At 48.8% G+C, this 116195-nt stretch overlaps 2 long non-coding RNA genes across 15 annotated transcripts; one reads left to right on the top strand and one right to left on the bottom strand.

The window, feature by feature from the left end:
* Window positions 1-2847: 2847 nt before the first annotated feature.
* Window positions 2848-106302, bottom strand: LOC135967302 (uncharacterized). 11 transcript variants are annotated; one of them, XR_012424007.1, is made up of 5 exons: window positions 106041-106302; window positions 37003-37061; window positions 25862-32884; window positions 12865-13047; window positions 2848-4940 (listed from the first exon to the last, which is right to left on the bottom strand). It is a non-coding gene; the product is annotated as an uncharacterized lncRNA (long non-coding RNA). The 11 variants fall into 11 exon arrangements; XR_012424013.1 differs by lacking the exon at window positions 106041-106302 and having other exon boundaries at window positions 25862-27929; window positions 28692-32884; window positions 37003-42225; XR_012424011.1 differs by lacking the exon at window positions 106041-106302 and adding exons at window positions 7555-7728; window positions 10478-10517 and having other exon boundaries at window positions 2848-4231; window positions 12865-23854; window positions 25862-42225.
* Window positions 54726-86858, top strand: LOC135967303 (uncharacterized). Of its 4 annotated transcripts, none has more exons than XR_012424016.1 (3): window positions 54726-56915; window positions 69773-69955; window positions 77880-86858. It is a non-coding gene; the product is annotated as an uncharacterized lncRNA (long non-coding RNA). The 4 variants fall into 4 exon arrangements; XR_012424014.1 differs by having other exon boundaries at window positions 76674-78900; XR_010581290.1 differs by lacking the exon at window positions 54726-56915 and adding an exon at window positions 68322-69209 and having other exon boundaries at window positions 76674-78900.
* Window positions 106303-116195: the final 9893 nt, after the last annotated feature.

A 116195-nucleotide genomic window follows, 5' to 3' on the forward strand; every position in this document is an offset into this window, starting at 1 on the left:
GAGATGATTAGATCTGGGGGCTGAATCTCAATCTGACATGCATGTAGGTAAATTATTGACGTGAATGACTTGGGTCCTCCACCTTCAGGGTCAGGAGGCACGAGGTGGGTTTGGAGACAGCTGCCTGGCCTCAGGAAGTTTCTCTCAGAGCCTGTTTCTTTCTCTAGCAAAGTAAATGATGCCTACCTCACCGGGCTTAACACACGCTCAGTACTCAGATGCTGTCTGATCTTTGTTATAGTTAGTATTTGGGGAACAGCGTGGCTGGTAAGAAAATGTGTTATCTTTACAATTTATACAATGTCATACAAGGCAAGCGTGAAACCGGGACACTACCTTAATCTGAAGATGCTGGTGCTTAGTCTTCTCCTCAAGCATTTTGTTGTCATTCTGGCGTGTGTCAGCCAAGTCATATGACGGTACCGCGTGCGTGATGCCAGCTCAGTTACCTTGGAATGGGGAACCTGAGGCTGCCAGGGAGCATCCCTCCTGCCTCCAGTCCTCGGGGGTTTCTCTCTCTCTCTCCTTTCCTCTGTCCCTCCCTATCCCCCAATCCTCCTCACCACTCCTGCTCCCCTCCCTACCCTCCTCACTTACTCTACAACAGAGGTCCAGACTTTGACAAATCCCAGCTGGGCCTATTTATCGCTTGGCTGGGAAAGCAGAGGGAAAGGGGCCCAGTTACTACAAAAATAGAGAATTGAAATAGAATGTGAGCTACTTTTGCGTCCTGTTTTTTATTTTAATCTGAATATAAAAGGCAAGTGTCAAACAAAATCGGTGCTAACTGCGCCACTCAGCTCCGAGTCTGCTTTGTCTGGGCTCCGTGGGTTCCCACGCCGTGGCCTTCTCCATGAGCGTCTGGACACGCCGTGGCTGTGAAAGGAGCATTCAGTTATGGTCCTTTGAATGTTCCAGAGTCATGTTTAATAAAAATCTTCACGTTTACCCACAGCCAAGCCTTGATTTAATAACAGGTACTGCAGGTCTCTGGGTGGGGCTGAGCCTCTGTTTTAGAAGCAGCAGCACCATCTGAGGGGCAGGTCCGTATGGGCTGGCAGGCGGCCTGGTCCTTGGAGCACAGGGTGGACCTGACTCAGTCCTGGCAGTGGGGGGCCTTGCAGTTCTAGGATGTAGTGATGCAACCTGTGGCATAAATAAAAAGCCTCATGTGCCCCCATGAGAAGCTGGGGCTTCCCCCTCAGTACTGTGGTGTGCTGTGTTTGTGATCGTGCAGATGTAAAAGGGTGAGGGAGATGTCTAAAAACCAGGCTCCCAAAGACAGCCCTTCATGTCTGGTGCTTTCATGTGTATATGCACACGTGTTTGACGCGTGTACACCTTCACACGTTCACCTCTTTCATGCGTGTACACCTGTTCCTGTGTTCATACACCTGTTTCGCGCATGCGCCTGTTTCGCCTGTGTATGTGCCTGCGCGTTCACCCTGTATTGCGTCATACGTTGTATTTTACATATTGGGTATTTTCAGTTTGTATCGTGAGCTTGTAACGACGTCGTGAAGAAAAGAGGGGGCCCTGGCAGCCTTTGGCTCTGAGAAACGTGATGTCACGGGAACAGATGAGACAGCCCGGGTGAGGCCGGCAGAGGCCATCGTGGCCTTGGGAGTCCGTGCACATCCACTGTCTGTCGCTGTGTGACAAGTGACCCCAAAACCTAGGGGCTTAAGGCAACATACACGTACGACTGTACAGCTTTTTCAGGTTGGAAATTCAGGGCAGCCCTGCTGAGCGGCTCTGGCCCAGTCCCCCGGGTCACTGTGAAGATGCTGTCCAGGGCTGCAGCCATCTGTAGGCTCAGCTGGGCTGGAAGTTCTGCTCCAGGATGCTGTGCTGACGTGTCTGCGGGCAGAGGCCTGGTTGTCCACACCTGGCCACTCCCCGGGGCTGCCAAGTGCATTCCTGCCCAGGGCCGCTCCTTTCCCCAGAGACGTAGCAGTGCTGGTCTTTATGCCCAGCATCAAGGTGGCCGGGTCAGGAGCAAAGACTTGTTTCCCCTACTCGGCGGCTACTCCTGCAGGGCTGGGAGACAGTGGAGCTCGCGCAGGAAGGTGTTCGCTGAAGACCGTGCTCTGTGACTTGACGGGTGTTCCTCCCAGGAGAGTGAAATGGAGACTGGACGCCGGAAGCAGCATCCTGCGTGACCCCATGTGTAGTGGGGTCACAGCAGAGCTAAGTCCTTCCTTTACAGATACTTTTCAGAGTCTACCCGCCTTTAGATTCTCTGATTAACGTGTCTGAGGAGGGTCCCAGGAGTCTGCCACCTGCCAGGCCAAGGAGGTTCCCTGCATGTGGCTGTCCCCTGACACCTTGAGAAACGTGACTCGAGAGAATCACCGAAGTTTCCTAAATGAGTCACCTGCTTTCTCTTCTCTTTGCTTTCATGCCCCCCCAGGGTAGGTCAGTCCTGTCAGCCGCAGCGATACCTGCATGCTGGAGTTCCAAGGAGATTGGGGGTGTGTCGGGTCCCCCAGGGAGATTCGGTGACTGAGGATGCTGTCATAGCAGCCAACATGTCCTTATTGTTTTCACTTTTAATGAAGTTCAGTTACTAGGTTTTCTGAGGCACAATGATGTCCTTGTGAAAAATTGGTGATCAGGGAAGCAAGCAAGTGTGGGAAAATGATCCTGCCCTTAAATCTAAAAAACGATGAAACAGCAAAGAGCCCTGAAGAGCCCATGAACCTCCTCATGGGGCGGTGAGGAGACACCTCAGTAATGGCTTAAAAAAAAAGTGATAATACTGAAGAAAAGGTAAACAAAATTTTGGGTCTCCTATGGGTAAAGAGATTGTGGTTTACATTTTGGAGGTATGCGTTTATATACTTATTTATTTTTCTTTGTTGGATTTAGAATTAGTTGAAATAATTGTGTTTTTTAAATTAAAAAAATTGGGGTATACGAAGTCTAATCCCTTTGTGATATTTCTGTACTGTGAGACTCCACATACAAAAGTGAAGCCCAGACTGTCTGTCTCTAATGAACCAGAGAGAGGTGGTCATCTCCTGCAGGCCGGTCTGGTCTCCAGGCATCTGGCCATCCTCCCAGTCTTGGGCACACCTGCATCACTGGTGCTTCCTGCCAGACTGTGACTCTGCCCAGGTTTCAGGAGCACCCGGAACTGTTTTCCTAGGGGCCCCTGCTTTGTCCTGGCTCCTGGAAGCACAGGCTTTTGACGAAGGACTCTCCCCACTGCCAGGTAAATTGGTGATTGCCCCATAGTCTGTATTTATCACATGGGGCACAGAGAGTCTGGGCGTGCTGTCCTGGCCCTGGAGCCAGCTCTAGGACTGCCCGGCGGCATTGCCTCCACCCCTCATCTGGGAACAGGGCGGTGGGGAGGAGAAGGGAAGCAGGGTCTTGACCCTTCTGCGTCTCGAGAACACGGGAACACATCGTCTCATTGCCTCACACCATTCACAGCCCAAGCTTGTGTGAAGTATTATTTTATAACCTCCCCTGACAATGATGTATTTTATATAAGCAGCACATAAAGTGGTAATTTAATACCCTATCGAGCAGGATTAAACAATAAGGAGCAGATATCACTGTAGAAAAGTTACTTTATCCGGGAAACATTTATCTACTGCAGGTGGATGTGAATCATGGCTTCCTCCTCGGTGGCTCCTGATGAGCCTGTGAAATTCTGTCCTGTTCACCACTGTTAGTTATAAGCTACACCTTTCCTTCTATGACGTTAGTTACAAGCTCTACCTTTCCTTCTATGATGTTTATTTCTTGCCTGTTCAGCACTGTTAGTTACAAGCTATACCTTTTCTTCTGTGATGTATATTTCTTGAAGGCATGGACTAAATCCTAATTCCACAGTATTCGATGCACATACTCAAGAGATACTTGTTTGAATGAATGGATTAATAGAAAATAGAAGTGGTGACTTCACTTTATTTCATTATGTCAAACTTTGTCTACACGGAAAATTATATGGTCCTTTGGAAAAACAGGGCCTCTGTGCAGGGTTGTTAGAGATTGTGAGAATGCCGCAAATGGCTCTGTGGCTCTAGGCTCACAAAGGGCTTGAGGGACTTGGTGGCGCACCTGTGTTGAAAACTGAGTTCTGCAAATCCATTCGAGTGACCTGCCAGCACACACAATCCTACTTCCCAGTTGATTTCTGCACAGAGGCTTCTCCTGAATGCCCCAGGTGAACGTGGGTTCAGCCAGCACTGCTGGGCTTCCACAGCAAGCCAGGGTGCTGCAGGGACGAGAGAGAAGAGGGGCAGGACCAGGATCTTCCTGGGCCCCAGTGCCCGTGTGGGGACGCTGCCTGGCCTGGCTTTTCTGGGGGAGGTCAGGGAAATGATGGCATGGAGGGACTGTTGGTATGAGTCGCTTGCTCAAACATAGATCCCAGGCCTGTGTGGGAGGCAAATAGAAATTTATGTGGGTATCATCAGTAACATAGCAAACATGGGCTTCTTCACTAGGGTGGCTGACCCTCTTGCTCATCTGCTGAGCAAAGGCCCGGCCCGGCCCGGCCTGGCCTGGCCTTCTACGCCTCCACAGTGAGCTTTTCTCAAGCTCTGTCCACTCCATGGAGATAGCCGGAGCCAGGGCAGATATGGGGTGTTTTCCACTTTTTATTTATTTTTTCTTTTTTGAGATGGAGTCTTGCTCTGTCGCCCAGGCTGGAGTGCAGTGGTGTGATCTCGGCTCAGTGCAAGCTCCACCTCCCAGGTTCACGCCATTCTCCTGCCTCAGTCTCTCGAGTAGCTGGGGCCACAGGTGTCCGCCAACACACCAGGCTAATTTTTTGCGTTTTTAGTAGAGTCAGGGCTTCACCGTGTTAGCCAGGATGGTCTCAATCTCCTGACCTCGTGATCCACCAGCCTCGGCCTCCCAAAGTGCTGGGATTACAGGCGTGAGCCACTGCACCCGGCCAGGTATTTGTCAGTTTTTGAAAGCTACATTTAAAGAATGAAATAGACCGAACAGAATTACTTCCTTTTGAATATTTAATACTCAGTCTACCAGAACACTTAAATATAGCTAATGTATTCAAATAATAAGAAAGAACTTTCCCTCTGTTCCAAAGAAAAAGTATAAACAACCTTTTACTTGTCAGGGATTTCACTATGTTTCTAAAAAGCCAGCAAGCACTTTTCCTGAAATAGACCCATCTCTTCCTCTGCATAGACCCTATGAACATTTTAGCTACATTTCTGCTGTATCTTAATGTGATAGATTGTAGAAAATTCCTTGCTACTGGAACTTCACGATGCTTTCCTTTGAAACATCAAATAGAAAGTATGGATAGTAAATCTCAGACTAGTTGCAATTATCAGTCTTGGTAGAGCTGCCACCCACAGCCTCTGTCAATTACAACAGAGTGTGTCTCCCCAGCAACCCGGATTAGATTGCGGACCAAGCCAGGCTCACCCAGGATTCAGTGCAACGTCTTTCAAAGCGGTAGTCACTGCCCCTGGAGGAGACTTGAGAAGTCCTCCCTTTGATGCCTGTGCAGGGCTGTTCTCAGATCACAGCAGCTGCAGCTGCAGCTGCAGCTGCAGCAGCATCTCAGAGGATGCCAGCAGGGGTGTCCTGGGTATTGACATCACGGTAGGGGCCTGCAGTGTCTGAATGAAATGGGCCGTGAAAGTGAGCACCCTAGAGGAGTCCACAGCCACGTTTCAAAGGTGCAGTGGCCCGAGGTGAACCCCAGAGCACTGAGGAGCCTGGAGTTGACCTGTCACGACTTCATTGAGAGAGCTGACGGAATTCCGTACCTGTGCGGGCAAAATATGGCTGTTTGCGCTTGGCCCCTTCTCAGTCCAGGGCCAGGGAGGTTGTCTGCACAGCTAGTGGGAGCTTAACTTTGTGCACACTCGGGGTTGGGTCCCACTCCTTTCTGTGATCCCAGGGAAGATAGACATGCCGAGCTCTCCTGGAAGAGGGCCCTGACGAGTGGAAGCTGAGCTTCAAGATGGTCGGCCTTGTGGTGTGCGTGGCGGGTTCGGAGTCGGTGTGTGCTGAGTGGGGGCCCGGCTGCTGCTGTCGCTATTGGGCTCAGCAGACGCTGCGGGGGACGTGGCTCCTGTTGTACTTGGTGGTTTTCTCCTCACAGGAGTGGGTTTCCCTGCTGTGAAGGTGTCGGGGCTGTGACAGGCAGCCTGGCAGGAGGAAGACGCTCGTGGGGTTGTGCCCCGAAGCCCCCTTCCTCTTGAGAAGCATGAAGGGGGTTTGGGACCCTGCTTCCGGCTGCGCTCCCTTGCTAGGTTCTTGGCCTCGGGGGCCAGGAGAAGCTGAGTACAGGCCTGAAACCTGGACCCCTTCCACAGCCTCCGTGGCGTTTGTGGTGGTATGCGGGACGAGGCCCTTGGAACTCCAAGCCCTACGCTGGCATGCCCGCCCACTGGGGCATCTTGGGCACCTGCTGTGTGCTTGGCTCCGTGGTGGGGTGGGCGGTAGCAAGGGCTGTGGGGTAGAGTGGACACGGTACGCGGATGATGAGAAGCGTCAGGGAGGCAGTGAGAGCACAGCTGAGACCTGCAAGGAGGGGACTGGCTGTGGGTGTTGGGGCTCAGGGAGCTGCCTCTACCCAGAGCCACAGTGGCCAGTGAGGGCAGAGCAGGGGACCGAGGCCCAGGGAAGCCGAGTGTATGGTTCGCATCAGGTGTGCGGGTCTGCCGGGCTGTGCGGCCCTTCTCAGTCCTGGCTGGGCCTGGGGTCCCAGAGGGAACGGAGGGTCTTTGCATCTCCCTCCTCTTGCTTCCCTGCTGCTTCCTGGTCAAGGGATGCTTCTTTATTGCAACTCTGGCAGTTATTCTGCATATTAAGAGGAGTTTCACAAAATTGTAGGGGGGGAGGCGGACTAGGGATTCATTTTTTTTTTCTCCCCCTGATTTTACACGGAGCCTTCTACTACCCCTTAGTGTGGAGGCAGAGTGCAGATGCTCTACAGTTATCTATCCAGGAAGAGAAGAGCTGATGGGAAGTCACAGATCTGATCATTGCAATAGCACTGACATTTTTAAGTGGGAGAATGCTGATGTCTATAATAATCAGAGTAAAACTTCAGTAGCTTCAACATAAAGATTCTGAGATGATCTTAGAGCCATTTCGTCCCTAGATCCTTCTGCAGTGTGGAGTGTGACATCTCTACCAGCCTCTGGTCAGTGGCCGCCTGTGGGTAACTGAATGCTTGAAGTGTAAATGAGAACTTCTAATTTTATTTAATTTTAGTCAAATTTAAATAGCTATATGGCCCGGGCACCGTGGCTCATTCGTGTATTCCCAGCAGTTTGGGAGGTCGAGGCGGGTGGATCATGTGAGGTCAGGTGTTCAAGACCAGCCTGGCCAACAAGGTGAAATCCCATCTGTACTTAAAAATACAAATAAAATAGTCTGGCGCGGTGACAGGCGCCTGTAATTCCAGCTACTCGGGAGGCCGAGGCAGAAGAATCACTTGAACTCGAGAGGCAGAGGTTGCAGCAAGCCGAGATCGAGCCACTGCACTCCAGCCTGGGTGACAGAGGGAGACTCTGTCTTAAGAAAAAAAAAGATTTTAAAAAACCCTACATGCCCCTAGTTGCCTCTGTAGGAGACGGCATGGTTCCAGAAGGTAGACTTTGTGTTGAGGACTCTGCAGCGTCAGGCTGGAGACAGTCTCCCTTCCTAGCAGCGTGGGCCCCTGGGCTGTTCTTCTACCAGAAGGGATGGTGGCGTCTCTGGGAGGTATCTGTAGACTCAGATCTGTGTGGATTAGTGGCTTGTGTTACTCACAGATACTTAATTTTATGGGTAAATGAATATCTGGACTGGCTGCAACTTCAGGGCGAGATTCGGGAGTAGGGAGTGAAAAGTGACGACGGAACCCTGGGCTTGTCCTGCTGCCCCCAGGACCCGGTCGGGGTGCCTTCTCGTCTGAAGTCCCAGCACGTGGTCAGGGTACCCCTTGCCTCTGAAGCCCCCAGGAAGTGATCGGGGCACCAATCCCCTCTGAAGCCCCAGCACCTGGTCGGGGCACCCCTCCCTTCTGAATCCCCCAGTACCTGGTCGGGGCGCCCCTCCCTTCTTAAGCCCCCAGACCCTCCTGGCCTGCGGTGCTGCTTCTCCAAATGCTGTCCTTGGCTGTTTTCCAGGAGTCACCTGCACCAGAGCAGGCTGCGTGTGTCATTTCTTGTCGGATCTGGGGTGTCAGTGAAGCTCATTTATCTTGTCTTCCTCCTCATGTGCCGTATCTCACCTGTTGTCTGTCTGAGTTTGTGTGAGTGCGTGTTGTGCGTTCTCAGGCTGTACTCGGTGCTTAGGTGACAAGAACGTCTTAGAGCAACGGACTGTCTGCTCCAAAGGACGCTGGGCATGAATCGAGACACAGTTTACTTGTGGGGTTTAAATTTCCTGGGTGTTGGAGGCAATTAAGGGGAAACAAGGTCTAAAAAAGCCCCTGCAGATGAGGAAGGCAATAATGAAAAAAATTACTCTATACACACTTAGCAGTTGATTTAATTTGTAGGTGAATTTTGCATTTCGGGAACTACTAAAGGTACTGTTTGTAGGGATTCCTTGATGAGCTTCTTGTTTTCTGTCTAGAAAGTAAAGTGGATCGGTTTTGCCTTTAATGCTGACTGACTAGAATCTACTTCCTTTTCCCCCCATTCACGTTAGGGTGGGGATTGGACTGGAAGAGCTGTAGGATCTCTTTATTTCTGATCTTAAATGAATTTTTTCTTCAATGCCCTGTTCTTTGGTTTGGGAAATGTGCTCAATTTGTACCGTGCTTTAAATGTACACAAGGGTCGAAATTGCTACTTTTCTTTAAAGTTAGATATAACATCTTAAGTAAAATGTCATCTATAAATCAGGCACAGTCTGGGGCCTGGAGACCCCTCTTGTCGCTTCCTTCCAGCTGTGTCTTCTTCCCTGGCCACATTGCCCTGGCCACATCTCCTCCCCACACCACGCCGTGTCATCCGCCCACCACCTCACCTCTGGTCACAACACCTCCCTCCCGGCCACATCACCTGTGGCCTCACTGCCTGTCTCCCTCCTTCCTGGTGGCCTCCGTGGCTCCCACTGTCTGCCCTCCCGAGGGTCTGTTCAAGGCTCCTTCCCCGTTTTCCACTCCTGAGTGGGTCTCGGGGCCTAGATGTTTCACAGGATGCAAGTTTCTTCCCTTCCAGCCGTGGGTCTCTGAGCGACAACTCCAGAGAGGGCACTAAGCTCTCCTTACCTACCTGGGGGGCCCTGAGCCCTGACCACCGACCACCAGGGCTTTTCTGCAGTGTGTGGGGCAGACTCATGCATGAATTGGACTAAAAAGATGCTTCCAGGAATCCTTGTTTTAAGTGCACTGGAGCAGAGATGGGGAGAGGGGACCACCTGGTTTGCTCAGAATTTGGTCCTGATCACAGCCAATGAGGCAACATAAGCACCTCCTAAATGAAGCGTTCCACAGACTGATTTTACACATGACAGCAAGGCTTCACACAATGAGTGAGTTTGAGCTGCATTTGAAGGAAGAACAGGTCCCTGTAGGTGGAAATGAAAGGTAAGCGTGACCCAAGCCATCAGCAGCAGCGGGGGTGGGGTGGTGCAGACTCCCCATGGATGGTGGGCATGGCTGAAATGCAGGAGAGGGCAGGGGTGCGAAGGAACAGCAGGGCGGCAGTAAAATTCCCCTGCAGAGAGGGGACGTGACTGAGATATTATCACATGTATACAACTGAGAGATGATTTGAGGAGGATTTCTGGGAGCCTGTGGGAAGAGCACGTGGTCATCATCAGTTCTCGGGATCTCTTTTTATGAAGTGAAAATAGTCTTGCCTCTGCCTATCTTGTGAGCTGTTGTGACGATCAAATCGGATAATCTTCAGCGAGCCTTGTAAATGCTAAAGGTTATGACAGACTGTTCCAGCCCCCTTGTCTCTACCCTCCTTTCCTCCTGGGTAACGTGAACCCTGCTGGGTACCTCACTATCTGCCTGGTTTCCTCCTCCATAACGTGAGCCTTGAGTACTTGCTGGGTACCTCGCTGTGCACCTTCCTTAGTAACGTGAGCCCTGAGTATTTGCTGGGTACCTCGCTACCTGCCGTACAGCTGGCTGTAGAATTGTCAAACGCACTTGGCTGGCACATAAGCAGAAGTGCTCGCTGGGCCTTGGGAGGGCTTTGTGACATGTGGGTGCCTTCTGTTCCCTGTTAGGCTGGAGCTGCAGGAGCCCCCCTAGACCAGATAGAGGACCAAGGCTGTGGCCTCGGGGTGGGGGCTGGGGGAGCTCCCTGGGTTTATTGTGTGGGTGAGAGCAAACTTCAGTCCCGCTGTGGCATTGGGATTCAGGGTTCCTTCTGGAATGTTCTGAGTGAGAAACAGGAAGTGCGCACAGGTGCGTCTTCTGCGGATTTTATGATTATCTCTTGGGAGAGCACTGGTGCCTCTGAACTATGAACCTGCAGAACCACTTGTTCCACTAACGGCCGCCTTTATATAAAGAATGACTTACAAAAGATGCCACTTCAGATGGAGGTATTTGCAGGTGTGGCCTGAAAAATGAACAAAATGACTTTCATCTCAAGGAAAGTACCTTACATTTTTCCCAATGATAGACATTTGAGCTTTCCAGTGAATATTAAAACATAAAAATCTTGTGTCCACCACTTTCTCATGTGATCAATGGTGATACTGATGTGGGCTTTTTTTTTTTTTTTTTTTTTTTTGGACATATAATGAAATGTGGAAGCCGCTCATAACTCTGAACCAGTATTTTCTAACCAATGTGTGATTACAAAATCGTGTGCTGGTAAAAGCCATTCAAGTGCAAGACGGACCAGTCGACTTAGAAGGAATTGGGGCAGAAAGGCCCGTCGACCAGAGCACAGACTCTGTGTTGCAGACAGCCTGTACGGAAGTGCCACTTGTTACATTTGGCAGCAGAGAATACCTAAAATGATCTGAAAACACAATGAAAATACTGCTTCCTAATTGTATATCAGTATGGGGTCGGACTTTCTTCATAAACTTCAGCCATGGCTCTGCAGCCCACTGAACGCAGATGCAGGCATGAGAATCCTGCTGTCTGAGGTGCAGAGATGTTAGGTGTTTTCACAGTAGCACAAACTGTTGCCACGCTGCTGCTTATTTTGGAAAATGGTTTCTTCTTTAAGACTGTGTTAAGATGTAATGACTTTATCCTTGTAAAAGAAACTAAATTATGTTCTTTTTTTTTTTTTTTTTTTTTTTTGAGACGGAGTCTTGCTCTGCCACGCAGGCCGGAGTGCGGTGGTGTGACCTCAGCTCACTTCAACCTCTGCCTCCTGAGTTCAAGCGATTCTCCTGCCTCAGCCTCCCTAGTAGCTGGTACTACAGGTGTTCAGCACCATGCCAGGCTAATTTTTGTATTTTAGTAGAGACGGTGTTTCACCATGTTGGCCAGGCTGGTCTCGAACTCCTGACCTCAAGTGATCCACCTGTCTCTGCCTCCCAAAGTGCTGGGATTACAGGCATGAGCAGCCACCACTCCCGGCCTGATGAGAAAACTTTTTTGTGCTCTTTAATAAAGTGCAAAGGGTTCCTGAGACCAAAAAGTTTGAAAACCACTGGCTTAAACCGACAAAATTGTCCATGATTCTTCAGTGTATCTTCTAATCTGTTGATGGAGAGAGGACAGCAAGGGTTGCTTTACTTTTTTCCTTTCACAACTCAATGGTGCTGGGACAACTGGGGTATCCACATAGAAAAGGATGGACTGGACCCTTCCTCACCCTACATGCAAAGCTCAACATGGTTCCAATGTAAGGAGCTGACTGAGACCCATTCTGTCAGTCTGCTGGGTACCATAACGGACACCACAGACCGTGCGACTTAGACAATAGCATCTTATTTCCTTTTTTCTGGAGACTGGAAGCCTGGGATCAAGGTGAGGGCAGGGTTGGATTCTCTGGGGCCTCACCCCATGCTGTGTAGACAGCTTCTTCTCTGTGTCCTCACAGGTTTCTCTTACGTGTATGCAGCACTGAGGACTGTGTCTAAATTCTCTTAAAAGAACACCAGTCATACTGGATCAGGGCCTACTTTTAAGATCTTAGGGGACCTAAATTGCCAAGTTAAAGGCCCTGTATGTAAATACAGTGACATTTTGGGTTTCTGGGGTTGTGACTTTAACATGGAATCTTGGGGGAGGGGGACAGTTCAGCTCATAACACCTTTAGGGGAGAATCCTGGAGAAACTGTTAGGTTGGATTAGGCAATGTTTCCTTGGCTGAGACGTCTAGAGCTATAACAAGCAACTGAAGGGAAAAAGATGGTATCAAAATTAAAAATGTTCAATTCAGAGGATACTATTAAAGTAAAAAGACAACCCACAGAACAGGATACATTATCACGATAAGGACCTGATATCAAGAATATATTCAAAAACTCTTAATAAAAATCCAATTTAAAAATGGACAAAGGATTTGAATAGACATTCTCCAAAGAAAGACATACAAATGCCTTAAAAAGCACATGAGATGTTTAGCAGAATTCGTCATCTTAGAAATGGAAATCAAAACCACCGTGAAATAACACTTCACAACCACCGTGATGGGTGGGTAAAACCCCAGTATTGGACAGTGACATGTTGGTGAATTGGGGAAAACTGAAATCTTGATATATTGCTAGTGGGAGGGGAAGTAAAATGGTGCAGTTGATTTGGAAAAGTCTGACAGTTCCTCAGAAAAGCATGAAATCACCGTACGACCCAGCAATTTCACTCCTAGCCATATGCTCAAGAAAACTGAAAACATTTTTCCAAAAAGTATGTCATGCCTGAATCTTCACAGCAGCATTATTCATAGTAGTAGAAACAGTCCAGGTGTCTGTCAACCGGTCACTCACTGAGATTCCACTCACCTTAGACGTGAAAGATGTCAGCACCGAAGGTCACACCAAAGGTCATGCACTGTACGATTCTCCTCACAACAGGTGTCCAGAATGGGCAAATCCAGAGAAAAGGAAGTTGGCTGGTGATTGCCAGGGGCTGGTAGAAGGAAGGAGCCAGGTGCTGACTCTTAATGGGTTCAAGGTTTCTTTGGCCTGTGGTGAAAAAGTCCCGGAATTACATACTAGTGGTTGATGTGCAGCTTTTAGAATATGCTAAAAAGACTGAATTGTATTCTTTAATATTGGGGCTTTTGTGCTTTGTAAATTGCTTTTCAATTTAAAAAGGAATTCAAGAAGTTATTTGGTGTTGATATGATAGTATCCAAAACAAGTTGCTATGTAACTCACGTCCCCAGAGTTAAACTTCATTTTCTGAGGATCTTGAAGTGTTTGAGGCTAGGAGACACAACGATCCTATACTGTATGTTACACCCCATCTTACTGATTTCTATCTCACATAACCATATTCAGGAAAAACCGACATGTAAATGTGAGCTGAATGCTATGCAGAGGCACATTCCTCTTACCCAGATGATCTTTAGTGGTACAGTAAGAGATGAGATCATAGCAACGTTAGTTTAGTTAGTTTTAATTTCCATGGCAACAGGAATTTGGCACATGGGATGAGTTAGATCTCCCTGCACAGCTCCTAACGGGGTTGCCCATTTCTGTGTGGTGTCTGTGTATATTCTCGCTGTGGAAATAAGTGATAGCACCTGCACAAACACTTGTCCGGAAGCGCACACGAAGCTGGTGAAGGCAGAGGACAGGCGAGAGGGAAGCATGGCTCAGCCCTGGCAAAGAAGACCGTTATTCCAAACGCAAAATATTCAGGAACACAATCCTTGGGAAGACTGGTGATGTCTTTAGACCTCACCACTATCGGGTTGTATCTGTGCAGCCAGTTACCAGAGCCGCAGAACGGCGTGTGTTGGTATTGGTGTCATCACTCAACGATTCTGACTTTTCCTGGTGCTGAGGATGACTGCATATGGCAGAAGCAAAGTGCTAATCTAGCACAGGTCATCATATCCAAGTTCTTTTCTATGAAGGCGGGCAGGGTTAGGAACCACCCCACCCCACCCCACCCCACTCCCCAATCCTATAAGAACTGGGATCTGATGATCTGTGCTGTCGAGAGAGGCAGGGTTAGAACACCTCATTCCTCAATCCCATTGTTGAAAATAATAGTTGGATTGGGAGGGTTTTTACTCCTAAGGTTGAAGCCGTGCATTTCTGGAGCCTGGGCTGTCAGTCATGGTGGCTGGGGAATGCTGGGGCTGCGGTTGTCTGGCTGCCGGTAGCCCTGCTGGTGGGTCCTCCCTCTTTGACACCGTTCATTTCTGAAGCTTGCTTTCCCCGGTGTTGGAAGTAGCAGCACTGGAGGAATGGCCGCCTTCCTACAGTGAAGCTCTGGCAGGAGAGGAGAAGATACGGAGCGTCTGTTCAAGGACGTGACGTTCTGGGCACTGCACCATGCGTTCTGCTTCTCAGCTGTGCCTCCTGGTTGATGTTACCATCACCTGGCATTTCCCAGGAGGTAACTCGCGAATGCCACACTGATGGAACAGTGCGGCTCGAGTCCAGGGCCGCTAGAGCACATCAACAAGGTCAGGCTGGACGCATGTGCTTGCTGACAGGAAAATGACAGGAAATGACATGTCAGTTCAGGAAAATGACAGGAAATGTCATGTCAGTTCAGGAAAATGACAGGAAATGTCATGTCAGTTCAGGAAAATGACAGGAAATGTGTTTGCTGACAGAAAAATGACAGGAAGACGACAGGAAAGAGGCCCATGAGGAGAGGAACCAGTAGATTCAAGGCAGTTAACCGAAGGAGCGAGCCATCACAGGCTGGGAGGACACCCCAGCCACAGTGGATGTCAGCGGTGGTGGCTGGACTCGGGGTCCGTGAATGTTGCATGATCGAACGTGTTTGGTACATTCTCAGCTCCTGCCCAGGTGCCTCCCAAGCATCAGGTGTTGTGGCTCCCCACACCCTTCCCATCTGTGTGTAGCATGACCACCACCTTCCTACCGTGTGTTTGTCCTATCACGGCTGCTGTGCCTAACGGACGCTTTGCTTTCCAGCTACTTTCCTATAACCAAAGCCCTTGAACGACTTTGCGTTTCAGAGACGACAGGGTATTAGTTTTTCATGATTGCTCTGAGGATTGCCGAAAGCAAATGTAACTTACAGGATGGAAGATATTGGAGACAGTAATTATAGATGACTTTTCTCAGTTTTTTGATTGTGGTAAAGTTACACAGCACTCTATTTTTAAGTGTATGGTTTTGTGGCATTAAGTGTGTTCACACTGTCGTGCTGCGATCACCGCCATCCATCTCCAGAACTTTCTGGTCTCCCCACGCTTGAAACTCGGTCTACCAAACACTAGCTCTCCTCCCGCCCCAGCTCTGGTAAGCACTACAGGTTGCTTACAAAATAAGCTTTTTCAGTAAGAGAAGGGGCAAGGAAAAGAGCTCTAAAGACTGTCTTGAGATTTGAGGAAGTGTTTTAGGTTTTGTTGTGTGGTTCCCGGTGTAAAGGAACTATTGAAGACGTGGGAAGGCGAAGGTCTGTGATCTCAGGAAGTGCTGGGCTGGGCAGCTTTCCCACTGTGACGGGGGCACTTGCCCTCAAACCTGCCTGAGATAATCGCGTGAGGATGGTGCTGCATTGTGACAGCTCTGAACTTGGTCTCCTTGAACGTTGCCAGGTACATAAGCTTTGGCGGTTACCGTCTAGTGTCTGTGGGAGACCTAGAATTTGAACATTGTTGACTTTAGGACACACTCATTTTATAACACTCTACCTGTTCTCATCAATAGGAAATATGCTGTGTCCTTTTTTTTTTTTTTTTTTTTGAGAGGGAGTCTCGCTCTGTCGCCCAGGCTGGGGTGCAGTGGCCGGATCTCAGCTCACTGCAAGCTCCGCCTCCTGGGTTTACGCCATTCTCCTGCCTCAGCCTCCCGAGTAGCTGGGACTACAGGCGCCCGCCACCTCGCCCGGTTAGGTTTTTTTGTTTTTTTTTTTTGTATTTTTTAGTAGAGATGGGGTTTCACCGTGTTAGCCAGGATGGTCTCGATCTCCTGACCTCGTGATCCGCCCGTCTTGGCCTCCCAAAGTGCTGGGATTACAGGCTTGAGCCACCGCGCCCGGCCTTTTTTTTTTTTTTTTTTCCCCCTTAATATTCTGTGTTGCCGTAACAGTAGTTGCAGCGGACGCTACTTCTGGTTCATGGTCATCACCAAACACAAGCTTCAGGAAACCGTGTGAAAAATGAAGGGGAAAGTGCTGTTCTGCAAAGGGCTTTTTTGAACATCTTGTTTTTTTCTGGAATATCTGTTTTGGTGTAAAACGTTTTCATATTTAGGGGTTTGTAACGTGTTTTATACTGGTTAGCTTTGAAACCCCATGTTTTTGCATGCCATGGGGCTGCTTTATCCTGTTATTCTATGATATAGCAGGTTGGCAAAACTATTGGTTATTTCACTTTAAAAACCAAAGCAGCTTACAGATTGAGTGTGATTCTTGTAAGAATTTAATTGTAAAATTGATTTGTGTTCAACAAGCTTACTGGAATGGCTAGATCCGTGGACAAAAAGATAAGAACATGTCAAGTCTCTGGGCCAGGAAGGACTTCCAAATAATACAAGTGATACACATTAATTTCTTAACAAAAGATTAGATTTAGTACATAACTGTTTAAAACCTCCATATTTTCTATTATAGCCATTCCACAGTGCCCATGGGGGTGGGCTGCAGGACTGCCTATGGAATCCAAGGTCTTTGGGCGTTGAGGTCCCTGCAATAAAATGGCATCGTGTTTGCATATGACATATGCACATCCTCCTGCAGATAGTCATGTCAGGGTTGCTCGTAACAGCTATACCATGGACATTCCATGCGAGTAGTTGTTTAATGAATAATAAAGTCTGAATGCTTAGTACAAACACATTAAAAAATATGTTGATCTATGGTTGGTTGAATCCACAGGCCTGGAACCCCGGGAGAGAATACAAACTCTAGAAGCAAAACGAACAAAGCACTTGAGGTCAGCAGTGACGGGTGTGGGATCACACTGAATCTCATGTGCTTTGCTGTCTGTGTCACTGTGTCCCGTGTAAACGGGAATCATTTGTAGCTTAAGGTAAAATAGGTAACAGGAAACACTACAGAGTGGGCACGAAGGCGCGCCCCTCATTACCCCGTGTTACAGCCAAGCGTCTGCCTCCTAGGGAAGGATTTGTTCTGTGGGGAGACTAGATGTTGATGATTTCCGGATGTGTGAAGGGAAACTCCCTCCGAGAAGCGTGGCTTTGGCCGGAGCACATCAGACGAGAGTTACCGTGGCATGGAGTTTCCACAGTGGCCCTCAGGCCTGCTGCTTCTCTCCTCTCCCCACCCCTGGCCCTGACTCTTACCAAGGGAGGCAAGTTCAGCTCCAGCTGAGCCCCGCACAGGGCTGTGGGTCTCTAGGGCAGGTGCCCACCTTCGCCTGAACAGGCTGTGTCAGAGGAGGGTCTGGCTGTACTTGAGCTGTGAGAGATGCTCTCAGAGATCCAGCATCCTGAAAACCCAGGTGCTGAAGGTTCCTTCTCTTCCACCATCCTGCGGGGAAGGGGGTCTTATCCTGCTTCCCCTCAACCCAAGCTGACTTCTTGTCTGTTCTGTACACCTAGGTTTTCAGAACAGTTTTGTTAATCATCTAGCAGACAAACAACCATAAGGTGACAGCCTGGGAGGGTAGACGGCGCTGGAAGGTAGTTTCCTGAATAACAGCGTTCAGTTTCCTGTTTTGCCATCATTTGACCCAAGGCCCCAAGATAATTGAAATATTGTCAGCCAAACACCGATTTTTTAATCTGAGTTTTTTTTTTCTTTTTAAGTTATGGGTGCAAACTTATAACCAGGGACCTGACAAAAGAGAAGGATTTATTTGCAAAGTGAATGTCGGGGATGGTTGGCATTTGCCAACTCTGACTAGCAGGGACCCAGGCTGCTTCCGTTCTGCCGCCCGACTCCTGATCCTCCAGCTCCTGCCCCTGTTCCCACCAGCAGGAAGAGGAGCGGGAAGGTGCCTTTTCCCCTTTAAGGGGGTGAGGTGAGAGTTGCACCTGCCACTTAGCTAGTCCCTGGGGTGATTCTCCAGCATGGGTGGGAGTTGGGTTTGGAGGCCTGAGCCCCGTGAAGCTGGGGTTGCTGTTCCCTGAGCAGCAGGAAACTGGACTCTGGGAAGTGGGGTCAGAGGGTAGCATCCTCAGGAGGGGCCTCTCGTCCCATTTGACATCTTCACTGCAAAAGGGGGTGTGGGCTTCATGGTCCATTGACAAATAGAACGTTACTTTTTTTTTTTTTTTTTGAAGCACATAGAACCCTAATTCCTTTGGCTTTTACTAAAGTGGCATTTTGTAATTCCACATGATTTCATTGATATACTCGCAGGAGAGAATGCTTCCTGTAAACCAGAAGGATCTCTGCGACAGTCCTCGATCCATAGAGAGTTCATTTTCCCAAGGTTATAGACACAGCCTTAGGAGGGGTTGAGGACACACTGCGGCAGCCTCAGGAGGTCCTGGACATGTGTCCAAGGTGTTTGGGGCACAACTTGGTCTTACACATTTTAGGGAGACGTGAGACATCAATACATGTGAGACGTACGTTGGTTCAGTCTAGGAAGGATGGACGGCTCGAAGCGGGGAGGGATTTCCAGGTCACAGGTAGATCAGACAAATGCATTTCTGGTGCATCTTTCCAGAGGAAGCAGTCAGATCCGCATTTATCTCCGTGTGCAGATGGTGACTTTGAGTTCTGTCCTCTGTCCATGAGGAATTTCCTTGTGGATCGGTTGTGAGGGAGGTACGTGGCTTTTCCCCCCACCCCCAGTAGCTGTCTCTGTTAGGAAGAGCATGGGAGGCAGGTTTGGTCTAAGCTCTTCCTCACCTTGACGTCCCTTTACCTTAGTGATTTTGGGGTCCTGAGATGTATTTTCAACTTCATGTTTCTGAATACACTGGCACTCTAAACAGTGTTGTAGGAGGCATCTAACTTACTTAGAAGAAGAAGAATATCTGGAAACACTTGAGCACCTTCGTCCTTGAGAGAACCAAGCCTTTGTTTAGTTTGCTTTGCCCTGAGGCTGTTACGCTGTCCCGGGCTGTGCGGCCTTAGAAAGCTGTGCCCCTGTGAGCTACTGCCTGTGGAATCTGGTGACTTTGAAGTTAATCCAGCAGCTACATATTTTGGAAAGCAGATTCCCTCTTAAAGTGTTGGTGATTATGATTCTAGCACTAGAATTTCAGTGTGTATTTTCCACCCTTCTTACTTTGTCTCCTCATACACTGAGATGCTGCTGCATTTGCTCTTAGGCTTCACGGAGGGAGGGTCAGTTCTGACTCTTTCTTAGATATTGACCTTGAACGGACAGAATCGAGATTCAGGAAAACTCTCGAGCTGTGAGAGTGTGCTGATATCTATGTAAGTGGGGTTCATGTGTCAAACTCAGGTTTAAGAAAAACCAATTCTAGGCTGGGCATAGTGGCTCACACCTGTCATCCCAGCACCTTGGGAGGCTGAGTTGGGCAGTTCACTTTTGAGCCCAGGAATTCCAGACCAGCCTGGGCAACATAGCAAGACCCTGACTCTACAAAAAATTAAATAGGACAGGTGATGTACACCTGTGGTCCCAGCTACTCGGGAAGCTAAGGCTGGAGGATGACCCAAGCCTGGCAGGTTGAGGCTGCAGTGAACCATGATAGCACCACTGTACTTATGGTGCACTGTGCCTGAGTGGCAGAAGAACAACCACCCCCCCACACACAAAATATCAATTAATGCAGTGGCCAGTTCTGCTGGGACCACCTGTTAAGACTACTCTGGGTCTCATGGTTTGAGAAGCGTCTGTCTGGGGTCGAGAGGGAGTAGCTTGAGGGCTTAGAAGCCAGTTCTTGTGGTTGAGCGTGATTGCGGGTGTGGAGTTGGGGGCAGGGCTCTCCACGGCATGAGTGGGTAAATGGATAGGCTTCCAGGACGAGCCCCTGTGACTTTGCCTGGTTTACATCCGTCCAATACAAATCCACAGGCTCTTACTCTAGAAGCTTCTGCAGGGCCTGATGGACTGGCCTGGGGACAGAGGGTGCCCTCAGAGCCTCATGGTGCCGTCTGGTTTAGGAAGAGCACTTAGTCACCTAGATCTAGGATTTATGGCACTACAAGGGGACTCCTCACACTCGGAGCAGCATCCATCTGCATTCTAGACTTGGTTCTAGGCAAAGTATTTTGGAGCCTGTTGGTACCCTGTGTTCTGTTTATGTGTAAAACAAGTTAGAGTTATAACTAGTTAAAACCTATTTTTAACATTTTGTCACAGAATATGGCAGTTGTGGTGGAGCCTGGCCAGAGACCCCCACACTCAGACGCTGTTGCTTGCTGGAGTTGCAGGCGTTGCCTGCATCGGCTGCCCCTCCCGGCGTGTCTGTGTTCTTGACACGGGCGCCCATCGAGGCTCGGCCTGTGAGAATCGTGCCACCGTTTGTCTCCGTGTTCCTCTGAGGTTCCGCAGACTTCACGGTCCCGTGGCAGAGCGTACGGTATCTGCTTGCATCCTGATTTCCCCAAACCCCAGGACAGACCAAGAGTTCCTTACACACAACTGCAGAGGGCCCCGTGGCGTGGATTTGCAGAGACACAGCCTTTCCCCAGCTTGGCCTTCGTCTCCAGAGTTGGCTTTAGGGTGATAGAAGCTTCCTTCAGACTGGGGGGCCTTGAAGCTTTGGTGCTAGGAATTCGGTGACCAGCACGGATGATACCCCGTTTCTCTGCATTTGTAGCAATAGTTGTTAACACGACCACGAGATGTACAGAGGAAGGAAAAAGGAGGTTTTATTTTCAGAGTAACACTCTGTGCTTTGGGAAATGTGGTCTTGGGGGAGCTGTAAGCACACGCCCCTCAGGAGGGGAGGAGGCCGCGGCATTACACGTTCCGGGGTTTGTTGGCTGTGTGTGTTCATCGGGCTCAAGGAATGTCTGAACGTTTACAGGGAAAGTGGGGTTTGTTCATCCGGTTCGTACAATGTCTGAACACTTACAGGGAAAGTCTAGCACACATGCAGTGAGTTAACCTGTAACATCCATGTTCGCCTTGGGGCAAGTGTAACATTTGAAATGAGGTGGACTGGGCGTGTCATGTACAAAGGTGAGCTGTTGGGCGCAGACGTTTATGCGCAGCCTCAGTCACAGCCAGGACTGGCTCAGGGTCTGCAGCCTGTGGCAGGAAAGGACACTCATGAGGCCATTCTGTCCAGTCGGGGCTGCCGGCAGGGTCCCAGGGTGGGGCTGTCTGGTCGACCGGCATCTGGAGTCCACCCAGGTCCAGTGGGCAGCGTTCCTCTACACCAGGCTTCTGATTGTGGAGGAGACTTCATGCTGGTTAACACACTGTACAGGAGTAATGTTGTGGGGCTTTGGGGTCCACCTTCCCTATGATGCCGGTTACATTTCTCTCCGGACCTCACAGCCACAGAGATTGCACCTCGTCTGACAGCAGGGGGTGCCATGTTGACATAGTAATTTATTGTATTAACCTTTTTATTACTATTTTAATAACTTTTTTTTTTTCTTTTTAAAGAGATAGGGTATTGCTGTGTTACTCAAGCCAGTCTTGAACTCCTGGCCTCAAGCAATCCTCCCACCTCGGCCTCCCAAAGTGCTGGGCTTATAGACGTGAGCCAGTGCGCCCAGCCTACAGCCACGTTTTTAAAACTCAGCAGTTTAAAAATCCTATTCCTTTTACCCCCTCAAGCAGGCTGGTTGGCCTTGTGCAAACTGGGGTGTCACGATCTTAGCCCCCCTTTTATTTTTCCCTTTGGCCTCAAATTCTGATGAGAACAGCAGTTACAAAATGGGCTTTAGGTGATCCTTCCGTTACTAAAGCCAGAATTCTCACCAGTTAGAGGTGTCTGTCCCCAGGATTCCAGAAAGCTGCTTTGAATCAAGCCCGTAGCAAATAAGTAAGGAACTAAACTCTTGGTCCTCTGCTTAGTACCAGGGGAATGGGTTAGTTGCTGATACCCTTTGATCTGTGCTCACGTGCTGCATCTCATCACGGGAAGCAGAGTCGCCCTGTGGAATAAAGCCCGGCTCAAGGTGGCGCGTCGAGACGCTTGGGGCTGTCAGTCCCTTATACAGCGGCAGACTTGGAGACTCAGTATCGCGTGCAGAGCCCAGGCAACCGGAGTGCATCCACCTTAGAGACCACATGGACGGTCGGCAAGGTGGATGTCCGGGCATATGGCCTTGACAGGCCCACTGCGAGGTGAATTAGGAATTCGTTAGCAAAGAAATCAAACTCGCCTTTGGGTCCCAACTACTTGGAAGGTTGAGGCGGGAGGATTGCTTGAGGCAGAAGGTCAAGGCCGCGATGAGCCGTGATTGTAATACTGCACTCTGGACTGGGTGACATAGCGAGACTCCAAGTCAAAAAAAACAAAAACAAAAACAAAAAAAACAAACCTTACTCTTCATAGCAAGAGGGAGAATTTATCAAAGTAACTGAAACAAAATCTTAGATGATGTAATTTCAGTGGCTAAGTGAGCTGTCCAGCCCACGTGGCTGGCTCACAACGCAACAGAGCCAGGTGCTGCTGCAACTGCCCCCCAACCCCGATCGCTTGTGGACATTTTCTGTTTTCCCATATCTCCCTTTTGGATACGTAGCTCGCCACTTTATAGCTAAGCATCAGTAAAACAGGTTGTCTATTTTGAAAAGTAACTATTTTGTCTTTTAAGGACAGAAAATGAAGCAGGTGACAATAGCATGGCAACCTGGTGAATAGATTTAGAGGAATATTTAATACTTGGCACCACTCTGATCCCTTCTTCTCTCATGCTTAGTTACAGCTACCGCCTCCTAGGACAGAACACTTTGAGCTCTGTGAGTAGGAATTAAACATGTTCTAAATCAGAAGTTTTAGTTAAGCAGTATTTTATGTGAATGCCCAGATCCTAAGTGTTCACTGTACTGGTGTGTGGTGTTGAAGAAGGAACGAGGGCTTGGGGCCACGTCTATGGTGCAGCGTCCGGGTTCCCATATGTGAGATGAGGGCCATGAGACACGGCCTGGAAGGTTCAGACTGTGGGATTGAAGGGATCTACCCACTCCTGGAAAGCCTCAAGTCTAACTTGACTTGGGCTGGTTTTAGGGAGATGCTGGCAGCGCTGTCCACACAGGTCACTGGGAGGGGCTCCGGCACCGTCCCCGTCAGGTGTCTCATGATCAGCCCAGCTTGCTCATCTCAGAAGCTGTTGGTCGTGTTCTCGTTCCTGTTGTTCGTTGCGTGTTATTTAGGTTCTGTTCATGTGGGGACCTAGGAAGTTCCACAGTGGGAGGAGAGCCGCTGAGCCGCCTTCCTGCCTGGACGCCAGCCCCACGGAGGACCGTAACTGCTTGAGGTTGGCTTCTGCCCCCGGCCTCACCTGTGGAGGCATTGATGCAGTGGTACTTTCTAAGCTCCTGGGGCACACAGTGCTGTTGTGTGGATCCACAGGCCACTGTGGCGTCCAAGCACGTGCTCCCGGAGGAGAGGACTCTGCGGGCACTGATAGTGGGAGCTGGCTGAGAGTCCAGCGAGTTGAGACTCCCTGTGACGTGCACAGCTGCCATCTGCACAGCCCCTCCTGACGCCAAGATGGTTGTGCGACAAATGCACAAAGCACATCTCCAGCAAAAAGCCGCCGAGTGTCCACATCCAGGATATCCACCACGGTGGCTTTTTGGTCTTAATACGATGAATGTGAGCAGCAGGTGGTCTGCATTGAGTGTGACTGTGCCACTGCAGTTTTGTTCTCATGTCTTGATGAGCATGAACGGTTCCTGACGAGGGTAGGTAAGGATGCTGTGACCTGAGACTCTGCAGTATTGTAGCTTGAGGAACCAAGGAGTTTTTCTGTCTTGCAAACCTGTCAGGGAGGATGTTCCAGGCTGGTGACTGCTCCATGAGGTATTCAGAGATCCAGGTTTCTTCCCGACCCCTGCTCTGCGTTCCCAGGGACACGGCTGTCCTTGCCGTGGTTGGGAATGGGTGATTGCCATGCTGGCAGGGGAGGATTAAGGTGAGAGTGGCCCTGATTTACCTAATCTACATAATGACAGGGAGCCTGGGAGTAAAGTGTAGCCATGGCCTGGAGGATGGATGATGGATGTTGGTGAACGACTGGCTGCACTCACCGCAGCTGGCCCAGGAATGGGGAAGGATGGCTGAGTATGCCGTTCAACGGTACCTGGTTCTTTCAGATTTGACTTCCTTATGGATTTTCTGCTGTAAAGAGGAGAGAGCCTGTGGTTCTAGGCCAAGCATCTCACTCATCTCATAGCATCTTGTATCCCTCAGCCAACATTTATGTCAAGTTTTAGAAGTCCTATCAAACTGGCAAGCATTTATCAATTTGGTTTAACCATTGGATTTTGTATCTGTGTCTGCATGTCTATTTTACATCTATGTGGTTATTTGACACTCTGTAGTACCTTTGTAATAGGTTCTATTTGGTGGAAGTTACTTTCAACAAACCCTTGCTGCTACTTGAATTTTCAAGGTTGCAAGTAGAAAGGAGAGAATAAAAACCACATCTTCTCTAATTTTAAAATGTGTTGTTTCTCAAATCACACCAGAAGTAAAGATATTACAAATTACAAAAGCAGCCAGAATCAAGGTTAAGAGATTTCTGGGCGATTCTGGCTAATCAGCAGTATTTGCTGAGGTGTGTGCAGCAGAGCAACATGCCAAAACGCCCGGGACGGGGGAGAGTTGGGAGGCCAGGCTGTGACTTCGGAGGTGCTGTTGCCTCAGGGAGAGGAGCTAGATGTAGAGAGGATAAATGGCCACAGGTGTGACCACCACCATCCTTGCCGCGGTACGGAGGCCTTTCTACAGGGGCCTTTGTGAGCTGAATTAAAAATCGAAATTGAGAGAGTGCAATGCATTCTTAGTTTTTAAAATAAAATGCTAATAGAGAACGTTTTGTTTGTAAGAATGTAAAGTGTTACATCTTTGTTTAGAATTTAAGAATAATAATTTGCTTCTGAGATCTTTGTGACTGAGATTTGAAATCTTAAGTATGGTTTTTTCTTCCATGTTTTATACATATGCACGTATACACATATATGTAAGGTATATAAAAGGAAAATAAGCGTGTCTGTATTCACATTTATATACACTTCCATAATGTGTATACTTCCAGTCACACTTAGGTCTAAGAGACTATGACTTGACTTGATAACCATGAGAGGGTAATCGCGCCTCCCGTGTTCCAGGCCTCACACAGCCCGTGCCAGGTTTTGGAAGCAGGAATTTGTCTGCAGCCACTTCGGGAAGCATGTGGTTGCCAGGATTGCCTAGAGCTCCAGGCTGTCTCCAGTCCCAGCCTCCCTGGGGTAGAAGCTGCCCTACCAGGGGCCTGGACATGGATGTTAGGGCCTGGAGCCAGGGACCGCTCCTGAAGCGGGGGGCTCCCCTCACGGCTGGGCATGAGAACCGAGGATAGGAGGCGGAACCAGCCTCGGGCCAGTGCACGGCCTCCCTGAAGTGCTTGCGGGAAGCCCCAGCTGCACTTTGCTGACCCCATAGACAGCACCTCACTCTGTGAGATCCCCCTGGCCCACCCCTCAGGTTCCTAAAATGATGAAGGTTTCCTGAGCTGTGAATTTTTAGGTCTAGGCTAAAAAGTCCTGGGACAGGCTCACAGGGTTCTTTATGTAGAAATGATGAGTGTGCTGGTGACTCAGAGCAGGCACTGCACCCTCACTCCAGGGTCCTTCATGCCAGGTGGAAACGAGCGTGTGGGTCACCCAGAGTCCCTGCATCCTCACTCCAGTCACTGCTCTTTGGTTTCTTAATTAAAAGCCTAAAAGCCTTGATAATGAAAATGCATTCTCCCCAGAGAGTCGAGTTTCCGGTTATGGAGGCTCACCTGTAAATGCCGTGCCAGGTCAAATATGCTGAGATCTGGGCCAGGTCCTGCTTCCTGCCCACGGCCAAAGCAGGTACTTCATTTGGGAGGTGACCCAGGGGGATATCTGAGAGGCCTGCCGGTCCCCGAGGGATGAATCCGCTGGCCTTCACATTCTGCTCCGGCCTCCATCAGCTCCTTTCTACCTGCAAACTGCCGGCTTTGACGTTGCCATCATTGGAGATATGTTAGGGACTTAGTATGGGTTGACACCCATAGGACCAGCAGATCGTGGAAAGGTGGGAACCAGGGCTGGGAGGGTGGTGACCACGGCCAAACTGAGAACCGTGGTGGGCTGGGAGGTCCATCTTCTGTCTGAAGTGTTTTTCAAAATATAAAACATAGTGTCTCAGGAGCATGAGAGGGCAGGCCACAGACGGGGAGAACGCATCTGTAAAAGACTCATCTGAGAAAGGCTGTTATCCAAACCGTGCAAGGAACTCTCAAAACTCAACAAGAAAATGAACAACCTGATTAAAAATGGACCAAAGACCTGGACAGATACCCCAACAAAGAAGATACACAGATGGCAAATCTACACGTGGAAACATGACCCGCGTCTTATGTCATAGGGTGAGGCGTCACTGTGCACCCATCGGCCTGGCCAAAACACGAACTCCGACACTGCCGCGTGCTGGTGGGTGTGTGGGCATCAGGACCCTCACTCATCGCTGGGGGAAGTGGGGCAGCTGCTGTAGGAGGCAGCGTGGCGGTTTTCCGTGGAACTAAGCTCTCCGACCACAGGAGCAATCACAGTCCTGGACGTTTACTCGGAGGAGCTGAAAGTTTACTTCCATGCGGAAATGTGCACACAGACGTTGACAGCAGCTTTATAATTGCCAAAACTAGAAAGCAACCAAGATGCCCTTCAGCAGGTGAATGGATAAACTGTGGTATGTCAGATACTGGGATATTATTCAGCACTAAAAAGAACTGGACCCCTAATCCATGAAGACAAGGAAGGATCTTAAATGCATGTTGCTAAGTGAGACTCCAATCTGGAAAGGCTGCCTGCTGTCTGAGTCCAACCACAGCACAGTCTGGAAAAGGCAAAGCTGTGGAGACAGTCAAACAGTCAGTGGCTGCCAGGGGCTGGGGAAGGGAGAGATGAATGGGAGGAGCATAGGGGATATGGAAGGTGGGAAACAACTCCAGGTGGGGCTTTCATGGGGGATGCATGCCGTTCCACGTCTGTGAAACCCACAGAGTGAGCAGCAGCAGGCCGAGTCCTCGTGTGAGCTGTGGACTGTGGGTGGTGGTGCCGTGTTGATGCGGGTCTGTCGGTCGTAGAGACATGCTGGTCTGGTGAGGGCGGGAGAATGATGGAGGCTGTGCCTGTGCTGGGAAAGGAGATAGGTGAGGACTCTCTGTACTTTCCTCTTGATTTTGCTATGAACCAAAAACTGCTTTTAAAAATGTCTATTGAAAAGACAAACAAAAGAGTGCTGGCCAGACAACATCTGTGTGAGGGTGTGGCCTGTGTTCTACATTCAGAATTTCCGTTAGAATACACACATCTAAATTTTTCAAAGTTAAACCTTTGCATTAAGTAACTCGCTACCAAGTTACAGTATCAGCTTGAGCGCTGCCAGGATGGCCAGGATCCTGTATCCTGACAGGCTTCTCCCCTTGCAGGTGCAGTTGACGTCCATGGCCACATCCCAGTAAGCAGCAGGGCTGGAATCAGGAGTCAGGCTTTGCGGGACAGAGAGGAAGTGAGATCTGTAAGCACGTGGCTGAGGGCCGGCAGGGGGGAACCCATGGCAGGGGGCCGGCAGGGATGACTTTTTGATCAGTTTTCCTTATCGCTGAGGCCTTCCTAGACTTGGGGAGTTGGAGTCCCCACTCTCGGGTGCCTCAGAAACCAAAGGCTGCTCGTAATCCTCAAGTTCCAGATGCCTCAGGGGAGGTACCTGGGTTGTTGGGTGCAGTTCCGTTATTTGCTGCTCGGTGGGATTTGCCCACAGCATTTCTGGTTGTTTCTAAGAGCTGATGTTTGAGCTGCTTATAATCACATATGGATGTCGATCTACCAATAAAAGTTAAGAGCAGAATTTTAGTTCAAAGAGTTGTGAAAATGCTCAAGGTCGTGTACTAATGTATACATTACATTTGTGGAAATATCTAAAAGTCCAGGATTTATATTAAACACTTCTCTTGATTTTTGTGATATCTACCTGTCATTTTTCCATTTGATTAATAGATGTCAGAGGGCTTAAATTTTGAGTGCCTGAATTCACTGAAACTAAAACTTCTTACATCAAATGTAATTGAACTGAACGTAGCCAACAGTGCATGCTTTTATAAGTACTGATTAAAATATATAGAAAAACACATATCCATGAACATGCAGATGGGGGCAACATGTTAAACCGTGGAAGTAGAATTAGTATTCTTTGTTTTCTGAGAAGACAAATTTTTAAAAAGCTAAGGGGTCTTATAACTTTCTAGTTTCCAACTTATTTACCCTAAAGTGGAAGATTGACAGCAGCAGAAGAGGAGATCCTGGGCCAGTGCAGGCTCTGGGAGCAGCGGGGTGAGTGCTGGAAGGAGCTGGCTGGAGGCAGAGCCAGGGAGGGGCTCAGACAGGCCAGGACGGCCTCAGGGCACGCGGCTCAGTGAGTGAGAAAAGGTTCACATTTCTTGGAGAGCCCTTGACTCTGCCCACGGAAAACCCAAACTCCTTCCAACGGGGATGTGCATCTCATGTAAAAGTTGTTACTCCCAGAAAGAAAGCCAGTGGATGTAGAAATTTTATGTATGCAGAAATAATTTCAAATTTGTTTCTAACCTTATCCTTTTCTTCCCCCATCTTAATGTGTGGTGACTTTCTGCACACATCTTAGGAGAGCGCTGTATTTCAGTTCCTGTTGGCTCTGTTGTGACTTTGTGGTGTCCGATGTTCTTGTTCTGAGGTTCTGCCCAGAACGTGGCTCCTCCCTGCTGAGCGTTGCTTGTTGAAGGCCCGTGTGGAAACTTTCCCTGTAAGCTCGTTGCCCTCAGCAGTCTTGGTTCAGAAATCTTTAGACCTCCTGAGACTCCACACAACCTTCTAAACTTTCTAGCGTGACCTTTTCATTTTACTGTTCCCCACTAACTCAGATGTTTTCCAGAATGTAAGTAATCTGCTGCATGCAGGGCGGGGAGTGCCCTCCGTTGGCTCTGGGGAGAAGCATCGCTGTTTCTCCGGGTGGAGCTTCCCGCCCACCATGGTGTGCTCCAAGACGCAGCAGGGTTCCTTGGCAGAAGTAACCGTCGAAGGCCCGTGTCTCCGTGGCATGGTGGCTGTGGGTCTGCGGCCTCGCGGCCATACCGGCCCCTCCCCATCAATGGCACCACGGAGAGGAGCAGGGGGAGGCCTGGGATCTGTCTCCAGAGTCACAGCTGTGCTTCCGAGACTGCGTCGTCCGTTTGTAACTAGACATGCAGAGAAAGTGTTGGAGATCAGCAGGAGACGGTATCTGTCCCTAATGAGCTCAGGCATGCCCTTGAGAGGGTCAGGTTTCTGTGCGGCTGATCTGGACTCAGCCTGGCTGTGGCAGTGCAGGTGACTGCTGGGCTTTGGCAAGGCTGCACCCACTGTCCGTCTGAAATGGCCCCCTTCCCTGGCTCACGGTGCCAACTGGGTGCCCAGGCCTGTGTATGTGTCGGGGAAGGGGTGGGTGGGGGTCCTACTTTATTGCCGTATCCAATGGCACGCGGGGTCAGCACTCAGGAAACATGTGCTGTGTGGGTCAGCGATTGAGTTCAGAAACCTGGAAAATTCAGCAGTGTAGGCTTTGGGCATGACCCGTCCAGCCTTGGGGCTCTTTCTTTCTCTGAATTTCCTTCCATGGCATCCTCCTCATCCCAGGGGCCCCTGTCCCCGTATGGCTGTTGGCAGCTTCACAGGTTCCTCTGCCTCCCCTCCCAGGCCCTGGAGTGGCTGGGACAGCTAGTGGCTGTGCAGACCCCACAGCCAGTAGATCGTTGGTGCCAACGCCTTGGGCCTGGGTTACCTGAGTCAAGGACTCCAGTACATGGCTGAGCTCACCCCGAATGTCTGGATCAGAAGGCCTTGGGTTGCAGAAAGGTGGGAGTTCGATATCGAAGGACAGCCTCCAAAGCAGAAGGGGAAATGGCTGTGCTGGATGGGCAGCTAGAAGAGTCTGTGCACAGCCTGGGACCCAGTGCAGACACAGAGCTGACATGGGCACTGCAGTGACACGGCCACCATGGAAGTGGGCAAAGTTATAGGCTTCAGATCGATATGGAGGGGCTGGTCTAAAACAATCCTCTGTTTCCTTTAATCCTAGCAACTGCTGGCTTTTGGGGTGGGGGAGTGAGATCTGTGGTGGCCGCGAGGAGAGACAGGGATTTTAATTAAACCCCTCTTTCTGGGAGAGGGGAGTAGCCGTTTCTGTAGGGCAGTGAGCATCGTCATCTCAGGCAGCTCAGGCTGCTGTAACGAAACATCATTGACTGAGCGGCTTATGAACAACAGGAATTTGTTTCTCACAGTTCTAGCGGCTGGATGGCAGGATCAGGGTGCCGCACGGGTGGATTCTGGTGTGGGCTCCTTCCCGGTTGGCACACACCTTCTCTCTGGCCCTGACACAATGGGAGGGTGAGGGATTTGCTGGGCCCCTTTCTGAGGCACAAATCCCATTCAAGGGTCTCCAGCCTCGGGAACTCATCACCTCCCAAAGACCTCCTGACAGCATCACATTGAGGGTGAGGATTTCAACCTGTGTTTTGGGGGGCAGGCAGTTCGTAATCTTCACCCTCTTTGTGTATTTCTGACTCAACATTGAGTCTGCCTTTGGCTCTCCAGGGGACAGAGCCTGTGTGGACACTGAGCAAGGTCAGAGCTGCAAGCATGTGCACATCGGGGGCAAGGGAGCTGCCAGGGGTGTGAGAAGGGGGTTTCAGCGTCAATCGGAGCTGCTTTCCTGGCAAATGTACTCATAAGCTATCCTGGCAACATTTGCTTTTCACGAAGAGTCGATGAGGCAGTGGGGGCAGCAGGCGGTGTTGCCAGAAGCTTGGAACTGATGGGCAGCAGAGAAGGGGCAGAGGCCATGACCTTGGGGTGGTCAGCAGTGCCAGGTGTCTGCCCTCCAGGTCTCAAGTCTGTGATTGTGCAGAGACTGAGCAGACCGGGGCTTGCCGGCCAGTGTGGCTCTCATGCAGGTGATTATCGGGGTTGCCTTCTATGTAATGTTCCCTCAACCCCATCCCCCCCCCCACCAATTTCTGTAACTAGCAGAAATGCTGCTGCGTTTGATGAAGCCTTGAGTTTCCCATGGAGATGTAGGAATAGCACGATTTGGCTCACGTCAAAATACTTTGCAGTGAAGCTGCACGGAAGAGGATTCTAGGCTTCCATTTGACGTTTTCAACAATGCCTGAGTGTTACAGGACCGTCTTGCTTGTTAAAAAGCACCAGATGAAAAAGGCTACTGGTTAATAAAGGAGACTTTTGACATTAGCACAGAGAGGGTGGCTTGAGATAAATTCAGCGTAACATAGGTGTGTTTGTAAGCCGTCAAAAGGACCATCTCTCTGCTGGCGACACATGTTTTCCGGTATTGGTTTTGTTCTGAAAAAGGATGACTGGCATTCGGCAGAGTCATTCCAGAATTCACCTGGAAGGTGTCCACATGGTGCCTTTTCTCCTGACATTCTGGGCACCACGAGGAATCATTCCTGTCTTCAGCACTAGCAGGAGACTTTTCCTGAACACCTGCTCCTCTTTGGCGTTGTGGGTGTGAAGGGGTCAGAGTGACCCTGTCTTCATGGAGCTTTCAGACATCATGGGGATAGTGTGGCACAAGTGTCGGGCTCAGGGGGGACGGAGGTTTTCCCCCAGAAAACAGCTGCCGATTCCAGGATGGTCCTCGACCCCTCCTCCCTCTGTTCCTCTGCGTCATGTTTGAATTAAGGCTGTTCTATCGTTGCGGGGGTGTCATGTTAACTGGAAGTGTGCTTTTTTACTGGGCAGTAAGTAAATTAATGGTACATTTTCCAAGGACAGCGAGGTTTGATTTGATGAATCCAGTGGGGGAAAGGAGAAGGGGCTTGGCTGTGTGGGGATGTGTGTGATGGGAGCAGAATGGAGCAGCCATGCAGGCTGTTGGGATGGAGGGGCCACGCCCGCATTTCCATGGGGTCCGTCGCTGTTTGTGCCACTAGACCTGAACCTCTGTCTCTACAGTAGTAACGCATCATTCACGTCCCAGCAGGCCAAGTCCTCAGGAAAATGGGGCCAAAAAGTAGAAAACCATGACCGTAGAAGGTAACGGCACATGACTGAGCTTTCTGGGTGGTGCGTCCTTGTGATAAAAACAGTCCTGAGCTGAACACCAGGATGAAAACGAACCGTCCTCCGTGCTGAAGTCGGAAGAGGTGTGCTTGGCTCTCCGCAGTGCCTGCCTGTTTGGGCGGTGATTACTGCAGGTCACACGTGCTGTACAGGAGGAGGGCAGTGAACTCTGGAGCCAGGCTGGCCGGGTGCAAGTCCCAGCTCCATAGCCAGCTCTGTGATCTGGGACAATTCACCTATGTCCTCTGCCTCTCGGTTTCCTCCTCTGTAAAAGGGGGGTAATAGTCGCATCTATCTGAAAGGGCTATGTGAGAATTAAACGACCTTGTAAATGTAAGGGGCTGAGAACAGTATCTGCTCTTGGTGAGCAGAAGGATGACCAAGGAGGTGACCAGCAAAATACCCCTTTCGAAGCCTCAATACTGTTCCATAGTGAGCAAAGACACAGCTCCTCTATGGACGAAGCCATTAATAGTCGATCCTGGCAGGCAGAGTGCAGATTCCTTCGAATCAGAAATTTGAACTCGGGCCAACGACTGCTGTACTGATTGAGTAAATCTTAGGATTTGTTGTTAATGGTAAAGTCTACAAAAACAGAAACAGTCTGAAGGAGTTTGAGAGGGTGTGGGCTCAGCTGCAATCTCTCCTCCCAAGGCCGTTGGTTAACATCATCTCCAGCCCTGTGGAAAGACAGCAGCAGTGAAGAAAATGTCGGACAAACATTTGGTGTGTTTGTACACTTCTCCCAGAAATCCTAAATGCTTTGCATGTTTCAGCTAATAATTCATGAAAATGGATTATGCTGACCATTTTATAACCTACTTCACTGCTCTCCTGTCTAAATCCATCCCTTTGTGACACATTTTTTACACTTGGCTCATTTTTTCAATTGTGTTTGCTGTCTTACTGCCATGTAAAGGATAAACGTGCATGTCTATGTTGATTTGACTGAGACAGCTAATGCTAAATATGTCTCTGTTCCTTGAAGGTTGACTTGTGATGGTGTCATTTAAGTCTCTTACTTTTTCCCCTTGAGTCAGCAAAATATTCCATGTTACTTTGAGCAAAACTTGCTCACTAGTGTTATGGAGGGTATAAAAGCAAATGGAATAAGTTTCCTGCCTTCAGGAGGATTGAAATCTCAAAGTCGGTATGACAGCATGGATGGGAGTCAGCTCAGTTTGCAGCTTTTAAAACATGTTGGAATCTTTCCTCTGCCACTTTTAATGGTGAGACCCTGAGCAAATCATTTCCACAAGCATCAGGCTCCCCATCTATGACATGGAAGTAAAAATAGCAATCTTGACAAAATTGTGATGACTACAGACGTGTACCTAACCTCTTATTTACCGCCTCCCGATAGAAGATATTGTAACTCATCCCATTTGAGAGCAGGTGGTGATCACCCCATCCTGTGAGATTCAAGTATAATAATTATCTGGAATCCCCCATCTGCAGGCGAGGAAGACCCAGCAGCCCTCACAATGTCTTCTGGAAACTGGATTTTGTTTGAAGGGTGAACTGACTCCAAGTTTCTTCTGTTTTCACGTATTGTCCTTCCTACGTGTCTCCTGGGGTTTTTCCCTACCTCCCAATCTACATTAACCTGATAACAGCCAGCTATGTTTTCTAGAATTCCCCTAAATTGACTCATGCCAAATACTGAATACAGTAGATTGGGAGGGTTCATTAAATCACGATAGAGCATCCTAAAGAAGGAAAGTAGACACCTTTGTTCTTAAAGGGTCTTCAGCCATCCCACCCTGGAGGTGGTTGCTGATTGCCTCTTCTCCTCGGGCAGTCTTGTTACTATGCATCACTTTTTTTTTTTTTTTCCTGAGATGAAGTCTCTGTCACTCAGGCTGGAGTGCAGTGTCATGATCTTGTCTCACTGCAACCTCCATCTCCTGGGTTCAAGTGATTCTCCTGCCTCAGCCTTCCGAGTAGCTGGACTACAGGTATGTGCCACCACACCCAGCTAATTTTTGTATTTTTGGTAGAGACAGGGTTTCACAATATTGGTCAGACCGGTCTTGAACTCTTGACTTCGTGATCCATCCACGTTGGCTTCCCAAAGTGCTAGGATTACAGGCGTGAGTCACCGCACCCGGCCTGCATCACTTTTTATGCCTCGTCTTCATCCTTACAGCTTCTCCTTCCTAGGGGCCTCAACTCCCAACCCTGGAGTAAGGGTCACAACTGTCCATCTTCATGCAACACAGCTTAGTTCCCCTTCTTCTCCTCCCCACCATGCCCTATGGGCTGCTTTTCTACAACCAGAATGGAGACCCAGGGAGATCTGCTAAACTAAGACAGTTCTCACCCCTGGGAGAAAAATCTACTTCCCAGTTCTCAGTCCTGCTAAACTATTGTTAAGATAAAGAAGGACCATGATAAATCCTATTGGCTAAGAGAAGAAGATTCTCCAGGTTGCCATAGGACAAGAGAGGAAGTGACAGAATCTGCAGCCATTTGGTCGAATATGTGATATGTGAGTCATTCTGAGGAATACGTTAAAATTCTGTACTCAGATCTTGGAAAATGATATTGCCAGTAGAGGGAAGAATGTAACAAAAAACCCAGGCAGAAAACAAACAAGTGTGTGTGGAGAAGAACAATAATGTGATGTGAATGAAGGGTTCGGTGTCATGAGTGAGAAATGGCTGACCGAAAGTAGGGAGATGCAGAGAGGAAGATACCACGGGAAGACTGAACATCACATTAAGTGATTTAGGTGATTCTGCCTGCAGTGCAAATATTTTGGGCTCTGAAGTGAAGTCATCAAAAGGTTTACGTCTGTAATGGAGGATTGGTCTAGATAGCCTCTCAGATCCCACTCGGCTTTGAGATCCTTGATTCCGGGTCACACCTGCCGGTCTGGAGGGCAGTTCTTCAGGGTCATGAAGGAAGGATTCCAGGAGGCTGGAACATGAAGGACATTCAGGTGACCACATCAAGAGATCAAGTGGGGTAACAAGAGCCTGAACTAGAAGGAATGCAGTGTAAATATGAAGAAGAGGAAATGGGAAACTGACTAGAAACGATAAGTAGAGAAAAAGGGAAACGTGTGATTCCAAGGTTTAGAACAGTATTTGTAAGTTACAGTCCCACAACTTCTTGCATAAACAGTATCTAAGAGAGTCATTTTAAAAAGAATAGCAAACTTCCAAGTTCCACTGAAAGACATCAGCATCTCTGTGGAGTGAATTGGGGAAAGAGAATGAAGAAGTCTGTTCAACTTTTAGATATACAAAATGTGAATTGAATTGCATGAGTGACACCAACAATGTGAAGATATTTAACAGGAGCTCTTTTTTCCCTTTTTGGCCTGTAGTATTTAATCCTTCTATCATCATTATCGTCCTTTCTCTAATTTAATGTCTTTGAACCTTTCTTCAAAAATCCACTATGTATAGGTAACACGTTTGTGAGATTATTACTAGACCCTCTAGGAGGTTTCATTAACCCAGTTTTGATAGTTCAGGTAAGTCCTCCACCATTTTTTTTCCAAGTTGTCTTAGCTCTTTTGGGTTCTTTAAATTTCCAGACACATTTTGGAATCTGCTAGTTCATTTCTACTGAAAAAAAATAAAATAAAATAAAATAAAATGCTGGGATTTTGATTGGAATTGCATTAAACCTCTGATCCACAAGGGCAGAACTGACATCTTAACAATATTGAGCCTGCTGATCCATGAACACAGTATATCACTTCATTTATTTAGTTCTTTAATTTATCTCAGCATCACTGCCTGCTTTACAGTGCATAGATCTTACACATCTTTTGTCAGATTTAGTCTTAATATTACTTTGTAAATTTCCATTTCCAATTATTTCTTTGCCAGTGTATAAAGAGATAAATACTGCTTATGGAAAGTTTGCAAGATACAAGCTAAACACAAACTCACTTATTAGTAAGGAATTTATTATTATTAGTTTTAGTGGCTTTTTGTGATTTCAGGAGATTTTCCACACGGGTGATCACGTCACCTGCAGATACAGATAGTTTTAAATCTTATTTTCTAATAAGGGTGCATTTTATGTGTTTTAACTTGCCTTATTGCACTGACTAGACTCCAAAAAAATGCTGAAAAGCAGTGAGAAAAAAGTCATCAGGTGGGATGGTAAATACAGCCCTTGTTCTTCCATTTTGACCTGAAGCACCCAGTGTGATCATTTTCTCATTTGATTTTTGTGAGGACTTTTTGTTTCCTTTTTTTCCTTTATTTTTTTTTAAAAATACACTTTATCTTTTAGGCAGTTTCACGTTCACAGAAAAATTGAGGGAAAGGTGCAGAGAGACCTTCTATATGCCTTCCCTTCCCCCACGTGCACAGCCTCCCCAACTAACAACACTCCTGCCCAGAAGGAGCATTTGTAATAATTGAAGAACCTACGTTGACATATTGTCACCCAGAGTCCACAGTTTACATGAGGGCTCCGTCTTGGTGCTTGTTCTATGGGTTTGAACAAATATGTCATGACATGTATCCACCATGATAGCATCGTACAGAGCAGTTGCACTAAAATCCTAAGAATCTCCGTGTTTCACCTCATCATCTCTCCCTCTTCCCAACACCTGGGAAGCACGGACATTTTCACTCCATAGTCTGGCCTTTTTTGGGATGTCCTTTAGTTGGAAGCTTACAGTATTTAGTCTTTTCCGAGGGGCCTCTTTTGTGTAGCCGTGCATGTTTAAAGTTCCTACGTGTCTTTTCATGGCTTGACAGCTCACTTCCCTTCAGTGCTAAAGAATATTCCATTGTTTGGATATATCACAGGTTATTTATCCACTCACCTAGTGAAGAACATTTTGGTTTCTTCGTTGCCTCCAAGTTTGAGCAATTATGAATAAAGCTGGAATAAAATTAGCAATTATGATTAAAGCTTCTATAAATGTCCATGTGCAGGTTTTTCTGTGAACACAAGTTTTCAACTCCTTTGGATAAATACCTAAGAGTGCAATTGCTGGAGCACATGTTAAGAGGATATCTCGTGCCCATCAATGATACACTGGATACACAAAATGTGGCACGTATATACCACGGAATACTATGCAACCATAAAAAAGAATGGGTTCCTGTCCTTTACAGGGACATGGATGAAGCTGGAAGCCATCATTCTCAGCAAACTAAAAGAGGAACAGAAAACCAAACACCACATGCGCTCACTCATAAGTGGCAGTTGAACAATGAGATCACATGGACACGGGGAGGGGAACGACACACACAGGGGCCTGTTGGGGGGTGGGGGCAAGAGGAGGGAGGGCATTAGGACAAATACTTCATGCATGCAGGGCTTAAAACCTAGATGATGGGTTGACAGGTGCAGCAAACCCCCATGGCACATGTATACCTATGTAACACACCTGCATATGTATCTAAGAACTTAAAGTAAAATGTAAAAATAAAAAATAGGGAGTATAGTTTGGTAAGACAATGTGATAATTTTACAAACACAAAACATGTCATACCCACTTCCCCACCTCCCTCAAGTGCTTTCAACAGCATCCTGTTGCTGTTATTAAGAGAATAAAGCATCTACCATCATCTCCCAGCCCCTGCCTGCCTGCCTTCATTCTTGTCTTGTGCCACTTTCTCCCGTGTTTACTTCCTTGCACGTGCCTGTTTCCTGCTGCAAGAGGCATTCTGCACGCACCCCCATCTCTGTTTAGACCGTGGTGTCCCTACACTCCACCCCCCTCAACAAGCAACCTCTACTTCTCTCCAGACTGCAAGGGGATCATACCTTCCAGAATGCATCGGTTTTCTACCACTCATCCCAAGATACGCCAGATTCTTTTACAGCATAAATTTAGAGAACCCCGCTTCCCTTTCTTTGGTGCGCTTTCCTCAATTCTTCATCAGAAACCCATTAGACTGATTGTCATATTAGTGCCCATTCTCCCCATCAGGCCGCAAGTTCGTGTGAGCAGGGGCCACAGTCATGTTGGTGAACCACGGTATTCTCAGTGACTATCCATGTGCTTAGAAAGTATTTGCTGAATGAGTAAATGGGTCTGCAGTTCCAACCAAAGCTAGAAGCTTGACTTTGGAAGAATGAAAGTAGATAACATCTCCAAAGCAGACCCCATAGCATGAAAAAAGAAAGGAAGAACGGAGGCAGAGCTGAAGGATGAATATTGGCACAGGAGTAGGTGAGAGTTTGATGTAGTTTGAACTACATCAAAATCTTAAGAGTAGACAAGAGAACAATATGTTGTTTTTGTTCATTCTTTTCAACATTTGCAAAGTTTTTTGCCTTGAGTGTAGTCACTTTTGCAATCAGAGGTTACAGTGCTTGATGGAATGAGGCCATGAAGCACACACACCACCGAGTTTCTAACACAGAGCAATCTGTGAGGAAGGATGGAGACACAGGAAAGGTTCATTTTAAAGCAATGCAAGTGTTTTTTTCATAAAGGCAAAAGACATTTTTTGAAGTGTTTGCATCATACACAAGTCTGCTAAATTTGGTCAAAAAACAGAGAAAACAGTAACAGAGGAACACTTTAGCCCACAAGGAGACCAGCACACCCAGCTCGAGGCCACTCCAGATGAGGAGTGGAGAGTGGTTTCCTCACAGCTGACCCACAGGATCGGGTAACACAAGCAGAAGGGAAACATGGGGACCACAGAGACATCAGACTGTGGACTTCATAGCAAGAGACAGCAACACAAACTAGCGGAGTCATTAAAAACTATGGTAAAAAGAGGTCCACATTCTATTTTAACCTGAAATCAGTGGCACGGGGACCACCACACCACCCTGCAGTTGCCTCCTCCCTCCCCCACACACAGCAGCCTCCTGGGACAACATCCTACTTCCAACTTGCAGTTGCCTCCCGTCCCACCCCCCCACAGTGGCCCCCTACGACAACATCGTACTTCCACCCTGCAGCTGCCTCCCATCCCCAACACACAGCAGCCTCCTGGGACAACGTCCTACTTGCCGGCCACAGCCTGGAGCCCCCAAAGCATGGAGGGGCTTAGCGAGCCACACAGCATTCCCCCTTCACACCTGGGAAGTCAGCCCCTCACTGAAGTGGGTCCTGCGCCCACCAGCTGTGCACGATCAGAGGTGTGAGGTTATGGACCTGGTCACCCACTGTGCAGAGAGGCGTGAGGTCATGGACCTAGTCACCCGTTGTGCACGATCAGAGGTGTGCAAGGTTCCAGACCTGGTCACCCACTATGCACAATCAGAGGTGTGAGGTGATGGACCCGGTCACCCGCTGGGTATGAATAGAGGTGTGGGTGGTTAGTGACCTGGTCACCAGCTCTACACAATCAGAGCCATGCGAAGTTGCAGACCTGGTCACCAGCTGCACCCAATCAGAAGCTTTTGAGGTTAGGGACCTGGTCACCTGCTGTGCACAGAAGTGTGAGGTTATGGACCTCGTCACCCGCTGTGCATGATCAGAGGTGGGCCAGGTTAGGGACCATGTGCGTGGTGATGGACCTGATCAGCAGCCAAGACACCTGCCGTTTCCAGTGTCATCCCGGCTTCTTTCAAAACTGGAAAAGTCTTCAGATATTTCCCAAAAGCTTGTCCATCTTTGAAAACGATATGCGTGTGCACAGGTGATACCGATGACTGAAGATTGAAGGTTAGAGCATTCCAGCCCCATGCCCATGTCCCATCCCATCTGCGAAAACTTGAGCACAAACATCTCCCTCTCTGAAGCTCCCTGAACCCTGTGGCAGGCCTGAGACTCAGGTCCAGTGTCCTGTCAGTTACACTGAACAAAATGTAATTCAACACTGGCCATGGGCCCTGTGCTTTAAAAACCACATATAAATCTCCCAAAGAACTACAATCTATGAAAGCTTTCATGGCTAGTATTTTAGGAAGACTGATCAGTCTTGACCTAAATCAAAGCCGACACTGCCCAAATTCACTCTAACCCCAGCTTCGTGCACAGGCAGCCATCGCCTGGCCGTCAGGGTGACCAGCAGCCTGGGCACAGACAGGACCAGCGCCGGTCCCTCCCTGCACCTTAAGGGGGCTTCTGAGCTGCTGTCCATGATCAGTGATGGTGACGCCCAGAGCAGCTTTCCGGGAAAGCAGTAAACCTTTCAGGTCCTCACCTCACGAGGATGGCCATGTATAAATCAACCGCCTTTGTTACTGCCCTGCCATTCTCAAAGAGGAGACGGGTTAAACTTCTTTATCCACATGCCCAACACAAGGCACACCTGCCCCAGCACGAGGCTCATCTACTTAATCCCGGGAAACTCACACAACCCACAATCAGAGGCCGCACACAATCAGAGGCCGCGCACAATCCGAGACTGAGCACAATCAGAGACCACACACAGAGACCCACACAATCAGAGGCCACAAAGAGGCCAGAGGCCACAATCAGAGACTATACACAATCACAGGATGTGCACAATCAGAGGCCATGCACAGTCTCTGCAACCTCATCAGAAACTGTTTCTGACCATTCACCTGAGGCCACCAAGTTTAAATGAGAGGCCCAGGTTTTAAAAGACAGCAGGAGTTCTCTGAAGGCAAACTCCGTGCATTCCACCATCAGCACCATTTGTGCCTGTCACGGTCAGGAAGAACCACAACCACGTCTCGGTGCCCTTGCAGTGCAGGGCGCTGCGTTTCTCCCCCTTTCCAAACCCGCGGCGGCTCCTGGCGACCCAGCGCCTCTGCTCAGCCACACGCCCCCAAGGCCTTCCTCCCTCACCCCACAGGGGAGCTCCCGCAGCCGGGCTATCTGGCTCATCACTCCGATTCAGTCACTTACACCCTCATTCCAGGCTGAAAATCTCTTCTGAAAATATCCAAATCTTACCCACGTCAGGCTCCATCTTTTCCCCAGAGCTCCTCATCCCCTCCAGAGCAGCAGCCCTGGTGCCCGTGCAGCCGGGGCCTGTGGGCAGATCCGTGGGCTCAGAATGCCCAGCCCCTCAGCCCCTCTGTGTGTCCCCTTACTCCCTGCTCCCTGGCGTTAATGCCCTCCGTCTTCGATTTCCTGATAGGCAAAAGGGGGTTAATTCTAAGAGTGCTAACCGAACTGGATCACTTAACACCATGTCGGGCCCAGAATACCCCTTGGTCAATGACAGGTATTGCTGCGCTGTTACCATTGCGCTGGGTCCAGGTTTCCTGTGAGCCCTTTAGGCTCTTTGCCGTAAAGGCCACTCAATGGTCCTGTCCAAGCCTGTCTGTGGCAGATGGACAGGTGAGTGGCCGATGCACACGTGTGATGCTGAATGGGATCGTGCAAAGCTGGCCCCGCGTATTGTGGTCAACGTAAGAAAAAAGTCGCCCATGCTTGCTTGCTGCTGCCCTGCGGTGTCCAGAAGGAGCCGCTTAAAGGCAACTGCGCCGCACCTACCTTCTTGGAAGGAGACGGCAAGACCAGACTGGCTGGAGCTGGGAAGTTGTGCGCTACAGATCAGGGCTGCGTAACCCAGGGAAGGCATCACTCAAAACACGTGCTGGAGGGCAGCCAATCCGACCCGACCGTCCACCTCCAGGGTCAGCCATGGGGCTCCACTTGATGTGTCATCCTGATCACCCCTCACAGAGCAAATGAGCCTTTGACTTCAGCCTGTCCTAGGTACAACACCGACTCCCACCTCCCACGTCCTGAACCAGCCTGTTCCGGGGATTGCTGTGGAGGTAGAGGAGCAGGCCCAAGACATCTAGTGGCATTTCCTGGCAAGGACACTCACCATGCTCGACCATAAAACTCGGGTCAACTGGTTTTTCGGAGGGACTGTAATTTACTTGTGGCACGCATGGATACTGATTGACCCAGGGAGGGGCACGGAGGAGGCTGAAGGAAAACCCATGGTGACTGCGCCAGGCATTCCCGCACACACCGACATCTTCAGACTGGGGCGGCGTCCTAGTCTTACAATCAAACCGAAAGCCCAGAGAAACTAGGGACCTTGTCCAAGACCAGCAACAGGTATGTGGGCAGCTGGGATTCAACTAAGTCCTTTCCTGGATCCATCCGCGCTGCTCCCTGCCCCCACTCCCACCACCCCGCCATGGCCCCCGATAGACACAGCAGGTCTGAACATCAGGCACCCCGCACGCAGAGTACGGAGCAGAGCCGGCTTCCGCAGTGGGATCTCACACACATCCCACTCCCCTTCTTGCCGAATGCCTCGGGACTCTGTGCGGTCAAGTCTGCAGATGTGGCCTCACTCTGCGCTAGGAGATCTGGGTGGCCGGCAACGTTTTGCAGAGTGCTCCTCCAGACGGGGCTCGTCGGCTGATCCATGAGACACAGGACACCTGAGAGAAGGGCCGACAAACCCCACAAAGTCGCTCCCAACATGGAGAGGACAGGACCACAGCGGGGCTCTCGCAGTCCACGCTTTGGACAGGTCTTGCTGCAAACTGTGGTGCTCGTCAGGCGCGAGGAAGTTTCCCAGGGCAGGAGCTCTAAGTGACACAGCAAAAGCGACACAGGCGATGCAGCAGGATGTACTTCAGCTCAGGGCTCAGGAACCACGGGGTGCAGCGTGGCCTGCAGCAAACCAGACACATCAGAAGCCAATGTCCCACCTTTTACATTCAGTGACATTGAACGGAGGGAGTTATATGTAGCAATCATCTTCCTGGGGGACCCGTACAGCACGCATGACCACCGACACTGACCACGAGTCCTTCCTAGGTCCTGGGGGCTACCCCACTTTACACGCACGGTTCCATGCACAAATCTACGCGTGGCAGTTGTTAGCCCCAGCTTAGAGATGAGGAAAACGCTGCTGGAAAAGCTAAGTGAGAAAATCAGACTTCAGCACACCTGCCATCTCCAAGACCACTACTACTCTATGTGCTAGGGTCTCAAGGGTTGGGTGTGTGGCATTTTAAGTGACTAATTGTAGGTGGTTTTCTTCTCTCCTACACCTGTTTAGCCTGAACGTGCACGTACATGCTCTGCTGCAGGTGCACTGCCGTATGTAGACCAGCAATGCTCTTTCCTGCCTCGGGTTCTCGTCACTGCCTTCCGGAAAATCTCACCTGCTTTACAGCCAAGCCAGGTAGGCCTGGTCAGCCGCACAGTGAAACTCCCGCAGTGTCAGAGCTAAGTGCTGGCTGAGACTTTAACGGCGAAGACAGTGGAGTAATGGGGATAAACTGAGCAAAACTGTATTGTAACGCAGATGAACGTCTAGAAGCAAAAGAAACTGACACCCCTGAGAGCAGGCGACTGTCTCTTACTATGATGTTAATAGCAGCTTGCTGTTTCCAGTGTCTCCGTGTGCCAGGGTTTCCAGTCAGCGTTTGTGTTTATCTGCTCTTGGGCTACCTGATCAAACCTCTGCAGAGATCAGGGATATCTAAATTGACCCAGTATCTGCAGGCTGGCTGCTCAGAGGCCGTGGTGTGGAACGGCCAGGACATCGCTTAGTCATACGGGGCACAAGCATGTCACTTGCCACTCGTGTCTTTCTGTTTCATCAAACCCTTTTTTCTCCTGAATATTGACCATAGCAAAGTCATTAGCCTTTGAGATGCATTTGAAACATCAACTTGCTTTGTTCAAGAGGTTTAAGACACACGTAAGTCTTTCTTGCCATGCTCAACACACACAGCCGGCCGTTTCTGAAGTCAGTGTTTCTGGAACAAAAGCCTCGGCCTGCCCCAGTGAACATTCACACTGAGCACACTGTCGCAAGGCTGCTTGGCCAACCAGCAGGGGGCAGGAGAGAGCTGCAGGGGCCACGTGGGGTCCCTGCAAAGGCGCCTCACTCCCTCAGTCAAGCGCGGTGCCTCCTGCCAACCCAGTGGCTTCCTCCAAGGGGAAGAGGCCTCTTCAGCTGCTACTGCACTGATTTCAGACGGCTCAGCCAATGGGGCAACAGATTCAACAGAGTTCCATGTTGTTTAAGGAAAACTTCTGTTACCAGGCAACCTTAGTACCATATTCAACGTAAAATAACCAACAACATTGTTTCCAAAACAACATGCTACTAGTGCCTTATCCTTCAATGCTGCTTAAACACGGAAAAGTATGAGGAAAAAAGAGCATGGCACTTACTTCTTAAAAAATAACACCTCTTCCAGGTTATTTTTACCCCTATCATAAAGACTTAGAACTGTGGATTCCCTACAGGAACGTGGAGTGGGGGTGGATCCCCACACTGACCCAGCCTCACCCCAGGTCAGTCATCCCCCCACCACGGGGTTCACACCTCTCCAGACACTGTCACCTCATCAAGGAAAGGTGGCGTCTCTGAGCTCTCTTCGCAGGAAGCACCCGAACGGGAGCTAGAGACACAGACACACCCACAACTACTTTGAAATCCTAAACATATTTAAGGACTTCATTATTAGTTTTTTAAAACTGTAAGAACAAAGTGACCCTGGTTTTAACCTCTCTGCCACAATAACACCGTGTACATCTGTCTTTTGCTATTTGTTCCTTCTCCAGCAGCTGCTGCCTGGCTGGCCGACTGCAGAAGAACAGCCTCTGGTACTCCCGGGAAGCCCTCGGTAAAAGCGTGAACACCACGATCACGTCTCAGGACGCCGCACATGTTAGGGTCGCCCACAGACCGCCATTCCCAGTGCCTAGAAGGCACTGAACGGGCCTCCTGCTCTTTGTAAATGTCAACTTTCCTAAGCTAAGTTTTCTTGAAAATTTTTAACTGCAGTCCACACGTACTTCTTTGTGTCTTGTTTTTATCCTAGAGGAATACTTTTATGGAAAATTAAGCTTGCAAGGTTGAAGGATTTTCTGAAAGTCGACTCCTAATCCTGGAAGAAAAAAAAAAATGGGCCAAAGGTGGTGCTCACGCCTGTAATCCCAGCAGTTTCGGAGGTTGAGGCCAGGAGATTGCTTGAGCCCAGGAGCTCGAGACCAGCCTGGAAAACATGGCAAAACCCTGTCTCTACTAAAAATACCAATAATAATAATAATAAAGCTGGGCATGGTGACGTGTGTCTAGTCACAGCAACTCAGGAAGCTGAGGTGGGAAGATCACCTGAGCCCAGGAGGTGAAGGCTGCAGTCAGCCCAGATTTGCATCACTGCACTCCAGCTTGGGCGACAGAGTGAGACACCGTCTCGAAAAAACAAAAAGCAAAAACAACTGTATAAATCATTATAGAAGGGAGCTGGCCAGGCGCAGTGGCTCACGCCTGTAATCCCAGCAATTTGGGAGGTCGAGGTGGGCAGATCACCTGAGGTCAGGAGTTTGAGACCAGCCTGGACACTATGGCAAAACCCCATCTCTAATAAAAATACAAAAATTAGCGGGGCATGGTGGTGGGTACCTGTAATCCCAACTACTGGGGAGGCTGAGGCAGGAGAAGCACTTCAACCCTGGAGGCGGAAGTTGCAGTGGGCCGAGACTGCGTCACTGCACTCCAGCCTGGGCAACAAGAGTGAGAGTCCACTTCAAAACATAAAAATAAAAATCAAGGGAGCTAATGTTTTTCATTTAAAGGAAGGGAGAAGAACATTCAGTATTTATACCTCTCAAGCACACATCTCCAGTGGTGTCCTAAAGTATTCAAGATACACATTCCTACAAATATAGCTCAAAACTACTCACCAAGTTACATGCTAAAAGCACATGCATTGTAAGAATGCTACATTATATTTTTTGAGCATCTGTATCCAATATTTTAGCATACTGGCAGTTTTCCCTTCAGGTGCTGTATGCCTAAATTATTACATGTTTAGTCATTCATTTTAGAATTTATGACTATTATGCTTTAGGCAATAAACATAAGCTACTAAATTAATGACTTAGGGGAAAAGTTACTAAGTTAACTTGGAAGTTAAACTTTGCAAACTGAATTTGTTGGACCTCATTCAAGCTAGATGATCAGTTTTTTAAATTGTTTCCTGTGTGTTTCCCTCCAGGATGGAAATAGCTTCACTCTCATCCACTGTGCACACTGCAGCCCACGCCTCTCGTCCACCGCGCCACACTGCAGCCTGCAATTCACCCTGTACCAGGCTTTCCACACCGTACCTGAAAGTCACTAAGTATAACCAAGAAGGAAATGAAAAGCAGATAAATGACCTCCACCCCTACATCCAGCATGCAAATGTTAAACATTCATCAAAGTAAAACCAAAATCCCATGTTAGCTCACAATTGTAACTGGTAGAGTTATGTGCATGGCAATTTAAAAAGTCTAGTTAAGTAAAAACCTAATTGAGACTCTCAAGAAAGACATCTGCAAAGATTGACAGTGAGGAGAGGACTTCACTCTGCATCCAGCCTGTTCTGGAAGCCACGGCCAAATATCAGGTTGTATAGATCCGAAAAGCAGGAAAAAACAAGTGTTGAAAGGTGTACAGTCTCAGCAATGTACAAATTCGATGTAGGATGCTCAGAAACCTTGAATTTCCAATCAGGAAACAGCAACATGAGCAAGTTTCCCAGCAGTGCCCACTTTCTACCTACGGCACGTGTAACAGTTACGCTGGCCACCTCCGGGGGGACAGAGGCTTCCTGGTCACATTCGCTCTGGCAGCCACACAGCTGGCCCCGCCAAACACCTGTCTAATACTGAGGAACCACTCTCTCCCTGGGCTTTGCTCACTCTAGCCAGGAGAGCATATTTACAGAGTACTTTACTGAGTCCTCGTTCAATGCGTCAAGCTTGTTGAAGGCAGGGCAACCCCATTCCTGGCCCAATTAAGTGAACTGAGCAGAGCAAATGCCTCCAGTTGGACGGCACTCAGTCACAACAGCAGTGGCCACTGTTCACAGGGCGCTGGCTTCGTGCCGAGAACAGTTACAAGCGTCTTCTCTCTGTCCGAGGAATGTGCACTGCAACCCTGTGGGGCCGTTTGCAACGTCCACCAGAGTTCTGAGGCAGCCAAGTCCAGGCTGTCCGTGGGCCTTGCCACGTGGCCGTCCACGTCCCCTGCAGATCAGACCTCACTGCAGGGACCACGGGTTCCAGGGCTGCCTTGAGGCACATGCTCCCTTCACCACCTCCTCCTGGCCCCTGACATCAACCCTCACCACTGCTGCCAACACTTGATTTTCTCATGGCTCCTGAGGGGCCTGTTCTGCCCTTCCCTGCTCCCTGCGTCCGGCTTGGAGGGTACCCACATCAACGCCAACGCTCACGTAATCACCAACCTTTCCACGGGGCTTGATGCCTAGGAGTCTCAATATCAGAAAGTCAGATTCCTGTGCTTGTTGGAGAATTTCTTCCCATTGTACAAGTGAAGGAGATAAAATTCTAGGTGCCTGCAATAACCTCATTTCCACAACGAAGCAACTTCAGTAGTAGCACAAAACAAACAAACAAACAAAAAAAAAGCTTTTTTTTTTTAAACTTCTTTTATACAAGCTAAATACAATTTAATTTTTACATCCACATTCTCATCAGCTCCCACCTGGTGAGCAGGCAAATAGTAATTTTCAAAGAAACAAATTGTTGCATAATTTTAACACTTAGCATTATCACTATTAAGCAAGAAGTATCCCAAAAATACATGATGATCTTGTTCTCACGTTCAAAAATTGATTGTCACACAGTGAAATAACACTTAATGCAAAGGAAATTTTCTTTTCAGGTATCTGTTCTGGAAAAGAAAAAAAAAAAGATTTCTGGCAAAGAGATAAACATTAATTATGTAACAATCCAAAATGCCTCTGGGAAAAATGATGTCATCCAATTAGTTCTTTGAAGTGTTACAAATGCAGCTGAGTTTTAATAGTAATTTCTCCATAATTATCAAAAGAGTCTTTAAAAATCTTAGTGCTGAAATAACTATAAATGGATATAATACGCAAAGCAGAAGAGTTAACATTTGGGGTAGATTTTGGCCCATATTTTTAACATATGCATAGTTATTCACCTAGTTGAAGCTTATCCCTCTCCTCCTAGGCTCTTCAAGACTGATTTTCAAACATAGACTGGCTTTTGGTACATGAAGGCAGCTTTAAAAGATGTCAGGATCAGACCGGGCACAGTGGCTCAAGCCTGTAATCCCAGTATTTTAGGAGGGCAAGGTGGGCCGATCATTTGAGGCAAGGAGTTCGAGACCAGCCTGACCAATATGGCAAAACCCAGCCTATATTAAATATTTTTGTAATTAGCCAAGCGTGGTGGCACACACCTATAATCCCAGCTACTTGGGAGGCTGAGGCAGGAGAACTGCTTGAAACCAGGAGGCAGAGGTTGCAGTGAGCCAAGATCGCACCACTGCACTCCAGCTTGGGCGACAAAGAGAGACGGTCTCAAACTAGAACTTAGCCCTCAGGAAAAGCATTGAGCACCCCCCACCCAAACCAACCCAAGGAATCACATGGCAATGGTTATCATCTGATTTCGACAAATAAAGTTCTGTTCTCCCCTCTGAACACAATGGTAAACACCTGCCATCAGCCCACAGAAACTCCCAGGACCCAGTAACACTGGACTAGCAAGATCAATGGGCCACGTATGCAGGGTTCAGCAGCAGAAAGTCATGGCACCGAGAATGGTGTGTGCTCAAACCAGATTCCTTGCTTTCGGGGTGAAGAGGCTTCCCGGGAAAATCTAGTCCAGTGGGATGGTTCCCACTTCCACCATGAGGAGGAAATGGGGGGTTTCCTGAGGGCACTGACAGGACCTGGGTCTCTGCCCCTTTGTCCTCTGTCCTGTTATGGGATGAGGGTGGGCTGAAGGCAGGTTTCCCCTACATCTTCCGGGCAGGAGAGATGGAGCTGACAAGTGGACGACGCTTTTTCCAAAACATTCCCATGTTTATAACCTGTTATCAACCTGTTTTCCCTGGAGATCAGTGAAGCAGCATCATTGATTCTCTTCCATTAGGGACAACCCGGTGTTATGGGAGGCAGGAGACGACATGCGAGCTGGTCTGAGTCAGTCACTTGTGTCTGGTCCCCAGCGTGCTCGTCTATCAAATGGGCGGCCCCACAGACCAGTGACTTTGAACCAGAGTTCCATGGAGGTTGCCCAAGGACAGGGAGGGGGAAGAGGGGGAAGAGGAGGAAGAGGAGGGAGGAGGAAAGGGAGGAAGGAAGGAAGAAGGGGAGGAAGGAAGGAAGAAGGGGAGGAAGGAAGGAAGAAGGGGAGGAAGGAAGGAAGAAGGGGAGAGGAAGGAAGGAAGAAGGGAAGGGGAAGGAAGAAGGGGAGGGGGCGGAAGAGGTGTGGAGGGAGGAGTGTGGAGGGAGCACTGTGGAGGGAGCAGTGTGGAAGGAGGAGCAGAAGGGGAGTTCTCTGAGGAGGAGGGCCAAGTTTTTGAGGTGTCTTGGAGTCAGAGGTGGCAGTGGCTTGGGCTCTAGGCCCTCTGTTGCATAGTTTTAGGCTTTAACTATTTATATTTGTGGACTCTTTAAAAGATTTAATTTGAAGGAAACCGGAGTTGGGGATACCTTGCTTCTAAAACACAATTTCTCAAGCCTGAGACTAAGTGCTAGGCATTGCTCATTCTGTTACAATCATTTCCTCCTATTTAAAATCAGCCACACACCCCCAACCTCTCTTCAGGGCAAACATCTTTTCCGAGGATCTCAAACAGCAGAGCGAGCGGCCCGTGACCCCAGCCGTGGGCACGAGGAGCGAAGAGGAGACGTGTGGAGAGGGCTGCTGATGACATGAGAGGTAGAGGCCCGGCACCTCCCTCCAGGGGCTGTGCTCCTCCAGGCCTAAAGGACATCCTCGCCTCTGGGGTGAACAAGCAGCACAAACTATCAACACTTATTCCAAAAGAACAGGAAGAAAATTCAAACGAAGTTAATACAGTTACCCCAACACAACACTGCAGCAGCCCAGAAACAGGAGGGCCACTGAGCCTGAGGTGGGCGGTTCCAATAGCAGGACAGCGACGTTGGCATTAGGGCTTTTCGGCAAAGAAAAAAAAAAAAAAAAGACACAAAAGGTAACATGGGCCACCCATTATTTCCTGCCAGTGGAAAGACACCCACAGGCCCCCAGATGCCAACGGCCCCTTGGGAACGAGCTCACGCAGCACTTCAGGTCTTCGCACGAGCAGGCACGTGGTGTCCTCAGTACCCCCGCCTGTGACACACACACCACACTTGACTCCCATACCTGAGGGTCCAGGGGAATGGCGGGAAGTTCTCGGGGGACCGGGCATCCTGTGAGGGCACTGCATGACTATGTACCTCAGAGGGGTCCCCGGGCAGGTGCTCTCTCTCCAAAGGATGAACTGGATCCTGACCACACCCAGATTGCGCTGGCCTCCAAGCCGAGCGCCAACATCTCACATCCAAAGGGATGCACAGATGCCTGCTGCACGTGGAGCCCAAGCCCCTCGCAGAGCTCAGGACGAACCCAGTGTCCAGGCCTGGGGCCGTCACCAGCCAGGAGAGGTGTCCGGGGCACTTCCCAGCGATGGCCACAAGAAGAAACAACTCAGGACAAAGCCAGTGTCCAGCCCCAGGGCCGTCACCAGCCTGGAGAGGCGTCTGGGGCATTTCCCAGCGATGGCCATGGGAAGTAACAACTCAGGCCCATCAGGGGCTTCCTCACTATACGGGTGTTAGAAGTAGAGACAGAGGTTCAGGTCTAGTGGCACAAACAGCGAAGGATCCCATGGAAATGTGGGCGTGGCCCCTCCATCCCAAAAGCCTGCATGGCTACTCCATTCTGCTCCCATCACACACATCCCCACACAGCCAAGCCCCTTCTCCTTTCCCCCACTGGATTCATCAAATCAAACCTCGCTGTCCTTGGAAAATGTACCATTAATTTACTTACTGCCCAGTAAAAAAGCACACTTCCAGTTAACATGACACCCCCGCTACGATAGAACAGCCTTAATTCAGACATGACGCAGAGGAACAGAGCGAGGAGGGGTCGAGGGCCGTCCTGGAATCGGCAGCTGTTTTCTGGGGAAAGTCCCCCTCCCACCCGAGCCCGACACTCGAGCCACACTCTCCCCATGGTGTCTGAAAACTCCATGAAGACAGGGTCACTCTGACCCCTTCACACCCACAACGCCAAAGAGGAGCAGGTGTTCAGGAAAAGTCTCCTGCTAGTGCTGAAGACAGGAATAATCCCTCGTGGTGCCCAGAATGTCAGGAGAAAACAAGGCACCATGTGGACGCCTTCCAGGTGAATTCTGGAATGACTCTGCCGAATGCCAGTCATCCTTTTACAGAACAAAACCAATACCGGAAAACATGTGTCGCCAGCAGAGAGATGGTCCTTTTGATGGCTTACAAACACACCTACGTTACGCTGAATTTATCTCAAGCCACCCTCTCTGTGCTAATGTAAAAAGTCTCCTTTATTAACCAGTAGCCTTTTTCATCTGGTGCTTTATTAACAAGCAAGACGGTCCTGTAACACTCAGGCATTGTTGAAAACGTCAAATGGAAGCCTAGAATCCTCTTCCGTGCAGCTTCACTGCAAAGTATTTTGACGTGAGCCAAATCATGCTATTCCTACATCTCCACAGGAAACTCAAAGCTTCATCAAGGAAACGCAGCATCATTTCTGCTAGGCACAGAAATTGGTGGGGTGGGCATGGGGTTGAGGGAACATTACATAGAAAGCACAACGCGATAATCACCTGTATGAGAGCCACACTGGCCGGCAAGCCCCGGTCGGCTCGGTCTCTACACAGTCACAGACGTGAGGCCTGGAGGGCAGACACCTGGCACTGCTGACTACCCCAAGGTCGTGGCCTCTGCCCCTTCTCTGCTTCTCATCAGCTCCAAGCTTCTGGCAACACCGCCTGCTGCCCCCACTGCCTCATCGACTCTTCGTGAAAAGCAAATGTTGCCAGGATAGCTTATGAGTACATTTGCCAGGAAAGCAGCTCCGATTGACGCTGAAACCCCTTCTCACACCCCTGGCAGCTCCCTTGCCCCCGATGTGTACATGCTTGCAGCTCTGACCTTGCTCAGTGTCCACACAGGCTCTGTCCACTGGAGAGCCAAAGGCAGACTCATTGTTGAGTCAGAAATACACAAAGAGGGTGAAGGTTACAAACTGCCTGCCTGCCCCTCAAAACACAGGTTGAAATCCTCAGCCTCAATGTGATGCTGTCAGGTGGTCTTTGGGAGGTAATGAGTTCCCGAGGCTGGAGACCCTTGAATGGGATTTGTGCCTCAGAAAGGGGCCCAGCAAATCCCTCACCCTCCCATTGTGTCAGGGCCAGAGAGAAGGTGTGTGCCAACCAGGAAAGAGCCCACACCAGAATTCACCCGTGCGGCACCCTGATCCTGCCTTCCAGCCGCTAGAACTGTGAGAAACAAATTCCTGTTGTTCATAAGCCGCTCAGTCAATGGTGTTTCGTTACAGCAGCCTGAGCTGCCTGAGATGACGATGCTCACCGCCCTACAGAAACGGCTACTCCCCTCTCCCAGAAAGAGGGGTTTAATTAAAATCCCTGTCTCTCCTCGCGGCCACCACAGATCTCACTCCCCCACCCTGTAAGCCAGCAATTGTTAGGATTAAAGGAAAATGAGGATCCTTTTAGACCAGCCCCTCCATATCGGTCTGAAGCCTGTAACTTTGCCCAATTCCACGGTGGCCGTGTCACTGCATTGCCCATGTCAGCTCTGTGTCTGCACTGGGTCCCAGGCTCTGCACAGACTCCTCTAGCTGCCCATCAGCACTGCCATTTCCCCTTCTGCTTTGCAGGTTATCCTTCAATATCCAACGCCCACCCCTCTGCAACCCAAGGCCTTCCGATCCAGGCATTCGGGGTGGGCTCAGCCATGTACTGCAGTCCTTGACTCAAGTAACCCAGGCCCAAGGCGTTGGCACCAATGATCTACAGGCTGTGGGGTCTACACAGCTACTCGCTGCCCCAGCCACACCAGGGCCCGGGAGGGGAGGCAGAGGAACCTGTGAAGTTGCCAACAGCCATATGGGAACAGGGGCCCCTGGGATGAGGAGGATGCCATGGAAGGAAATTCAGAGAAAGAAAGAGCCCCAAGGCTGGACGGGTCATGCCCAAAGCCTACACTGCTGAATTTTCCAGGTTTCTGAACTCAATCGCTGACCCACACAGCACATGTTTCCTGAGTGCTGACCCCGCGTGCCATTGGATACGGCAATAAAGTAGGACCCCCACCTCCCCCTTCCCCGACACATACACAGGGCCTCCGTCCTGGCGGGAATTCAGGCCTGGGGGCCCAGTTGGCACCGCGAGCCAAGGAAGGGGGCCATTTCAGACAGATAGTGGGTGCAGCCTTGCCAAAGCCCAGCAGTCACCTGCACTGCCACAGCCAGGCTGAGTCCAGATCAGCCGCACAGAAACCTGACCCTCTCAAGGGCACGCCTGAGCTCATTAGGGACAGACACCGTCTCCTGCTGATCTCCAACACTTTCTCTGCATGTCTAGTTACATATGGACGACGCAGTCTCGGAAGCACAGCTGTGACTCTGGAGACAGATCCCAGGCCTCCCCCTGCTCCTCTCCGTGGTGCCATTGATGGGGAGGGGCCGGTATGGCCGCGAGGTCCCATACCCACAGCCACCATGCCACGGAGACACAGGCCTTCGACGATTATTTCTGCCAAAGAACCCTGCTGCGTCTTGGAGCACACCATGGTGGGCGGGAAGCTCCACCCGGAGAAACAGCGATGCTTCTCCCCAGAGCCAACGGAGGGCACCCCCCACCCTGCATTCAGCAGATTACTTACATTCTGGAAAACATCTGGGTTAATGGGGAACAGTAAAATGAAAAGGTCACGCTAGAAAGTTTAGAAGGTTGTGTGGAGTCTCAGGAGGTCTAAAGATTTCTGAACCAAGACTGCTGAGGGCAACGAGCTTACAGGGAAAGTTTCCACACGGGCCTTCAACAAGCAACGCTCAGCAGGGAGGAGCCACGTTCTGGGCAGAACCTCAGAACAAGAACATCGGACACCACAAAGTCACATCAGAGCCAACAGCAACTGAAATACAGCGCTCTCCTAAGATGTGTGCAGAAAGTCACCACACATTAAGATGGGGGAAGAAAAGGATAAGGTTAGAAACAAATTTGAAATTATTTCTGCATACATAAAATTTCTACATCCACTGGCTTTCTTTCTGGGAGTAACAACTTTTACATGAGATGCACATCCCCGTTGGAAGGAGTTTGGGTTTTCCGTGGGCAGAGTCAAGGGCTCTCCAAGAAATGTGAACCTTTTCTCACTCACTAAGCCGCGTGCCCTGAGGCCGTCCTGGCCTGTCTGAGCCCCTCCCTGGCTCTGCCTCCAGCCAGCTCCTTCCAGCACTCACCCCGCTGCTCCCAGAGCCTGCACTGGCCCAGGATCTCCTCTTCTGCTGCTGTCAATCTTCCACTTTAGGGTAAATAAGTTGGAAACTAGAAAGTTATAAGACCCCTTAGCTTTTTAAAAATTTGTCTTCTCAGAAAACAATACTAATTCTACTTCCATGGTTTAATATGTTGCCCCCATCTGCATGTTCATGGATATGTGTTTTTATATATTTTTTAATCAGTACTTATAAAAGCATGCACTGTTGCTACATTCAGTTCAATTACATTTGATGTAAGAAGTTTTAATTTCAGTGAATTCAGGCACTCAAAATTTAAGCCCTCTGACATCTATTAATCAAATGGGAAAATGACAGGTAGATATTACAAAAATCAAGAGAAGTGTTTAATGTAAATCTTGCACTTTCAAATATTTCCACAAATGTAATGTATACATTAGTACATAACCTTGAGCATTTTCACAACTCTTTGCACTCAAATTCCATTCTTAACTTTTATAGATAAATCGACATCCATATGTGATTTTAAGCAGCTCCAACATCAGCTCTTAAAAACAATCAGAAATGTTGCGGGCAAATCCCACCAAGCAGCAAATAACGGAACTGTACCCAACAACCCAGGTACCTCCCCTGAGGCATCTGGAACTTGAGCATTACAAGCAGCCTTTGGTTTCTGAGGCACCCGAGAGTGGGGACTCCCAACTCCCCAAGTCTAAGAAGGCCTCAGCGATAAGGAAAACTGGTCAAAAAGTCATCCCTGCCGGCTCCCTGTACCACGGGCTCCTCCCTGCCCGCCCTCAGCCACGTGCTTACAAGATCTCACTTCCTCTCTGTCCCGCAAAGCCTGACTCCTGATTCCAGCCCTGCCGCTTACTGGGATGTGGCCATGGACGTCAACTGCACCTGTAAGGCGAGAAGCTGGTCAGGATACAGGATCCTGGCCATCCTGGCAGTGCTCTAGCTGATACTGTAACTTGGTAGTGAGTTACTTAATGCAAAGGTTTAACTTTGAAAAATTTAGATACGTGTATTCTAAAAGGGAAATTCTGAACGTAGAACACAGGCCACACCCTCACACTGATGTTGTCTGGCCAGCACTTTTTTGTTTGCCTTTTCAATAGACGTTTTTAAAAGCAGTTTTCGGTTCATAGCAAAATCAAGAGGAAAGTACAGAGAGTCCTCACATATCCTTTCCCAGCACAGGCACAGCCTCCATCATTCTCCTGCCCTCACCAGACCCGCATCAACACGGCACCACCACCCACAGTCCACAGCTCACACGAGGACTCGGCCTGCTGCTGCTCACTCTGTGGGTTTCACAGACGTGGAACGGCATGGATCCCCCATGAAAGCCCCACCTGGAGTTGCTGCCCCACCCTTCACACCCCCTATGCTCCTCTCATTCATCTCTCCCCTCCCCAACCCCCTGACAGCCGCTGATTGTTTTAGTTTCCACAGCTTTGCCTTTTCCAGACTGTGCTGTGGTTGGACTCAGACAGCAGGCAGCCTTTCCAGATTGGAGTCTCACTTAGCAACATGCGTTTATGATCCTTCTGTGTCTTTTCATGGCTTAGGGGTCCAGTTCTTTTTAGTGCTGAATAATATCCCAGTATCTGACATACCACAGTTTATCCATTCACCTACTGAAGGGCATCTCGGTTGCTTTCTAGTTTTGGCAATTATAAAGCTGCTGTCAATGTCTGTGTGCACATTTCCGCATGGAAGTAAACTTTCAGCTCCTCCGAGTAAACGTCCAGGACTGTGATTGCTCCTGTGGTCGGAGAGCTTAGTTCCAAGGAAAACCGCCATGCTGCCTCCCACAGGAGCTGCCCCACTTCCCCCAGCGATGAGTGAGGGTCCTGATGCCCACACACCCACCAGCACGCGGCAGTGTCGGAGTTCGTGTTTTGGCCAGGCCGATGGGTGCACAGTGACGCCTCACCCTATGACATAAGACGCGGGCCATCTTTCCACGTGTAGATTTGCCATCTGTGTATCTTCTTTGTTGGGGTATCTGTCCAGGTCTTTGGTCCATTTTTAATCAGGTTGTTCATTTTCTTGTTGAGTTTTGAGAGTTCCTTGCACGGTTTGGATAACAGCCTTTCTCAGATGAGTCTTTTACAGATGCGTTCTCCCCGTCTGTGGCCTCCCCTCTCATGCTCCTGAGACACTGTTTTTTATTTTAAAAAACACTTCTGACAGAAGATGGACCTCCCAGCCCACCACGGTTCTCAGTTTGGCTGTGGTCACCACCCTCCCAGCCATGGTTCCCACCTTTTCACGATCTGCTGGTCCTATGGGCATCAACCCATACCAAGTCCCTAACATATCTCCAATGACTGCAACGTCAAAGCCGGCAGTTTGCAGGTAGGAAGGAGCTGATGGAGGCCGGAGCAGAATGTGAAGGCCAGCGGATTCATCTCTCGGGGACCGGCAGGCCTCTCAAATATCCCCCTGGGTCACCTCCCAAATGAAGTACCTGCTTTGGCCGCGAGCAGGAAGCAGGACCTGGCCCAGATCTCAGCATATTTGACCTGGCACGGCATTTACAGGTGAGCCTCCATAACCGGAAACTCGACTCTCTGGGGAGAATGCATTTTCATTATCAAGGCTTTTAGACTTTTAATTAAGAAACCAAAGAGCAGTGACTGGAGTGAGGATGCAGGGACTCTGGGTGACCCACACGCTCGTTTCCACCTGGCACGAAGGACCCTGGAGTGAGGGTGCAGTGCCTGCTCTGAGTCACCAGCACACTCATCATTTCTACATAAAGAACCCTGTGAGCCTGTCCCAGGACTTTTTAGCCTAGACCTAAAAATTCAGAGCTCAGGAAACCTTCATCATTTTAGGAACCTGAGGGGTGGGCCAGGGGGATCTCACAGAGTGTGGTGCTGTCTATGGGGTCAGCAAAGTACAGCTGGGGCTTCCCGCAAGCACTTCAGGGAGGCCGTGCACTGGCCCGAGGCTGGTTCCGCCTCCTATCCTCGGTTCTCATGCCCAGCCGTGAGGGGAGCCCCCCGCTTCAGGAGCGGTCCCTGGCTCCAGGCCCTAACGTCCATGTCCAGGACCCTGGTAGGGCAGCTTCTACCCCAGGGAGGCTGGGACTGGAGACAGCCTGGAGCTCTAGGCAATCCTGGCAACCACATGTTTCCCGAAGTGGCTGCAGACAAACTCCTGCTTCCAAAACCTGGCACGGGCTGTGTGAGGCCTGGAACGCGGGAGGCGCGTTTCGCAGGGTCCCTGCTCACATACAAAAGCAAGGCTAAGAGCAGATAAATTATTTAATTACCCTCTCATGGTTATCAAGTCAAGTCATAGTCTCTTAGACCTATGTGTGACTAGAAGTATACACATTATGGAAGTGTATATAAATGTGAATACAGATATGCTTATTTTCCTTTTATATACCTTACATATATGTGTATACGTGCATATGTATAAAACATGGAAGAAAAAACCATACTTAAGATTTCAAATCTCACTCACAAAGATCTCAGAAGCAAATTATTATTCTTTAACAAAGATGTAACATTTTACATTCTTACAAACAAAACGTTCTCTATTAGCATTTTATTTTAAAAACTAAGAATGCATTGCACTCTCTGTTTCAATTTTTAACTCAGCTCACAAAGGCCCCTGTACAAAGACCTCCGTGCCACCGCAAGGATGGCGGTGGTCACACCTGTGTCCATTTATCCTCTCTACATCTAGCTCCTCTCCCTGAGGCAACAGCACCTCCGAAGTCACAGCCTGGCCTCCCATCTCTCCCCCGTCCCGGGCTTTTTGGCATGTTGCTCTGCTGCACACACTTCAGCAAATACTGCTGATTAGCCAGAATCACACAGAAATCTCTTAACCTTGATTCTGGCTGCTTTTGTAATTTGTAATATCTGTACTTCTGGTGTGATTTGAGAAACAACAAATTTTAAAATTAGAGAAGATGTGGTTTTTATTCTCTCCTTTCTACTTGCAACCTTGAAAATTCAAGTAGCAGCAAGGGTTTGTTGAAAGTAACTTCCACCAAATAGAACCTATTACAAAGGTACTACAGGGTGTCAAATAACCACATAGATGTAAAATAGAGATGCAGACACAGATATAAAATCCAATGGTTAAACCAAATTGAGAAATGCTTGCCAGTTTGATAGGACTTCTAAAACTTGACATAAATGTTGGCTGAGGGATACAAGATGCTATGAGATGAGTGAGATGCTTGGCCTAGAACCACAGGCTCTCTCCTCTTTACAGCAGAAAATCCATAAGGAAGTCAAATCTGAAAGAACCAGGTACCATTGAATGGCATACTCAGCCATCCTTCCCTATTCCTGGGCCAGCTGCGGTGAGTGCAGCCAGTCGTTCACCAACATCCATCATCCATCCTCCAGGCCATGGCTACACTTTACTCCCAGGCTCCCTGTCATTATGTAGATTAGGTAAATCAGGGCCACTCTCACCTTAAGCCTCCCCTGCCAGCATGGCAATCGCCCAGTCCCAACCACAGCAAGGACAGCCATGTCCCTGGGAATGCAGAGCAGGGGTCGGGAAGAAACCTGGATCTCTGAATACCTCATGGAGCAGTCACCAGCCTGGAACATCCTCCCTGACGGCTTTGCAAGAGAGAAGAACTCCTTGGTTCCTCAAGCTACAATACTGCAGAGTCTCAGGTCACAGCATCCTTATCTACCCTCGTCAGGAACCGTTCATGCTCATCAAGACATGAGAACAAAACTGCAGTGGCACAGTCACACTCGACACAGACCACCTGCTACTCACATTCATCGTATTAACACCAAAAGGCCACCTTGGTGGATATCCTGGATGTGGACACTCGGCGGCTTTTTGCTGGAGACGCGCTTTGTGCATTTATCGCACGACCATCTTGACCTCAGGAGGAGCTGTGCAGATGGCAGCTGTGCACGTCACAGGGAGTCTCACTTGCTGGACTCTCAGCCAGCGCCCACTATCAGTGCCCGCAGAGTCCTCTCCTCCGGGAGCACGTGCTTGGACGCCACAGTGGCCTGTGGATCCACACAACAGCACTGTGTGCCCCAGGAGCTTAGAAAGTACCACTGCATCAATGCCTCCACAGGTGAGGCCGGGGGCAGAAGCCAACCTCAAGCAGTTACGGTCCTCCGTGGGGCTGGCGTCCAGGCAGGAAGGCGGCTCAGCGGCTCTCCTCTCACTGTGGAACTTCCTAGGTCCCCACATGAACAGAACCTAAATAACACGCAACAAACAACAGGAACGAGAACACGACCAACAGCTTCTGAGATGAGCAAGCTGGGCTGATCATGAGACACCTGACGGGGACGGTGCCGGAGACCCTCCCAGTAACCTGTGTGGACAGCGCTGCCAGCATCTCCCTAAAACCAGCCCAAGTCAAGTTAGACTTGAGGCTTTCCAGGAGTGGATAGATCCCTTCAATCCCACAGTCTGAACCTTCCAGGCCGTGTCTCATGGCCCTCATCTCACATATGGGAACCCGGACGCTGCACCACAGACGTGGCCCCAAGCCCTCGTTCCTTCTTCAACACCACACACCAGTACAGTGAACACTTAGGATCTGGGCATTCACATAAAATACTGCTTAACTAAAACTTCTGATTTAGAATATGTTTAATTCCTACTCACAGAGCTGAAAGTGTTCTGTCCTAGGAGGCGGTAGCTGTAACTAAGCATGAGAGAAGAAGGGATCAGAGTGGTGCCAAGTATTAAATATTCCTCTAAATCTATTCACCAGGTTGCCATGCTATTGTCACCTGCTTCATTTTCTGTCCTTAAAAGACAAAATAGTTACTTTTCAAAATAGACAACCTGTTTTACTGATGCTTAGCTATAAAGTGGCGAGCTACGTATCCAAAAGGGAGATATGGGAAAACAGAAAATGTCCACAAGCGATCGGGGTTGGGGGGCAGTTGCAGCAGCACCTGGCTCTGTTGCGTTGTGAGCCAGCCACGTGGGCTGGACAGCTCACTTAGCCACTGAAATTACATCATCTAAGATTTTGTTTCAGTTACTTTGATAAATTCTCCCTCTTGCTATGAAGAGTAAGGTTTGTTTTTTTTGTTTTTGTTTTTGTTTTTTTTGACTTGGAGTCTCGCTATGTCACCCAGTCCAGAGTGCAGTATTACAATCACGGCTCATCGCGGCCTTGACCTTCTGCCTCAAGCAATCCTCCCGCCTCAACCTTCCAAGTAGTTGGGACCCAAAGGCGAGTTTGATTTCTTTGCTAACGAATTCCTAATTCACCTCGCAGTGGGCCTGTCAAGGCCATATGCCCGGACATCCACCTTGCCGACCGTCCATGTGGTCTCTAAGGTGGATGCACTCCGGTTGCCTGGGCTCTGCACGCGATACTGAGTCTCCAAGTCTGCCGCTGTATAAGGGACTGACAGCCCCAAGCGTCTCGACGCGCCACCTTGAGCCGGGCTTTATTCCACAGGGCGACTCTGCTTCCCGTGATGAGATGCAGCACGTGAGCACAGATCAAAGGGTATCAGCAACTAACCCATTCCCCTGGTACTAAGCAGAGGACCAAGAGTTTAGTTCCTTACTTATTTGCTACGGGCTTGATTCAAAGCAGCTTTCTGGGATCCTGGGGACAAACATCTCCAACTGGTGAGAATTCTGGCTTTAGTAACGGAAGGATCACCTAAAGCCCATTTTGTAACTGCTGTTCTCATCAGAACTTGAGGCCAAAGCGAAAAATAAAAGGGGGAGGCTAAGATCGTGACACCCCAGTTTGCACAAGGCCAACCAACCTGCTTGAGGGGGTAAAAGGAATAGGATTTTTAAACTGCTGAGTTTTAAAAACGTGGCTGTAGGCTGGGCGCACTGGCTCACGTCTATAAGCCCAGCACTTTGGGAGGCCGAGGTGGGAGGATTGCTTGAGGCCAGTAGTTCAAGACTGGCTTGAGTAACACAGCAATACCCTATCTCTTTAAAAAGAAAAAAAAAGTTATTAAAATAGTAATAAAAAGGTTAATACAATAAATTACTATGTCAACATGGCACCCCCTGCTGTCAGGCGAGGTGCAATCTCTGTGGCTGTGAGGTCCGGAGAGAAATGTAACCGGCATCATAGGGAAGGTGGACCCCAAAGCCCCACAACATTACTCCTGTACAGTGTGTTAACCAGCATGAAGTCTCCTCCACAATCAGAAGCCTGGTGTAGAGGAACGCTGCCCACTGGACCTGGGTGGACTCCAGATGCCGGTCGACCAGACAGCCCCACCCTGGGACCCTGCCGGCAGCCCCGACTGGACAGAATGGCCTCATGAGTGTCCTTTCCTGCCACAGGCTGCAGACCCTGAGCCAGTCCTGGCTGTGACTGAGGCTGCGCATAAACGTCTGCGCCCAACAGCTCACCTTTGTACATGACACGCCCAGTCCACCTCATTTCAAATGTTACACTTGCCCCAAGGCGAACATGGATGTTACAGGTTAACTCACTGCATGTGTGCTAGACTTTCCCTGTAAGTGTTCAGACATTGTACGAACCGGATGAACAAACCCCACTTTCCCTGTAAACGTTCAGACATTCCTTGAGCCCGATGAACACACACAGCCAACAAACCCCGGAACGTGTAATGCCGCGGCCTCCTCCCCTCCTGAGGGGCGTGTGCTTACAGCTCCCCCAAGACCACATTTCCCAAAGCACAGAGTGTTACTCTGAAAATAAAACCTCCTTTTTCCTTCCTCTGTACATCTCGTGGTCGTGTTAACAACTATTGCTACAAATGCAGAGAAACGGGGTATCATCCGTGCTGGTCACCGAATTCCTAGCACCAAAGCTTCAAGGCCCCCCAGTCTGAAGGAAGCTTCTATCACCCTAAAGCCAACTCTGGAGACGAAGGCCAAGCTGGGGAAAGGCTGTGTCTCTGCAAATCCACGCCACGGGGCCCTCTGCAGTTGTGTGTAAGGAACTCTTGGTCTGTCCTGGGGTTTGGGGAAATCAGGATGCAAGCAGATACCGTACGCTCTGCCACGGGACCGTGAAGTCTGCGGAACCTCAGAGGAACACGGAGACAAACGGTGGCACGATTCTCACAGGCCGAGCCTCGATGGGCGCCCGTGTCAAGAACACAGACACGCCGGGAGGGGCAGCCGATGCAGGCAACGCCTGCAACTCCAGCAAGCAACAGCGTCTGAGTGTGGGGGTCTCTGGCCAGGCTCCACCACAACTGCCATATTCTGTGACAAAATGTTAAAAATAGGTTTTAACTAGTTATAACTCTAACTTGTTTTACACATAAACAGAACACAGGGTACCAACAGGCTCCAAAATACTTTGCCTAGAACCAAGTCTAGAATGCAGATGGATGCTGCTCCGAGTGTGAGGAGTCCCCTTGTAGTGCCATAAATCCTAGATCTAGGTGACTAAGTGCTCTTCCTAAACCAGACGGCACCATGAGGCTCTGAGGGCACCCTCTGTCCCCAGGCCAGTCCATCAGGCCCTGCAGAAGCTTCTAGAGTAAGAGCCTGTGGATTTGTATTGGACGGATGTAAACCAGGCAAAGTCACAGGGGCTCGTCCTGGAAGCCTATCCATTTACCCACTCATGCCGTGGAGAGCCCTGCCCCCAACTCCACACCCGCAATCACGCTCAACCACAAGAACTGGCTTCTAAGCCCTCAAGCTACTCCCTCTCGACCCCAGACAGACGCTTCTCAAACCATGAGACCCAGAGTAGTCTTAACAGGTGGTCCCAGCAGAACTGGCCACTGCATTAATTGATATTTTGTGTGTGGGGGGGTGGTTGTTCTTCTGCCACTCAGGCACAGTGCACCATAAGTACAGTGGTGCTATCATGGTTCACTGCAGCCTCAACCTGCCAGGCTTGGGTCATCCTCCAGCCTTAGCTTCCCGAGTAGCTGGGACCACAGGTGTACATCACCTGTCCTATTTAATTTTTTGTAGAGTCAGGGTCTTGCTATGTTGCCCAGGCTGGTCTGGAATTCCTGGGCTCAAAAGTGAACTGCCCAACTCAGCCTCCCAAGGTGCTGGGATGACAGGTGTGAGCCACTATGCCCAGCCTAGAATTGGTTTTTCTTAAACCTGAGTTTGACACATGAACCCCACTTACATAGATATCAGCACACTCTCACAGCTCGAGAGTTTTCCTGAATCTCGATTCTGTCCGTTCAAGGTCAATATCTAAGAAAGAGTCAGAACTGACCCTCCCTCCGTGAAGCCTAAGAGCAAATGCAGCAGCATCTCAGTGTATGAGGAGACAAAGTAAGAAGGGTGGAAAATACACACTGAAATTCTAGTGCTAGAATCATAATCACCAACACTTTAAGAGGGAATCTGCTTTCCAAAATATGTAGCTGCTGGATTAACTTCAAAGTCACCAGATTCCACAGGCAGTAGCTCACAGGGGCACAGCTTTCTAAGGCCGCACAGCCCGGGACAGCGTAACAGCCTCAGGGCAAAGCAAACTAAACAAAGGCTTGGTTCTCTCAAGGACGAAGGTGCTCAAGTGTTTCCAGATATTCTTCTTCTTCTAAGTAAGTTAGATGCCTCCTACAACACTGTTTAGAGTGCCAGTGTATTCAGAAACATGAAGTTGAAAATACATCTCAGGACCCCAAAATCACTAAGGTAAAGGGACGTCAAGGTGAGGAAGAGCTTAGACCAAACCTGCCTCCCATGCTCTTCCTAACAGAGACAGCTACTGGGGGTGGGGGGAAAAGCCACGTACCTCCCTCACAACCGATCCACAAGGAAATTCCTCATGGACAGAGGACAGAACTCAAAGTCACCATCTGCACACGGAGATAAATGCGGATCTGACTGCTTCCTCTGGAAAGATGCACCAGAAATGCATTTGTCTGATCTACCTGTGACCTGGAAATCCCTCCCCGCTTCGAGCCGTCCATCCTTCCTAGACTGAACCAACGTACGTCTCACATGTATTGATGTCTCACGTCTCCCTAAAATGTGTAAGACCAAGTTGTGCCCCAAACACCTTGGACACATGTCCAGGACCTCCTGAGGCTGCCGCAGTGTGTCCTCAACCCCTCCTAAGGCTGTGTCTATAACCTTGGGAAAATGAACTCTCTATGGATCGAGGACTGTCGCAGAGATCCTTCTGGTTTACAGGAAGCATTCTCTCCTGCGAGTATATCAATGAAATCATGTGGAATTACAAAATGCCACTTTAGTAAAAGCCAAAGGAATTAGGGTTCTATGTGCTTCAAAAAAAAAAAAAAAGTAACGTTCTATTTGTCAATGGACCATGAAGCCCACACCCCCTTTTGCAGTGAAGATGTCAAATGGGACGAGAGGCCCCTCCTGAGGATGCTACCCTCTGACCCCACTTCCCAGAGTCCAGTTTCCTGCTGCTCAGGGAACAGCAACCCCAGCTTCACGGGGCTCAGGCCTCCAAACCCAACTCCCACCCATGCTGGAGAATCACCCCAGGGACTAGCTAAGTGGCAGGTGCAACTCTCACCTCACCCCCTTAAAGGGGAAAAGGCACCTTCCCGCTCCTCTTCCTGCTGGTGGGAACAGGGGCAGGAGCTGGAGGATCAGGAGTCGGGCGGCAGAACGGAAGCAGCCTGGGTCCCTGCTAGTCAGAGTTGGCAAATGCCAACCATCCCCGACATTCACTTTGCAAATAAATCCTTCTCTTTTGTCAGGTCCCTGGTTATAAGTTTGCACCCATAACTTAAAAAGAAAAAAAAAACTCAGATTAAAAAATCGGTGTTTGGCTGACAATATTTCAATTATCTTGGGGCCTTGGGTCAAATGATGGCAAAACAGGAAACTGAACGCTGTTATTCAGGAAACTACCTTCCAGCGCCGTCTACCCTCCCAGGCTGTCACCTTATGGTTGTTTGTCTGCTAGATGATTAACAAAACTGTTCTGAAAACCTAGGTGTACAGAACAGACAAGAAGTCAGCTTGGGTTGAGGGGAAGCAGGATAAGACCCCCTTCCCTGCAGGATGGTGGAAGAGAAGGAACCTTCAGCACCTGGGTTTTCAGGATGCTGGATCTCTGAGAGCATCTCTCACAGCTCAAGTACAGCCAGACCCTCCTCTGACACAGCCTGTTCAGGCGAAGGTGGGCACCTGCCCTAGAGACCCACAGCCCTGTGCGGGGCTCAGCTGGAGCTGAACTTGCCTCCCTTGGTAAGAGTCAGGGCCAGGGGTGGGGAGAGGAGAGAAGCAGCAGGCCTGAGGGCCACTGTGGAAACTCCATGCCACGGTAACTCTCGTCTGATGTGCTCCGGCCAAAGCCACGCTTCTCGGAGGGAGTTTCCCTTCACACATCCGGAAATCATCAACATCTAGTCTCCCCACAGAACAAATCCTTCCCTAGGAGGCAGACGCTTGGCTGTAACACGGGGTAATGAGGGGCGCGCCTTCGTGCCCACTCTGTAGTGTTTCCTGTTACCTATTTTACCTTAAGCTACAAATGATTCCCGTTTACACGGGACACAGTGACACAGACAGCAAAGCACATGAGATTCAGTGTGATCCCACACCCGTCACTGCTGACCTCAAGTGCTTTGTTCGTTTTGCTTCTAGAGTTTGTATTCTCTCCCGGGGTTCCAGGCCTGTGGATTCAACCAACCATAGATCAACATATTTTTTAATGTGTTTGTACTAAGCATTCAGACTTTATTATTCATTAAACAACTACTCGCATGGAATGTCCATGGTATAGCTGTTACGAGCAACCCTGACATGACTATCTGCAGGAGGATGTGCATATGTCATATGCAAACACGATGCCATTTTATTGCAGGGACCTCAACGCCCAAAGACCTTGGATTCCATAGGCAGTCCTGCAGCCCACCCCCATGGGCACTGTGGAATGGCTATAATAGAAAATATGGAGGTTTTAAACAGTTATGTACTAAATCTAATCTTTTGTTAAGAAATTAATGTGTATCACTTGTATTATTTGGAAGTCCTTCCTGGCCCAGAGACTTGACATGTTCTTATCTTTTTGTCCACGGATCTAGCCATTCCAGTAAGCTTGTTGAACACAAATCAATTTTACAATTAAATTCTTACAAGAATCACACTCAATCTGTAAGCTGCTTTGGTTTTTAAAGTGAAATAACCAATAGTTTTGCCAACCTGCTATATCATAGAATAACAGGATAAAGCAGCCCCATGGCATGCAAAAACATGGGGTTTCAAAGCTAACCAGTATAAAACACGTTACAAACCCCTAAATATGAAAACGTTTTACACCAAAACAGATATTCCAGAAAAAAACAAGATGTTCAAAAAAGCCCTTTGCAGAACAGCACTTTCCCCTTCATTTTTCACACGGTTTCCTGAAGCTTGTGTTTGGTGATGACCATGAACCAGAAGTAGCGTCCGCTGCAACTACTGTTACGGCAACACAGAATATTAAGGGGGAAAAAAAAAAAAAAAAAGGCCGGGCGCGGTGGCTCAAGCCTGTAATCCCAGCACTTTGGGAGGCCAAGACGGGCGGATCACGAGGTCAGGAGATCGAGACCATCCTGGCTAACACGGTGAAACCCCATCTCTACTAAAAAATACAAAAAAAAAAACCAAAAAAACCTAACCGGGCGAGGTGGCGGGCGCCTGTAGTCCCAGCTACTCGGGAGGCTGAGGCAGGAGAATGGCGTAAACCCAGGAGGCGGAGCTTGCAGTGAGCTGAGATCCGGCCACTGCACCCCAGCCTGGGCGACAGAGCGAGACTCCCTCTCAAAAAAAAAAAAAAAAAAAGGACACAGCATATTTCCTATTGATGAGAACAGGTAGAGTGTTATAAAATGAGTGTGTCCTAAAGTCAACAATGTTCAAATTCTAGGTCTCCCACAGACACTAGACGGTAACCGCCAAAGCTTATGTACCTGGCAACGTTCAAGGAGACCAAGTTCAGAGCTGTCACAATGCAGCACCATCCTCACGCGATTATCTCAGGCAGGTTTGAGGGCAAGTGCCCCCGTCACAGTGGGAAAGCTGCCCAGCCCAGCACTTCCTGAGATCACAGACCTTCGCCTTCCCACGTCTTCAATAGTTCCTTTACACCGGGAACCACACAACAAAACCTAAAACACTTCCTCAAATCTCAAGACAGTCTTTAGAGCTCTTTTCCTTGCCCCTTCTCTTACTGAAAAAGCTTATTTTGTAAGCAACCTGTAGTGCTTACCAGAGCTGGGGCGGGAGGAGAGCTAGTGTTTGGTAGACCGAGTTTCAAGCGTGGGGAGACCAGAAAGTTCTGGAGATGGATGGCGGTGATCGCAGCACGACAGTGTGAACACACTTAATGCCACAAAACCATACACTTAAAAATAGAGTGCTGTGTAACTTTACCACAATCAAAAAACTGAGAAAAGTCATCTATAATTACTGTCTCCAATATCTTCCATCCTGTAAGTTACATTTGCTTTCGGCAATCCTCAGAGCAATCATGAAAAACTAATACCCTGTCGTCTCTGAAACGCAAAGTCATTCAAGGGCTTTGGTTATAGGAAAGTAGCTGGAAAGCAAAGCGTCCGTTAGGCACAGCAGCCGTGATAGGACAAACACACGGTAGGAAGGTGGTGGTCATGCTACACACAGATGGGAAGGGTGTGGGGAGCCACAACACCTGATGCTTGGGAGGCACCTGGGCAGGAGCTGAGAATGTACCAAACACGTTCGATCATGCAACATTCACGGACCCCGAGTCCAGCCACCACCGCTGACATCCACTGTGGCTGGGGTGTCCTCCCAGCCTGTGATGGCTCGCTCCTTCGGTTAACTGCCTTGAATCTACTGGTTCCTCTCCTCATGGGCCTCTTTCCTGTCGTCTTCCTGTCATTTTTCTGTCAGCAAACACATTTCCTGTCATTTTCCTGAACTGACATGACATTTCCTGTCATTTTCCTGAACTGACATGACATTTCCTGTCATTTTCCTGAACTGACATGTCATTTCCTGTCATTTTCCTGTCAGCAAGCACATGCGTCCAGCCTGACCTTGTTGATGTGCTCTAGCGGCCCTGGACTCGAGCCGCACTGTTCCATCAGTGTGGCATTCGCGAGTTACCTCCTGGGAAATGCCAGGTGATGGTAACATCAACCAGGAGGCACAGCTGAGAAGCAGAACGCATGGTGCAGTGCCCAGAACGTCACGTCCTTGAACAGACGCTCCGTATCTTCTCCTCTCCTGCCAGAGCTTCACTGTAGGAAGGCGGCCATTCCTCCAGTGCTGCTACTTCCAACACCGGGGAAAGCAAGCTTCAGAAATGAACGGTGTCAAAGAGGGAGGACCCACCAGCAGGGCTACCGGCAGCCAGACAACCGCAGCCCCAGCATTCCCCAGCCACCATGACTGACAGCCCAGGCTCCAGAAATGCACGGCTTCAACCTTAGGAGTAAAAACCCTCCCAATCCAACTATTATTTTCAACAATGGGATTGAGGAATGAGGTGTTCTAACCCTGCCTCTCTCGACAGCACAGATCATCAGATCCCAGTTCTTATAGGATTGGGGAGTGGGGTGGGGTGGGGTGGGGTGGTTCCTAACCCTGCCCGCCTTCATAGAAAAGAACTTGGATATGATGACCTGTGCTAGATTAGCACTTTGCTTCTGCCATATGCAGTCATCCTCAGCACCAGGAAAAGTCAGAATCGTTGAGTGATGACACCAATACCAACACACGCCGTTCTGCGGCTCTGGTAACTGGCTGCACAGATACAACCCGATAGTGGTGAGGTCTAAAGACATCACCAGTCTTCCCAAGGATTGTGTTCCTGAATATTTTGCGTTTGGAATAACGGTCTTCTTTGCCAGGGCTGAGCCATGCTTCCCTCTCGCCTGTCCTCTGCCTTCACCAGCTTCGTGTGCGCTTCCGGACAAGTGTTTGTGCAGGTGCTATCACTTATTTCCACAGCGAGAATATACACAGACACCACACAGAAATGGGCAACCCCGTTAGGAGCTGTGCAGGGAGATCTAACTCATCCCATGTGCCAAATTCCTGTTGCCATGGAAATTAAAACTAACTAAACTAACGTTGCTATGATCTCATCTCTTACTGTACCACTAAAGATCATCTGGGTAAGAGGAATGTGCCTCTGCATAGCATTCAGCTCACATTTACATGTCGGTTTTTCCTGAATATGGTTATGTGAGATAGAAATCAGTAAGATGGGGTGTAACATACAGTATAGGATCGTTGTGTCTCCTAGCCTCAAACACTTCAAGATCCTCAGAAAATGAAGTTTAACTCTGGGGACGTGAGTTACATAGTAACTTGTTTTGGATACTATCATATCAACACCAAATAACTTCTTGAATTCCTTTTTAAATTGAAAAGCAATTTACAAAGCACAAAAGCCCCAATATTAAAGAATACAATTCAGTCTTTTTAGCATATTCTAAAAGCTGCACATCAACCACTAGTATGTAATTCCGGGACTTTTTCACCACAGGCCAAAGAAACCTTGAACCCATTAAGAGTCAGCACCTGGCTCCTTCCTTCTACCAGCCCCTGGCAATCACCAGCCAACTTCCTTTTCTCTGGATTTGCCCATTCTGGACACCTGTTGTGAGGAGAATCGTACAGTGCATGACCTTTGGTGTGACCTTCGGTGCTGACATCTTTCACGTCTAAGGTGAGTGGAATCTCAGTGAGTGACCGGTTGACAGACACCTGGACTGTTTCTACTACTATGAATAATGCTGCTGTGAAGATTCAGGCATGACATACTTTTTGGAAAAATGTTTTCAGTTTTCTTGAGCATATGGCTAGGAGTGAAATTGCTGGGTCGTACGGTGATTTCATGCTTTTCTGAGGAACTGTCAGACTTTTCCAAATCAACTGCACCATTTTACTTCCCCTCCCACTAGCAATATATCAAGATTTCAGTTTTCCCCAATTCACCAACATGTCACTGTCCAATACTGGGGTTTTACCCACCCATCACGGTGGTTGTGAAGTGTTATTTCACGGTGGTTTTGATTTCCATTTCTAAGATGACGAATTCTGCTAAACATCTCATGTGCTTTTTAAGGCATTTGTATGTCTTTCTTTGGAGAATGTCTATTCAAATCCTTTGTCCATTTTTAAATTGGATTTTTATTAAGAGTTTTTGAATATATTCTTGATATCAGGTCCTTATCGTGATAATGTATCCTGTTCTGTGGGTTGTCTTTTTACTTTAATAGTATCCTCTGAATTGAACATTTTTAATTTTGATACCATCTTTTTCCCTTCAGTTGCTTGTTATAGCTCTAGACGTCTCAGCCAAGGAAACATTGCCTAATCCAACCTAACAGTTTCTCCAGGATTCTCCCCTAAAGGTGTTATGAGCTGAACTGTCCCCCTCCCCCAAGATTCCATGTTAAAGTCACAACCCCAGAAACCCAAAATGTCACTGTATTTACATACAGGGCCTTTAACTTGGCAATTTAGGTCCCCTAAGATCTTAAAAGTAGGCCCTGATCCAGTATGACTGGTGTTCTTTTAAGAGAATTTAGACACAGTCCTCAGTGCTGCATACACGTAAGAGAAACCTGTGAGGACACAGAGAAGAAGCTGTCTACACAGCATGGGGTGAGGCCCCAGAGAATCCAACCCTGCCCTCACCTTGATCCCAGGCTTCCAGTCTCCAGAAAAAAGGAAATAAGATGCTATTGTCTAAGTCGCACGGTCTGTGGTGTCCGTTATGGTACCCAGCAGACTGACAGAATGGGTCTCAGTCAGCTCCTTACATTGGAACCATGTTGAGCTTTGCATGTAGGGTGAGGAAGGGTCCAGTCCATCCTTTTCTATGTGGATACCCCAGTTGTCCCAGCACCATTGAGTTGTGAAAGGAAAAAAGTAAAGCAACCCTTGCTGTCCTCTCTCCATCAACAGATTAGAAGATACACTGAAGAATCATGGACAATTTTGTCGGTTTAAGCCAGTGGTTTTCAAACTTTTTGGTCTCAGGAACCCTTTGCACTTTATTAAAGAGCACAAAAAAGTTTTCTCATCAGGCCGGGAGTGGTGGCTGCTCATGCCTGTAATCCCAGCACTTTGGGAGGCAGAGACAGGTGGATCACTTGAGGTCAGGAGTTCGAGACCAGCCTGGCCAACATGGTGAAACACCGTCTCTACTAAAATACAAAAATTAGCCTGGCATGGTGCTGAACACCTGTAGTACCAGCTACTAGGGAGGCTGAGGCAGGAGAATCGCTTGAACTCAGGAGGCAGAGGTTGAAGTGAGCTGAGGTCACACTACCGCACTCCGGCCTGCGTGGCAGAGCAAGACTCCGTCTCAAAAAAAAAAAAAAAAAAAAAAAAGAACATAATTTAGTTTCTTTTACAAGGATAAAGTCATTACATCTTAACACAGTCTTAAAGAAGAAACCATTTTCCAAAATAAGCAGCAGCGTGGCAACAGTTTGTGCTACTGTGAAAACACCTAACATCTCTGCACCTCAGACAGCAGGATTCTCATGCCTGCATCTGCGTTCAGTGGGCTGCAGAGCCATGGCTGAAGTTTATGAAGAAAGTCCGACCCCATACTGATATACAATTAGGAAGCAGTATTTTCATTGTGTTTTCAGATCATTTTAGGTATTCTCTGCTGCCAAATGTAACAAGTGGCACTTCCGTACAGGCTGTCTGCAACACAGAGTCTGTGCTCTGGTCGACGGGCCTTTCTGCCCCAATTCCTTCTAAGTCGACTGGTCCGTCTTGCACTTGAATGGCTTTTACCAGCACACGATTTTGTAATCACACATTGGTTAGAAAATACTGGTTCAGAGTTATGAGCGGCTTCCACATTTCATTATATGTCCAAAAAAAAAAAAAAAAAAAAAAAAGCCCACATCAGTATCACCATTGATCACATGAGAAAGTGGTGGACACAAGATTTTTATGTTTTAATATTCGCTGGAAAGCTCAAATGTCTATCATTGGGAAAAATGTAAGGTACTTTCCTTGAGATGAAAGTCATTTTGTTCATTTTTCAGGCCACACCTGCAAATACCTCCATCTGAAGTGGCATCTTTTGTAAGTCATTCTTTATATAAAGGCGGCCGTTAGTGGAACAAGTGGTTCTGCAGGTTCATAGTTCAGAGGCACCAGTGCTCTCCCAAGAGATAATCATAAAATCCGCAGAAGACGCACCTGTGCGCACTTCCTGTTTCTCACTCAGAACATTCCAGAAGGAACCCTGAATCCCAATGCCACAGCGGGACTGAAGTTTGCTCTCACCCACACAATAAACCCAGGGAGCTCCCCCAGCCCCCACCCCGAGGCCACAGCCTTGGTCCTCTATCTGGTCTAGGGGGGCTCCTGCAGCTCCAGCCTAACAGGGAACAGAAGGCACCCACATGTCACAAAGCCCTCCCAAGGCCCAGCGAGCACTTCTGCTTATGTGCCAGCCAAGTGCGTTTGACAATTCTACAGCCAGCTGTACGGCAGGTAGCGAGGTACCCAGCAAATACTCAGGGCTCACGTTACTAAGGAAGGTGCACAGCGAGGTACCCAGCAAGTACTCAAGGCTCACGTTATGGAGGAGGAAACCAGGCAGATAGTGAGGTACCCAGCAGGGTTCACGTTACCCAGGAGGAAAGGAGGGTAGAGACAAGGGGGCTGGAACAGTCTGTCATAACCTTTAGCATTTACAAGGCTCGCTGAAGATTATCCGATTTGATCGTCACAACAGCTCACAAGATAGGCAGAGGCAAGACTATTTTCACTTCATAAAAAGAGATCCCGAGAACTGATGATGACCACGTGCTCTTCCCACAGGCTCCCAGAAATCCTCCTCAAATCATCTCTCAGTTGTATACATGTGATAATATCTCAGTCACGTCCCCTCTCTGCAGGGGAATTTTACTGCCGCCCTGCTGTTCCTTCGCACCCCTGCCCTCTCCTGCATTTCAGCCATGCCCACCATCCATGGGGAGTCTGCACCACCCCACCCCCGCTGCTGCTGATGGCTTGGGTCACGCTTACCTTTCATTTCCACCTACAGGGACCTGTTCTTCCTTCAAATGCAGCTCAAACTCACTCATTGTGTGAAGCCTTTCTGTCATGTGTAAAATCAGTCTGTGGAACGCTTCATTTAGGAGGTGCTTATGTTGCCTCATTGGCTGTGATCAGGACCAAATTCTGAGCAAACCAGGTGGTCCCCTCTCCCCATCTCTGCTCCAGTGCACTTAAAACAAGGATTCCTGGAAGCATCTTTTTAGTCCAATTCATGCATGAGTCTGCCCCACACACTGCAGAAAAGCCCTGGTGGTCGGTGGTCAGGGCTCAGGGCCCCCCAGGTAGGTAAGGAGAGCTTAGTGCCCTCTCTGGAGTTGTCGCTCAGAGACCCACGGCTGGAAGGGAAGAAACTTGCATCCTGTGAAACATCTAGGCCCCGAGACCCACTCAGGAGTGGAAAACGGGGAAGGAGCCTTGAACAGACCCTCGGGAGGGCAGACAGTGGGAGCCACGGAGGCCACCAGGAAGGAGGGAGACAGGCAGTGAGGCCACAGGTGATGTGGCCGGGAGGGAGGTGTTGTGACCAGAGGTGAGGTGGTGGGCGGATGACACGGCGTGGTGTGGGGAGGAGATGTGGCCAGGGCAATGTGGCCAGGGAAGAAGACACAGCTGGAAGGAAGCGACAAGAGGGGTCTCCAGGCCCCAGACTGTGCCTGATTTATAGATGACATTTTACTTAAGATGTTATATCTAACTTTAAAGAAAAGTAGCAATTTCGACCCTTGTGTACATTTAAAGCACGGTACAAATTGAGCACATTTCCCAAACCAAAGAACAGGGCATTGAAGAAAAAATTCATTTAAGATCAGAAATAAAGAGATCCTACAGCTCTTCCAGTCCAATCCTCACCCTAACGTGAATGGGGGGAAAAGGAAGTAGATTCTAGTCAGTCAGCATTAAAGGCAAAACCGATCCACTTTACTTTCTAGACAGAAAACAAGAAGCTCATCAAGGAATCCCTACAAACAGTACCTTTAGTAGTTCCCGAAATGCAAAATTCACCTACAAATTAAATCAACTGCTAAGTGTGTATAGAGTAATTTTTTTCATTATTGCCTTCCTCATCTGCAGGGGCTTTTTTAGACCTTGTTTCCCCTTAATTGCCTCCAACACCCAGGAAATTTAAACCCCACAAGTAAACTGTGTCTCGATTCATGCCCAGCGTCCTTTGGAGCAGACAGTCCGTTGCTCTAAGACGTTCTTGTCACCTAAGCACCGAGTACAGCCTGAGAACGCACAACACGCACTCACACAAACTCAGACAGACAACAGGTGAGATACGGCACATGAGGAGGAAGACAAGATAAATGAGCTTCACTGACACCCCAGATCCGACAAGAAATGACACACGCAGCCTGCTCTGGTGCAGGTGACTCCTGGAAAACAGCCAAGGACAGCATTTGGAGAAGCAGCACCGCAGGCCAGGAGGGTCTGGGGGCTTAAGAAGGGAGGGGCGCCCCGACCAGGTACTGGGGGATTCAGAAGGGAGGGGTGCCCCGACCAGGTGCTGGGGCTTCAGAGGGGATTGGTGCCCCGATCACTTCCTGGGGGCTTCAGAGGCAAGGGGTACCCTGACCACGTGCTGGGACTTCAGACGAGAAGGCACCCCGACCGGGTCCTGGGGGCAGCAGGACAAGCCCAGGGTTCCGTCGTCACTTTTCACTCCCTACTCCCGAATCTCGCCCTGAAGTTGCAGCCAGTCCAGATATTCATTTACCCATAAAATTAAGTATCTGTGAGTAACACAAGCCACTAATCCACACAGATCTGAGTCTACAGATACCTCCCAGAGACGCCACCATCCCTTCTGGTAGAAGAACAGCCCAGGGGCCCACGCTGCTAGGAAGGGAGACTGTCTCCAGCCTGACGCTGCAGAGTCCTCAACACAAAGTCTACCTTCTGGAACCATGCCGTCTCCTACAGAGGCAACTAGGGGCATGTAGGGTTTTTTAAAATCTTTTTTTTTCTTAAGACAGAGTCTCCCTCTGTCACCCAGGCTGGAGTGCAGTGGCTCGATCTCGGCTTGCTGCAACCTCTGCCTCTCGAGTTCAAGTGATTCTTCTGCCTCGGCCTCCCGAGTAGCTGGAATTACAGGCGCCTGTCACCGCGCCAGACTATTTTATTTGTATTTTTAAGTACAGATGGGATTTCACCTTGTTGGCCAGGCTGGTCTTGAACACCTGACCTCACATGATCCACCCGCCTCGACCTCCCAAACTGCTGGGAATACACGAATGAGCCACGGTGCCCGGGCCATATAGCTATTTAAATTTGACTAAAATTAAATAAAATTAGAAGTTCTCATTTACACTTCAAGCATTCAGTTACCCACAGGCGGCCACTGACCAGAGGCTGGTAGAGATGTCACACTCCACACTGCAGAAGGATCTAGGGACGAAATGGCTCTAAGATCATCTCAGAATCTTTATGTTGAAGCTACTGAAGTTTTACTCTGATTATTATAGACATCAGCATTCTCCCACTTAAAAATGTCAGTGCTATTGCAATGATCAGATCTGTGACTTCCCATCAGCTCTTCTCTTCCTGGATAGATAACTGTAGAGCATCTGCACTCTGCCTCCACACTAAGGGGTAGTAGAAGGCTCCGTGTAAAATCAGGGGGAGAAAAAAAAAATGAATCCCTAGTCCGCCTCCCCCCCTACGATTTTGTGAAACTCCTCTTAATATGCAGAATAACTGCCAGAGTTGCAATAAAGAAGCATCCCTTGACCAGGAAGCAGCAGGGAAGCAAGAGGAGGGAGATGCAAAGACCCTCCGTTCCCTCTGGGACCCCAGGCCCAGCCAGGACTGAGAAGGGCCGCACAGCCCGGCAGACCCGCACACCTGATGCGAACCATACACTCGGCTTCCCTGGGCCTCGGTCCCCTGCTCTGCCCTCACTGGCCACTGTGGCTCTGGGTAGAGGCAGCTCCCTGAGCCCCAACACCCACAGCCAGTCCCCTCCTTGCAGGTCTCAGCTGTGCTCTCACTGCCTCCCTGACGCTTCTCATCATCCGCGTACCGTGTCCACTCTACCCCACAGCCCTTGCTACCGCCCACCCCACCACGGAGCCAAGCACACAGCAGGTGCCCAAGATGCCCCAGTGGGCGGGCATGCCAGCGTAGGGCTTGGAGTTCCAAGGGCCTCGTCCCGCATACCACCACAAACGCCACGGAGGCTGTGGAAGGGGTCCAGGTTTCAGGCCTGTACTCAGCTTCTCCTGGCCCCCGAGGCCAAGAACCTAGCAAGGGAGCGCAGCCGGAAGCAGGGTCCCAAACCCCCTTCATGCTTCTCAAGAGGAAGGGGGCTTCGGGGCACAACCCCACGAGCGTCTTCCTCCTGCCAGGCTGCCTGTCACAGCCCCGACACCTTCACAGCAGGGAAACCCACTCCTGTGAGGAGAAAACCACCAAGTACAACAGGAGCCACGTCCCCCGCAGCGTCTGCTGAGCCCAATAGCGACAGCAGCAGCCGGGCCCCCACTCAGCACACACCGACTCCGAACCCGCCACGCACACCACAAGGCCGACCATCTTGAAGCTCAGCTTCCACTCGTCAGGGCCCTCTTCCAGGAGAGCTCGGCATGTCTATCTTCCCTGGGATCACAGAAAGGAGTGGGACCCAACCCCGAGTGTGCACAAAGTTAAGCTCCCACTAGCTGTGCAGACAACCTCCCTGGCCCTGGACTGAGAAGGGGCCAAGCGCAAACAGCCATATTTTGCCCGCACAGGTACGGAATTCCGTCAGCTCTCTCAATGAAGTCGTGACAGGTCAACTCCAGGCTCCTCAGTGCTCTGGGGTTCACCTCGGGCCACTGCACCTTTGAAACGTGGCTGTGGACTCCTCTAGGGTGCTCACTTTCACGGCCCATTTCATTCAGACACTGCAGGCCCCTACCGTGATGTCAATACCCAGGACACCCCTGCTGGCATCCTCTGAGATGCTGCTGCAGCTGCAGCTGCAGCTGCAGCTGCTGTGATCTGAGAACAGCCCTGCACAGGCATCAAAGGGAGGACTTCTCAAGTCTCCTCCAGGGGCAGTGACTACCGCTTTGAAAGACGTTGCACTGAATCCTGGGTGAGCCTGGCTTGGTCCGCAATCTAATCCGGGTTGCTGGGGAGACACACTCTGTTGTAATTGACAGAGGCTGTGGGTGGCAGCTCTACCAAGACTGATAATTGCAACTAGTCTGAGATTTACTATCCATACTTTCTATTTGATGTTTCAAAGGAAAGCATCGTGAAGTTCCAGTAGCAAGGAATTTTCTACAATCTATCACATTAAGATACAGCAGAAATGTAGCTAAAATGTTCATAGGGTCTATGCAGAGGAAGAGATGGGTCTATTTCAGGAAAAGTGCTTGCTGGCTTTTTAGAAACATAGTGAAATCCCTGACAAGTAAAAGGTTGTTTATACTTTTTCTTTGGAACAGAGGGAAAGTTCTTTCTTATTATTTGAATACATTAGCTATATTTAAGTGTTCTGGTAGACTGAGTATTAAATATTCAAAAGGAAGTAATTCTGTTCGGTCTATTTCATTCTTTAAATGTAGCTTTCAAAAACTGACAAATACCTGGCCGGGTGCAGTGGCTCACGCCTGTAATCCCAGCACTTTGGGAGGCCGAGGCTGGTGGATCACGAGGTCAGGAGATTGAGACCATCCTGGCTAACACGGTGAAGCCCTGACTCTACTAAAAACGCAAAAAATTAGCCTGGTGTGTTGGCGGACACCTGTGGCCCCAGCTACTCGAGAGACTGAGGCAGGAGAATGGCGTGAACCTGGGAGGTGGAGCTTGCACTGAGCCGAGATCACACCACTGCACTCCAGCCTGGGCGACAGAGCAAGACTCCATCTCAAAAAAGAAAAAATAAATAAAAAGTGGAAAACACCCCATATCTGCCCTGGCTCCGGCTATCTCCATGGAGTGGACAGAGCTTGAGAAAAGCTCACTGTGGAGGCGTAGAAGGCCAGGCCAGGCCGGGCCGGGCCGGGCCTTTGCTCAGCAGATGAGCAAGAGGGTCAGCCACCCTAGTGAAGAAGCCCATGTTTGCTATGTTACTGATGATACCCACATAAATTTCTATTTGCCTCCCACACAGACCTGGGATCTATGTTTGAGCAAGCGACTCATACCAACAGTCCCTCCATGCCATCATTTCCCTGACCTCCCCCAGAAAAGCCAGGCCAGGCAGCGTCCCCACACGGGCACTGGGACCCAGGAAGATCCTGGTCCTGCCCCTCTTCTCTCTCGTCCCTGCAGCACCCTGGCTTGCTGTGGAAGCCCAGCAGTGCTGGCTGAACCCACGTTCACCTGGGGCATTCAGGAGAAGCCTCTGTGCAGAAATCAACTGGGAAGTAGGATTGTGTGTGCTGGCAGGTCACTCGAATGGATTTGCAGAACTCAGTTTTCAACACAGGTGCGCCACCAAGTCCCTCAAGCCCTTTGTGAGCCTAGAGCCACAGAGCCATTTGCGGCATTCTCACAATCTCTAACAACCCTGCACAGAGGCCCTGTTTTTCCAAAGGACCATATAATTTTCCGTGTAGACAAAGTTTGACATAATGAAATAAAGTGAAGTCACCACTTCTATTTTCTATTAATCCATTCATTCAAACAAGTATCTCTTGAGTATGTGCATCGAATACTGTGGAATTAGGATTTAGTCCATGCCTTCAAGAAATATACATCACAGAAGAAAAGGTATAGCTTGTAACTAACAGTGCTGAACAGGCAAGAAATAAACATCATAGAAGGAAAGGTAGAGCTTGTAACTAACGTCATAGAAGGAAAGGTGTAGCTTATAACTAACAGTGGTGAACAGGACAGAATTTCACAGGCTCATCAGGAGCCACCGAGGAGGAAGCCATGATTCACATCCACCTGCAGTAGATAAATGTTTCCCGGATAAAGTAACTTTTCTACAGTGATATCTGCTCCTTATTGTTTAATCCTGCTCGATAGGGTATTAAATTATCACTTTATGTGCTGCTTATATAAAATACATCATTGTCAGGGGAGGTTATAAAATAATACTTCACACAAGCTTGGGCTGTGAATGGTGTGAGGCAATGAGACGATGTGTTCCCGTGTTCTCGAGACGCAGAAGGGTCAAGACCCTGCTTCCCTTCTCCTCCCCACCGCCCTGTTCCCAGATGAGGGGTGGAGGCAATGCCGCCGGGCAGTCCTAGAGCTGGCTCCAGGGCCAGGACAGCACGCCCAGACTCTCTGTGCCCCATGTGATAAATACAGACTATGGGGCAATCACCAATTTACCTGGCAGTGGGGAGAGTCCTTCGTCAAAAGCCTGTGCTTCCAGGAGCCAGGACAAAGCAGGGGCCCCTAGGAAAACAGTTCCGGGTGCTCCTGAAACCTGGGCAGAGTCACAGTCTGGCAGGAAGCACCAGTGATGCAGGTGTGCCCAAGACTGGGAGGATGGCCAGATGCCTGGAGACCAGACCGGCCTGCAGGAGATGACCACCTCTCTCTGGTTCATTAGAGACAGACAGTCTGGGCTTCACTTTTGTATGTGGAGTCTCACAGTACAGAAATGTCACAAAGGGATTAGACTTCGTATACCCCAATTTTTTTAATTTAAAAAACACAATTATTTCAACTAATTCTAAATCCAACAAAGAAAAATAAATAAGTATATAAACGCATACCTCCAAAATGTAAACCACAATCTCTTTACCCATAGGAGACCCAAAATTTTGTTTACCTTTTCTTCAGTATTATCACTTTTTTTTTAAGCCATTACTGAGGTGTCTCCTCACCGCCCCATGAGGAGGTTCATGGGCTCTTCAGGGCTCTTTGCTGTTTCATCGTTTTTTAGATTTAAGGGCAGGATCATTTTCCCACACTTGCTTGCTTCCCTGATCACCAATTTTTCACAAGGACATCATTGTGCCTCAGAAAACCTAGTAACTGAACTTCATTAAAAGTGAAAACAATAAGGACGTGTTGGCTGCTATGACAGCATCCTCAGTCACCGAATCTCCCTGGGGGACCCGACACACCCCCAATCTCCTTGGAACCCCAGCATGCAGGTATCGCTGCGGCTGACAGGACTGACCTACCCTGGGGGGGCATGAAAGCAAAGAGAAGAGAAAGCAGGTGACTCATTTAGGAAACTTCGGTGATTCTCTCGAGTCACGTTTCTCAAGGTGTCAGGGGACAGCCACATGCAGGGAACCTCCTTGGCCTGGCAGGTGGCAGACTCCTGGGACCCTCCTCAGACACGTTAATCGGAGAATCTAAAGGCGGGTAGACTCTGAAAAGTATCTGTAAAGGAAGGACTTAGCTCTGCTGTGACCCTACTACACATGGGGTCACGCAGGATGCTGCTTCCGGCGTCCAGTCTCCATTTCACTCTCCTGGGAGGAACACCCGTCAAGTCACAGAGCACGGTCTTCAGCGAACACCTTCCTGCGCGACCTCCACTGTCTCCCAGCCCTGCAGGAGTAGCCGCCGAGTAGGGGAAACAAGTCTTTGCTCCTGACCCGGCCACCTTGATGCTGGGCATAAAGACCAGCACTGCTACGTCTCTGGGGAAAGGAGCGGCCCTGGGCAGGAATGCACTTGGCAGCCCCGGGGAGTGGCCAGGTATGGACAACCAGGCCTCTGCCCGCAGACACGTCAGCACAGCATCCTGGAGCAGAACTTCCAGCCCAGCTGAGCCTACAGATGGCTGCAGCCCTGGACAGCATCTTCACAGTGACCCGGGGGACTGGGCCAGAGCCGCTCAGCAGGGCTGCCCTGAATTTCCAACCTGAAAAAGCTGTACAGTCGTACGTGTATGTTGCCTTAAGCCCCTAGGTTTTGGGGTCACTTGTCACACAGCGACAGACAGTGGATGTGCACGGACTCCCAAGGCCACGATGGCCTCTGCCGGCCTCACCCGGGCTGTCTCATCTGTTCCCGTGACATCACGTTTCTCAGAGCCAAAGGCTGCCAGGGCCCCCTCTTTTCTTCACGACGTCGTTACAAGCTCACGATACAAACTGAAAATACCCAATATGTAAAATACAACGTATGACGCAATACAGGGTGAACGCGCAGGCACATACACAGGCGAAACAGGCGCATGCGCGAAACAGGTGTATGAACACAGGAACAGGTGTACACGCATGAAAGAGGTGAACGTGTGAAGGTGTACACGCGTCAAACACGTGTGCATATACACATGAAAGCACCAGACATGAAGGGCTGTCTTTGGGAGCCTGGTTTTTAGACATCTCCCTCACCCTTTTACATCTGCACGATCACAAACACAGCACACCACAGTACTGAGGGGGAAGCCCCAGCTTCTCATGGGGGCACATGAGGCTTTTTATTTATGCCACAGGTTGCATCACTACATCCTAGAACTGCAAGGCCCCCCACTGCCAGGACTGAGTCAGGTCCACCCTGTGCTCCAAGGACCAGGCCGCCTGCCAGCCCATACGGACCTGCCCCTCAGATGGTGCAGCTGCTTCTAAAACAGAGGCTCAGCCCCACCCAGAGACCTGCAGTACCTGTTATTAAATCAAGGCTTGGCTGTGGGTAAACGTGAAGATTTTTATTAAACATGACTCTGGAACATTCAAAGGACCATAACTGAATGCTCCTTTCACAGCCACGGCGTGTCCAGACGCTCATGGAGAAGGCCACGGCGTGGGAACCCACGGAGCCCAGACAAAGCAGACTCGGAGCTGAGTGGCGCAGTTAGCACCGATTTTGTTTGACACTTGCCTTTTATATTCAGATTAAAATAAAAAACAGGACGCAAAAGTAGCTCACATTCTATTTCAATTCTCTATTTTTGTAGTAACTGGGCCCCTTTCCCTCTGCTTTCCCAGCCAAGCGATAAATAGGCCCAGCTGGGATTTGTCAAAGTCTGGACCTCTGTTGTAGAGTAAGTGAGGAGGGTAGGGAGGGGAGCAGGAGTGGTGAGGAGGATTGGGGGATAGGGAGGGACAGAGGAAAGGAGAGAGAGAGAGAAACCCCCGAGGACTGGAGGCAGGAGGGATGCTCCCTGGCAGCCTCAGGTTCCCCATTCCAAGGTAACTGAGCTGGCATCACGCACGCGGTACCGTCATATGACTTGGCTGACACACGCCAGAATGACAACAAAATGCTTGAGGAGAAGACTAAGCACCAGCATCTTCAGATTAAGGTAGTGTCCCGGTTTCACGCTTGCCTTGTATGACATTGTATAAATTGTAAAGATAACACATTTTCTTACCAGCCACGCTGTTCCCCAAATACTAACTATAACAAAGATCAGACAGCATCTGAGTACTGAGCGTGTGTTAAGCCCGGTGAGGTAGGCATCATTTACTTTGCTAGAGAAAGAAACAGGCTCTGAGAGAAACTTCCTGAGGCCAGGCAGCTGTCTCCAAACCCACCTCGTGCCTCCTGACCCTGAAGGTGGAGGACCCAAGTCATTCACGTCAATAATTTACCTACATGCATGTCAGATTGAGATTCAGCCCCCAGATCTAATCATCTCTATGCAGGAATGTGTCAGGAAGGTATACAATTCTATGAGTTCGACCTGGGGGAACAAAGGCAGGCACCCTCGACACAGACGTAGGGCGGAGGTGGGCGCCCAGCGCAGGAGCATGTCCAGCCCTGCCCAGTCACACAGCCACCCTGCCATGCCAGTGCAGGAGCCGCCACCGCGTCTCGGGGAAAAGCAGCTTCTCCTGCACAGGAATCTACCCCTGAAAGTGTGTTCCTGAGAAGGTGTGGACCAACATCTCAGAAATTAGACACCGTGTAACACGCTTATCTATACAGGCTGCCTATGTCAGGGAATCACCAATAATTCCCATCTCGCCATCAATTATTTCTGGTAAATACTGGTTATTCTAAGTTAACTGAGGCAACACAAGAACAATATAATGGAAATGTCAGAGTCAATCAGCTCCACCTGCTGAAGAGCTGGGACTAATGATGAAACCTAAGGAATCCTGGAGAACGCAGCAGGATCCCAGACCCCGCGGACCACCCCAGCCTCCTTCCACAGGAGAGTTAGTCGTGGGGCCAAGGAGCGGCTTTCCAAGGAATCTCAGAGGATCTCAAGGTCTTGAAAGTTTAATGGGAATTGAATATTTGCATCTGAGTCACACGAGCACATTAAAAGTAAAATTTCCTCTTTCCACTAGAATTATGAGCTTGCGGCGGCGACACTGGCTGTATCTCATGCTCGTGAGATGTTTGGGCACAGCCGTGCATCTCTGGTGAATCATTTATAATAATATGAAAGAAGTGCTTGGGCCCTCGATCCAGGACCACAGACCCCACCAACGAGGGTCTAAACAGGACAAGCCTCGGCCTGGAGAGGCTGGTGTCCGTGGGGGCTGGGAGGAGCACCAAGGAAACTCAGGGGCAAGCCCCACCCAAGCTCGGCATGTCCTACCCCACGCAGTCGACATCAGCCACAGGGATCTTTTGTTGTTTTTTGTTCAGGAAGGAACATATTAAAAAGCCCGGGGCCCAGGGCCTGGACTCCTCAAAGCTCTCCACAGAGCCGGGTTAATTGGCACCTTCCGTCATGTTAAAATCAACTATATATGGCTGCTGAGGGCATCTCAGAGCAGGTGCAACGCTGAGCTTTCTTGCTGTCTGGGGAAAGCAGGAATTCCAGGCCTCTGCCTTCCTACCTCCCCAGAGGCTCTAGCCCAGATGAGCTCAACTTCTCCCAGGTGAGGAGCACAGAAAAGCTTCCCACATGCCCCTCAGGTCACACACGAGCGGTGCAGACCCTTGCACCTTGGCACGAGCCCTCCCAGAGGCAGAAGCCCAGCCCTGTGGCCCCGGCCTGGCAGGAGGCAGCTGCTGGGGCCCCTGCTCAGGGTTCAGCACAGCGAGGTCCAGCCACAGCAGGTGAGACATCCACCATCCGGCCATTCATCTTTAACCTAAAACAGACACAGGAATTTGGCAAGGGGTTCCTTCCCCTGACAAACCCATCCTTCCTGTTCTCATCTCTCCCTCCTGCCCCAGTACTGCGCCCAAGGCCACCCAGCACTGCGCCCAAGGCCTGACTCCCAGTTTCACAGGGAATCCAAGACAATTAAGATTTTGAGAAACTGGGAGCTACACAGAAAATGAGGCGGTAAAGCCAGTGTCCACTGATCCTCCCCTCCCCACAGCGGAGAACAGTCCTCGGGATAAAACCCATGGGGCAGGGAAGACGCGATCAAGGTGGGCAGGACAGAGGAGCCACAAAGCAGGTGGTTCGGAGAACAAGGCCACGTGAACACAAAGCTAAAGTGCTCAGCGGCTGGAAGACAAAACACAGGAGACAGAAACACTGACCATTTACAAAGAAAAGAAAAAAAAAGCCTCACTCTTAAGAGTCCATCAAGATTTAAGTTCTCAAGTCACAATGTATCAGCACAGACTTCTCATAATGCCTGAAACTTGGCACAGTAAACACGTGAATCAGTTCTCCCAAGTCCAACGTTTTCTTTGATGAGCCTCTTGAGTCTCAGGCTGGTTTCAAAGTAAGCCCTTCTCTGTTTGTTGATGACTTAATAATTAACATACTTGAAAACACATTGACTTCCAAATTAATCTGCTAATAAAATATTAATTACTACACTGGCTGTCATCCACAGCAAAAAACACAATCACTTTCTGGTTTTAAAAACATTAGAATTCGAAGCCCCTTTGGCCATCTGAACAGCCCCTGCTTTTGACAAGGGCATTCCAAAGGTAATCTGAAAAACTAGTCCAGGCCATGATCGCTGGGGGGTCGGACTTGCCTCATCACCCCACCTCCCTTCTGGAATTAGACAGAACTTAGACGCTTAGTCTGATGGGAAACATTTACAATCTAGTCTCTCCAAAGCTACCTGGAGGATTTCCTCCACATGACAAAGCCTTGGTCTCCACAACCCCTTATCTGACAACTCTCTTAACCAACTGTCAATCAGGAAATTTTCGAATCTACCTATGACCTGGACACCCCTGCTTCCAGTTGTCCCACCTTTCCAGACCAAACCCATGTACATCTTACATTTATTTGATTGATTGTCTTATGCCTCCCTAAAAGCTATAAAACCAGGCTGGGCTCTGACCACCTCGGGAATACGTTCTTAGGATCTCCTGAGGGCAGTATCAAGGGCCATGGTAACTCATTTGGCTCAGAATAAATCTCCAAATGCTTCACAGAGTTTGACTCTTTGCTGACACGGTACCTTTCATGGGTATTCATCTGGGGGACTCACAATCAACCGGAGGCATCAGTTGCCCACTGTGCAGAAGTCTCTGCAGGACTGAGCCTCTGGCACGGGGACTCCAACCCCTGAAGCAGCAGCTGTCTCACGTCCCACGGCCTGATAGACCTGCACCTCCCGGGCTTCTCATTTCAGAGTCTCAGCAACAAATCTACCAGACGTGATCAACATCACAGAATATTCCTCGGGGCTTTTGGCTGTTGTCTCTCCCCAAGTTTACTCTAGAACCAGAATGGCAACACTCGGAACAGGATGGTTCTCAGTCACCGACCCTCCTGGTAAATACATTGTCTCCAAGGCCCTTTCCCGCCAGTCACAGCTTCCTTCATGTCAGGCTCGAAGGCCACCTCCCCAAGAAGGAAATCTCTTCAATCCAGCAATCACAGCTCCTGTTCCCATCTAGAGCTTGTCTGCCAGGAAGGGAAGACTCCTCATTCCAGAGACAGCAGGTGCCACAAACTCAGGGTATTAGCCATTGCGAAGGCAAACACTCATGAAATTAATAGACTTTTTCCTCCTTGGATACTGACGTTTTCTCTTCTGGAGGTCAGCCAAGGCCATCTGCACGAGTCACGAGCGTGATGGCTCCAGCCCCTCCTTCAGTGTCAGGAGTGTGGCTCCACTCTGAGACCCTCCTGCATCAGCCAGGCCATGCACCTGTTCCCACGACTGCTGTCAGCGGACTACAGCGATTCTAAGATAGTCAGCAAGCTGACGTTCCGAAGGAAGCATTTTAAAGAAAAATGTGTAAGTTTTATTGCATGAAATCAGCTACATCTTTTGCTACTCCAGAGGCTTGTTTTGCTTTCCTCAAGGTTCTCTACAATGATCCTGACAGTCAAGGTTCCCAGTTACAGGCAGAGGGTTGGGCAGGCCGCGTCTGCTGTGTAACACACACAGAGGATCCACGTCAAAGGATTTTCCCTGTTCACCAACATCATCAGGACAAACTTTAAACAGTAATAATCTGCCTGTCTGGAAAACTGAGCTCACTTGAGGACTAATGCAACAAATGTATTTGACAAAGTTGCAGGTGGACGTTTTAGTGAATGAGTCACTATTTCAAGGAGGATAAAGGCTCACTATTCAAAGGCATGTTTTTGTCAAGTTTTCTAATTTCAGCTTCATGCATTTAAATCATGAAGTGAGACTTGTACCTGATACGTTACAGAATCTCTACAAAATAGACAAAATTCCAATTCTGTACCTTCACTCTCATTCTTTTCCATATGTGTACAGATGGTCGTAATTTAAGTTGGCATTCCAACAGGATTTCTAAATTAAACTGTCTTCTACTTTAAACACTACGTGTTAAACATTACACGTGCCATTGTTCAACATTTATAGCAGGGTCTGTATGGCCCATTTTAAAGATTTCTTCCTCACTAAAAACAAGCGTTTAAACAATAAATGGTTTACTCTAAAATATTCTAGAGACAGAGATACATTTGGAGAGTGGACACACTTAACACAGAAGTCCGCAACATCAAACAGGCACAACAGGCAGTGAGGGTGGAAGGGGCGCTATGTGAGTGCCCCTAAAAACACACACAAGCCTGGCTGCTTAAAAGGAATGAATATAGCTCAACACTCCTATGTGAACATTGATGTGTCTACTGCCTTACAGAATCCTCCTAGCTGAGCTGCAGGAATCTTCTTTGGAACCTTTTCTCACCTACACTGCCTACAGGTGCCCACTGGGCTCCCTGGGCAGTATCATGTTTTTGTTTAGAATATCACACTATTTGGAGGCCTGTTTAATCCCAAGTCAGAGCCTTATCATAACTCAGACACCATCCCTCAGGGCTTGTGGGCCAACTTCGGCTAATGCAGGCTGCTCCACAGTGCCCTGCAGATGGGCTTGGTGCATCCACACGATTTTAGGATTTGGGGCTGCCGTTTTCTGCAGTCACAGATGCGGACTTACATATTCATCATGACTGAAGGCAGCACGCATTTTTATGTTCCTTCTGTAATGGTAATAATCATGGCAACATTTCCTCGATCCTTAGAAAAGCCTCCTAACAGCAGTTGCATTCCACCCCCTTCCTTAAAATTAATAGAATTTACCAAACTAGGTGAAATCAGTGTTCATGAGAAAGTGAGAAATCAGTGTTCACACAATGGCATAGTAGCTGGGCATAGAGTGTACGTCAACATCCCAAACTAAGCACCCATCACAGTTATTCCCAACTCGCAGGAAAGCTAGAAAATTTAGAAGGCTTAAAACATAATTATAAATGGAAATAACAAGAAATCAAAGTTTTTGAGGAGCAATTGTTAGCCAAGCAAGGAAAGCCATTAACCAGTGCTGATTACATTGCATTTGATTACAGCAGCCAAAGACGTGTCCAGAGGAAGAGACTTTTAAAGATTAGTCTTTCGGTAAGAATGGTTGCTTAACAAGTTCAGACTACTGGGGTACACCAATTATCAATTAAAAAGCAAGGCAAACTCGTGTGAGTCATTTTCCTTAATCCTTAATGCGTCAAAAATTACCACATTGGCCAAGCTGGTCTCCAACTCCTGACCTCAGGGGATCTGCCCGCCCCGGCCTCCCAAAGTGCTGGGATTACAGGCGTGAGCCACCACGCCTGGCTGAGAACTGTTTGACAGAGGCTGAGGGGAGGCTCCTGTCCCTTCCTGGGACATCCACATCCCACCCAGTTTCCCATATCGACTATGACACTCGAAGCATCACAGCAAGGGCAGCTGCATCCCCGCAGTTCTCTGCACTCATGCCACAGCTGCGTGAGCAGCCGCAGCCCTGGAGCTGCCACTCAGCCTTATCGTGCTGGCACAAGCACATCAGAAACTACCAAGCCCCCAAGAGGGAGGATTGGGGACCCAGGGGAGTGAACCAGGAGGGAGGAATGTGGCCCAGGAGAGTAGGGAGGAGTGGGGGCCCTGGGGAGTGAACTATGAGGGAGGCGTGGGGGCCCAGGGCAGTGAACCAGGAGGGAGGAGGGTGGAGTTCGGCCCAAGGAGTGAACCAGGAGGGAGAAGTGTGGTCCAGGGGAGTGAGTCAGGAGGGAGGAGGGAGGAAAGCGGTCCAGGGAATGAAGCAGAAGGCTCTGGGGGTAGCAAGTTCACACACCACAAATACCTCCCAATCCATCCGCGTGCAGGGAGGGGATGGAAACCACACAGGACCTGCAGCGCTTTCTCCTCGCAGATGAGGAGTGAGGATACCGACTCATGCACAAAATCAGAGCTAAATTTCTACCACGGTGGGGAGACGCTTCATAGACCCAAATGGGTACAAAAAGAAACCAATCATACAAGATCAGTGGATGGAATGGGATCAGAAATTTAAGCCTGTAACGAGTTTTCAGAAAAAACTTCACTTTATCTGCAAGATGACTGCAGCTCTGCTTGATCATTTCTGCAAATGTCTAACTCGCGATGAGCCATCTCAGAGCCGTTCAAGAGGAGTAACAAAATCAAAACGCCACGGCATCCTCCGTATTTTAGATAGCCTGCAACAGTATGGAAATGAGCAGCGGTGCCAGAGCTTTCAAGTTTGTTTGAAGTAAATTCCAGCATCAGGGCAGCATCTTCCTGGCTGAAGCAATGAGGTAGGCTCCTGCTCACCGCATGGGAGACCAGCTTTCAGCTAAGCTGCTGTTAAGGGTCTGCAAACCATGATCCCCGACCGAGCCTTGGCCAGGGATTTTTACACGTTGAAGTTTTCACAAAAGAAATATATGCAGAGACTTCTGTGGCCCTCAAAGCATAACACGTTGCCTACTCTGCCCTTTACAGGAGCTTCTAGCTTTGCTGTCAGTTACAAAGTGTTTCTATAAAATAATGTCACTGATTCTCAAGCATGCCAGCAAAAGTCACACTTCTCAACAATCCTCAGTGGAGATGCACCATCCTGTGTTTCACACAGATTTTAGATTTTTAAAAGCCAAAATAAGGGAGGTAATTCAGCTAAGTATTATAGTAACACAATTTGAGATACTTACTGATGTGTGACAACAGAATACTTGGCATTCCTGTGAGGCAATAAACTAGCTCAAACACAAAATAACAAATCAAAGCATGTTTTGGCCTCTCAATCAGTGAAATTGGAAATAACATTCAGTTAAATGACACTTTAAAAAAAAAAAAAAAAAGCACAAACAAAACAAATACTACTACACCATCACTCCTTAAATTTATTTAACTACTGCTGCCAAATAAAATGGAGAGACTTCTTACTGCAGGGTAATAATCGGCCATTGTCATCATGAAATAGACCGCTGTGCAGGCTCAGGCCCTCCAGCCCACAAAGGCAGGGGGAGGGAGGAGAAACGATGGCCAGAAACAAAGGGACAGGGCAACCATGACCTAGTCAGCAATTGTACCCTCCCACCTTTCTTCTGGACTTACAATTTTGGAGCCATCTGGGTTTACCTTCCTATGTCCATAAGTCAGCGAGTTCTCGAAGCCAGAAATCTACAATGCTGCTGGCAGCCAAGTCCTCTTGGCCTTCCCCCCATGTTTTAGGGCCTCATCAGCTCACCCCTGGATAGTATCAATGGCCTCGGAGCTCCAGTCAACCTTGCACTCCACAGACTCAAGTATGCCAAGAGCCACTCCAGGCTGCCACTGCCATGACCAAAGGCTTTCAGAGACAGTCGCCAGCACTGCACAAATCCATGTGGCTTCACCAGGCGCAAAGCGGCTCCAGCATTCCATCCAGTCTGTCGCTGCTACCATAGCTGTGAGTCTAGGATGTGTCAGGAAGGGAAGGAAGACACCATGTACCTCATCTCATTTAAACTTCAGTGTCACAAGGTGGATTTTGTCGTGCCCGTTTTATGGATCAGGAAAGTTTTAAGGAGGGCAAGCACAGGGCCCTGCTGACACAAGAGCAAGACCCGCAGAGGCCTGGGCATGACCCCCGTCCCACGCTCCCTGGGTCCTGATATCCACTCCTCCCCCGTGGGAGCCTGATCCTGGGTCTGCCTGAATTGCTACCATTCCTAAGACACGACTCACGTCTGTCCACCTCCTCCTTTATCTGTTTCCCGCAGCCCAGAGGCGTGTGTGCTCTTCCATCCAGACAGACATCACACTTCAGCACCTGCATCTGACATCACTTCAGCCAAAAGCTTCTCTCAAACCTCCCCCACACCTGCCGGTCACACAGGTCTGCACCCATCACCTTTCTCACACGAATTCTCACATATTCCTGTGTAGCACCATCCAACTGATGATAGTCTGAGAGGAGGAAGCTTTGTAGATAAATCCACTTTCTACTTTGCTCCCAGCCCTCCGTCTTGCGTCTTGGATGAGGCAACCGATTAACAGCAATTTCATTTCAGCACAACATTTCCATTTGAAGAAACGCAGAGCATAGGGCTCTGGTCATAATTAAAAGCTTGTTTCATTTGTCATTTGAAATTCCATGTACTGCTGCAACAGCAGCACCCCCTCCTCGCCAGGCTCTGCCCTAAGGACATCTTTCCTGGCAGTGAGAGCCCCGCAGGTTTCCCAGCGCCTCGGGCTGCGGCTTCCACGCTGGGCCGGCACTGACAGGACCGGAATGGTGCCCCCAACAACTACAGGATTGGAAGCTGGTCGACTGCTCTGTAGAATGGAGACATGTTAGTAATCCCCGACATTTCCACTGACAGGCTGCTCAGGTAAACTGGGAAAAATCCACAAACTAGAAAGAATCCATGGGGAGGAGCACTTCTGTCTCCAACCTGGCAGCAAACGGTGGCTGTGCAGACGATCTCTTCAGGAAAACTATCGACTGTATCTCAGGTCAACAACAGCCCCGCTGAGGGCCAAAAAATCAGCTCCCCCTGGCCCTCACTTCCTAAGGGTCAACCCTCCCAGGCCACCTCTCCTGGAAGATCAGCTCTGACGCACCCACGACGGTCAGGAACCGGCTCTGGGACACATTTCCCAGGCTCCTGCCCACCGCCCTCTCTCTTCTTCCTCCTCCATCTCCCTCTTCACTCCCATCCGCCCTCCCCCCCCTTTCGCTTCCCTTCTCTCCTTTCCTCTCCCTCCCTCATGTCCTTTCAGCCCTCACCTTCCTCACTGCACTTCCCTATGCAACTCAGCGGATGCATTCTCAGGTCAGTAGAGTTTTCTTTCACTCTGTTTTTATTGCAATGATCATTCTTAATGAACAGAAACCTGTTTCGGACCATGTGGATGCCACCTCCTGACCAACTGCTGCCCCGTGGCTCCGTGTCCACTCAGTGACCTCACGGCGCAGGTGCCCAACAGTATGGCTGTGACCAGGGGTAGCAACATGGGACATGAGAGAGGTATCCCAGCCAAGAGGCCCTGCAAAGCCTCCCCGGCAAACCGGAGCAAGGCCCAGGGCGGTAGGGAGAGCGCCGTGCTCACGACGTAGGCAGTTCAGCTTCCGCAAACTGTCCATCGACTGCAACTTACTTTGTTTCCATGGTTACAAAAGAACCATAAGCATTCTGAAATATGTTCTTGGTTTCATGTGTTGCGAAATCTAAGCAACATTATAAGAAAAATCACTGAATTCTGCCTGAGGCTCTAGGGGTGTTTTCCTCTCTGAAAGGAGCCCCCTTCCAGGACTTGGGATTGAGTGACAGCCTTCAAAATCACGGTTATCCTGGTGGTAACAGGGAACTCCTCAGCCCGCCAGGAGCTGGGGCCCTCGACAGCCCCCATGGCTCCAGACGCCAGTGTTCTAAGGATCACACATGTGCAGATAGCAAAGCTTGCTGCACACACGCCAGGTGCTAACAAGCCCCAAACGTCTCACTCATACTTGCTAACCACATCGCTTCTCTCAGCCTCCACGGCGTTTCACACTCTGCCTTTATATAGAGATGAACCATGCGTCCTGAGCGCTACAAAGATTCAACTCCTTCCGGGAAGAGGGGTGCATCTTTCCATCACGGGGTCCTCACTCCAGCTGGCACAGGATTTGCAGAGTGGGCGAGTCTAATGTTGATGACACTTTCTCAATATTCCCTTCACACCCCTCCAAAAACAAGAGTGCTGTCAGCTTCTTACCGACGTTGTAATGAGCAAAATATTTTTCTCTTATTTCTCACTTTTTAACGTTATACTAGTGAAGAATGTGACTCTGCATGTACACTGTAAGCACCCACACCGTGAACATTCTGCCCTCCTGTGACTGTATTCACAGGTCACAAGGACAAAACTTCTCCATAGTAGCCAATATATATATATATATATATATATATATATATATATATATATATATATATTTTTATATATATATTTATATATATATATATTTTTAACATGACTTCCACTCATCTGAAAGTCACAGATGTAGCTTTTCCTTCATAAAAAGATCCAAATGATACACAAACCAGGTTTAATAAACACATTGGTCCAGGTGGGAAAATGACCCCTCAGTCTCCCTCCCCTCAAAGACCAGGGCAGCCAGGAAACTGCGCTCTCCAGTAAATGACAGCCGGCAGGATTCCCTAAATAAGCAGCCGGAAGATTCCCATCTCGCAGAGCACACCTTTCAAGACTCAAGATGCCCCCGCTCCCTGAATATCCGACGAAGAACAGGGCTACCCAACGGAGGACTGAGGCAGTAAACAAACATGTATTTGGCCGGGGGCGGGGGCTTATGCTTGTAATCCCAGAACTTTGGGAGGAGGAGGCAGGCAGATCACAAGGTCAGGCGATCGAGACCATCCTGGCTAACACGATGAAACCCCCGTCTCTACCAAAAATACAAAAAATTAGCCAGGCATGCTGGCGGGCACCTGTAGTCCCACGTACTCGGGAGGCTGAGGCAGGAGAATGGCGTGAAGCCAGGAGGCGGAGTTTGCAGAGAGTAAGATCACACCACTGCACTCCAGCCTCGGCGACAGAGCAAGACTCCGTCTGAAAAAAATAAAATACATAAAATTTTAAAAGTTTTCAGCAAATAGCATCATCGACCCACAAATGAGAGGTACCGTTTTCATTCTAGGAGGGAAACACTACAAAACACGTATACTTTAGCCCTGTAAGTGAATTCTTCGGGCATTCCTGTGTCCGCTATCAAATGCAGCATATCACCTCAAAAGGCAAAGTTCTATAAGTCACATCCAAGGAAGGGAAAAATCATTCTAAGTTTTAGCCATCCAGTAAGAACCTGATCCAGAGAAGCCTACTTGTTCCAGACTCTAAGCGGCAATATATTGCTACAATGTAATGAAAACAAAGGGATAATTAAGAAAATTTCAATGCTAATAAAAGGCAAAAACATAATTAGATTTATTCTACTCTAGACAGAGCAGCCGGGCAGTTCACCCATAGGTTATGAACGTTGCTGTTTTTCAGACAGGGTCCCAACTCTGTCAAGGCTTGACAGCAGGGGCGTGATCTCCACTCACTGCAAGGTCCGCCTCCCAGGCTCAAGCGATTCTCTTCAGCCTCTGGAGTAGCCGGGACTACAGGTGTGCAGCCATCATGCCCAGCTAATTTGTGTGTTTTCCGTAGAGATGGGATTTCACCAGGTTGCCCAGGCTGGTTCCCTGGGTCTCGAGTTCCGAGGCTCAAGCAATCCGCCCGCCTCGGCCTCCCAAAGCGCTGGGATTACAGGCGTGAGCCATCACGCCTGGCCTTTTTTTTTTTCTTTCCTTTTTAAGCGATTAATGTGCTTCAGAGTCTTGTAGGCATTTAAAAAAAAAAAGAACAAGCAAATTCTGTAAGGGAAAGAAACCATTAACATGTTTTACACACCTCAAAACTCAAAACAGAAATACTAAGAATAAAATGTATTTTATTCACAGAGGCATTCTTAAAGTTCTGTAAAAGTGACACCATGGACACCACCACATCACAGACGAGTGTGGCAGGACTGCTCAGATTCAGAACACATTCTAAACAGTCCTCCTGCCACTTTCCTCAGTGGGAACACTTTATTCTGTCTTTTATTCAAATTAAGTATCTTGCAAGGGAGTTGAAGAAAACTGCAGAGCAGATTTTAAAACTTCAATGCTTTTCTCAATTTTCGTCACATTCTGATGCATTTTTACCTACTACACGGCCAATAAGTTTAAAGCTTTTTGCATCGATAAAGACAATGCTCCTTGTAGCAATAGGCTTTTTCTTTTCTATACAAAGATCTATAACTTAAGCTAGTAAACTGGGCATTTCACAAAGATTTTGCACAATTCCTAGCACAGATTTTAGCAAAATAAAACCATTATCTTTCTGCAATTAAATAACCAAACATAGGAAACTGCACAGTTAAAATAACCATTCCATTATTTTATATAAACACAAATGATAAAGGAGAGTATGCTTTGGAAAACAGTGTTTCCATAAGCTAATGATGAAGCAGAAGACAGTTCCTCAGCCTCATATGACATTTGACAACCGAAGTACTCTGGCCCAAGCCCAGCCCGGTTAAATGGAGGGGAAGTAAACATGTGACCGACCGTGGTGGGGCACTGTGATAGCCACAGTCCAGGAAAGAACAGCTGACATGTTTCTTCTTCATGGGAAAACTGAAACATACTCGAGACACCTTAATTCTTTAAAACACAGTCTGCCCCAGTACTAACCTTAAGCTCCCATTGATAAAGATTGCGATAACCAGAGGTGTTTATCCAGGCCCTCGAAAATCACGGACATGGTACATACACAACATTTTCAAACACTCAATGCTGCCAGTATGTTAAATGCGCTGTGATACCGGAGGTCTTGTGCAGGACCAGAAGCATCGCAGCCTGGTTACCTTCCTGGTGTTCAATGCTTTGTATGTGCAAAGTCTGCTGTTACAATTTACTGGGCTTAATGTCATTCAGTTTGTCACAGAAGAGAGCTATGACATTTACTTAATTCCACACACAGATTCTCAAGTTCATCTTCCACCAATGACTGCCCTGTCCACAAGACAGCGGAGGGAAGACCCAGGAAAGGCCTGGGAGATGCCAGGTGCTCACAAACTGCTATCAGTCTGCTGGTTCTGGCTTAAAGGAAAACAGACATAGAAGAAACTAAAAGGACTCACTACATCTAATATCACAATGTTCTCAACTTTACCTTAGCCAAAAGTAAAAGCGGAATAGCAAAACTACTCCAGGGCATGATTCCAGGGCTAATCTGAAACATGAAATATTTAGAAGACAAAGCTTATTGTGAGTGCAATTAATATACACATAAAACACTGGTTTCGCAAAACCCAGTCTTTGCGATTGCTTTTATAAAAAGTAAAATTCTCATGAGGATCACATACACTAACTGATTTTCAAATGAAGGGACTGGTAAACTTCAGGGCATATGATTTCTGCCACACACGAGGGGAGCAGTGAGAGAGAAGAGCTAGGATCAAGTGTGCTGAAGCTGTCCTAGGACTGAAATTCAGTTTCTGCCAAAACAAAAACACAGGAGGCTGTCAACTTCGATAGCAAGCTCTGCTTGAGAGCGTCAAGATGTTAAAATTGCAAAGGGGCTTCTCCCTGCTATAGGCACGCGTGATCCTTGCAAAAACATAGCTCAGCATCATCAAAAATCAGGAAAGAACACAAGCTTTCCAGACACGAAATCCAAGAGCAGAAGGGAGCAGAGTCCAAGCTTGCTCGGCAGAACTGTTCCCGGACAACAGCACAGAGGACGTCACAGGGAGGGCAGGGCAAGCAACAGCAGCTTCCGTGATGCCGCAAGCAGGGCCTGAGCCAGGAGAGCAGTCTCCTCCAACCTGACAAGGAGGCGCGAGGAGCCACAGAGAAGTCAATTCAGGGTATTTTTCAGAAAGGGGCAACAATGAGAAAATCTGGTCTTACCCAACCACCCCCCATCCACGGTAACAGCTAAACTCGCACGTGCGTCTGTCACCTTCCCCACCCCCTCTTGCAGATGCTCTTCCTGCACCCGGGTGCCTGTCTCCGTGCTGCTCCTGAGGCCACACCTGTTGCCATCCAGTAGTGACCACGAATTCACCTTTGTCCGGGCGAAGCAAACGCAGAGTTCACACACTCTTGTACAGGTTTGCTGGCCGAGAATCTAACCGAGCTGTCCAATTCCAGATGTGCTGGTACCAAGGAGAACGCTCGATGTCCGGCATTTATAAACGGTATCAGTGGGTTCTCCTGGGACTCCCAGGCAGCCGAACGAGGGAGGGAGCTGTTGCCCTGTTGCCCCGAGCCAAAGCAGCGCTGCGAGGCAAACACCACAGGCCACATCACACTCGAGCACCGACTCTTGACAGTTGCTCGTTTGTGTGTTCAGAGTTCAGGGTACAGGCGACAGACAGGCCTGATCTCAGCCATGGGACAGCAGTGATTGCCCACAAGTCCCGTATCTAAGCCCCGACTTGCCCATCGGCCTTCCTTCAGGAACAACGCCCACCTCACAGTGCTGCCATGAACGCTAAGTCAGCACGTATATACACAACCAGATTCATTGCAATTGTGCTTTCTACCCCAAGTTAATACAACCAGGTGCTATCATCGAGACTGAATAACCAATATTAGAACAGAAGGTCAGGCCAGCGATGGTGGCTCAGACCTGTAATCCCAGCACTTTGGGAAGCTGAGGTGGGTGGATCACTTGAGGTCAGGAGTTGCAGACCAGCTTGGCCAACATGGCAAAACCCCATCTCTACTAAAAATAATTTATCCAGACATGGTGGCACACACCCTCTAACCCCAGCTACTAGGGAGGCTGAGGCATAAGAATCGCTTGAACCTGTGACGTAGAGGTTGCAGTGAATGGAGATTGTACTCCTGGGCTCCACCCTTCCAGCCTGGGTGACAGAGCAAGATTCTAATAAAACAATAAAAGGTCAAGATGAGAACTGATTGCCAAGGTCCACAGTCCATATACTTAAAACATAAAATTCATTAGCTAGTACTTGATCAAGTTGCTGCTTTCTTCATTACAATCTTGTATATCCTTCTAACACGGCTCAAAATGTTTACATTTGAACACACCTCGAGTATAACAAAAAATAAAGTGCCTGTATTTCACAAACGAGCAATTTCCAGTAAGGCTGCATCCTGCTCTAGTTAATCCTTTGACAATGTAAAACTGAGCCATCCTGACATAGCACTGACACATGGTGCAAGAAGAATGACCTCCAATTAAATCGCTAGATTTAGAGAACACGTAAATATAGTTTATCACTAATTCACTAGCCATTAGCAAGATTTTAAAGGAAGAAAAATTATCAGGACTGTAACTAGGAATAAAGGCAAAAATAAACATGAAGAAATTAGTCACGTTTAAATCAATACCCTTTCTGTGAGGCCGTAACAAAGTATACACAGCAGGGGCACAAACTGTCATGCTAAACTGTCACCAAGCTCTCTATGAAGGTAGTAAGAGCGTCCCAAGTTGCAGAGCCTCGTCTTCCTATTTAAACCCTAAACAGCCAACACCACTCAGCATGCAGTGAGAGCTCTGAAAGCTCAGAGGAATGCATGATGGAATGAAGGGCCCTAGCCCTGCCATCACCCTGCTGCTTATTAAAAATATAAAACAAACCCCTGCCTTCAAGGTGCCCAGATCTAACTAGTACAAGGTTTTGCTTTTAACAAGTTAACTACGAATGATGAAGACTCTCAACAGCTGTGCGAAATGTAAGGCAACCTCATAAGAGGAACTTGGCTGAGACTAAACCCAGAGATGGTTTTTTTAACCACAGAAGAGGAAAGAACTGAAGAACCTTACAGAAAGTTGACAGCAATTTCTATTTCTCTATGGTACAACCTGGAATTTACCTTTGAGACAGACTGCCCTTCTGTTCTGAAAAATCAGATTATTCTTGCAATCCTCCATCAGGACTGAAATTCCCAAAGGCATGGAAAACCAAGTACTAATTTTAACCCCCCCCCCCAAAAAAAAAACTACCTATGATCTTAGATGTGAGATTTAGTATTCTCAAATTCCAAATTTGGAAATATTTTGCACAAAGTCCTTATTTTCCCTGTTTACTTGAAAGCTCTCTATTCTTTTGTCCTAAACATCTTCCTTCTCATCCTTCCAAACAATATCTGAAGATGAACTTACATATCGTTTTCAATGTTACAAAGAAGATACTACATTTGTCATGAACTGTTTATATTCACAGCTCTAGGAGGGATTTTGCTACATCGTGAGGAATAACACGAGGCAGTTAATACGCCACGAATAAAGAACAGTAGAAAGTGGACACATTTCCTGATGAGTGCCGATTTCTCATTGAGCTGCTGACAAAGTTATAATACAGAAAGCTAGACAGCTGCTCTGTTAGTTCTACCTCACTTAAGTGACCGAGTCATTGTTGTTTCGGTTCCCTCTCTCGTCTGGGGATGAGACACACCTCACAGAGCTGTTTATGATTTCAGGAACACACACATCAATGAAGTGACTGTTCCTAAATCGTTGCAAAGGGTAGAGTAACCTGCCAAATTTCAACTAGGTTGTAACAAACAACTGTTTTCATCCTACACGCTCCGGTGCCAGCGAGATGGTGCGTTCTTGGATCCCTGCGGGAGCCCTATTCCTGGTGCCATAGAGCGCACACACACATTTACATCCACATAATGTACGTATATGGCACACTGTAACACGTGTACCTGCATAGAGCGTACACACATCCGAATACGTGGAGTGTACATAAGTGCACTACGTGCGTACAGAGTGCACACACATCCAGATCCATGTAGGGTACATGCATAGAGTGTACACACATCCAAATATATATAGTGTACAAACAAGTTCACTACGTGTGTACAAGCATAGAGCATACACACATCCATATAGCAAATGTACATAGGTATGCTAACATGTATGTACATGCAGAGCATGCACACACGTCTATATGCATACAGTGTACACAGGTATACTATAACCTGTATGTACATGCATATGGCATACACATGCACATCCGTATGTACACAGGTATGCTATTTGCTATATGTATACACATGCATATAACATACATTCTTATCCAATGTACGTAGGTGCACTACAGCATGCATACACATGTGCAGTGTACACATATGCACATGTATACAATGTACATCAGTACACTAACGTATAAAACGTATACACATATGCAATAGTGTACGTACATATGCAGCATGTATACGTATTATTGTGTACATATCCAGAAGTTTATTCAGTGTGCATAGTGTACATGCATGCTTGTGTGCACATATGTATATATACATCTGCAGAAATAATGTGCACATACCCACATGGTGCACGTACACAGGTATGTATGTGGCATTAAATACATGCATGTATGTACACATGTAGAACAGATAGGTGTCCAACTAGTGTGCATATAATCATCCCCGTAGATACACACATATACACATGTACATGCATGCCTACAGCATGCACGTGTGTAGGACACAAATGTAGTGTACATACCTATACACTGTAAATACATGCAGTGGAAATACACGTAGTATGTGTACACCACATACACACATGTACATTTATACAGTACGCATACACCGAGACCCAGAACGGGTCATGAGTATTAACATGGCGCAAACGCTTCCAGTTCTACCTCAGTGAATTTTTTTCAAACTATAATAGAACTCATATAAAAAGGGTTTTAAGGAAATCAATACAGCTAGTGACAAAAACAGTGGGAAGGGCACAACCACTTTCCCTCAGAGTTCTGGGCCTGACCGTGGAAGTTCAGAGGTTTCCTAATGCAGTACACATCAGAACTGACTCACAAGGAAGCACTCCTTAAAAATTAAAAATGTGTCCTCATGTTTTGGCCTTTGAGACAAAGCCTCTTAGTTAATCGAGTTCTGACTGAATTTGACTCACAGTACTCTGGCAGATTCTTCATTTTCTGGTGAGACAGACGAATGTCCCAGGGTGAGGGCAATGCCAGCCGTTTCAGGGTCAGCTTTTCGAGGAGCGATGTCTGGCAGAACACAATCCAACACCATAGTAGGATCCCCCACCCAGCCACTTAGACGCTTTCTGGTACTTACTCTGTCTGCTTGTTTCCCTTTCTTGAATTCAGCTGGGGGGAGAAAAAAAACCAAAAAAATCAAAACCAAAAACAAACAGCCCATGTGTTTGTGTGTCTGAAAAGTGAATACATCCACATCCAACTTTCTAAATGATACACGGCAGGTGTTGATGGTCACCAACCAGTGGCCACTGTTGACAAAATACAAAGTCATCTGCAAACATGAACGAGTTTCTAGGAATACAAAAGTCAAGGGAATTTACTTCACATATTAAAGCTCTCAAGGGTGCTCATCAAAAATATATTTAGAGGTTTTCCTTTCAAGTTATTTTTGAAGATTTTTAAGTTGCAATACTTAAAAGCCTCTGGGAAAAGAAAGGATACAGGTATCTGGAAGATTTATACTAAATGATTTTCATGTCTTTTTGATAAAGTTAAATAAGGTCAGCCTTGAAGTAATGGGTTCCACTACTCTGAGGCTGTGGATGGAATCCACACCACCACCAGACAATTGAATAAACAGCAAGGCTGCACACACAGGACACAGGCAGTGAGCCAGCCTGACTAGTTGTCAGCTTCTGGGTCAGTTCTACCCAGTTCTGGCCAGGCCCCACTGGAGATGAAAACCTGCCCTTTAGAAGCCTTCAAACCCCACCTTTCAAAATCTAATCCTCTTCAACTGAGGCCCAAGTCCAAAAATCTACTGACATCTTAGCCCGCGTTAGGCCAGCTGTCCCCCAGCCTTTTTGGCACCAGGGATGGGTTTCATGGAAGACAATTTTTCTGGGGGGTGGTTTTGAATTGCAACTGTTCCACCTCAGGTCAGACAGCGGATCCTCATAAGGAGCACCTCCGAGATCTCTCACAAGCAGTTTACGATAGGGTCCCAGCGCCTAGCAGAACACACAGCTAATGATAGGGTCACAACACCTAGGAGAACATGCGGCTTATGATAGGGCTCCAGCACCTAGGAGAACAGGCGGCTTAGGAGAGGGTCCCAGCACCTAGGAGAACAGGTATTAAATGAGTTGGCAAAGCCAAAATCCACCGGATCTACCACTCCAAAGCAAACATACACCACTGCCCAATATTGATGTGAGCCAAAAACAGGGAAGTCCTGAGGGCCCACACTGACCACAGCCAGACACCACTTCTGCAAGAAGCAAGCACGCACCTAGAGATCACCAGTGATGACCCAGGAGAGCAGCTTTGAGCAGAGACAAAGGTGAAGGAGAGGCACATGGGCCAGGGTGCTGGGTGTGCCCGTCTTTGTGACCTCACTGAGATTGCTGACCTCTGGCCCTTGGTGTCCTTCCTGTGGAGGAGGTAGCCCCCGAATCCCTGCCTCCCTTCAGCACTGACTGAGGCGGCCATGAAATCTCCCCAGAGCTGAGACTGCTTCTAATTCCTGTTAACTGCACACCCACATGAAAAACAAAAAACAAAATATCAAGTATGCAGACAGGAAAATAAAAATACGTGAATCCTCCCTTATTCAACAGGCATTTAAAAAATAACAGGAAAATTGTGATAGTCTTTAAACAACCACCAGCTATCACGTCCTCTTGAAATGTTTTAGCTAATCAGGAACATCTTTACCAAGCACTTGCGTGTTCAGGAAATCAGTTGACAGGTCCCAAATAACCTCGGAGCCTGCGACCTGACCCCCACTCACGCGCATCACCTATCCAGAGAAACGTGTCCTGGACACCTGTCAAATGGTGAGGAACAGGAACAAGGGTAGCTTTCCCTCAACACCACAAAACAAGCTCGACCCCGAGGAGCCCGGAGAACAGCGACGTTTGTTTAGATGCTTTCCCACTGTCCTTGTCAGAGCAAACATTCCCATCCCACACCGCCCAGTGTTTAACTCTCCCTGGGATACCAGCAGCCGTCAACCCTCAACAAGCTGGAAACAGAGGCCAAGCTGATAGGAGGCCTCTCTCCATTCCTTACTGAATTCGCTCAGGACACGGATGTTCCCAAACACATATGGCCCCGAGTATTCCACACCTGGGGAACATTCAAACAGCAGACTCTGCAAAGACGTTCCCCTCAAGAGAAACTCAGTTTCTAACTTCCCTTAGGGAAAAACAGGAGACCCAGAACTTTCCAGAAAATCAAGTGTGAGAGGAAGCCACTCACCTCTGGCACTTCCTAAACCTGCCTTCCCGCGGGTGCTCAGGGATGTCCCCGCGACAGCCCCGTCCACCCAGGACGGCAGCAGGTCTCAGGCAGCCAGCACCTGGGCAGCTGGCGAAGCAACCCCAGGGTGAAAACGCCATCCCAGGCACCACTTCCCGGAGCCCCTCAGCAAGAAAAACAGAGGTGGGACAGAACCGAGGGCTGACTCGAGGCTGGGGAGCCACAGACCCGCACAGCTCAATCATCGGACATGCTCTTCTGTGGACAGAGCCCAGGGAGAGGCCAGCACAGAGACCCTCGTGCCGGCTCCACGGGCCAGCGTCCTCCAGGGCTGCAAGTTTGTGATCACAGCTTCAGAATTTGGTTCCAGAATCTTCCGGAATCAAACACGCACCAAACTGTAAAGCTGCCAGGACAGCAGGGCCCAGGAGCAGGCTCAGGGGAGGACCACTTAGAAACCCCACACACAGCATACACGTGTGCATGCTTACTCCACACATGCCACCGCTTCACCCAATAGTATACACGCAAACGCATGTATGTACTCCATACACACCCTCAAATACACTCACCAAATATGATGCGTGTACATACTCCACACACACCTTCAAATACATACGACACACATGAACATGCTCACTCCACCCACACCTGCTAAATACACTCAACCACACATGCACAAACGTGACACACGTGCACACTCATTCCGGACGTCACACCCCTCACCAAGTACACAGGTGCACACACCTCCAAGTTCAGAACCTGTAGACTCCACAAGCTTTGGTTTCCCCCACTGTTTCTCTCATCACATGAGATCCACACACAGGTGTCATTTACTGACATCTAACACCCGGGGAGGCCCTTAGACAGAACTGCAGTCACAAGTCGGCTTCATTCAGGCATTCATCACCAGCCTCCTGAAGCCACCTCCTGTCCCCAGGGGGAGCGGGGGCCGAGACCGGAGACGTCACTGGGCTTACAGATCCCCAGGCTGGCAACCCAGCGAAATGAGGAGGGCTGGGCCACGGCCCTGGAGGGAGACGGGTACTGGCTCAAGGATGCGGAACATGAGTCCTCATTTCCAGACAGTGTCACCTACGACAGCGTCAGGTGAAAGCCAGTGGTTTGGCATTCCTGGGATAGACAGTTCTGGAAATACAAGGGAAGCTTTTTACTCCTCCCCTCTGAACACATGAGGTCCATGGTCCCCTCACATCTAACACTGGGAATCCGAATCGGTGACTCCTTGTCCACCTGAGGACCACCCAAGAGGATCCACACACCTGCTACAACAGCAGCACCGCACCTGGTCTGCAGGGGAGCAAAGCAAATCCCACCTTTATGACTAAAACTGGATTACCCTGACACTGGCAGCCTGCAGTGTGTGTATCGTCAAGCCCCCACGTCTGTGCCACCTGCAAGAGGAACACAAGCCCTTAGTCCCAGGTTCTCAGGACGGCCTGTGAGGTAGATGCTGGCACCTTCCCATCTCCCAGGGGAGAGGAGAGAAGGCCACGGTCAGGGCTTGCATATCAGGAGGGTCGGGATTCAAACCCCATCTGCCTCACAAAGCAGCCCTTACCATTCAAGTGACTTCTATCGTCAGCCTTAAAATGTACCACAGTTACCAGCAATTCTGAGTGCTGTTCCTTGGGACATCATAAGCAAACATTTTGTTAGAAAGGTTTTGCCAAATCTGCTTTCAAAATCCTATGGTATGAAATGACTAATGAAAATTTGAGCTATGAAATAAAGCACATAGTTAAATGAATCCCAAAATGACTATCGCGAAGGAAGTTTTAACTTGAAGTGAAAAATATCCTCCAAATGACATCAGCCAGAATTATCTTCAATCATTACTGATCCCATATGCTTCAGGAATTATACAGCATCATCTCAGATATGAACTTAAAACCATTAGCTGAATGCACATTTCAGCACAACCAAAGTTCTGCTATAATAAGCAGCACAGGCGTCTCTGGAGAGGATTTTAATTGGGACTACAAACGATGTGCACGATCGTGGTAAGAGGTTTCATGCTGGCTGTTCTCCAAGGTGCGACACAGAGAGACACCACTAACCTCAAAGACACCTGCTGCTTTGTAATGAGATGAGAGACGATGTGGACGGACTACTGTAAATATTCGAAAAGGAGAAACAATGCAAGGAAAGAATCGTATCAGTTACCCTTTACATTCTTAGAAAAAAACGATTTTTCTTTTGGGATGATTTTAAAAGAAAATGACATTTCTGGATTTTTTTTAACTTTTCTTTCTGAGACAGGGTCTTGGCTCTGTCGCCAAGATTGGAGTACAGTGGAGCAATAGCAGCTCACTGTAGCCTTAAGTGATCTTCCCACCTCAGCCTCCAGAGTACCAGGGACCACAGGCACGCACCACCACACTCAGCTAACTTCTGTTATACAGATGGGGTCTTGCTATGATGTCCAGGCTGGTCTTCAACCCCTTGGCCTCAAGTGATCCTCCTGTCTTGACCTCACAAAGATTTAGCCTAAGCGACCATGTCTTATCGGAAAACAGACATTAGAGCAAATGCATTTCTGTAAGATTTTCTACCTCTTTTCACTGGAGAAAAAGGTAACTTGCCTCCAAGGGTCGGAGACAAAGACGTTACTGCAGACAAGAGCGCTGTGCATCCCGGGAACCGCTACACCACGAGGCACGGCCGTGCACACTGGACGCAGGAGTAACAAACGAGGCTAGCACAGGCCGATGCTGGCCCTCTCCAGAAGCAGGCCTATCCTTCCTCCTCTCCTCAGCCCCCTCTCCCTTCAGGCCTCAGTGGCTGCTGACAGCGGAGAGGCCACAACTAGAGGAGGCTCTCAACTCCACCAGGGACAGGAGTCCCGGACGCTGGGGACTCAACTGCTGTCCTCCGCATCCACCTCCTTCTGGTCCAGCCTTCTCAGGAGCCAGGCGTGGCCACTTTGACCCTCTTTTCCCTTCTGTGGCTCCTACAAAAAACCAGTTCAGAGAGCCCAGGCTGCCTTGCACTCCAGGGATACCTGGCACAGGCCCCCTCCATGTCCTTATCCAAGCTCCTGGGGCCAGAAGGGTCTTGCAATATTTCACTTTCCAGTTGACCATCCCCAGCCTGAAATCCAAAGTGCTCTAAAGAGCATTTCCTTCGAGTGTCATGAGGAAGCTCAGAATGTTTCAGGTTTTGGAGCATTTTGGAGTAGGGACTCTCAGCCTTAATTTGAACCTCTTCAAGGAAGCCACACACTGAAGCCCCCGATGTCCACCCTACACAATCCCAGCACACCATCTGAAGTCCTCAACAACAGATTTTCTTTCTTCAAAAATAACCACAAGTCACAAACTCACACACAATCACAGAAGGGGGTTGTGGACACCCACACAGATGATGAAATTTAACTGTCACATTTTTACCTAGGTAATTTAAAGTCATTCCTCAAAACACACCTGTTTTACTGAGTTGCATTTTAAGGTGAACACACACAAATCATTTCAGGGAAACAAACGTCACTTTGGGCTGCGTGTGGTTTCTTGACTCCCGTGAATAACTCAGCGTTCACCCTCACTTCTGGATAAGGGAGACGATGCAAAGAAAACTGTTAAAACAAAGACATGAAAACAAGTTTAAGAAGGGTTTGAAAGGTTCCTCCTGTCCTCCTGGAGGGGAGACGAGGATGCCTGGAAAGCTCACGGGGGACAGGAGCACAGCCTCCTCGGTGTGTCATGGACGCTGCCTCACCAAGGGGAGAGGATGATGCCTGGAAGGCTCACAGGGGTGGGAGCACAGCCTCCTCAGTGCTTTCTACAGTCAGCAGCTTCAGAAATTCCTGCAGAAGCAGAACACATCATGAGAACTGAGACTGGAACACCCCAAAGAAAGGGACGAGGGGTCAAAAAAAGCATTCGATCATTACCAAGGAGCGCGGGCATGAAGCCGCTTCAAAGACCGTGTGAGAAGTCACTCATAGGCGTTTCAGAAAATAAGGGTAGTGCGAGATTGCTCGATCAGCTCAAACAGGCTGCCGTCCCTCAGGCCATGAAGTCCCTGAGATGAGCCTGTCACTGAGCAGAAGTCACTCGCATCTCTGCCAGAGAAAGTACTACAAGCTGACACATAACCTCAGGAAACCTGGGCTTCAGCCGGTCAACAGTGAGTCTGACATGGTACATCCCTCCAGATAGTTAAAGACCCCAGGGGTTCATCGGACAACCTCGAAGGGCTTTGTCTGTCCAGCTCCTTTTCCAAGTTCTGGATGATTTTTCCTAATGCACTATAAGCAGCATGTTCCAATAGAGATGTAATTAACTGGATGGGTGTCCTCTTAATTTTGAAATTAGAAACACACTTGGCCAGGCACGGTGGCTCATGCCTGTGATCTCAGTACTTTGGGTGGCTGAGACAGCTGGACTGCTTAAGTCCAGGAGTTCAAGTCCAGCCTGGGCAACATTGCAAAACTCCATCTCTACAAAAAATACAAAACTAAGTCAGGCATGGGGACACGTGGAACATGTGCCTGTGGGTCCTGGCTACTCAGGAGACTGAGGCAGGAAGATCACTTGAGCCTGGGAGGTTGAGGCTGTAGTAAGCTGTGCTCACACCACTGCCTGGGCAACAAAAAGGTTTTTTTTTGCCTGTCTCAAAAAAACCAAAGAGAAAAAGAATTATATACCTGACTAGGCCAAAATAAAAGAGGCCTTCGCTGCCTACATAAAGGGCTTTCAGAATTCACTTCCATCCTTAGGAAAGGGGGCCAACACCAGGCTGTGTCCCTTAAGATGCCCTGTCTCATATGGGAAAAAAAATCAAGAGAAATCAAATAAAGGCCATAAAATACATCAGTTTCAACACTAAAATTTGATAGTATGCTTTAAATTGAAGATGAGTTAAGTCACATTTCCAAACCTCTGAAAGCACGGTTACTGGGAGGGAATGGTTTGCAACACACAAACGCAGCTCTGTAAAAGTGCCCAGGCTGGATGAAGGCTCAAACGTCAGTGCAAGGAGAAAGTCTGAACAAACTCTCTCCTGCCCTGCTGCTGTCCTCTTCCAAAACACACTGTTTATCTGTCAGTTTAGAACAAGGCCTAGGGAGGTGGGAGGCAGGCCTGGGAGGGTCACCTAGCATCCAAGCTCCTCACCCACACAACTGCACGAGGCTGAGCTGAGCAGTACACACAAACACAACTGATTCTCCCCAAAAAGAAGACGGAAGGCAGCACACTGCCATGCCAGGCACCCTGCAGATGAGAAGATTGAGGGGAGCCAGAGGTACCTTTAATCTTGCTTGCATGGTGGAGGGAGAGGAATAATGCCACTCACTTGAGTGTTGCACAATTCTTTCTAGCACTGAGTGGCAGAAAACAAAAATTATAGATGCTTCCTCAGATAAATGTTTCTGAAGAACTGAACATAAATTACGTTCAGGAAATAGCATTATGAATGCCTTAAGTGCTTCTGTTTTCAATAATCCCAGAGTAATTCTATAAACCCGGGAATCAGTCTCACCCAACTCCAGGATCACGGCCCAGGTGACGTGGGCACACACATATCCTGAAGCTCCAATACTCAACTAAAGTGGGGCGAGTGAAAATGATCCTGGGTATAATTTACACGGACACAGGAAGGTGGCTGAGCCCCAAACCCCTAAACCAGGAAGACCAGTGTCCTTCAGGGGCCTCACCTCTGTCCTTTCGCAGCCTCTGGGAACCACCACTCTGCTCTCTACTGACACAAACGCCCCTCCCAAGGTACAACACCAGGAAGATCATCATTCAAAACTGAGGAACGTGGCAGAACAAAGCTGTCAGGAGATTTTAATCACCAACACCACTTGTTACATGACCCAAAGATGATTAAAATCTCAGGCCCTTCAAGACTGAATGCTATCTATACTTAAATGCATTTCATCACCATATTGGGGGGTTATTCCTTTGTTTTGCTGCAAATATATCCAACTGCTGTAAAAGGAAAAGGCAATTTGTTAACGAAGCTTCTTGGAGTGTCTCAACAGGCCTCGAGGTAGCATAAAAGGCAGGACTTCCTGGCAGAAACGCTCAGCTCTGAGGTCAGGTGGAGTTCTTGAGCACCAACCAAGGCAAAATAAGGTCGAAGACCACACCACACTTTCCTCAATCACATCTTCATTCCACCTTTCCTTCTATTTCTCACGACTTCACTGGGAGAAATTGTGCTAAAAGAAAATGGAAACACAGACATACATAGGAGACCCTACAGATGCTGAGAATGGGTGCAGCCATCACAGTCCGAATGTCCTTTCAGGGCCATCTGACCTGGCTGGGATCCAAGTATCCGAGGGCAGGATTGTATGTCAGACCTGTGAAGCCAAGATTACAGCCACTGAACGGCAGTTTTCCATCCCACGGAAACCGGCCTTGGTAGGGGCTTCCTCGGGGACCACCGACCTCAAGCCACCACCCGTCAACTACTTCAACTAACCTACATCATGGCAGAGGCCTCCCTAGGCAGACCAGCCCTGCCCAAGTCCTGCTTCATGGCAAACCCTCCAGACAAACGTCCTTGGCCTCTTCCGGGAGGCTGTGCTCGGAAGGTGCCCTCATTTACTTCTGTGGCTCTGAGACATTTAACTAGAGCCCAACACATTTCTTCCTGTTCACATAGTATTGAGTTAATAGATTTTTATGAGTAAACTTTCACTGGGAAAAATACCATTTCCAGAGCCCCAGTGACCACAATGAAAATGTTTTTACCTTCCCTTACGTGACATCGGCAACGCCAGGTCCAGGAAACGTTCTGGATCTCAGATAATGGCAAATCCACTCATAGTAAGTCTTGGTCTTGTTTCACAAGCTATCAAATGCTGCCCAGAAGCAGGAAAAACCCCACAACGTGGCAGGGAGGGGCGACCAGCGTGAGTTCTAAGGCCAGACCACCCGGATCTGCTGACAGCGTGGTGAGGGGCAAACAGTGCAGGGTCTAAGGCCAGACCGCCCGAGTCCCGCTGACAGTGTGGCTTGAGGAGTTTCCTAAACCCTCTGCTCTCCAAGTTTCATGTCAGAAAAATGCAGTGATAACCGTGTCCACCTCGTTTAAATATGTATATATATACACACACATATATATATACTCTAAACCTACAGCCCTATAAAGGTCATTAATCCTAGTTATCCTCAAGGCATTGAGCGATCAATAATGAGCCATCCCCCTGGCTGCTGACCTGCCACAGCCCCACCCTCCGGAAACCCCGCATCCACACCAGCCACACAGGATGAGGCCAGGGAAGGAGCAGGACTGTGTCTTGGGAACTTAAACTCTGGAAGCTGAGTTAAATCAGTGCCGCTCAAATCTTGTCACCAACTATCTTGTTAAATTGGGAGATTCCATCTCTGGGGATCTTGAAGGAACCTGAGGTTCTACATTGAGTGAGATGAGCACTCGTGCTGCAATGAGACGGCAGGGAAAGCAACCGAATCTGGGGTCGCAGCTGCCTGAGGCTTGGGTCCCACCGGGAAAGTGGCACCAGGGCCCTCAGGACAGTGGCGGAGGTCCCAGGAGGCAAGTCCCGGTGCAGAGACTCATGAACCCAAAGATTGCTCCAGGGCCAGGAGGGGCTGCTGCGCTGACAGCCACGAGGCAGGCAGCCTTCGAGCTCCTCCAGCTGCCATCCTGCAGGCAGGGAGGACAGTGCCCAGACCACCCTGGGGCTCCCCCCAGCCTGCCAGGCTGGTACTCTTACTCCAGCCACTGACAAGAGTCCCCATGTTGCAAGCTAGGTTGAAACAGTGCCTCAGGCCTCGGGGCATATGCAACCCCCTGCAGGGCTGGGATGGCTATTCCCACACATCCCCAACTCACAGCAAAACTTAAAAATGAAAGTTGGAAGATACAGCCAGGAAACCAATGCTCAAGAAGCAACTCCAGGGTGACTCTTCCTAGAGCTATTGCTATTGAACATCTTTAAAAACATTTCCAGGGTGACTTCCCAGAGCAATTGCTGTTGAAAATCTTTAAAATTCTTCATTTCAAAATTAGCTTTTATTACACTGTCTTCCCTATTCTACCAAGACTCTAGAAAACAAAACCATTACAATTTCCAATTCTATCTTATAGCAAGTTAGAAATACACGTTTCCTCAAAGGATTCTACATGTTTCCTTGGCAATATCCTTTCCACGCCCCGTACTACTGCCCACAACAGAGAAGGCTTTTCCAACTCAACCCAACCCAACCCAACCCAACCCAACCCAAGGGCCCTGAGATAGGCCCCTAACGAATCGTCTACAAACTCTTGAGACAGGCTTGCCCTGACAAATCATCTACAAACTCCATCTTCCATTAAAAACAGTACCGAAAATGAGCATATTACCACTTTTTAAAAATTACTGTAAAGTGGACAGTGTTCAGTTCTGTGAATTTCGGCACAAATATTCCCATAATCATCATCACACAAGCAGAACAGTCCAACAGCCCCAAACCCACTCACGGGGCCTCATAAGCATACCCTCCCATTCTCAGCAACCACCCTCTCCGTGTCCTCCCATGACTCGGGTCTATCTTTTGCGAGCGTTGTGGCAAAACACTCGCAAAATCACAATTTCCTGGGCATCGTGCTTGGAGGTGCACCCAGGGTGTCCTGTGATCAACAGCCAGGCCTCGGGGCTGCTGGGTATTTATTATTCCACATATGGCTGTGGCACATTGTAACCTGTTTTGGACAACTATAGACAGCGCTATTAACATCTGGGCACAGTTTTTCTTAAACATCAGATTCTGTTTCTCTAGGGTAAATACCCAGGATTGGGGTCACTGGGACCCACGTTTGTGTGAGTTCAGTTTTGTAAGAAACCGCCAAGCTGTCTGCACCGTGCTGAACCCCAGCATCGCACAGGAGTCCCGACTGCCGGTCCTCACCAGCACCTGGGGCTGTCGGAAGACCTTAGTCAGGCGCTCCAGCAGGGGTGTGAACAAATTCACTGCGGCTTCGGTGCACATCTGGGTGCAACCAGTCACGCTGAAGGTCATTTCAGATGCTTTCGGGCCATCCTCCCGTCCTTCTCAGCGAAGCATCTGTTCAGGTCTCTTCCGCTTTTAAGTCAGGTGGTTTGTTCTCTGTCATGAGCCGTGGGAGTCCTGTGCATTCTGGATACGAGTCCTTTGCCGGCTGCATGGTTCGTAGACATCTTCTCCCCATCTATCGAAAATGTGTCTCTTCAATTCCCTAGGGGTGTCTTTTATATTAGAAGTTTAATTTTGATGAGTCTTACCTACTTGTTTTCTTCCTTGATTATGGATCATGGTATGGCTAAGAGCTCTCACCCTAGGTCTCCACAATTTCCCTTTCTTCTGCAGGTTTTGTAGTTTGGTATTTTACATTCAGGGCTATGATCCACCTTAATTTTCATACAGGAATTTCTCCCTGTTTTCACTCTTTTGCATATGGCTGTCCCATAATTCCAGCACCATTTGTTGAAAAGACTCAAATTCCACTGAACTGCTTTTGCATCTTTGGATCTGTTCTGGACTCCACTCTGTCAGCTGACCCGTGTGTGTGCATCCTCAGCATAATTTATGACTTTAGTGGCTGTCTCTGTGAAAAAAAGTAACTCTGTCTGGAAGCAAAAACTACATTAGAAGTGCTCTAAATAAGATTCTTCCTGTTGTCAGGAGAGCAAAGCCACTGCCCTAAGCAGAGGTGAGGCCTCAACAGCTCCCAGGCACAACCTTAACACACAATGGGGAAGGGAATTCATTTCAAGGGCCACAACATGAGACCAGCATAGCCATGAAAACTGCAATAATTTCACAACAGAATGAAATTCATAAAGAATTGCTCAGAAGCGTGTGATAAGTTACATAAATCACTGTTCCTTAAATTCTGACGGTTGACTAGAACAGAAATAGCTTCACGGTACAGTTCAAACAGCAGAAAGGTAGGTAGGGGTGGTTTCCACACCACACAGGGCCTGCAGGAAAGGGACACTCTTCCTCTAAACGGGAGATCCCGGGAGTGATGTGATAAGCCATGGTGAGAGTCACAGAACTGTGCAAGCCGGAGTCGCGGCCTTTGCCCCACCACGGAACCTGTGTCCATGAACGACGAGGCTCAAATGTCAGGCCGGGGCAACCGAGGCAGTTATCAGGGGACAAGAAAACGAGCGCACGGTGGAGGCAAAGGTCTGAAATCGCGCGGCAACTTCGAGTCAAGTGGGACAAACTGACTCAAAATACAGGTTCCAAAAACCACCACAGAGAGCTGCTCCTCGGCTCTGGAAAGGCTAAGTGACTAATGCCCACACTGAGCATCTGCTCCCAGAGACGACCCTGGTGACCTAAGGCCCAGCTCCTCCGAACCCGCGCCGAACCTCAGTGAGGAACTTTGTTGGTATCTTACGGCACATTGACATGTTCCCTTAAAATCTGGTATTTCATCAACAATGCAGGCGCCAGCTTTGACTCATACACATTTCGATTAAACAAGATAATTTACACCCTGACTCTGCCAGGTAAGAGGTTTACTACAATCTTTAAACAGAGCCAGAGGCTACAGTCTGCTCCTACACAACACCATGTCTCTACAAGTTCCATGGGTTTTTACTTTCCATGTCTTCACTTGCCTAGTGCTAGAAAGCAGATTAAAAACAGAAGGAACCCAGAAACACTATTGAATGAGACTCAAATATCTTGCAGTCATCATCGTGATGAGATGTTTATTAAACAGAAATGTTCTCCCCTGTAGAAAGCAGCACACATCAACACGCACCGATAACTGTCGCCAGCATTCCAGATCATCTTCCCTTCCATGGCCACAGTGCAGGGCAATGGACCACGCACACCTGCAGACCCACGGACAGCGGGGTGACACGGCCGATTCTTGTAGCAAGCAGGCCAGGGTGCACTCAAAGTGCGTCTCTTTCCAGAGGTCTGCCATGGAAAGTTACACATTTATTCCACGAGTTAATGGCACTGCACCAAACATTTCTGTAAGATTCTCTAAGCAAGCATTTCCTTCTGCCTACAATGGCCCGACACAAACTGAAAAAGCTCTTGGAGCTGCCAAAGACTTCAATATCCCCTTAACTATTGTCATGCACGCCCGTGTGAAGAGACCACCAAACAGGGTTTGTGAGCGCAACATGGCTGTTTATTTCACCTGGGTGCAGGCGGGCTGAGTCCAAAGAGTCAGCGAAGGGAGCTAAGTGTGGGGCCGTTTTATAGGATTTGGATAGGTAAAGGAATATTACAGTCAAATGGGGGTTGTTCTCTGGCGGGCAGGAGTGGGGGTCACAAAGTGCTCAGTGGGGGAGCTTTTTGAGCCAGGATGAGCCAGGAAAAGGAATTTCACACACACACACAAAATCATCGCTTAAGGCAAGGACCGGCCATTTTCACTTATTTCTGGTAGAATGTTATCAGTTAAGTCCAGGCAAGGCATTTGCACTTTTGTGATTCTTCAGTTACTTCAGGCCATCTGGGCGTATATACGTGCAAGTCACAGGCGACGCAATGGCTTTGCTTGGGCTCAGAGACCTAACAACCATAGTCTTTACTTTTAAGGTGTGGGGTAAGATCATATAATCCCCAACTAAGCTCCTGATGCTGTGTGTGGCATCTAGCAACAGCACGTTCCATTCCTGGATTACATTTCACTCAAGAGTCCACAGTGAGAACGATTTCTGGTGAATGAAACACCAGGCAGGAGGGTGATTCCGCTGGGCAGCTCTTCACACACAGCCCAGGAGCTGAGGGGAGAGGAAGAGTCCCACGAGCGTCCACCGTGCTCACGCCCCCTTGGAATGCGCCCCACTCCTAGAGACCCGGACCCAAGGGAAATCTGACCTGAAAATGGGCAAACCCTCACTTTGGCAGAGGGACAGGGACTCGGGCCACAACTTGACCTCAGAGCAACACAAGTGCAGACACAGCACCCCACGACACCCTCTCTACCCAAATTCAAGGAGGAAAACCAACGCCCCGCCCCCTTGCGGAAACCCCCGGCTGCTGGAGCAGACGCCTGCCGGCGTGTGCAGCCTCTCCTGTCCCACGTTCCGGGCTCAGCACCTGTGCCTCAGCCCTGGCACTGCTCGCCACACCCACAGGTGTGCCAGGAGGGGCAGGTCCTAAGGTCTCCACTGCACCAAAGCCTGCAAGGCAAAGGGGCAGCTCCCTCCAGCAGGAGTCCAGAAGCACACACTGCACCAGCGTCAAGGCGTGAGAATTCTCCCCTCGGTCTCCGAGTCTCCAGTCTGTTGCCCGCCACGGACTTCTGCCAACGGTGAGGCCCAAGCTGAGCGGCACATTTGGTTCTCACCATTTCCCTTGTCAAATCAATACTGCAAACATATCCAATTCATCCTGTCACTAAAAATGAAATAATCCGCCATCTCCATCACAGATGATGCAATCAGGTTTTCATTACCGGGTTTTTGTTTTGTTTAGTTTTTTGGTTTTTTTTCTATTTTGAGATGGAGTTTCTGCTCTGTCGCCCAGGGTGGAGTGCAGTGGTGCGATCTTGGCTCCCTGCAACCTCTGCCTTCTGGGTACAAGTGATTCTCCTGCCTCAGCCTCCCAAGTAGCTGGGATTACAGGTGCCTGCCACCATGCCCGGCTAATTTTCATATTTTCAGTACAGACGGGGTTTCACCATGTTGACCAGGCTGGTCTCGAACTCCTAACCTCAGGGGATCCACCTGGCTCCTTCTCTCAAAGTGCTGGAATTACAGGCATAAGCCACCACTCCCGACCATTACTGGTGTAATTTCTAAGCCACTCTCTCTCACACCCACTCCCTTTTTTTTTTTTTTTTTTTTTTTTAAAAGAACCAGCTTTATGCCTATATTTTTTCCAAGAGAACCAGTTACCCCATTTCAAGTACAAATAAGACATGGTGTTTAAAAACCAAAAATGCCCATTTGCACAGAAGTCTCCAAATACCCAGTCGATTTAAGCCTTGAGAATAAGATCAAGCTGTTTGGCTGAATACAACTTCCCTTTCCATCTGTCTGCCTGTGAGTTAGACACAAGGACGAAGCCACGAGCTAGGGACATAAAGGCAGGAACCACCAAGGTAGCCGAGACTCCAAATAAAAGCTGGAAGGACCAACACAAATGCACCACACCCTGCATGCCCCTCCTCCTCTCCTTCCTTTTCAGAATTTCCAGAGGATGAAACAGGGACCTTCTCAGACGTCCCACGATGCAGGCGGCCACAGGGGAAGGCGGCGGCAGCCTGAATGAGGCGACCGGGAAATCACATTCCACAAACAAATTCTCCATGTGCTTTACATCCTCTGTCTCTGAACAACTATGCCAGTCTAACAGTGGCTAGAAAACCGCATTCAAGTGTCATTTCCCATTTCAAGCAAAGAAAACAGTGGTGGGGCATGAGGGAAAAACATAGCCATGTGTTCTGGGCTATTAAATAAGGTTTTTCTGTTATAAACGTATAATTTTACATTCTCAGATTTCTGTATAATTGATATGCTTCCTAATTAGCAGACATAGTAATAAAAAGTGAATTCCAAGTGTAAGATCGGAGGAACCGTTCACATGGCTTCAGGTTCTGCTACTGGGTTTCAACTTAAGAAAATGGTTCTGTGTGTTGGTAACAAGGCCTGAGAGTATGTG

Source organism: Macaca fascicularis, chromosome 15 (genome assembly GCF_037993035.2).
Source record: "Macaca fascicularis isolate 582-1 chromosome 15, T2T-MFA8v1.1".
In the NCBI taxonomy this organism is placed as follows: Eukaryota; Metazoa; Chordata; class Mammalia; order Primates; family Cercopithecidae; genus Macaca; species Macaca fascicularis.